At 35.7% G+C, this 109,399-nt stretch overlaps 1 protein-coding gene and 2 pseudogenes across 1 annotated transcript; all 3 read right to left on the bottom strand.

Moving 5' to 3' along the window:
* Positions 1-40,943: 40,943 nt before the first annotated feature.
* On the bottom strand, positions 40,944-41,665 carry LOC130852394 (signal peptidase complex catalytic subunit SEC11C-like; annotated as a pseudogene).
* A 13,930-nt stretch (positions 41,666-55,595) lies between these two features.
* LOC130852256 (platelet glycoprotein 4-like) lies at positions 55,596-109,136 on the bottom strand. Its single transcript, XM_057733142.1, has 15 exons — positions 109,102-109,136; positions 103,599-103,679; positions 94,957-95,165; positions 86,398-86,558; positions 77,708-77,855; positions 77,074-77,253; positions 75,703-75,794; positions 73,714-73,760; positions 71,013-71,082; positions 63,501-63,688; positions 62,373-62,491; positions 60,729-60,802; positions 60,103-60,157; positions 59,081-59,245; positions 55,596-56,549 (listed from the first exon to the last, which is right to left on the bottom strand). Exons 3-14 carry the CDS (start codon positions 95,074-95,076, stop codon positions 59,081-59,083), a joined length of 1,419 nt encoding a protein of 472 aa, XP_057589125.1. The 5' UTR covers positions 95,077-95,165; positions 103,599-103,679; positions 109,102-109,136; the 3' UTR covers positions 55,596-56,549.
* Positions 68,712-69,815, bottom strand: LOC130852257 (queuosine salvage protein-like; annotated as a pseudogene).
* Positions 109,137-109,399: the final 263 nt, after the last annotated feature.

The raw sequence follows: 109,399 nt of genomic DNA, 5'->3' as shown, positions 1-109,399 counted from the left end.
ACTTGCACTTGAAACTGTAGACACAGGAAACTTGTTTTTGTTTCTGCAGGTGAACCTCCCTTCTCTCTAACTCTTTTTATATGATGTTAATTCTGATTGGAACTCTCCCTGTTTTGATTTCATTAACAATTTGTTTTCTGATTCTTCCTGGTTTTTCTTTTTCCATTTCTCTCAGTCTGACTGACCCATAATCTCCTGTCCTGAACTGATTATAACAGTGAACAGTGTATTACAATTTCCTATTTACTTATTTGTATCCCCACTAAATTGAAAGCAACTTAAGTTGATCTTCTTTATAGTGGGGTAAGTGATGGACTCATTCACTAATATAGAGAATAAAGGAAAAGGACAGGATAGGAAAGGGTAATTAATTTAACACATTTCTATCTGCCTTCTCTAATCTCTCCATTATGTGTCCAGTGTATTTTTTTCTGATTTTGCATTTACATTAACTTCTCATTATATGTAAAAATAAAAACCGTGCAGTTTTTGTTGAGAAAAAATCAAGTTGAGCCTCAAAGCCTACAAAAATAAGAATAATTGTTTGGAATTGGAGTTATGAATTTCAGGGAAAAGGATAGCAAGAAATTTTCATATATTACATGATGATCTGAGTTAAATTTGATATAGCATTTTCTGCAGGTCACAAGAAAAATTTTAAAAGTGTTGAGGCCTTAAAATACCAGGGATAAATCTGTAAATATCCTTTAGATACAAAGTTAAAAGAGGACAATCAATCAGTGAGTGTGTTTATTGTTAGATCCAAAGGAGACCACTTCTGTTTTTCTTAATTAGGAAATTCAATAGAGGGTTCTTAATTTTTATAATTGTTGTTAGTAAAATGTATAAATATGTCATTCCTCTTATGTTTCGGCTCAGTATAGCTCATACTCCTAAGTCTTAAATGCCCACCTTTGAAAAATATTTTTGAACAAAACATTGGTCACTTATTTAAATAGGTTTTTTCCTGCTGGGTTGTATTAGATCTTAATGTTCTCAAGTAAGCCACTTATCTCCTCTATTATTAAATTTATTTTGTGTTTACATCTTATCTCACTAATTAGATAATTACTTCCTTGAAGGCTTCCTTATAATTCTCTCATTTCTCCCACAGCAAATAAGATAGTTCAGGCACATAGCAGATGTTCAATAAATATGCTTTAATTAACTGAGTACATTTGGATTTTTCTTCTGTTTAATGTTTGCATTATTGATCACCATCTGTGGTTCCATGTCATCATTTGTGTATAATTATATCAAAAACAAGCATGCTACCTCTGGTGATGCTCTCCTCTAGGTCTGTGCCTTAAAACTCACCCAGATTTGTAGGTCAGCTTGGGTAAGACAGCCTTGTGTGTGCGCACACACACACAGAGTTATTGGGCGGGGGTGGGGGGGTGAAGTTGGAGGGTAACACTGATGTTGTTTTCTTTAGGAGTGATATGTTGCTCTTTCCACATCTGGTGCGGTCCCTAATTCCTCTCTTCCTACAAGTGTACTTCTCAGAGTTACCATATGTGCATAAGTTTTAAATGTTTATCCTTTCAATAAACTTTAAAAAATAACTTTTACATTGCCTACCCTCAGAGACTCTCATAGAGGATGCAGGCAATTATACTCATTTGTGATGAATGTCATATGAAAGTGAAATAAAGGACTCTGGAGAGACACAGAGGAATAGCTACCTTATACCTGGGTGCGAAAAATGGGGAAGGAAAGTACAGAATCTTTTCTGCAGAAATAACTGACAGAAGCCTGAAAGATTAATGAATCACCAGAGTTCTGGTTTTCTATTACTGAATGTCAAATTATCCCTAATTTAGTGGCATAAAGCAGCAACAATCATTTGTTGCTATTATCATGGCTCATGGTTCTGGTGTGAGCCAGCCTGAGGCAGGCATTTCAGAATAGGATCTCTGTTTTGGACTGAATGCTTGTGTCCCCTCAAAATTCGTATATTGGAAAAAAAAATTCATATGTTGGAGCCTTATCTGATGATGTGATAGTATTTGGAGATGGGGCCTTTGGGAGGTAATTAGGACCAGAGGGTGAGCTCTCATAAGAAGAGACACCAGAGAGCTTACACTCTCCCCCGCCCGCAACTATGTGAGGACACAGCGAGAAGGTAGCTGTCTACAAACAAGGAAGAGAGCTCCCACCCAAACCTGACAGTGCTCATAGCCTGATCTCAGACTTCCAGCCTCCAGATTGGCAGGAAATAAATTTCTTCCTTTAAGCCACGTAGTCTGTGTTATTTTGTTACAGTAGCCTGAGCTGATGGGTCAAGGTCTCTGTTGTTGTCATAGTCAGATGGTGTTTGAGGCTGGAGTTGTCCCCAAAGCCTCCTCACTCCCATGTTGGAGTCGGCTAGGAAGAGTCCCACAGCTGGAGACTGGGAGCACTGGGGCTTCATAGGCATTTCTCTGCCTCTCTGTGTTTTCTCATTCTGTCTTCTCCAAAGTTGTGGTTTCAGCGTAGCCAGCCTCATTACATGGCGGCCCAGTGCTCCAAAGGGAGATGTTTGAATAGAGAGACAAAGCCAGGCAGAAGCTGCGTCACCTTGCAGGGCTTACCCTCGGGCATCCATGCAGCCTTTCAAAGCCACCACACCCAGTGAAGAAGTATCTGCGTGCTTGGTGTGTGTGCTCCGTGGATGTATATGTATGTGCGCTGGTCAGAAGAGAAGAGGCAAGAGGAGACTCACTGGGTGGGCAGAAGCATGGTGCAGGAGGGACCATAGAACACTTGCAGAGCTATATCAAATTTCTTCTCACTGAGTTCTTCGTGCCACCACATCCAGTAGAACGTTTTTCAGTCTTAGTCTTCCTTGATACTCCTGACTGCTCCCCACCCTCCAGGAAGAGGTCATTCTTTGCCTCTCATCACGCTGACTCTCCTGGCTTTTTTGTCTGCCGCTTCTCCTTTGCCAGCTCGTTCTCCTCTAACAAGCCGTATCCAGCCAGTCACCAATCCAGACATTTCTGTTGCTCAAATCTAGCTACTCCTTTCCAGCCTAACTACCAGCTCTCTCAGTCCATACCAACATGCCCATTTCTTTTGTTCAACATATATTTCCCGAGCAAAACTGAAGGGACTAGGAATGGCACGCAACATTAAATAGTGTGCTTAGGGAAGAACTCTGGAAAGGTCATTTTTAAGCAACAAGGTTAAATGGGCTAGGGGTTAAGTCAGTGAGTCTAGAACTGAGTGACGTAGGAAGAGAGGAACAGAAGATAAGGGCAGAGAGTTAAAGGTGGATGGTGGATTGATCACCTGGGATCTTGAAGCGTACATAGTTCATGAACTTCTGTTTATACTCTACATGAGGGTTTTAGGCAGAGGAAAGACACGAATCAACATTTTTAACAGGGACACTGACTACTGGGTTGAAAACACACTGGACGGGGTGGGGGATAGACAGTGAGGAAAATGGCAAGGACAGAATCATTCTCCAGTCAGGAAAGACAGTGGTTGCTTTGACCACTGGCCTAGAATATTTCAATAGCAAAGGCATTTTTGTTGGTTTGTTTCAGCTTAAAGATAGGAAATATTTTAGCATGCTTATTTGCTCAGGTGAAAGAATTAGCCTTAGATAAGAAAAGAGAATACTTCCTGCACTAATATGGAAATGAAGAGATATAGATGGAAATACATGAACATGATCATTTTGGTGGGTAAAAAAGTTCACTGATATAGTGGACTGTTTGCTCTGTGAGTTAGGGGTGAAATCACGGGCTGCTCAAGCAAGACGTGGTAGGATGAGATCTGTGCCTCAGTTTCCATCCAACACCTTTAAGGGTGAGCAGAGTATGCCAAGGTTGGCAGTTTGTTAGATGTTATTTTACTGCTTTAGACTCTGCTACAGGTACTAATATGTCAGAGTATTTTCCTAACTTGAGCTTGATATTAGCATTGTAATACACAACGTTATTAATAAAAGTTCCTGTATATTTACTATCTTTCCTCCTTCATGTTTCTCAGTCTCTGTAAATAATTCTGCCACTCATTCTGGAGTTGCTCAAGTGAAAAGCATATCAGCACCTGTATTTTGGATGATCTGTTCTTGCCACTGTCAACTTAGGGGTTTCAATTAAAAAGCATTGTGTGTTTTCTCTATATGGAATATCCTAATTTGCCTGACACTCCATGGCCAGTTGGAAGTCACATGGGCCTTCGTTCATAACCCGGTTGACATTGTTCTGGAGGCTATCTGCTCAGATCTTTGAAATGTGCTCCCGGGGCAATTTAAGGTCATTTTTACATATGTTGACATAAAAAAATAAAAGACAGTCTGAAAGTTGAGAATTACATTTTATTTGGTAGACATACTGAGGACTTAAGCCCAGGAGACGGCCTCTCAGGTAGCTCTGAGGAACTTTTCTGAAGAGGTAAGTAAGGAGCAAGGCTACATAGGAGATTTTGCAACAGAAACCAGGTAGTCGGAACATCAAAAGATTATTTATTAATTAAAGAAAAATAGACATCTCAAGTTAATGAGCTTAGCACTTAAATGTGTGGGAAGATGTAAAAGTCTAGACTCATTGAAATCATTCCTTTGATATACACCATAACTATTTAGGTCCAGTATCCTGTTTTCTCCATCCTGAATCCCCTCAGGGTGCTGCACCATCAGGGGACAGCTGCAGTAGCTGATGGCTTGATGGCTGCAACATCCTTTGTTTACTGATATGGCAGGCGACATTCTTTGTCTACAGTGCATCCTCTTGGTCATAAATTTAACATTTGGGAGCCATTTCATGGCCAATTTTTATCCTGAAGCACTTAGGAAGGCTCATTCCTAGATCAGGCGAGGATTCTCTTGATAGGCTACTCAGTGGGTTAATTTTTGGATTAGGCCCTGTTGATGATCTAAAATTATCTGGATCACCTGTCTTACTAGTCTGTTATGATCCAAGATGTTTTCCCTTGTTGCATCTTCCCGTGTCTAGAGTAATTACAGTACTGCACTGTTACAGTTATTCTAGGTATTTATATATATGATCAACTGTCTCAAGACTTCTAGCCATCATTCATTTTGTTGGAGGCCTGGATACACTGGATAATGCAAGAGACAATCTTATAAAATATACAAAATAAGTAATACAGCTAGTAACATTAATAAGATCATAGTACAACAGAGAGACATAAAGCATAAACAATTTGAAAACAAAGAGAATAAATTAAAACAATGATTAGTATAACTAGTTGTAATCCAGTCACAGTAAGCCACAAAGTTCACAGGGGAGCCAGCTGAAGCCAGATTCTGGAAGGATCAAGTAAAAAGAAAAAGATAAATGTTTCATCTTTGTTTTCAAAGGTATACTTTATCAACTTGCTGATATGTATCAAGCCATACATACTCATGTAGCCTCTTTCAAGTCAAATTATTCCGAACATAACCTTCCAATTTGTTGCATCTCTATCTAGTCATTTGTTTCTATTTCATAACAAAAAGACAGAAACTTAATCCATTTATATAGACCAGTAAAAGATCTAGGAGGCCTCAGTCTAATGTTTTTTTTATTTTTTAGGGGTCTTAGAAACCAGTTGAAATCTCAACCATTCTTCCTGCTTCATCCTGTTCTGATTCCTTTGAGGTGCAGACAGCTTTGGAAGGAGTGTTTCATTTAATCTGAACTTACCAGATATTTATCATTCCATGTAAATGCAGGTCTGAGATGTAGAATTTGATGGGTATAAAAAAGAAAATCTTGAATGTAGTGACATTACTGGAAATTGAGAGAGGCATGTGGCCAGAGAGAAATCACAGTGAATCAACTTCACCTCCTTCACAAATGAGGACAAGCTTATCCTGTTAATAACATTAACAGCTGTGGAGTTAAAGTGTAATTGTGAAAAATTATTAACAAGGATGGCGGAAAGGATTTCATGATAGAACACACCTTTCAAACAGCCTGTAAATTTCAGATAAATGTTTCATTATTTGAAATTTAGAGTTTATTGCTTAGAAGTTTTACGGGAATGACTATATCGCCTTTGGATTCATGCACTTGGATCACACTTAACAAGACTTAGCCACAGCCTTTGTGGGAGAATATTCCACAACATATTGTGCTAACCAGCTACAGATCTGACCAGAAACATTCCCTCTCACATATGGGATAGCACAATTGTCTTAACGTGCTGCCTGCTATAGTTAGAGCTTTGGGGCGTAGTCCATTTAACCTCAGACTGTGGTAATTAATTTGAATCTGAAATTAAGCTTTATTGTAGGGATGTGGTTTGCAAGTGTGAATCTATGCTTTTCTTGGGGATATAGAGAGTTGGTGATATTGCTGAGTCTGAATGACTAGAGTTTAGACAGTATCAGGAGGGAAGCCAAACCTCTACAGAAGGCTTCTAAAAGGACAGAGGGAAGTGTGAGGGGACAAGTGTGACACCATCTGGCTTCTGTTCCATAGATCTGAAAATTCAGTGACTCCAGCAATGTGACTTTGAAGCAGTTTCCTATTTTTCTCTCATGAGAGCCAAGTAAGGGCTTTAACTCAGAGAGCAAGCAGCCTTGTGATATACAATATTAGAACCAGTATCATGTTTTCCCTGGAGTAGAGAAACTTGCAAATATCCTTAGAAGTCTGGAAGTCCACCAGCTGCTGGAGCTTGAGGGTGTTAAGGGTGATTCCCAGAATGGGGGTGGTGGTTGGTTAAGGGGAACCTACATGACTTGAGGTCCTCAGCAACACCATCTGCATCACCAAAGGGGTGGAAAAACTTTGACATAGCAGTAATCAATACTTGTTTAGTGCTTTATAGTTTACAAAGCAATTTTTCCATACAACAAGTCCTTCTAATTTAGGTAGTGCTTTATTATTTATTATTTACAATTTATGAGTAAAAAATGAGATTCAGAGAAGTAAGGTAACCTACATTCCATCAAAACTTTGACTAGGACCTAAGCCTCTTTTTATACACTTTCCACTATACCCTTGTCTGTATAGCCATGCCATTGATTCAGTTGTAAACTAATGTATAGAAAGTGTTTCATAGGAAGTATATCTCTATATATTAGTGATAGGAGTTCTATTAGTAAATTGAATAAACATATCAAAGTCAGAAGCCCATTCTTTGAAAAAAAAAATTTGCGTGTCTATTTTTCACCCTCTTCAAGCTCACTGTATTTAACATTGGATTTCATCTGCCATCTAGTGGAATTTTGGTAAACTACATGTAAAAACTAAGGAATCATTCCTTGCAGTAGGCTGTCCATTGTATTTCTGAAATTTCATCAAATTCTTTATGTTCATCTTACACTTTTAAAGAACTTTTATGTGCAGATTATTTCCTATGTAGAAAATTAGTAAGTGTTCTATCACTTTGAATTTTTGTACCACCTGGTTCTTGACTTATGTGACCGAGGATATCTTATGTGACCCAGGATATCTTATGTGACCCAGGATATCTTATGTGACCCAAGGTAATTATCTCTCTCCTTATTTTACTTTTCTTTCTGAATCTCCATTAACTCTGCTACAAAATGAGGTTAAAATCCTTTTCAGCTATAAAATTCAATGGCACTATACTACATTTTGACTTAACAGTAAAGAATTACTATGTTTTTAAAAAATTTACTGATACTCTTCCCCTATTCTCATGCCTAACTCTTCCCTACCTTTACTTAGATTATTCCTATGGATCAGTGAGCTATAGAAGACCAGAATTAAGTGGAAATTCAACAAATGATGTTTAAAAAAATGGCTAATGTATGTTACACATGTCATGGAAAAGAGGAAAAAAATACCCACTGAGAGAACCATTGAATCTACATAATTGACTTACATAGATAAAATATTTTTAAATTTGATTGAATCATTACATAAAATTTAATTTTATCTTACAATAGCTCTGCGAGGACTTTGGAAATGGTATTGTTATCATTCTTTGCCAATGAATAAACAGGGAAACATATATTTGGTTGATCAGTCTCACAAAGGCAGGCAGTTGTAGAAAATGAATTAAACTCAAATATGTGCTACTTCCTGCAGAGTAGCAACTTCAAAATCACCTGGGAGCTGAGAAATACAGACTGTCAGGCCACAGCCTAGACCTACAGAACAAGAATTTGCATCCTACCAAGATCCCCAGGTGACTTGATGCTTATTAAAGTTTGAGAAACACCAAACTAAGCCATGAACCATTCATCAGACCAAGATGTCTTTCCAGGGCATGTAAGGGAGCCATGTTGTCTTTGAGGACTGTTTGAATCAGTTTTAGTCTGAACAGAAGCTTAAATACGGGAAAATACTGTCTCGTGTAAGAGGGCAAATTTCAAAATACTCAAATCTCATCAGTTATGTAAAATAATAAAATGCTTTGAATGATTTCTTTATTAAAAAGTTTTATTGAAGTACAGTTGTACAATATATATTACAGGTGTACAATATAGTGATTCACAGTTTTTAAAGGTATATTCCATTTATAGTTATTATAAAGTATTGGCTGTATTCCCTGTGTTGTGCAATATGTCTTTGTAGCTTATTTCATACATAATAATTTGTACTTCTTACTCTCCTACCCCTATATTGAGCCTCCCCTCTTCCCTCACTCCACTGGTAACCACCAGTGTATTCTCTGTATCTGTGAGTCTGCTTCTTTTCTTGTTGTTGTTGTTATATTTGCTAGTCTGTTGTATTTTTTGGATTCCACATATAAGCGATATCATACAGTATTTGTCTTTCTCTGTCTGACTTATTTCACTTAGCCTAATGCCCTCCAAGTCCATCCATGTTGCTACAATGGAAAAATTCTATTCTGAGTAGTATTCCAGTGTGTGTGTGTATGTGTAAACACATATACACACCATGTCTTATTTGTACATTCATCTGTTGATGGACAATTAGATTGCTTCCAAATCTTGACAATTGTAAATGATGCTGCTGTGAACATTGGGGTGTATGTATCTTTTCAAATCAGGGGTCTTCTTATATTTGGATATATACGAAGGAGTGGAATTATTGGGTCATATAGTAGTACTATTTTTTAGTTTTTTGAGAAACCTCCATAATGATTTCTACAGTTGGCTGCGCCAGTTTATATTCACACCAATAGCATACTAAGGTTCCTTTTTCTACACATCCTCGCCAGCATGTGTTATTTGTGTTCTTTCTGATAATAGCCATTCTGACAGGGGTGAGGTGGTATCTCATGGTTTTGATTTGCATTTCCCTGATGATTGGCCATGTCAAGCATCTTTTCATATTTGCCTGTTGGCCATCTGCATGTCCTTTTGGAAAAATGTCTACTCAGGTCTTCTGCCCATTTGTAATTGAGTTGTTTGGATTTTTTTTTTGGATGTTGAATTTTATTAGCTATTGATATATTTTTGATATTAAGCCCTTATCAGTCATATCATTTACAAATATTGTCTCCCATTTATTGTAGGTTGTCTTTTCGTTTTGTTGATGGTTTCCTTTGTTGTGCAAAAGCTTTTAAATTTAATTAGGTCCCATTTGTTTATTTTTGCTTTTATTTCATTTGCTTTAGGAGACAGATCCAAAAAAATATTACTGTGATTTATGTCAAAGAGTGTTCTGCCTATGTTTTCCTCTAGAAGTTTATGGTTTCTGATCTTTAATTTAGGTCTTTAATGCATTTTGAGTTTATCTTTGTATATGGTGTTGGGGAATGTTCCAATTTCATTCTTTTACATTTATATGCCCAGTTTTCTCAGCAACACTTAATGAACAGACTGTCTTTTCTCCGTTGTATATTCTGGCCTTCTTTGTCATACGTTAATTGACCATAAGTACCTAGGTTTATTTATTGTCTCTCTATTCTGTTCCATTGATCTATGTGTCTGCTTTTGTGCCATAACATGTTTTTTGACTATTGTAGCTTTGTAATGTTGTCTGAATTCTGGAAGAGGTATGCATCCGGCTTTGTTTCTTATCCTTAGGATTGCTTTGGCAATACTGGGTCTTCTGTGTTTTCATACAAATTTTAAATTTATTTGTTCTAGTTCTGTGAAAATGCCATTGGTATTTTGTTAGGGATTGCATTGAATCTGTAGACTGCCTTGGGCGGTATGGTCATTTTTTCAATTAAAGAACATGGTGTATCTTTCCACCTGTTTGTCATCTTCATTTTCTTTCATCATCATCTTACAGTTTTCAAAGTACAAGTCTTTTGCCTCCTTAGGTTAATTTATTCCTAGGTATTTTATTCTTTTTTGATGTGTTGGCAAATTGTGTTGTTTTCTTAATTTCTCTTTCTGATAGTTCATTGTTAGTGTGTAGAAATGCAACAGATTTCTGTGTATTAATTTTGTATCCTGCAACTTTACCAAATTCATTGATGAGCTCTAGTAGTTTTCTGGTAGCATCTTTAGGATTTTTTAATGTATAGTATCATGTCATCTGCAAATATTGGCATCTTTACATCTTCCCTTCCAAGGTGGATTTCTTTTTATTTCTTCTTCTTGTCTGATCACTGTGGCTAGGACTTCCAATACTATGTTGCATAAAAGTGGTGAAAGTGGGTATTTTTGTCTTATTCCTAATATTAGAGGAAATGCTTTCAGCTTTTCACTGTTGAGTATGATGTTAGCTGTGGGTTTGTCATATACGGCCTTTGTTATGTTAAGGTATGTTTCTTCTATGCCCATGTTCTGGAGAGTTTTTACCATAAATGGATGTTGAACTTTGTCTAAAGTTTTTGCATCTATTGAGATGACTATATGGTTTTATTTTTCAATTTGTTAATGTGGTATATCACATTGATTTGTTAATATTGAAAAATCCTTACATACTTGGGATAAATCCCACTGGATCACAGTGTATGATACTTCAGTGGATTCAGTTTGCTAGCATTTTGTTGAGGATTTTTACATTTGTGTTCATCAGTGATATTGGTTGGTAATTTTCTTTTTTTTATAATACCTTTGTCTGGTTTTGATGTCAGGGTGATACTGACCTTGTAGAATGAATTCAGAAGTGTTCCTCCTCTGCAATTTTTTTTGGAATAGTTTCAGAAGGATAGGTGTTAACTCTTCTCTAAATGTTTGCTAGTATTCACCTGTGAAGCTGTCTGGTCCTGGACTTTTGTTTGTTGGAAGTTTTTAAATTACTGATTCAATTTCATTACTGGTAATTAGTCTTTGCATATTTTCTACTTCCTGGTTCAGTCTTGGGGGAATGTATCTTTCTAAGAATTTGTCCATTTCTTCTAGGTTACCCATTTTTTTGGCATAAAATTGTTCACAGATCTTATGATCCTTTTTATTTTTATGGTGTCAGTTGTAACTTCTCCATTTTCATTTCTGATTTTATTGATTTGGGCCCTCTCCCTTTTCTTCCTTGATGAGTCTGGCTAAAGGTTTATCAGTGTTGTTTATCTTTTCAAAGAACCAGCTTTTAGTTTTGATCTTTTGTATTTTTTTTTTTTTTTTTTTGGGGGGTACACCAGGTTCAATCAACTGTTTTTATACACATATCCCCATATTCCCTCCCTTCCTTGATGCCCCCCCCTCGATTCCCCCCCACCCTCCCTGCCCCAGTCCTCTAAGGCATCTTCCGTCCTCGAGTTGGACTCCCTTTGTTATACAACAACTTCCCACTGACTATTTTACAGTTGGTAGTATATATATGTCTGTACTACTCTCCCGCTTCTTCTCAGTTTCCCCTTCACCCCCCACCCCCTCCCATACCTCGAGTTCTCCAGTCCATTCTCTGTATCTGCTTCCCTGTTCTTGTCACTGAGTTCATCAGTACCATTTTTAGATTCCGTATATGTGAGTTAGCATACAATATTTGTCTTTCTCTTTCTGACTTACTTCACTCTGTATGACAGATTGTAGTTCTATCCACCTCATGACATATAGCTCCATCTCATCCCTTTTTATAGCTGAGTAATATTCCATTGTATATATATGCCACATCTTCTGTATCCATTCATTTGTTGATGGGCATTTAGGTTGCTTCCATGTCCTGGCTATTGTAAAGAGTGCTGCAATAAACATTATGGTACAAGTTTCTTTTGGGATTATGGTTTTCTTTGGGTATATGCCCAGGAGTGGGATGACTGGATCATATGGTAGTTCTATTTGTAGTTTTTTAAGGAACCTCCAAATTGTTTTCCATAGTGGCTGTACCAACTTACAGTCCCACCAACAGTGCTGGAGAGTTCCCTTTTCTCCACACCCTCTCCAACATTTGTTGTTTCCAGACTTTTGTGATGATGGCCATTCTGATTGGTGTGAGGTGATACCTCATTGTGGCTTTGACTTGCATTTCTCTGATGATGAGTGATGTTGAGCATCTTTTCATGTGTTTGTTGGCCATCTGTATGTCTTCTTTGGAGAAATGTCTATTTAGGTCTTCTGCCCATTTGTGGATTGGGTTATTTGCTTTTTTGGTATGAAGCTGCATGAGCTGCTTGTATATTTTGGAGGTTAATCCTTTGTCCGTTGTTTCATAGGCAATTATTTTTTCCCATTCTGAGGGTTGCCTTTTAGTCTTGTTTATGGTTTCTTTTGCTGTGCAAAAGCTTTTAAGTTTCATGAGGTCCCATTCGTTTATTCTTGATTTTATTTCCATGATTCTAGGAGGTGGGTCAAAAAGGATCTTGCTTTGATGGATGTCAAAGAGTGTTCTGCCTATGTTTTCCTCTAGGAGTTTGATAGTGTCTGGCCTTACATGTAGGTCTTTAATCCATTTGGAGTTTATTTTTGTGTATGGTGTTAGGAAGTGTTCTAATTTCATTCTTTTACATGTTGCTGTCCAATTTTCCCAGCACCACTTATTGAAGAGGCTGTCTTTTTTCCATTGTATACTCGTGCCTCCTTTGTCAAAGATAAGGTGCCCATATGTGTTTGGGCTTACTTCTGAGTTCTCTATTCTGTTCCATTGATCTTCCTTTCTATTTTTGTGCCAGTACCATACTGTCTTGATCACTATGGCCTTGTAGTATAGTTTGAAGTCAGGAAGCCTGATTCCACCAACTCCATTTTTCCTTCTCAAGATTGCTTTGGCTATTCGGGGTCTTTTGCGTTTCCATACAAATCGTAAGATTTCTTGCTCTAGTTCTGTGAAAAATGCCATTGGTAATCTGATCGGGATTGCATTAAATCTGTAAATTGCTTTGGGTAGTACAGTCATTTTCACGATGTTGATTCTTCCAATCCAGGAACAAGGTATATCCCTCCATCTGTTTATGTCATCTTTGATTTCTTTCATCAATGTCTTAAAGTTTTCTGCATACAGATCTTTTGCCTCCTTAGGCAGGTTTATTCCTAGGTATTTTATTCTTTTTGTTGCAATGGTGAATGGGAGAGTTTCCTTAATTTCTCTTTCTGCTCTTCCGTTGTTAGTGTATAGGAATGCAAGAGATTTCTGTGCATTAATTTTGTATCCTGCTACTTTACTAAACTCATCAATGAGTGCTAGCAGTTTTCTGGTAGAGTCTTTAGGGTTTTCTATATATAGTATCATGTCATCTGCAAAGAGTGATAATTTTACTTCTTCTTTTCCAATTTGGATTCCTTTAATTTCTTTTTCTTCTCTGATTGCTGTGGCTAACACTTCCAAAACTATGTTGAATAACAGTGGTGAGAGTGGACACCCTTGTCTTGTTCCTGTTCTTAGAGGGAATTCTTCCAGTTTTTCTCCATTGAGAACAATGTTGGCTTTTGGTTTGTCATATATGGCTTTTATGATGTTGAGGTAATTTCCTTCTATGCCCATTTTCTGGAGAGCTTTTATCATAAATGGATGTTGAACTTTGTCAAAAGCTTTTTCTGCATCTATTGAAATGATCATATGGTTTTTATCCTTCAATTTGTTGATATGATGTATCACGTTGATTGATTTGCGGATATTGAAGAATCCTTGCATCCCAGGGATAAACCCCACTTGATCGTGGTGTATGATTTTTTTAATGTGCTGTTGCAGTCTGTTAGCTAGTATTTTGTTGAGGATTTTTGCATCTATATTCATCAGTGATATTGGTCTGTAGTTTTCTTTTTTTGTGACATCTTTGCCTGGTTTTGGTATCAGGGTGATGGTAGCCTCGTAGAATGAGTTTGGGAGTGCTCCGCCTTCTGCAATCTTTTGGAAGAGTTTGAGAAGGATAGGTGTTAACTCTTCTCGAAATGTTTGATAGAATTCGCCTGTGAATCCATCTGGTCCTGGGCTTTTGTGTGTTGGGAGATTTTTAATCACTGCCTCAATTTCTGTACTTGTGATTGGTCTGTTCATGGTTTCTATTTCTTCCTGGTTCAGTCTTGGAAGATTGTATTTTTCTAAGAATGTATCCATTTCTTCCAGGTTATCCAATTGATTGGCATATAGTTGCTTGTAGTAGTTGATCTTTTGTATTTTTTTAGTCTCTACTTCATTTGTTTCTGCTCTTTATGATTCCTTTCCTTCTACTAACTTTAGATTTTGTTTGTTCTTCTCGCTCTAATACCTTTACTTGTAAAGTTAGATTGCTTATTTGAGATTTTTCTTGTTTGCTGAGGTAAGATTGTATCACTATAAACTTCCCTATTAGAAGTGTTTGCTGTGTGCCATACATTTGGATGTTTTTATTTTCATTTTTCTCTAGGCATTTTTAAATTTCCTCTGATTTCTTCAGTGATCCATTGGTTGTTTAATAGCATATGGTTTAGCCTCCACATGTATTTTTCAATTTTTTCTTTGTAGTGGTTGTCTAGTCGTACAGGGTTGTGGTCAGAAAAGATGCTTGATATTTTCATGTGCACTTGAAAAGAATGTATTCTGCTGCATTTGGTTTAAATGCTCTTTATATATCAAGTCTATCTGGTCTAATGTGTCATTTAAGGTCATTGTTTCCTTATTGACTTTCTTTCTGGAGGATCTGTCCATTGATGTTTGTTTTAAAGTCTATTTTATCTGATAAAAATATAGGTACTCTGGCTTTCTTTTGACTTCTGTCTGCATGGAGTACCTTTTTCCATTCCCTTATTTTCCATCTGTGTGTGTCTTTAGATCTGAAGTGAGTCTCCTGTAGGCAGCATGTATACAGTGCTGGACTACTAGTAGGTAAAGCCAAGTCCTGGAGTCTGGTTGTAGGACCCAGGATCCCAGAGCTAGTATCAGGTAACTGGTGGGGAAGGGTGGTTATTGACAGTTGGGAATGGGGTCCAGGGTATATGAATATTGTGTTGGCCTGCTAGCAGGCAGGCCTGGAACCTGACTGGTCCTAGGGCAGTGTCTGGCCTGTGGTGGGCAGGCTGGGTTCACAGGCTGTGGAACTGTGGTATTATTGCATCTGGTGTCTACACCCTGGTAGGTGAAGCTGGTCTAGAGGCTGAAGCTTCCTGAGTGCAGTGCTGGGGCCTAGAGGATTCTGAGGTTGGTGCCTGCCCACTGGTGGGTGGAGCTGGGTCCTGGGCCCTCTGATGGGCAGGACCATGTCCAGAGGCTGCTGTGGGCTCAGGAGGTCTTGAGGCAGCCTTTGTGTTGATGGGTGGGGCTGTGTCCCCACCCAATTAGTTGCTTGGCCTGAGTTATTCCAGCACTGGCACCTACAGACTGTGGGGTGGATCTAGGTCTTTAGGCTAATGACTTTGAGGAAGGATACTACAATGGCACTCACCAGCACCAACATCTGCGTAGTAGAAGGACCTCTCAAGAATGGCTGTCACCAGTGCTTATGACCCCAGGGTGAGCTTCAGGTACCCCCTGACTCTCTGGGGATCTCTCCAAGATAGGTAGGTCTGGCCCAGGCTCCTATTTAATAACTCTTTTGCCCTGGGCCCCAGAGCATGTGAGATTTTTCTTTGCCCTTTAAGGGTAAAGTATTTATCTGCCCCCATCCTGTGGACTTCCCAAATTAAGCCTCCCTGGCCTTCAGAGCCAAATACTCTGGGGGCTTATCTTCCTGGTGCAGGACCCCTGGGCTAAGGAGCATGACAAGGTGCTTAGAAGTCAGATTTCTGTGGAAGAACCTCTGCAATGTAATTATTCTCCAGTTTGTGGGTTGCCCATCTAGGGGTGTATAGTACTTGACTATATCACAGATCTGCCCCTCCTACCCATCTTGTTTTGGTTTGTTCTTTGTCTTTAGTTGTAGAAGATCTTTTCTGGTAGGTTCTGGTCTTTTCACTGATGGTTTTTCTGCAAATAATTGTGATTTTGGTGTGTCTGTGAGAGGATGTGAGTTCAGGGTCTTTCTAGTCTACCTCTTGGCCTCTCTCTCCTGAATAATTTCAATCAGATTATTTTCAAAATATAATCACTGTGGTTCTTGTTTACTAATTTTCTCACTTAGTGTATATCTGTAAGTTTAGTGTATTATAAGTAGCATAGGCTTCTTTAAGAAAATCTAGAGTTTTCAGGATAAATAGCACTTAGTTTAGCTCAGTTGCTTCAGTTTATAGATGAAGCAAATCAAGTCCACTCAGAAAGTTATTAGCAGTTAGGACTAAATTTGGCAGCTGGTCTGTTGTTCTTCAACCAGTTGTTCCTTCCCCTTCAAATATATGGATCATAATTTGTCTGCATGACCTTTTCCCAGAGCCTGTTCTATACAACACTCATCCTGCAGGTTGTTCTGCAAAAATATGCTTGAGAAATACTATGTAACATAGTTTGTTCTTGGTGATTTTTGGTATATCTATAAAAAAATGAGAGAATCTATCTTAAAGAAATCTAACTCCTCATCTTAGTTTACCAAGCCCTGAATGAAATGTGCTTTGCCTTCTTCTCCCTGATGTTTCCTGCTACATTACTTTTGCCTTCAGGCAGAAAAAATTCTCTGCTTTTGAGGACTTTTGTAAGTAGTTTGGACCACCTGGATAATCTCCGTATTTCAAGGTTTGCAGCTTTAATTATGTCTGCAAAGTTCCATTGCCATATAACAAAACATACAGGGATTAGAGCATAGGCAGCTTTGGAGGGCCCACACTGCTTATTGCAAACTCCAGATCCTTACAGAGGTCTTCCCTGATTACCCAATAGAAAGCCACTTTATCATATCACCTTAATTTGATTCTTCATACATACCTTTTTCAAAACATGTAATATCACTTCCTATAATGTAAACTTAGTAAGAAATGAGAACTAGAATCTGATGATCCTGGAAGAATATTTGGCACATAGTAGGTGTTCAATAAATATTTTCTGACTGAATTTTGTTTAAGCCACTAGATTTTCAAAACTTATTGCTCATAAAATGTAGGATATATGCTTGTTCGAGAAATCAAACATTCTGTGCAACAGGACAATTTTTATGTTCTTATCTATATATACATACATATATAAACAGACACGTATATGCACACATGTATATACATATACATGTGTGTGCACACACAGGTATGTGTGTGTGTTCCTTGTACTTCCCTTTATCTGTTTCAAAATTATATATGTAACAGAAAATTTTTCTCATGACTGAGAAGTTAAGGTTTGGGTACTTTAGGGACCCACAAAAATAATCTACTCACATTAGAAGAGTGATGGCTGCCAGCGGAAGTTGAGTGTTGTCCTCATTAATTTCCATCCAAGCAGTTACTTAGGAGTAAAGAGGCTTCTTTTTTGAACCAACATGTATTTTCTTTATCTTCCTTATATTGTACCCACTAATCTGGAGCTCTTGAAATATATGAAATATGCATAATCCTTCTATCACTTAGCAGCCCTATTGAAAAGAAGTACTAAGCATTTCTCTTTGTTGGTTTTCTATAATTAGAAATCTGTGCTACTACCCTAAATATTTAATGGGAAAAAAACTGTTCCTTGCTTACATTTGGAATACATTGGATTAAAGGAATATTTGTGTCTTGAACATATATCATGGTTTTACATTTATTGATTCCCCAAGAGGGCTATTTAGTTTGCAATATTTCCCAAGTATTTTATAAGAGGACAAGTTTTTCCCATATGGCATCTATTATTATATCCCAGAATTAGTGTTCTAAGGGATGCCATTTAGTAAACATTACTACAGGATATCTTCATTCTCAAATATAAGAAACTTCAAGGTTTCCAAATTTATTAACACAGGTAGTGTATAAGTTGTTGGTTACTTCAAAGACGACTTTAAAACCTTCCAGCTTTAGGGGTATCTTTTATTATTCAAAATTGGTTTTGTTTTTATGGTAATATCACTTAAAACTCCATGGCTTAACACAACAACAGTTTATTTCTTTCTCATATCACATGCCTCAAACTTGAGAGCTGGTAGGGCTGTGTTCCACAGAGTCATCCAGGAAGTCAAGCTGATGGGAACTCACCATCTCATTTGCATGCTGTCAGGTGTAGTAACAGGTGCTAAGAACCTGAATGCTCTGCAGTACTTCTGAGGAAGTGTTTTGTGGCACATCTACCCATGGAAAATCAGCCAGAATTTATTGCATAACTGCTCCTATTTGTAGGGGTCTGACAGATGCAGGGGAATGGACAAAATATTTGGAGCCTCCACTGTCTCAGCCACAGCTAACAACAATCCTTAACTTCTTTTTTTTTATTGGAATATAATTGCTTTACACTCTTGTACCAGCTTTTGAGGTACACCAAAGTCAATCAGCTGTATTTATACACATATCCCCATATTCCCTCCCTCCCGCGACTCCCCCACCCCCTCCCTGTCCTGGCCCTCTAAGGCATCTCCCATCATCAAGTTGATCTCCTTTTGTTATACAGCAACTTCCCACTAGCTATCTATTTTACAGTTGGTAGTATATATATGTCTATGCTACTCTCTCACTTCGTCCTAGCTTCCCCTTCACTCCCCACCCCCCCACCTAACCTCGTGTCCTCCAGTCCATTCTCTACATCCGCATCTTTATTCTTAACCTGTAACTGGGTTCATTGGTACCATTTTTTAGATTTCATATATATGAGTTGGCATATGGTATTTGTTTTTCTCTTTCTGGCTTACTTTGCTCTGTATGACAGTCTCTAGGTCTATCCACCTCATTACATATAGCTCCATTTCATTCCTTTTTATAGCTGAGTAATATTCCATTGTATATATGTGCCACATCTTCTTTATCCATTCATCTGTTGATGGGCATTTAGGTTGCTTTCATGTCCTGGCTATTGTAAATAGTGCTGCAATAAACATTATGGTACATGTATCTTTTTGGATTATGATTTTCTCTGGGTACATGCCCAGTAGTAGGATTACTAGATCATATGGTAGTTCCATTTGTAGTTTTTTCAGGAACCTCCAAACTGTTTCCCATAGTGGCTGTACCAACTTACATTCCCACCAGCAGTGCAAGAGAGTTCCCTTTTCTCCACACCTTCTCCAACATTTGTTGTTTCTAGATTTTTTAATGATGGCCATTCTGACTAGTGTGAGGTGATACCTCATTGTGGCTTCGACTTGCATTTCTCCGATGATGAGTGATGTTGAGCATCTTTTCATGTGTTTGTTGGCCATCTGTATGTCTCCTTTGGAGAAATGTCTATTTAGGTCTTCCACCCATTTGTGGATTGGGTTATTTGCTTTTTTGGTATTAAGCTGCATGAGCTGCTTGTATATTTTGGAGATTAATCCTTTGTCCGTTGTTTTGTTGGCAACCATTTTTTCCCATCCTGAGGGTTGCCTTCTAGTCTTGTTTATGGTTTCTTTCGTTGTGCCAAAGCTTTTAAGTTTCATGAGGTCCCATTTGTTTATTCTTGATTTTATTTCCATGATTCTAGGAGGTAGGTCAAAAAGGATCTTGCTTTGATGTTTGTCATAGAGTGTTCTGCCTATGTTTTCCTCTAAGAGTTTTATAGTGTATGGCCTTACATTTAGGTCTTTAATCCATTTTGAGTTTATTTTTGTGTATGGTGTTAGGAAGTTTTCTAATTTCGTTCTTTTGCATGTTGCTGTCCAATTTTCCCAGCACCACTTCTTGCAGAGGCTGTCTTTTTTCCGTTGTATATTCTTGCCTCCTTTGTCAAAGATAAGGTGCCCCTATGTGCTTGGGCTTACTTCTGAGTTCTCTATTCTGTTCCATTGATCTTCCTTTCTATTTTTGTGCCAGGAACATACTGTCTTGATCACTATGTCCTTGTAGTATAGTTTGAAGTCAGGAAGCCTGATTCCACCAACTCCATTTTTCCTTCTCAAGATTGCTTTGGCTATTCGGGGTCTTTTGCATTTCCATACAAATCGTAAGATTTCTTGTTCAAGTTCTGTGAAAAACACAGTTGGTAATTTGATAGGGATTGCGTTGAATCTGTATATTGCTTTGGGTAGTACAGTCATTTTCACGATGTTGATTCTTCCAATCCAGGAACATGGTGTGTCCCTCCATCTGTGTCATCTTTGATTTCTTTCATCAGTGTCTTGAAGTTTTCTGCATACAGATATTTGCCTCCTTAGGCAGGTTTATTCCTAGGTATTTTACTCTTTTTGTTGCCATGGTAAATTGGAGTTTCCTTAATTTCTCTTTCTGCTCTTTCATTGTTAGTGTATAAGAACGCAAGAGATTTCTGTGCATTAATTTTGTATCCTGCTACTTTACTCAATTCATTGATTACTGCTAGCAGTTTTCTGGTAGAGTCTTTAGGGTTTTCTATGTATAATATCATGTCATCTGCAAAGAGTGACAATTTTACTTCTTTTCCAATTTGGATTCCCTTTATTTCAGGTTCTTCTCTGATTGCTGTGGCTAAAACTTCCAAAACTATGTTGAATAATAATGATGAGAGTGGACACCCTTGTCTTGCCCCTGTTCTAAGAGGGAATCTTTTCAATTTTTCACCATTTAGAACGATGTTGGCTTTTGGTTTCTCATATATGGCTTATATTATGTTGAGATAATTTCCTTCTATGCCCATTTTCTGGAGAGTTTTTATCATAAATGGATATTGAATTTTGTCAAAAGCTTTTTCTGCATCTATTGAGATGATCATATGGTTTTTATCCTTCAATTTGTTGATATGATTTTTATCACATTGATTGTTCTGCATATATTGAAGAATCCTTGCATCCCAGGGATAAATCCCACTTGATCATGGTTTATGATTTTTTTTTAATGTGCTGTTGGATTCTGTTAGCTGGTATTTTGTTGAGGATTTTTGCATCTATATTCATCAGTGATATTGGTCTGTAATTTTCTTTTTTTGTGACATCTTTGCCTGGTTTTGGTATCAGGGTGATGGTGGCCTCGTAGAATGAGTTTGGGAGTGTTCCTCCTTCTGCTATATTTTGGAAGAGTTTGAGAAGGATAGGTGTTAGCTCTTCTCGAAATGTTTGATAGAATTCACCTGTGAAGCCATCTGGCCCTGGCCTTTTGTGTGTTGGGAGATTTTTAATCACAGCCTCAATTTCCATACTTGTGATTGGTCTGTTCATAGTTTCTATTTCTTCCTGGTTCAGTCTTGGAAGATTGTATTTTTCTAAGAATGTATCCATTTCTTCTGGATTATCCAATTTATTGCCATATAGTTGCTTGTAGTAGTCTCTCATGATCTTTTGTATTTCTGTGGTGCACATTGTTCCCTCTCCTTTTTCATTTCTAATTCTGTTGGTTTGCATTTTTTTCCTGATGAGTCTGGCTAATAGTTTATCAATTTTGTTAATCTTCTCAAAGAACTAGCTTTTAGTTTCATTAATTTTTGCTATTGTTTCCTTCCTTTCTTTTTCATTTATTTCTGCTCTGATCTTTATGATTTCTTTCCTTCTGCTCACTTTGGGGTTTCTTTGTTCTTCTTTCTCTAATTGTTTTAGGTGTAAGTTTAGGTTGTTTATTCGATATTTTTCTTGTTTCTCAAGGTAGGACTGTATTGCTATAAACTTCCCTCTTAGAACTGCTTTTGCTGCGTCCCATAGGTTTTGGGTTGTTATGTTTTCATTGTCGTTTGTTTCTAGATTTTTTTTGATTTCCTCTTTGATTTCTTTAATGATTTCTTGGTTGTTCAATAGTGTGTTGTTTAGCCTCCCTGTGTTTGTATTTTTTGCAGTTTTTTTCCTGTAATTGATATCTAGTCTCATGGCATTGTGGTCAGAGAAGATGCTTGATATGATTTAAATTTTCTTGAATTTACCAAGGTTTGATTTGTGACCCAAGATGTGACCTACCCTGGAAAATGTACTGTGTGCACTTGAGAAGAAGGTGTATTCTGTCGTTTTTGGATGGAATGTCCTATAAATATCAGTTAAGTCGAGATGGTCTAACGTGTCATTTAAAGCTTGTGTGTCCTTATTTATTTTCTGTTTGGATGATCTGTCCATTGATGTAAGTGGGGTGTTCAAGTCTCCCACTATTATTGTGTTACTGTTGATGTCCCCTTTTATGGCTGTTAGCATTTGCCTTATGTATTGAGGTGCTCCTATGTTGGGGGCATAGATATTTACCATTGTGATATGTTCTTCTTGGATGGATCCCTTGATCATTATGTAATGTCCTTCCTTGTCTCTTATAATAGTCTTTACTTTAAAGTTTAATGTGTCTGATATGAGTATTGCTACTCCAGCTTTCTTTTGACTTCCATTTGCATGGAATATCATTTTCCATCCCTTTACTTTCAGTCTATATGTATCCCTTGGTCTGAAGTGGGTTTCTTGTAGGCAGCATATATAGGGATCTTGTTTTTGTATCCATTCAGCCAGTCTGTGTCTTTTGGTTGGAGCATTTAATCCATTTACATTTAAGGTGATTATTGACCTGTGTGTTCCTATTACCATTTTCTTAATTGTTTTGGGTTTGTTTTTGTAGGTGTTTTCCTTCTCCTTTGTTTCCTACTTAGAGAAATTCCTTTAGCACTTGTTGTAAGGCTGGTTTGGTGGTGCTGAATTCTCTTAACCTTTGCTTGTCTGTAAAGCTTTTGATTTCTCCGTCCAATCTGAATGAGATTCTTGCTAGGTAGAGTATTCTTGGCTGTAGGTTTCTCTCTTTCAGGACTTTCAGTATATCCTGCCATTCCCTTCTGGCCTGCAGAGTTTCTGTAGAAAGGTCAGCTGTTATCCTTATGGGTTTTCCCTTATATGTTATTTGTTGCTTTTCTCTTGCTGCTTTTAATATTTTTTCTTTGTGTTTAATTGTCGTTAGTTTGATTAATATGTGCCTTGGTGTGTTTCTCCTTGGGTTTATTCTGTATGGGACTCTCTGTACTTCTTGGACTTGATTTACTATTTCCTTTCCCATGTTGGGGAAGTTTTCCACCATAATCTCCTCAAATATTTTCTCAGACCCTTTCTTTTTTTCTTCTTCTTCTGGGATGCCTATGATTTGAATGTTGGTGCACTTAATGTCATCACTGAGGTCTCTGAGACTGTCTTCTATTCTTTTTATTCTTTTTTTCTTTTTCCTGCTCTGTGGCAGTCATTTCCCCCATTCTATCTTCCAAATCACTTATCCGTTCTTCTGCCTCAGTTATTCTTTTGTTTATACCATCTAGAGTATTTTTAATTTCAGTTATTTTGTTGTCCATTGCTGTTTGTTTGTTCTTTAGTTCTTCTGAGTCCTTATTTACTGTTTCTTGTATCTTCTGTATTTTGTTATCGAGATTTTGTATCATTTTTACTATCATTACTCTGAATTCTTTTTCAGGCATTTTTCCTATTTCCTCTTCATTTATTTGGTCTTGTGGGGTTTTTTTTTCCTGCTCCTTTGCCTGCATGGTGTTTCTTTGTTTTCTCATTGTAGTCCAAACTTCAGGGGTTGCTTGTCCCGGCAATAGAGGGGTTTAAAGAAGACTGTCCAGGCCCCAGACTAATGGCAGAGTGTTGAGTCAAACAAATACTAAGTCTAGGAAACAAACATGTATAAGACACACAATTACTGAATCCAATAGAACATAAGGCACTAGAAAAGCCTGACAGAAGATCCCCAGTGTGCTATCAGACATTCAAAGAAGAAACCAACAGAAATTCAAAACCAAAACAGAATAAAACAGAAACAAAAAGCAAAAATAAACAAATAACACCACACACACACAAACCCAAATCCAGGGAGATATTGAAAGCTAGGATCAAATATAAAAAAGAGCTGGAGTACCACCAGACAGACTGGAGATTCTCAGAATGAAATTAGACAATTATACTAAGAACTAAGATAAAGACAAAAACCTAATAATAAATTCCAAGGCAGTGTGTCATCTGGAGAATAAAGTAAGGAGACTGAACAAATTGATAATGTTGCTTATAAGTATGTTAAGATAAAATAAACTAAAAAAGGATAGAAGACAGGGCAACAGAAGAGCATAGTGTAACTGGAAATATGAAAATAAAAAGAAAGAAATAGAAATGTATAAAAGATAGAGATGAAAAGAAGGTAGGAGAGATATATAGTCTGCACTACAAAAAACGTACCTAGAAATAGAAGTATATAAAAAGACTAAAAATAAAAATAGAATAAAAAAATATTTTATAAAACTTGTAGATCCCTTAGGACTAAGATCGTAATTAATAAAGGAAAAAAAAAAAAAAAAAAACTAGAACTGATCCCAGAATGGGCCAGTTCCATAGAATTAATACTAATATTTCTGTTTCCTTGGAGTCTCAGCTGTAAGTGTCCTTCTACCTACCTTGGGTTTTTTGTATTATTCTGCAACCAGCAGAGCTTCCTTTATTGTTCATCTGTAAGCGCTGGTGTGTGGGAAGGGAGAGAGTACAATAGTGGCTTCTTCCCCTGGGAGTGAGTGAGCAGTGGCACACTGTCTGGGTCACGTCGTTTCAGTCGGGCGTGGAGGTGTCTGTTGCAGAGGGATGCCAGTGGCTCAGGTGTAAACAGAATGTCTCAGAGTTGGACCTCTCTCCAGACTTTTTGCTTTTGGCTGCTGGCACTCTAACTCAGCCCTGCCTGAGGGCTTTTGTTATCCCTGAGTGCCTTAGCTTGGCCCACAGGGGTCCTTCCTCTGCCCGTTGCAGGTGCAGAGAGAGAGAGAGAGGCTATGCCCACGGCTCCTCCCCCCTGCCCATGAGCCAGGAGCATCCAGATGCCACCATGGTCCGGCAACGCTCAGGGGCAGGCACTCCTTGCTGTGGACCTCTTCCCTCCTGTCCTCTTGGTCCTCTCCCCACTGGCAATGTTACTCACCCTGAACCAGTTCTCTGGTTCCCACTCTCCCACTCCCAGACCCCATGTTCAACTGTGAATCGACGTCTCAGTCTGGGAACGCTGAGCCATGGTGTGGACCCTCTGTGTGTTTCTCACTCCCTCCCATCTGCCACAGCTCAGCCACTTCACCCTCTTTGAGCCATCATTAATGCCTCCCTACTAGTTATGTCGGGATCCTTGCAGTCCTTTCTGGTGTCTGAGGTCGTCTGCTGGTGTTCAGTTGGTTCTCTGTGGGGATTATTGCATCTTTTGGTGCATTCCCAATGCATCTGTGGAGAGGGATGCATTCCATGTCCCTCTACTTCACCACCATCTTTTCTCCCTTCTTTTTATGAGCAAAATTTCCGTGGCATTAACCGATTGGTATCTCCTGAATGTCATGATAGGTTAATCTAAATATTGTAAGATGTTGAGTAGAGTTTGGCACAGAATTAGGACATATTAAATATAAAGGAAAATTAAATCATTAGTAAGATATCTCACACGTAAGAGTAAGAGAAGAATTTCAGAAAGTTACAGCAAGGAATTAAAGGAATGTATAGCACTCACTTAAAAATGGTGGCTTTGTCATCCAGGAATGTGTCATGTGGTACAAAAAGTTAATCAAACAATGCAGTTACTATCATGATCATATGATTAAAGTTAGCATGTAAGTGAAAGTTACAGAATAAGGAAAACAGCTATTTCAAATACTGAGCACTTTATATGTACCTCTTTCTGCCCTAAGCATTTTATATTCATTCACAGATTAAGTATATTACAGTGGGGGTTTTTTTCTTTTAAAAGAGAGGGAAATAAATTGTGAGAGGCAAGCAAAATAGCAATAGCCAACAGTACTTCTAAAAAATGTACTTGGCATTCATAAATAATTATTCCTAAGTAAAAGGACTCCACAGTCATAAAACTTTGGGAAACACTGAACAGTAATTTTTCCTCTTGGAGATTTTATAGCACATTAAGAGCTCTAAGAAGTCTTCCCAGAAGAAATCACTTTAGTGTCTTTTATGCAAGTTTACCAAACTTTTTGTCACATAGCTAAAAAGAATAAAGAAAAATTAACCTATCATTACCCTGTTCAGCCTGGCATACAACTGAAAGAAACAAAAAGAGGCCTTGCTTACTGCCTCCTTTCAAAGTGATGGATTCCTAAAATTCACTCTTCCTCAGCTATGATATAAATGTACTATGTGTACAGTCCATTTGATCTCGTTGCATCTCCCCAGTGAGATTTGAGGTCAAGGGGAACTGACATCCAATAGGTTAATTAATACTCATTCTTTTTACTGAGCTGTAACAAAGTCTCTTGTCTCTGTCCCAGGATATCATGTGTCTTCTTCCAACATCCATGAACAGTTTAGGCTAACTTACTAGCTTATAAGTAGGGTAAATTCAAATCCAGGATACAATACCTCAATGTAGTAATAATAAAATTGTTGCTCTTTCTGTAAGTTGTTTGAGTAATTTTTCCTGGGCTACTGATTTTGACAGAGGAGAAATGAGTTACTAGACAACCAACTCACAGATGGCATGATCTAACAAAGTTATAAGGCCTTTTTGTGTGTGTTGTGTCAATACCACATTTTATTTATTTTTTAATTTATTTTTTTATATTAGAGCATAGCTGATTTACAATGTTGTGTTAGTTTCAGGTGTCCAGCAAAGTGATTCAGTTACACGTATACATATATACATTCTTTTTCAGATTCTTTTCCCATATAGGTTATTATAGAATATTGAGTACAATGCCCTGTGCTATACAGTAGGTCCTTGTTGATTATCTGTTTTATATATAGTACTATGTATATGTTAATCCCAAACTCCTAATTTATCCCTTCCCCCACCTTTCCCATCTGGTAACTATAAGTTTGTTTTTGAAGTCTGAGTGTTTCTGTTTTGTAAATAAGTTCATTTATATCATTTTTTTAGATTCCACATATAAGTGATAGCATATGCTATCTATCTTTCTGTGTCTAACTGACTTCACTTAGTATAATAATCTCTAGGTTCATCCATATTGCTGCAAATGGCATTATTTCATACTTTTTTATGACTAATATTCCTTTGTATATGTGTACAACATTTTCTTTATTCATTCTTCTGTCAGTGGATATTTAGGTTGCTTCTGTGTTTTGAGTATTGTAAATTGTTCTACAATGAACACAAGAGTGCATATATCTTTTTGTATTAGACTTTTCTCTGGATATATGGCCAGGAGTGGGATTACTAGATCATATGGTAGTTCAATTTTTAGTTTCTTAAGAAATCTCCATACTGTTCTCCATAGTGGTTGTATGGATTTACATTCCCACCAACAGTGTAGGAGGGTCCCCTTTTCTCCACACCCTCTCCAGGATTTATTTTTTGTAGACATTTTGATGATGGCCATTCTGACCAATGTGAGGTGATACCTCATTGTGGTTTTGATTTGCATTTCTCTAATAATTAGCAATGCTAAGCATCTTTTCATGTGCTTTTTGGCCATCTGTATGTCTTCTTTGGAGAAATGTCTATTTAGATTTTCTGTCCACTTTTTGATTGGGTTGTTTGTTTTTTTGATATTGAGCTGCATGAGCTGTTTGTATATTTTGGATATTAATCCCTTGTCAATCACCTCATTTGCAGATATTTTCATGCATTCTATAGGTTGTCTTTTTGTTTTGTTTTCCTTTGCTGTGCAAAAACTTTTAAGTTTAATTAAGTCCCATTTGTTTTGTTTTTATTACTCTAGGAGACAGCTCAGAAGATACATTGTTGTGATTTATATCAAAGAGTGATCTGCCTATGTTTTCCTCTAAGAGTTTTATAATATCCAGTCTTAAATTTAGGTCTTTAGTCCATTTTGAGTTTATGTTTGTGTATGGTGTTAGGGAATGTTCTAGTTTCATTCTTTCACATGCAACTGTCCAGTTTTCCCAGCATCACTTATTGAAGAGACTTTTTCTCCATTGTATATCCTTGCCTCCTTTTTTGTAGATTAATTGACTATAGGTGTGTGAGTTTATTTCTGGGCTTTCTATCCTGTTCCATTGATCTGTATTTCTGTTTTTGTGCCAGTACTACACTTGTTTTGATTACTGCAGCTTTGTAGTACAGTTTGAAGTCAGGGAGTCTGATTCCTCCAGGTCCTTTTTTTCCCCTCAGGATTGGTTTGGCTATTCGGGGTCTTTTGTGTTTCCATACAAATTTTAAGATTTCTTGTTCCAGTTTTGTGAAAAACAGTAATTTAATAGGGATTGCCTTGAATCTGTAGATTGCCTTGGGTAGTGTGGTCATTCTGACAATATTGATTCTTGGAATCAAAGAACATGGTGTACCTTTCCATCTGTTTGTGTCATCTTCAATTTATTTCATCAGCATCTTATAGTTTTCTGAGTACAGGTCTTTTGCCTCCTTAGGTAGGTCTATTCCTAGGTATTTTACTTTTTGATGCAATGCTAAGTGTTGTTGTTTCCTTAGTTTCTTTCTGATCTTTCTTTGTTAGTGTATAGAATTGCAAGAGATTTCTGTGTATTAATTTTTTATCCTGCAACTTTACCAAATTCATTGATAAGCTCTAGTAGTTTTCTGGTAGCATCTTTAGGATTTTCTATGTATAGTATCATGTCATCTGGAAACAGTGACAGTTTTGGATTCCTTTTATTTTCTTTCTTCTCTGACAGCCATGGCTAGGACTTCCAAAACTATGTTGAATAAAAGTGCTGAGAGTGGACATCCTTGTCTTGTTCCTGATCTTAGAGGCAATGCTTTAAGTTTTTCACTGTTGTGTATGATGTTAACTGTGTTTCTGTTGCATATGGCCTTTATTATGTTGAGGTAGGTTCCCTTTATCATAAATGGGTGTTGAATTTTGTCAAAAGCTTTTTCTGTATCTATTGAGATGATCATGTGGTTTTTATCCTTCAATTTGTTAATATGGTGTATCACATTGATTGATTTGTATATGTTGAAGAATCCTTGCATTCCAGGGATAAACACTTGATCATGATGTATAATCCTTTTAATGTGTTGTTGGATTCCGTTTGCTAGTATTTTGTTGAGGATTTTTGCATCTAAATTCATCAGTGATATGATTTGTAATTTTCTTTTTTTGTAGTATCTTTGTCAGATTTTGGTATCAGGGTGATGGTGGCCTCATAGAATGAGTTTGGGAGTGTTCCTTCCTCTGCAATTTTTTACCATAATGTTTTGATTACTAAAACTTTGTAATATAGTTTGAAATTAGGGTGCATGATGCCTCCACCTTTGTTCTTATTCCTCAAAATTTCTTTGGCTGTTCAGGATCTTTTATGGTGCTGTACAAATTTTAGGGTTATTTGCTTTATTCCTGTGAAAAATGCCATTGGAATTGTGGTAGGGATTGCATTCAATATGTAGTTTGCTTTGGGTAGTACAGGCATTTTAGCAATATTAATTCTTCCAATTCATGAGCATGGAATATCTTTCCATTTCTTTCTGCCTTCTTCAATTTCATTCTTCATTGTTTTGTAGTTTTCAATGTACAAATCTTTCACCTTCTTTTTGCTCCTTTTATTTCTTGTCTGATTGCTGTGGCTAGGACTTGGAATACTATGTTGAATAAAAGTGGTAAGAGTTGGCACCCTAGTCTTGTTCCCAATCTTAGAGGAAAGGCTTTCAGGTTTTCACTGTTGAGTTTCATATTATCTGTGAGCTTGTTATATATGGCCTTTATTATGTTGAGGTATGTTCCCTTTCCCTCTAACTTCATTAAGAGTTTTTATCATAAATGGATGCTGAATTTTGTAAATGTTTTTTCTGCATCTATTGAGATGATGATATGATTTCATTATAATGTGAACATATCAGGTTAGCATTTTGAATATATCCTGTTCAAATGGATTATAGGCAGAATTGTTCAATCTTCTTTTTAGTGAATAAATATAGTCAGAAAGCATCAGAACAAAAAATAGAGTTGCCTTCCTAGGCCCAAGCTCTCAGTCTCACATACACACAAATATTGCCCCAAATGTTCCACTTCATTTTTTAATATTCAATTTGACTGATTCACATTGTGAAAATGGACAGCTTTGCACTGTTAAAATTTAAAATTTTCTGGAATGTCTCAAAAAGAATGGATGTTGATTAATCGCTGCATATTGGAAACTCATAAAATTTTATTAGAGATTAGTTGTGATAATTCATGTAAAATAGCATAATTTTGGTACCTAATAGAATTTCAGTAATTATCTGTGGCAGCTCCAGAATTTCTACATAAGACAGCTTATAGTCAACAAGCCAATTGGAAGTATGGTAAAAGGAATTGTTTTGAAGTTGTAATTTTCATAGCAAGTATATTGCTTTTATTTTGATTGTATATATTTTTGAGATTCCTTGGAGGTTAAAAATGTCTATAAAATTACACATGCTGAAAGACTAAAATAGAATTACTGTGATATTTCATAAGCAACAATAGGAAGAAGTCAACATAATTTTCATTGAGATAAAAGTAATTTATTGAGATTGTGATGCAGTAAATATGATTAATAAATATGATTGAGAAAATGTAGAGAATTTAATTTTTCCTTCATTTTAAAAAAACAGTATTAAACCAAACAGATCAATAATGTAGTTGCTTACAGGTTCAGCATCCATGTAAGTGCTATATTCTTCTTTATTTGGATTTAAGCCTTCAGTAGGTTCTACAATTTCAGGACTTACATGTAGAAAATGAGGAAGTGAAATGTACTCAGGTTTTCCTGAAAACAAGTTTTAAGAGACAATTGGGATAAATCATTTTCCTCATTACACATACCTCTCAGAAAAGATTGCCTTAAAGCTTTTTAAATTAAAAAAGAAATGCAGATTTGGCTTTGAATACTAATTGGAGGGTGAGGGTGAGGGAAGATTATAACATCTAATCACTTTTGAACAAAAATAAAATATAAACTTCTCCTACTGACCATTCAGTTGACGTCTGTTTTGCATCCCTTAGGTATTTATTTCCACTATATAAAGCTTAGCTGCTGATCACAAAGTTACAGCCATATACCTTCATGTTTCAGGCAGTAATTTGTCTATGGACTGAGAATTTAAGAGGTTTTTCTCTCTTTAGTCACACCCACTCCAATATGAATTAAGTGAGCAAAATAAGATAGACTCTAAATTACATGTTTGAATCAGTTCTTGTCTCAGAGACAGCCTGAAATACACTTATTTTTATTTACCATTTTCTAGGGTACAAAAGGTGATAAAAATGTCAGGTGGATAAGTTGGAATGTTCAAAGTTTTCTGGGAACTATTTTCATTTCATCAGAAATAAAAAGACTACCTATGAGATGGGAGAAAATATTTGCAAACTGCATATCCCATAAGTGATTAACATCCAAAATATACAAGGAATTCACACTACTCAAAAAAATAAACAATCCAATTAAAAAATGGGTGAAGGACATAAAGATATATTATCCAAAATAGCACAGGGGAATCAGTATAGTTTTACCTAATAATAACTAAGTTTTGCAACACTGAAACAACCGGGACCTTGAAAGCAGTACAAAAATCAGAACAAAAATATCCTACAACCACCCTTACTTTCGGCCCTTATTGCTTTCACACTTTAAATTTTTGGTGGAAAGGAATCCTGGGTGAAGTTTACATTTTAAAGAAAACTGCAAATTATGCCATGGATTGTGATGCTGAGAATTTTTACTCACCTTCTTTGCATTTGCTAATATCTAGCACACCATTTAAGGTATAATTTTTGGAGATAACTTTTTCTGTGCGGAAACAATGGTTGTCTGGATTTTGAAGTGGAGATTCAAAAGCCCTGGATGGAAGAAGAAATCTATACACAGGGATTACTGTCAGAATAATTTTGGCTCCAAACACAGCATAGATTGATCTAAACACAGATAAGAAAGAGCTTCATTCTGGGAACCTGAACTTCATTCTGGAAATCTTTTTTTTTTTCTTATTTTTAAATTTATATTATTGCTTTAACTTAGAAACTTTAGATATTATCTTGTTAGAATTCTTGCTTAATTCTTAGGAAAAAGAAATCTTGGGAAATTTTAGGGCATACCAGAACTCAATACTTGAGTATGAGCTATTCTTTGTTTTCAAAAGCTTCTAAGATTAATTCTTGCTTATGAACTACCATAGAGTGTTTATACTGAAGACATTTCTCATAGTTTCCTCTATGGATCAAATATTTATGACTCCCTCAGATCCTTTATTTGTGCCCAGTTTAAATGAAATAAAAATAAAGTTTCAATCTTCCAAAGCTTAGTCCTGGAAAGAAAGTCTGCTCACTTGCTGGGGTGTATGCATGTGGGTGTTTATTGTATGTCTCCTATGCTCCATCGTTTACCAAGTGTCCACCATAAACTCAGCAGTGTACTGGGACTCACTACATGTTTTTTGTAATACCCAGATAACCCTATTTGAAAAGATGCTGCTCTCTTCTATTTTACAGATAAGGAAGAGTTTCAGAGATATGAAATGCTTGCTCACACCACACAGAATTTAGAAACAGGGCTAGGATGTAAGCATACCAGTGTGGTGATAGCTACTAGGCCCCTTCAGTTTGAAAAGATGTTGTAGTGTCAGTAGAGCACATGAACGTAGTTCTGTGACTGGGGTATCATCATCTTTGGACATCTTCAGAAAGGTTGTCCATATCCTCTACACTTGACTGTTATTAAACATACTACTTTAGCAAAGAAAGGAAAAAGTAGTTCTTGCTTAGAAATGACAAAGGAAAATGGAGCTGGAGGAATCAGATTCCTTAACCTAAGACTTTACTACAAAGGTACAATAATCAAGACAATATGGTACTGGCACAAAAAAAGAAATATAGATCAGTGGAACAGGATAGAAAACCCAGAGATAAACTATGGTCAACTAATCTATGACAAAGGAGGCAAGGATATACAATGGAGAAAAGGAAGCCTCTTCAATAAGTGGTGCTGGGAAAACTGGATAGCCACATGTAAAAGAATGAAATTAGAACACTCCCTAATACCATACTCAAAAATAAACTCAAAATGGATTACAGACCTAAATGTAAGGCCAGACACTATAAAACTCCTAGAGGAAAACATAGGAAGAACACTCTTTGACACAGATCACAGCAAGATCTTTTTTAACCCACCTCCTAGAGTCATGGAAATAAAAACAAAAATAAGTGGGACCTATGAAACTTCACAGCTTCTGCACAGCAAAGGAAACTATAAGCAAGATGAAAAGACAATGTTCAGAATGGGAGAAAATATTTGCAAATGAATCAACAGACAAGGGATTAATCTCCAAAACATACAAACAGTTCATGCAGCTCAACATAAAAAAAAAAAAGCAAACAACCCAATCAAAAAATGGGCAGAAGACCTAAATAGGCATTTCTCCAAAGAAGACATAAATGGCCAAGAGGCACATGAAAAGCTGCTGAACATCACTAATTATTAGAGAAATACAAATCAAAACTACACTGAGGTATCACCTCACATAGGTGAGAATGGGCATCATCAGAAAATCTATAAACAGTAAATGCTGGAGAGGGTGTGGAGAAAAGGGAACCCTCTTGCACTGTCGGTGGGAATATAAATTGATGCAGGCACTATGGAGAACAGTATGGAGGTTCCTTGAAAAACTAAAAATAGAGTTACCATATGATCCAGCAATCCCACTCCTGGGCATATACCCAGAGAACACCATAATTCAAAAAGCCACATGCACCCCAACGTTCATTGCAGCACTATATATAATAGGTCATGGAAGCAACCTAAATGTCCATCAACAGATGAATGGATAAAGAAGATGTGGTGTATATATACAGTGGAATATTACTCAGCTGTAAAAAGGAATGAAATTGGGACATTTGTAGAGACATAGATGGACCTAGAGACTGTCATACAGAGTGAAGTAAGTCAGAATGAAGAAAACAAATATCATATATTAATGCATGTATGTGGAATCTAGAAAAATGGTACAGACCAACTGGTTTGCTAGGCAGAAATAGAGACACAGATGTAGAGAACAAACATAGGAAAACCAAGGGGGGGAAGGTGGGAGGGGAGTGGTTGGGGTGGGATGAATTGGGAAATTGGGATTGCCATATATATGTTACTAATAAAAAAAATCAAATTTTACACTTCAAATATTTGCAGTTTATTTTATGTCAGTTGTATCTCAATAAAATTTCTTGCAAAAAAAAAGGAAGAAAATGATTTGCATTATTCAAAACATCCTACTTTTTTCAGTTTTTTAGAAGCATAGTAAACATTATGAATTCCATATTGCATTTATTCTTAATACATCAAGAATAGCTTCCCTAAATGTATTTTATTTTTCTAAAATAATGTGATTATTGAGTATGACCTTGGTTTATTTTTTGTCACTTGGGGAAAGATGTCTGATTTAGAGAAATATATTGACATCTTTGTCTTACCTGCAAATGTCGGAGTAAAAGAATTGCAGTACCTGGGTCTTCTCAATGAAAGGTGGAAATGAAGCTGCATCTGTTTACAGGTCAAGCCAGTGGCAAGAAATTAGATGAAGTGTATGTCCTAAACAAATGAAGACATCTAGATTCCAACATGGTTGATAGAAATATAATATGAACTGTACATGTACTTTTTTTTTAAACAACAGAAATTATTTTTTTCTCCTTTTTAAAAAAAAATTTTATATTGGTTGGGCTGATTAACAAAGTGGTTTCAGAAGTACAGCAAAATGATTCAGTATACATATACATGTATCCTTTTTCAAATTGTTTTCCCATCTAGGTTATTACAGAATGTTGAGCAGCACTCTTTGTGCTATACAGTAGGTCCTTGTTATCTATTTTAAATATTAGCAGTGCGTACATATCAATCCCAAACTCCCAATCTATTCCTCCCTCCAACCTGTCCCCCCTGGTAACCATATGTTTGTTGTCTAAGCCTATGAGTCTGTTCCTGTTTTGTAAATAAGTTTATTTGTATAACTGTTTTTTAGATTCTACATGTAAGCAACATCATGATATTTGTCTTTGTCTGACTTCACTTCGTATGATAACCTTCAGGTCCATCCATATTGCTGCAAATGACATTATTTCATCCTTTTTAATGGTTGAGTAATATTCCATTGTGTGTGTGTGTGTGTGTGTGTGTGTGTGTGTATACGCACACAACGTCTTCTTTATCCATTCATCTGTTGATGGACATTTAGGTTGCTCCATGTCCTGGCTATTGTAAACAGCACTACAATGAACATTGGGGTGCATGTATCCTTTTGAACCATGTTTTTCTCCAGATACATGCCCAGGAGTAGGACTGCTGTATCATATGGTTGTTCTATTTTTAGTTTCTTAAGGAACCTCCATACTGTTCTACATTGTGATTGTACCAATTCACATTCCAAACAACAGTGGAGGAGTATTTCCTTTTCTCCACACCCTTTCCAGGTTTTATTTCTGGATTTTTTGATGGTGGCTAATCTTACCTGAGTGAAGTGATACTTCATTGTAGTTTTGATTTGCATTTCTCTAATAATTAGTATTGTTGAGCATCTTTTGATGTGCCTCTTGGCCATCTGTGTGTCTTCTTTGGAGAAATGTCTATTTAGATCTTCTGCACATTTTTTGATTGGGTGGTTGTTGTTTGGATATTGAACTGTGTGAGCTGTTTGTGTATTTTGGAAATTAATCCCTTGTTGGTTACATTGTTTGCAAATATTTTCTCCCATTTGGTACGTTGCCTTTTTGTTTTGTTTATGGTTTCCTTTGCCGTGCAAAAGATTTTGAGTTTAAGTCCCATTTGTTTGTTTTTTTTTTTCATTACTCTAGGAGGTTGATCCAAAAAGATATTGCTGCAATTCATGTCAAAAACTGTTCTGCTTATGTTTTCCTCTAGGTGTTTTATGGTATCCAGTCCTACATTTAGGTCTTTAATCCATTTTGATTTTATTTTTGTATATGATGTTAAAAAATGTTCTAATTTCATTCTTTTACATGTAGCTGTCCAGTTTTCCAAGCACCACTTGTTATAGTGTCTTTTATTCATTGTATATTCTTGCCTCCTTTTTTGTAGATTAATTGATCAAAAGTGGGTGCGTTTACTTCTGAGCACTCTATCCTGTTCCATTGATCTAAATGTCTGTTTCTGTGCCAGTACCATACTATTGTGATGATGGTAGCTTTGTAGTATAGTCTGAAGTTAGGGAGCCTGATTCCTCCAGTTCTATTCTTCTTTCTTAAGATTGCTTTGGCTATTTGGGGTCTTTTGTGTTTCCATAGAAATAAAAAAAAATTTTTTTTTACTATTTCTGTGAAAAATGCCATTGATAATATAATAGGGATTGTACTGAATCTCTAGATTTCCTTGGGTAGTGTGGTCGTTTTAACAATATTAATTCTTCCAGTCCAAGAACAAGGTATATCTTTCCATCTCTGTTTCTGTCATCCTCAATTTCTTTCATCAGAGTTTTGTAGTTTTTCAAGTACAGGTCCTTTGCCTCCTTAGCTATGTTTATTTATACGCATTTATTCTTTCTGATGTTATGGTAAATGGGATTATTTCCTTAATATCTCTTTCTGTTAGTTTATTGTTAGTGTATAGAAATGCAAAAATTTCTGTATATTAATTTTGTAAACTGTAACTTTACCAAATTCATTGATGCAGATGACATGATACTATGCATAGAAAATCCTAAGGACACCACCAGAAAACTACTAGACCTCAACACTGAATATTCATGAACAGATTAGGTGTATTACAGTTATTTTTCTTAAAAGATCTGAAAGTAAATAATGAGAGGCAAGCAGAATAGCAACAGCCAACAGTACTTTTGAAAAATGCACTTGGTATTCATAAGTAATTCCTAAGTAAAAGAAACCCATGGTCATAAAACTCTGGGAAACACTGAATAGTAAATTTTTCATCTTGGAGATTTATAGCATGTTAAGAGCTTGACAAACATTCTAAGAAGAAATCAGTTTAATGTCATTAAAACCAAGTTTACCAAGCTGTTTATCATAGAGCTAAAAAGAGTAAAGAAAAATTAACATATCACACACTATTGGGCCTGGTGTAGAACTGAAAGAAGTAGCAGCCATGGGGCTTCTTTTCTTCCTACATGTCTTGTTGGGTGTGCCAAGAAAGGAAGGCCCTAATTGCTGGTTACATGAGCCTTTTCTTGGGCTTATGTTTTTGGTAGTGAACCTGGAGGAATGATGTAATGTCTCACTCCTGCCTCCAAACCATGAGGCCTTGCTTCCTGCTTTCTGTGAAAGTGGTAGATCCCTGAAACTCAGTCTTCCTAAGCTGCAGTACAATCTTACTATGCACACAACATCCATTTGACCTTGTTGCATCTCCCTTGTGAGACTTGAGGTCCAAGGGAAGTGACAGCAAATAGGCTGATACTCATGCTTTTTACTGAGCTGTAACAGAATTTTTTTCTCTGTCCCAGGAGTATCATGTATCTTCTGCCAACATCCATGGACATTTTAAGCTAACTTACTAGTGACGAGGGAAAATTCAAATCCAGGATATAATAGTATAGTACAGTAATAATAAACTTTCAGCTTTTTCCATAAGTCGATTAATTTGAGTAATTTTTCTAGGGCTACCAATTTCAGCAAAGAAGATATGTGAGTTATTAGACAACTTACAGATGCTATGATCTGTGGATCTTACAAGGTCTTAATTAACATTTGAGTGCTTACTTTGTTTCATTCACTGTGGAAAAGCACTTGACATAGATGAACTTGTTTACTCCTCAAAGCCACTCCATTTAGGAACCAAATTTCTACCCATCACATTTAGAGAAAGGAGATATAGGAATTTTAAATTTATTCACAATAGAAACAAGAACAATTGTTACCAAAAATAATAAAAGATCTAATTGAGGAAATATTTTTTGAAATATTAAAAAACCTGAATTTGTAAATGTCTACCCGTAAAAAGAAAAGCAAATCAAAATTTTATTTTTCAACAAGTGTAAGTAATATCTGAGAAGAGAGCAAATGAGTTTTGAACTAGGAGGCCCCACCAATTCTAGATATGGTTAATACTCCTTTTTTAATCATTCAGTTAGTATCAAGTAGAGCAACCCCATTCAGATAATAATATGGACCTCTAATCCTGAAAGTCAAGAGTTCCATTTTGGTTTGGAAAGCAGTTCAGTCAGTTGAAAAGTGTCTATTTTGTGTAGCCCCATTTCTTCATGACATCTACTTTACATAGCTGTGATAAGTTAATATAATTGTAGTGTTATAGGAAGCTTTCAGGTTAGCCAAGCCACTCAAAATGATTGCTCATAATACCAAGATCTACAAATTTTAAGCACCTTCTGTTATAGGGATCAACAAACTATGGCATGTGGGCAAATTCTAGTTTACCCTCTCTTTTGTAAATAAATGGTTTCTTGGAGCACAGTCACACCCTTTTGTTGGGTATTATCTATAACTGCTTTTGTGCTGCAATGACAGAGGGGCAACTGCCACTGAGGCCATATGACCTGCCTGCAATATTTCATATCTGGTCCTTTGCAGAAAATGTTTGCTGATTCCTGTTTTAGTACCTTATGCACATTTTCATCAATAATAAATATTTTATTCAGCGTGTATATAAAAGTGAGTCAAACATGGAGCATATGTTTAGAACTGAACCTTAGTGTCAGTATACACTGAACTTGGATAGTTTTTGTTTGTAAGTATTTCTACATTGTAAAAGTGAATTAAACTATAAATTAAACACCATAAATTTTTATTCCATTTAATGATGTCAGTGGTTAAAGCCACACATCATCTTGCCCATTTCATAGTTACCTTTAGGGATTTTTCCTTCCCCTAGGGATCCATGAATTTTCTCACTTATTTTTCATGATAGACTTTGCCAACTGTTCATGGCCTTTGATCTACACAGATCTTGGACTCTTTATCTTTCTCAACCAGTTTACATCATTCTCAACCAAATGATTCCAGGCAATTACTATCAAATAGTTGTTAAAAGAAATTATTTGCCATTGAGGCCTTATACTGAATATACTATTTGTAATTTTTTGTTTATTTAAGTCTGTTGAATATTTTCTTCATATTTTGCATGATAAATTATTGATAAATAGAAACTTGTTCTTGATCCTGATATAGGAACTATAGAGTCGTGTAGGAAATTACCTTGGTGCAATAGTGTCCTTCAAGTACACTTCCAATCACTATCCCAGTGGTCTTAGAACAAAAAATCTCAGAGCTTTTAGATGGTTAAATACCACAATTTTAAACTGAAATTTAAAATACACAGTGAGAAGTTACGAGAGAAATGTGGGGTAGGGTTACTAACTTAGGGCAGGGTGAAAGCCCCATTATGCCTTAATCCTGAAGTACATGCACATGATTCAGGAGCAAGGAAGTCCAAAATACAGAAGGTGCTTGGTGTCAAAATCTACTCTCGTTGTATTGGAGAGACACAGAGAAAAGTATTGCCACAGCTGTAGACAACCAGTGACCTGATGGATAGCACGTTTTTTTTTGTTTGTTTGTTTGTTCTCTGTGTGATACTAATGGGACAAATGCAGTACCTGTGTGTCTCCTATAAATGTAATGACTTATCACATACTGTCTCATGTATACTTGATATTTCTATCCCTTCCTATTTTTAACAAATGTTCTACTTTATATCTAATGAGTCACATTAGCTTCTACACTTAGTTTCATATCTCCTTGTTGTTTGTTCTCTGATTAGCTGAGCTAAATACACTTGAAAAAAAAGTATAATTGACAGACAGTTGTCTCTCCATATCTGTGGGTTTCCCATCCACAGATTCAATCAAACTTGAAATTCAGTTTGTTCTTGGTTGAATTTAGGGATATGAACGGTAGACATGGAGGACCAATTGTACTATGCCATTTTATATAAGGAACTTGAGCATCCCTGGATTTTGGTACCCATGGAGGACCTGGACAAATCCCCTGCAGATATCTAGGGATGACAGTATAACATTATCTTAGTTTCAGGTGTACAACATAAAGATTTGATGTTATTATACACTGAGAAGTGATCACCACAAATCTAGTTAACAACTATCACTGTAAATAGTTATAATTCTTTAATTTTGTGATAAACACTTTAAAGATTTACTATTTTAGCAGATTTCTAATGTGCAATACAATATTTACTAGAGTCATAATGATGTGCAGTACATCCCCAGGACTGATTTATTTTATTACTGGAAGTTTGTACCTTTTGAGACACTTTACTGATTTCTTCTACCCCCACCCCTTGTCTCTGGCAACTACTAATCTGTTTTTTTTGTATTTATGAGCTTTTATTCTTTTGGATTTTGCATGTAAATGAAATCATCCTCTGTCTTTCTCTGTTTGACTTATTTCACTTAGCATAATGCCCTTAAGGTCCATCCAAGATATCACAAATGGCAAGATTTCACTTTTTATAGCTAAATAATAATCCATTCTGTGTGTGTATATGTGTGTGTGTGTGTATCACAAATTCTTTATGTATTTATTCATTAATGAACACTTAGGTTGTTTCTGATCTTGGCTCTTATCAGCAATGCTGCAATAATATGGGGAATGTATGTATTTTTCAAAATTATTGTTTTTGTTTTCTTCAGGCAGATATTCAGAAGAGAAATTGCTAGATCTTATGGCATTTTTATTTTTAATTTCTGGAAAAACCTCCAACTGTTTTCGCACAGTAGGTGCTCTAATGTACATTTCCAACAACAGTGCCCAACGGTTTCCTTTCTGTGGTGAGATCTCATTGTGGTTTTGATTTGCATTTCCCTGATAATTAGTGACGTTGAGCATCGTTGCATGTACTTGTCCGGCCATTTGCATCTCTTCTTTTGAAAAATGTCTATTCAGATCTTCTGCCACTTTTTTAACCAGATTTTTTTTTTTTTTTTGCTATTCAGTGTTATAAGTTTTTTATTCTCTATATATTTGGTAAATTAACCCCTTATCACTTGTAGGATTTGCATATATTTTCTCTCTCTCTCTTTTTTTTTTGGCTGATGAATCATTTATTCAAGCAAGACAAAAATGTCTCCACAGTGTTTCCTTTCATACAAAAAGTGGACATTTCAAATATATTAGCGTCTCTCTTTTTCAACAGAATTTATTTCAGTCTGCTCCCAGGAACTGGTTTTCATTTTAGGATTCACGTTTTAATAACATGTATGCACCCATTACAGCCAAAAGAGCGTCCTTGAATTTTGGATGGTTGTTCATTATTATGGTGACCATACCAACATATGGTAAAAACCCTCTGGCTCTCCCCACCACATCCTTCTTTTCGTGCCAGTTCTGGCCTTCTTTGTACAAGCCTCTATCATCAACTTTGTTATTATCTCCTTTAGTCAGAAATTTGATGTCTCCATTATCTTTTTCATGAAATTTGATTACTCTGTGAACTATTGGAATATCTTGTCCTTTGACTTTAAAATGATGATTTCACCAACTCTAATCGGGTCTTCCTGGAAATTTCTTAGGAACAGAAGTTCGCCCCTGTGAAAGGCTGGCTCCATGCTGCCACTCAGAACCACCCCGATGGGGCTCTTGCTGCCAGTGAGGACAATCAGGCCTTTCTAGATCATGAGCACAGAAGACACGATCATGGTGAAGCTTAAGACGTGGTAGTAGAGCTGGCAATTATTCATCTTCCTTAGATCCCCAAAAATGTCCAAGCCAGACGCGGGGAGATGTGACCCCACAGTGCTGGCGTGCACCATGTTGGGGTCTCTGGGGGCCAAGGTGGCCAGCGCCAAATATTTTCTCTTATTCCATAATTTGTCTTTTTATTTTATTGGTTTCCTTTGCTCTGCAGAAACTTTCAAGTTTGATATAGTTCTATTTGTTTGTTTTTGCTTTTTTTGTAAAATTTGAAAAATGATCACCAAGATTGATGTTAAAGAGTTTACTGCATATGTTTTCTTCCAAGACTTTTATGGTTTCAGGCCTAACATTCAAGTCTTTAATGCATTTTGAGTTAATTTTTGTGTATGGTGTAAGATAGTGGTCTAGTTTCATTCATTTGCATGTTGCCGTCCAGTTTTTGCAGCAACACCTGTTAAAGAGACTATTCTTTCCCAATTGTATATTCTGAGCTACTTTGTTGTAAATTTACTGATCATATATGCATAGGTTTATTGCTGTACCCTCTATTCTGTTCCATTAATATGTGTCTGTTTTTATGCTAATAACATCCTGTTTTGCTTACTATAACTTTGTGGTATGGTTTGATATCAAGGTGTGTGATGACTTTGTTGTTCTTTCTCAAAATTGCTTTGGGTAGTCAAGGTCTTTTATGGTTCAGTAGATATCTTAGGATGATGTGCTCTATTCCAATGTGCCATTGGAATTTTGTTAGGGATTGCATTGAATCTGTAGTTTGCTGAGTAGTATGAAGAGTTTAACAATATTAATTCTTCCAATTAATGAGCATGGGAAGATCTATCTTTGTGACTTCTGTTTATTTCATCAGTATCTCATATTTTTCAGTGTACAGCTCTTTCACCTCCTTGGTTAAGTTATTCCTATGTAGATGATTCATCTTGAAGCAATTGCAGATGGAATTATCTTAATTTCTCTTTCTGAGAGTTTGTTATTAGTGTATAGAAATGAAACAGTTTTTATATTGATTTTGTATCATGCAGCTTTTGAATTTGTTTACTGGTTCTAACAGTTTTTTTTGTAGAGTCTTTAGGAGTTTTTATATATTATATATAATACCAAGTCATCTGCAAACAGTGACAGTTTTACTTCTTCCTTTCCAATTTAGATATTTCATTTATTTTTCTTATCTGATTTCTATGGCCAGTGCTTCCAATACTATGTTGAGTAAAAACAGAGAGAGTAGGCACCCTTGTTTTGTAACTGATCTTAGAAGAAAGTCTTTCAGGTTTTCACCATGTAGTATGATGTTAGCTGTGGCTTTGTAATAAATGGCCTTTGTTATGTTGAGGTGTATTTCCTCTAACTTTGTTGAGGGTTTTTATCATAAATAACTGTTGAATTTTGTCAAATGTTTTTTCTATATCTGTTGAGATAATCATGATTTTTTATCTTTCATTCTGTTAAAATGATATACATTTTGCATATGTTGAATCATCCTTGTGTCCTTGGAATAAGTTCCACTTGATCGTGGTGTATAATTCTTTTAATGTGTTGTTGAATTTAATCAATGTTTTGTCAATATTTTGTTGAGGATTTTTATATCTGTGTTCACCGGAGATATTGGCCTGTAATTTTCTTTTCTTGTGGCTTCCTTGTCTAATGTTGTTATCATGGTTTTGCTGGCTTATGAGTTTGGAGTGTTTCCTCCTCTTCTGTTTTTTAAAAATTTTGAGAAGGGTTGGTATCAATTCTTATTTGCATGTTTGGTAGAAATCACCAATGAAGTTGTCAGGTCCTGAACTTTTGTTTCGTGAGAGGTTTTAGATTACTGATTCAATATCTTTACAAATAATTGGTCTATTCAGTTTTTCTATTTCTTAATGATTCAATCTTGGTAGCTTGTATGTTTCTAAGAGTTTACCCCATTTCTTTTAGGTTATTAAATTTTTTGATGTATAATTGTCAGTATTAGTTTCTAATGAACTTTTGTATTTCTATGGTATCAGTTGTAATGTCTCCTTTTTCACTTGTGATTTTATTTATTTGAGTCTTCTTTTTTCTCAATGCATGTAGTTAAAAGTTTATTTTGTTTATATTTTCATAGAATTAGCTCTTGGTTTTGCTGATGTTATCTACTGTCTTTTAGTTTCCATTTATTTCTGCTCTGTTTTTATTTTCTTCCTTCTGATAACTTTGAACCTCATTTTTAAAAAAGATTATTTATTTTTGGCTGTGTGAGGTCTTAGTTATGGCACGTGGGATCTTTGTTGAGACATGTGGGATCTTTTGTTGCAGCACATGGGCTCTCTGTTGTGGCACGAGGGCTTCTCTCTAGTTGTGGCATGCAGATTTTTCTCTTCTCTAGTTGAGGTGTGTAGGCTCCAGGGCACATGGGCTCTGTAGTTGTGGTGTGCAAGTTCCAGAGTGCATGGGCTCTGTAGTTCGCAGCATGCAGGCTCTCTAGTTGAGGCGCATGAGCTCAGTAGTTGTGGTGCATGGGCTTAGTTGTCCTGTGGCATGTGGGATCCCAATTCCCTGACCAAGGATTGAACTTGTGTCCCCTGCATTGGAAGGTGGATTCTTTACCACTGGACCACGAGGGAAGTCCCATAAACTTCATTTTTTTTTTCCTTTTTCTAGTTTCTTGAAGTGTGAAGGTAGGTTATTTGAGATTTTTCTTGTTTCCTGAGGTAGAGATTTATCATTATGAACTCTCTCTTTAAACTGCTTTTGCTGTATCCAATAAGTTTTGGTATTTTGTATTTCCCTTCTCATTTGTCTCAAGATGTCTTTTGATTTCTCCTTTGTTTTACTTTCTGACCCATTGGTTGTTCAATAGCACAGTAGCATATTGTGGAATTGGTACATATTTGTGAATTTTCTAGTTTTCTTCTTGAAATTAATTTATAATTTCATATCATTGTGGTTGTAGAAGATGCCTGATATGATTTTAGTCTTCATAAAGTTATTAAAACTTGCTTTGTGGTTTATCATATGATCTTTTCTAGAGATCCACGTGTACTTGAGAAGAATGTGAATTCTGTCACTTTGGAATGGAATGTTCTGTATATCTCTGTTAAGTCTATCTGGCCTGACTTATTTAAGGACAAAGTTGATTTTCTATCAGGATGATCTATCCATTGATATAATTGGGATATTAAAGTCTCCTACTTGTATTATATTCCTATTTCTCCCTTTTGGTCTCTTAATATTTGCTTTATATATTTAGGTGCTCCTTTGTTGGGTACATAAATATTTAGAAATGATACATTCTTTTGTTACATTGACCTTGCTATTATGCAATGCTCTCCTTTGTCTCTTATTACAGTCTGTGTTTAAAGTCTCTTTTGTCTGATATAAGCATAGCTACACTACCTTTCTTTTGGTTTCCATTTGCATAAAATATATTTTTCTATCCCTTTAAGTCTGTATGTGCTCTTACATCTGAAGTGAGTCATTTGTTGGCAGCATATAGATGCATCTTTAAAAAAAATCATTCAGCCAATCTCTGTCATTTGAATGAAGAAATAATCCATTTACATTTAACATAATTATGAATAGATATGTACTTATTGTCATTCTGTAAATTGTCATTCAGTTGTTCTGTAGTTCCTCTCTACTCCTTTCTTCTCTTGTTCTCTTCTAGTCTGGTTTCATAACATTTTTTTGTGATATGCTTAGATTCCTGTCTATCTTTTGTGCATCTATTACAGGTTTTTGTTTTGTGGTTCCTATGAGTTTTACATACAACATCATTGTAACATACCTATAAAGGTTCACATATAACAACACATTTATAACAGTCTATTTTAAGTTGATAACTACTTAAGACTGAACACATTTTAAAGCTCTACATTTTTACTCTCCCCACAGGTTTTATGTTTTTGATGTCAAATTTACATGTTTTTATCTTGTATATCCCTTAAGTAATGATTGTAGCTACAATTATTTTGCTACTTTTGACTTTTAACCTTTATACTACCTTTAGTAAATACTTACCTTTACCAGTGAGGTTTATATTTCCTAAGTTTTTTTTTGTTACTAGTTAGCACACTTTTTTCATTTAAAAAATTTCTTTAACATTCTTTTAAGACTGGTTTAGTGGTAATTTATTTGTTTAGCTTTTTTTTCTGTCCATTTTCTTGCTTTTTCCACTGATCTTATTTTTATTTTTTTATTTTTTATTCTTTTATTGAAGTATAGTTGATTTACCAATGTTTCTCATTATATCAAAGTGATTCAGATATACACACAAATACATATACACATATGTATATATACAAGTTCTTTTTCATTATAGGTTGTTACAAGATATTGAATATAGTTGCCTATGCTATAGAGTAGGCCCTTGTTTTTTAATTTATTTTATATATATTATTGTGTATCTGTGTATCTGTTTATTCCCCCCCTTCCACTTTGGTAATTATAAGTTTGTTTTCTACGTCTGTGACTCTATTTCCATTTTGTAAATAAGTTTATTTGTATCATTTTTTTGATTCCACATGTGGTATCTTATGATATTTGTCTGTTTGATTTACTTCTCTTAGTATGATAATCTCTAGATCCATCCATGTTGCTGCAAAGGGCATTGTTTCATTCTTTTTTAATGGCTGACTAACATTTCATATATATATACATACCACATTTTCTTGCTCTATTCATCTGTGGATGGACATTTAGGTGGCTTCTATGTCTTAGCTATTGTAAATGTTGCTGCTGTGAACATTGAGCTCCACATATTGTTTCTAATCAGAGTCTTTGCCTTTTTATGTCAAGAGTGGGATTGCTGGATCATATGGAAATTCTATTTTTAATTTTTTGAGGAACCTCCATACTATTTTCCACAGTGGCTGCACCAACTTAATTCCCACCAACAGTGTAGGAGGGTTTCCCTTTTCTCCACATCCTCTCCAGCATTTGTTATTTGTAGACTTTTTAATGATTGCCATTCTGACTGGTGTGAGGTGGTACCTAATTGTAGTTTTGATTTGCATTTCTCTAATAATTAGCTATTATTAGAGTATCTTTTCATGTCTTTATGGACATCTGTATGTCTTCTTAGGAGAAATGTCTATTTAGATCTTCTGCCTGTTTTTTGATTGGGTTGTTTATTTTTTTATATTGAGCTATATAAGCTGTTTGTATATTTTGGACTTTAAGCCCTTGTTGGTCGTATTTTTTGCAAATATTTTCTCCTAGTCCATAGTTTGTCTTTTCCTTTTGTTTATGGTTTCCTTTGCTGTGCAAAAGCTTTTAAGTTTAATTATGTCCCAGTTTGTTTGTTTATTTTTTCACTGATTTAATTTGATTTGATTTTTTTAGCTCTTTATTGGAATATAATTGCTTCTTTTGGCTGTACAACAAAGAGAATCAGCTGTATTTATACATATATCTCCATATCCCCCTCCCTCCTGGGACTCCTTCCCGCCTTCCCTATCCCAGCCCTCTAAGTCATCACCCATCATTGAGTTGATCTCCCTGTGTTGTGCAGCAGCTTCCCACTAGCTATCTATTTTACATTTAGTAGTGTATATATGTCAGTGCTACTCTCTCACTACGTCGCGGCTTCCCCTTCGCCCCCCCACCCCACCCTGCCCCTTGTCCTCAAGTCTGTTCTCTACATCTGCATCTTTTTTCTTGCCCTGTCACTGGGTTCATCTGTACCATTTCTTTAGATTCCATATAATGAGTTAACATACGATGTTTGTTTTTCTCTTTCTGGCTTACTTCGCTCTGTATGACAGACTCTAGGTTCATCCACCTCACTACAAATAAGTTGATTTCATTCCTTCTTATGGCTGAGTAATATTCCATTGTATATATGTGCCACATTTTCTTTATCCATTCATCTATTGATGGGCATTTAGGTTGCTTCCATGTCCTGGCTATTGTAAATAGTGCTGCAGTGAACATTATGGTACATGTTTCTTTTTGGATTATGGTTTTCTCAGGGTATATGCCCAGGAGTGGGATTGCTGGGTTATATGGTAATTCTATTTTTAGGTTTTTGAGGAATCTCCATACTGTTTTCCATAGTGGCTGTAACAACTTACATTCCCACCAATAGTGCAGGAGGGTTGTCTTTTCTCCATACCCTCTCCAGCATTTATTGTTTCTAGATTTTTTGATGATGGCCATTCTGACCAGTGTGAGGTGATACCTCATTGTGGCTTTGACTTGCATTTCTCTAATGATTAGTGATGTTGAGCATCTTTTCATGTGTTTGTTAGCCATCTGTATGTCTTCTTTGGAAAAATGTCTATTTAGGTCTTCCACCCATTTGTGGATTGGGTTATTTGCTTTTTTGTTATTAAGCTGTATGAGCTGCTTATATATTTTGGAGATTAATCCATTCTCAGTTACTTCATTGGCAAATATTTTCTCCCACTTTGAGGGCTGTCTTCTTGTCTTGTTTATGCTTTCTTTCGCTGTGCAAAAGCTTTTAAGTTTCATTAGGTCCCATTTGTTTATTTTTTATTTCATTTCCATTATTCTAGGAGGTGGGTCAAAAAGGATCTTGCTTTGATTTATGTCATAGAGTGTTCTGCCTATGTTTTCCTCTAAGAGTTTTATAGTGTCTGGCCTTACATTTAGGTCTTTAATCCATTTTGAGTTTATTTTTGTGTATGGTGTTAGGAAGTGTTCTAATTTCATTCTTTTACATGTTGCTGTCCAATTTTCCCAGCACCACTTATTGAAGAGGCTGTCTTTTTGCCATGGTATATTCTTGGCTCCCTTGTCAAAGATAAGGTGCCCATGTGTGCGTGAGTTTATCTCTGGGCTCTCTATTCTGTTCCATTGGTCTATGTTTCTGTTTTTGTGCCAGTACCATAATGTCTTGATCACTGTAGGCTTATAGTATAGTTTGAAGTCAGGGAGTCTGATTCCACCAACTCCGTGTTTCCTTCTGAAGATTGCTTTGGCTATTTGGGGTCTTTTGCGTTTCCATACAAATCGTAAAATTTCTTGTTCTAGTTCTGTGAAAAATGCCATTGGTAATTTGATAAGTATTGCATTGAATCTGTAGGGTTTTTATTTTTGCTTTTATTTCCATTACTCTAGGAGATGGGTCAAAAAAAATTACTGTTATTTATGTCAAAGTTTGATCTCCCTATGTTTTTCTTGAGGAGCTTTATAGATTCTGATCTAACATTTAGATCTTTAATCCATTTTGAATTCACTTTTGTATATGGTATTAGAGAATGATCTAATTTCATTCTTTTACATGTAAGTGTCCAGTTTTACCAGCACCACTTATTGAAGAAACTGTCCCTTTCCCATTATATATTCTTGTCACCTTTTTTGTGGATTAATTGGCCATAACTACATGGATTTGTATCTGGGCTCCCTATCTTGTTCCACTTATCCATGTGTCTGTTTTTGTGCCAGTACCATACTGTTTTGATGACTGTAGCTTTGTAGTATAGTTTGAAATCAGTGAGTGTGGTTCTGCCAGCTCAGTTCTTCTTTCTCAAGATTATTTTAGCTTTTGGGGGTCTTTTGTGTTTCCATGCAAATTTCAGATTTTTTTGCTCCAGTTGTGTGAAAAATACCATTGGTAATTTGATAGTGATTACACTGAATCTTGGATTGCTTTGGGTAGTATGGTCATTTTAAGAGTGTTGGTTCTTCCACTCCAGGAACACAGTATATCTTTCCAGTTGTTTGTGTGGTATTCACTTTCTTTCACTGGTGTCATATTTTCCAAGTACAGGTCTTTGGCCTCCTTAGCTAGCTATATTCCTAGATATTTTATTCTTTATGATATGACAATAAAATGGGATTGTTTTCTTAATTTCTCTTTCTGCTATTTTGTTGTTAGTGTATAGAAATGAAGCAGACTTCTGTATATTGATTTTGTATTCTGCAGCTTTACTGATTTCATTGATGTGCTCTAGTAGTTTTCTAGAGGGAGCTTTAGGGTTTTCTACGTAGAGCATCATATCATCTGAAAATTATTCCTTTAGCTTTTGCTTGTCTGTAAACTTTTTATCTCTTTCAATTCTGAATGATAACTTTTTGAGGTAGAGAATTCTTGGTTGGAATATTTTTTTCTTTCAGCACTTTGAATATATCATGCTTATCCCTTCAGGCCTGCAAAGTTTCTGCTGAAAATTCTTCTGATGGTCTTATGGGTTTTCTGTTTTATGGAACAAGGTGTTTCTCTCTTGTTGCATTTAGGATTCTCTCCTTGTCTTTTACTTTTGAGATTTAATTATAATGTGTCTTGATCAGGGTCTACTTGGATTCATATTATTTGAAACTCTCTGTGCACCTGGATCTGGATGTCTGTGTCCTTCCTTATGTTAGGGATGTTTTCAGTTGTTATTTCTTCAAATAAGGTATCTGCCCCTTTCTTTCCCTTTTCTCCTTTTTTGGAACCACTGTAATGCAAATATTAGTCCACTTAATGTTGCCCCGTAAGTTCCTTAAGCTATCTTCAATTTTTTTTTTCATTCTTTTTTCTTTTTGGTGTGATTGGGTGAGTTCCACTGCCCTGTTTTGAGTTCATTGATCCTTTCTTCTGCTTCATCAATTCTGATGTTAAATCCTTCTTAGTGTGTTTTTAGTTCAATTATTGTATTCTTCAGCTCTGTGACTTTTATTTTGTACTTTCTTACATTTTTTGTCTCTGTGTTGAAATTTTCATTGTGTTCTCCTGAGTTAAAGGAGCATCTTCATGACTGTTACTTTGAACTCTTTATCAGGTAAATTACTTATCTCTATTTCATTAAGATTTTTTCTGAGGTTCTCTCTTGTTCTTTTGGGAGAAACATATTCCTTTATTTTGCTTTTCTCTCTGTGTTGGTTTCTATGCATGAGATGTAATAGCACCATCTCTCTATCTTCAAGGAGTTGTTTTATGTAGGAAATGAACCATATCACTCATCTTTGCCCTAGTTCTTGGTTTTCTCTCAAATCTTTGTGATTGCTCAAGCAGCCTATTTTATTTTTAATAGCTCAAAGTAGTTGCACGTGTGCAAGACCTATCAGCATCCCAAATTAGAGGGGCTCACTGAGGACTTAGATTCAGGCTGATAGGGAGACCTCAGGCTGCAGCTCTTAAATTATGCAACTTTATAATATTTGATGGGATCATAGTTTTATGCCATTTTAGCCTCCAAAACCAGGTATTCTGGAGATGTACCCTGAGTGGCAGTTGCAGAAAATCAAGGCTCCGGACAAGTAAAATAGTTCTTTTCTGGAAGATACCTGTGAGCTGTAGTGAGGCAGATGGAGAGAACTGAACTGGCGTTCACCAGCCTATGTTCTCTGAGAGTATTGCCAAAGAACTCTAGACATATGGCAGTCCTGAAGTCTGCCCCTCAGGTCAAAGCTCCAGGGTGAGCAAAAAACCCTCTATCACAGAAAGAATGGGAGTGTTTCAGTCTGTTGTTTGTGCAGTGTCCTGGGAATGGTAGGACACTTGTGGTAGGACAGTCTGCCAAGAACTGTCAAAACTGTCAATCTGATTATTAGAGTCCCATAAGACTCGGGAATAAAAGGCCCTCTGGCCTCTAGAGCCAGGTGATCAAGGGGGATCCCCTGTGAAGCACCCTCCAAACCAAGAGCACCAAGTGTAAAAACTGAATTACCAAATTCATGTAAAACTCCCTTACAGGAGATACTGGTTCTTCTTAGCACTGCAGAGGGAGAGTGTGAAACTTGCATCTTCTGGATGGAGTGAGGCAGAGAGGGTGCATAAGCATGGTGCTCATGGAGGGAGAGGTGGCACCTGCCTACTGGAACAGGGCAGAGGAAGAGTGTGAAGATGGTGTCACCAACCTCTGTCCCCAAAAAATATCCCAACAGGCCCATACATGTGTATTAAATGAGATGCCTGCTCTCAGTCTGACATTTTAAAGTTAGCAAATGAGCCTCTTTCATATACAGTCTGGGTACCTCTTGTTGTGCTGATTGTGTACCTGGCCCTGGGGCAGGTGAGTCCGAGCATGTGAGCCATTTAAGAGTCATTTCTCAGTTTTTTTACCCTTGTGGGTCTCATGGATGTGAGACCTATTGGCTTTCAGACCTAGGTGTTTTGGGGTCTCATAAGTGTGCCCAATGTGGGGTTCAGACACTTTGTTCCTCAGGGGGAATCTCTAGCTTAAGATTCCTCTTGAATATTTCTTGCTGATGGTAAGATTGGGTCTCAGCCTCTCCTGTCTACTTTGATGTGGGTTTTTCTCATTTGCTCTAGGTGTAGGAGTTCTTCAGCTAGTTATTAGTTTATTCAGAGAAAAATGTTTCTTATGTTGCTGTAGATTTGAAGTGTCTGTGGGAGAAGGTGAGTTCAGGATCTTCCTATGTCACCATCTTCAACTGGAACCAGAACTAAATATTCAGTAATAACATAAATAATGCAGCAAAATAACACATTTCAGCAAGAAATTATTTGTAGAAGAAATTTCGGAATCCTAATGACTCAATTGTCCATTCAGTTGGTTACTCCACTGATACCCCTATTTATGCTTCTATAAACATGCTACATGTGTGCCAGTGGCGGCTGGGGCGGGAAGGGAATGGGGTATGAGCAAGAGGAAGTTGCTAACTATCAATACAGACAGTTCTCACAATCTTATAGGACCTTTAATTTTAAATTATTATTCAGATATCTATGGAAAAATATGCAATATTGACATATGTTAATATTTCAGCAAAGTTTCAGAAAAAAGAAAATTTTTAGAATCCTGCTTCCTGGTCTCTATCAAAAGCCAAAGATATTGACATTTAATACTTTCTCACAATCCAAATTTATATTGTAAGGTGAGTCCTATGAAGTCTCCAATAACTAAATTCTCCTCTTTAATACTTAGGAGGTGTAGTTAATAAAACTGCCTACCACTTATTTCCTGGACTTTTATGTCAACTCATCTTTCCGTAAAGACCATAGTCCTCAGCTAAGTAGACTACAGGCAGAAATAGAGCGGAACAGTAGCTGTCAGTTTGGCTCTTTGAGCCTAAATAATTCCAAGCTAGGTTCTCTCCTCCACATTGGCATTATTTACTCTTCTATAACTTTATAGATACTCATCATTCTCTAGAAATAAGCCCTCATCTTTGTATTCTCCTCCCTTGCCCCTGCTTTTTATCCCACTCTAGACATCCTCCAAGCAAGCAAACTAGCCCATTATTTTGCCCAGAGTAAAGCTCTGTAGCTGTTAATATATTCCTTATAATTCGTGTAATATATAAAACTCTTGGATACTGAAGAGTCCCTGTATTCCAGTGGATAATTTCCATCTCAGATAAATTCTGGGGAGAATCTCCTGTATTAATCTCTCTTGCCTGCCCCGACCTATCTCCTACTTTACATACAGTCAATATGAATATTTGTCATGAATATTGTCAAGCAGATCAAATAACACATTCCAAAAAATTTACAGAGTATAAAGTTAGTACCACCCTTCCCTCTACCCTGCCATATAGATATGCTGTATTACCATCTGAAAATAGCGTTTATGAGCTCAACCAGCAAATGACAAAACTTAGCAGAATATTTATAGCAAATTTTAAAGTCTGATGGGTGTCCTTTCATGTCAGTTTGCTTATATAGCTTTGCTCTCTTAGGTCATTCTACACATGAATCAAACTATTACCAGGAACAGGTCAAATAAAACTGTTACACAGTCCAATTTCAGCATGACTTAAATCAGGGCTTTTCTAATTCTTTTGTGTATATAAATCATTGGGGATCCTATTAAACTACAGCTTCTGATTTCAGTAGGTCTTGGTTAGCATCTGAGACTCTGCATTTTTAATAAGTTCACAGGTGATGCTGAAGCAGCTGACTCAAATTTCACACAACTATAGAAATAAGACTTTAAAACATTTGTTTTCCTAGCTATGTCACAGTTCTCCTTCATGGGTGTGTAGAATGGAGCATTTCTGAAATGTGTACACATAATCTTACTAGCAACTGAGAATAGTTGGGAAAAAGAAAATAGTTAATATGTCAATAACTCATAGATTAAAACATCTAATATACAATTATAGTAGCAATATCAAACAATATTGAAATCAAGCACATTCAAAACTTATAAATGGAAAGCAAATCATTTTATAATTACATTTTTATTTTCATAAATATTTAAAATATTTTCACAAATATTTAAAAATACTTAAAAAAGCCTTTGAGGCAGGAAAGAAAAAGCAGAGAGAGTATGCCTATATGTATTTGATACAAATATTCATCACTAACTCATTTTTAGTCCATTATCTCAGCTCGCTGCAAATAACTCAGAAAAAACAATCATAGGTAATTCTGTTAGTGTGTGCAGAAAAAGGTAATGGACAGTGATTATTTAAGTGGAGTGGTTATTTAGAGTTGTAGATGCGCCAGAAGAGGCAGATGAGGAGAGAGCAGCCACAGTGTCTCTAACACACTGAACTTCAACCAGAGACACTAAACATACAGTTGGACCACACCTGCAACAAACTCCAGCTCCAAAGATAATGTGTAGCTCAGACATTGATAATGGGTTAAGACTGACAGATTATTGCACATGTAAAAGTCCAAATACAGATATCCGGCACTTTCTCAAGAACAAATTTTCAAGGATAACCAATTGCCCTATTACTAGATTTTTTTCCTGAAATGATACCCCCTTCACTTCTCTTTTTTTCTGAGAACTGAAAGTTGTGTAGATTGTTCGCTCTTTTCATGTAGTTGTCAGCAATAGTAAGGCTTCACCCATTTTAAGATGCTATAGATTCTCTAATTTATGTTAACTCCTTTGCATATGCTGTACATTTTCAAACTTAAGTTTTGAACAACTATAGTTTTGTGATTATTAAGCATATTTTGGAATGAAAATGTGCCAGTTTACACAATAGTGCATATTTTCTACGGAATAAAACATACAAAGTCATTCATGTGTTCACTTATACTTTCTCTAGGTCAAACAAGTCACACATTTGACACATTCCCAAAAGGGCCCACTCCCAACTCAGCACACACATGCACATGGAAACACATACACATCTAAATCCACTTTTTATATAAAAAACCTGTCTCCCATTTATTAAAGGAAGTATCACATTTTCTACTGGGTATTTTTAATGTATTTCACTTATCTTTGAGGATGAATTATCTTTCCTCGTGTACATAATATATAGAATGTAGAGAAAACATGGTGAGGAATGTTACAGATTAGTGTGTGTGTATATATATATATATATATAGTCTATTATTTATAGACTCATAAGTCAGTCTTTTTCCTGATATCTATGTACTATGAGATGCATTTTTGCATAAAGATTTAGAAATGAGTCATTGATTGGTTATGCAATTCTACCATGAGGTGGATATGTAATTTCTCATCCAGTTCTTTTGGACAGTTTCTACTTTATATCATTTGGCCCTACTTGGTTTAAGAATTAGTTTCCTTTATATTCCTCTTAGATCAACATGTCCACAAATAACCTAATGCAAACAGAGTAGACTTTTAAGTATCAGAAGAGGATGTCTAGGATCTCACAAGTCCATATCTTAGGAGGATACTTTTTTTCCCTCTCATTTAAATGAAAGGGCATTATTACATCAGTATGTTTTGAGTATCTTCAGTTCAAAGATCCATCTGAACTGGTGGTATCTCAGTTTGGGGTTTTCAGTATTTACCCTGGCAGCTAACATAAGGAGATTAATTATTCTTGATTTTAGTATCCAAACAAACCAGTTACTTATACTTTGTCCTATAAACCTCTGTGTATAAAACACAAGACAGAATGTGGTCCATCATCCCTTTCTCTGGGGAGACTTTTTAGGAGGATGAGTGCTCTCTGCCATAAGTGAACCCCTGCTAAAGAAAGCAGGGTCACCTAATAATACATCTTCTAATGAAAAGGAAAGATCCTTCATAGTCTAGAATGTAAGTCCTGCAGCTCTAAAGCATGACCAAATATCTGTTTATTTCCTTTTCCCCCAACTGGCTCAAAAAATTAGCTAAGGTAAAAGTGGTCAAGATTGAATTTAGAAATAATGTTTCAGAAGGAAATATAGATTCATAAAGAAATAAAAATTCAGATAGAATAACCAGACAGAAAACTAGAGAAAATGTTTTGTGACACAACAGGAACTGGGCAAAATCTCAGGAATTTAAGGAGCAGTATTTTTTACCATTTGAAACTGGTCTTTCTGAGGCAAGTATGAAAGCAAGAAATATTACAACAAATAACTATAAATGTACATTCTACTCTTTGTAGTCCTCCACACAGTAATTTATTACCATTTACATCTCAATACTAGCACAGCATTCTGAAGTTGCCAAGCATAAGTTGTATCCAACTGAGTGAAAAGATCAAAATCTACTCAGATTTCCAGAAAAGCTGCAGGATGTGGGAAATGAAAAAGTCCCAAACATATCCATTTATGTAATCACTGACAAAAATATAAGCCCATATTGTTATAAAGAGCATGGTTTATAAGGACTGCTCATGCTGTATAAAAGATTTGATAGAGAAAGAAATGTTTAATAAATGGTTCATAGGCCAGTCATTTAGTTTCCACTTTTAAATGTCTTTCAAAGTAGTTGATGCTCATGAAATGCAATGTACTGACAGTCCTGGGGTCTGTGTGTCGCAGAGATGCTGATGAAGGTAGTGATGTTTTCCCTTTGATGAGGACGACAAGCGTTCAGAGTCCAGGATTTGTTTAGGACATCTACCTCTCTGCTGAATTTAGCAACAGGGACCCAATCAGTGAATCAGTACCAAATAAAAATAACTGGATTTGTAGAAACTGAACTCCATTCCATTGTGAACATGTTGAATGATAAAAGGTGCTGTTTTCTGTTTAAAGTATGGATTTTAACGACATGTTAATGATCCTTTAGAAACGTGCTGTTGCTCGATACAAAAAAAAAAAGTGCCGCCAGTTGTTCAACTATAAGATAAGGTGTGTTTTGCAAAAATAAAGCATATTAAATCTTCGTTTTGTAGGTCTATATTAAGAAAGGTCCTGACATAGCTGGTGCATAACTGTAAAGACTCACCTGCTTCCTGGAAAGAAGAAAGGTAAGTACTTATCAGAAAGTCATGGAAAAATAAAACAGGTAATATTTAAATTCTATATATAATGATGTCATATTTTGTAGTAATTAGCACAATTTCTCAAGCTGCAGAGAACAATTCTCTGAAGAACTTCATGGATAAGGCAATGATTTTCCCATTCCAGGATGCATGGAAGGCTGCTCCCAGCTCTCTAGCGCTGCACGTAGCCAGATGCAGAGGAGCTCCGTAGTAGCTCATTAAATCTGCTCTGGGTGAGCATTTCCATTGTTTGCTGTCCCTTCAGACCATCCTCCACTTAGCGGTGTATATTCTACAATCAGTAGTTTCAAAAGGACTATTGGCTTATTCTCTTTGTGATCCATTGAGCAAAACCACACCTTAGCTCCACCATCTTTGCTTTATTCCCTCTTGTACATCGATCTCCTTATTTTTCAATGGTTTATAAATTTTCCCAAAGGCATAATTATTATAATATTCAAAAGTGAGGCTTGTTTAAGGATATCTATATCTGTGACTCTTCTACATGTAGTAAATCAAGTCATCTACATAGAAAAAATTTCTTCTCTATTTGTAAAGAAAAGCAAAAATACATATCGTTGTGTAAAGAACAGTGGCTTTTCCTTATGACAGTCAACGTTAAGCCAAACCAATATACTTGTTGACAAAGATGCTCTAGAAGGTTTTCAGTCTTTCACCTTACTATAGCCATGTGCAGACCCAAGATAATTGGCATTCAGGGCTCATTAAGCACTAATGAAATTGTTCATGTAATTTCGATAGAGAACAATACAGAAAAAACTTACAGCTCTTATACTTCATTTTGAAAAGCATATTTTCCCAGTAGAACAAGTTTAGATGTAATTTGCTTTTCAGTGATGATCTTTTTGTCTATTATATAAATGGTTATATGAATTACTCTGTTTAATGATAACGTATTTGTTTGTTACTGGACTAATGACAGGTCTTAAAGGTGTTGCAATATTTCCCTTATGTGTTATAATGTGAATGTATTAGATTAGCATTTTGAGTACATTCTGTTCAAATGGATTGTAGGCAGCATTGTTCATTCTTCTTTTTAGTGAATAAGTAGTGACAGAAGTAATCAGAACTAAAGACTGAGTTGCCTTCTTAGGCTCAAGCTCTCAATCTCATAACCAAAAATATATTGGTCCAAAAATTCCACTTCATTTTTCTTCATCTTCAGTTTGGCTGATTCACACTTTAAAAATGGACAATTTTGCACTGTTTAAATTTATAACTTTCTGGGATGACTCCATAAGATAGAATGGATGATAATCCCTGATTATTGGAAACTCATAAAATATTATTAGGGATTAGTGGTGATAATTCATGTAAAATATTTAGCATGATTTTGGCACATAATAAAAGCTCAGTAAATGATCAGTGGCAGTTCCAGGATTTCTACACCAGACAGCTTACAGTCAACAGTCTGATTGGAAGTATAGCAAGATTTGTTTTGACGTGATTTTTCATACCAAGTATATTGCTTTTATTTTGATTGTGTGTATTTTTTGAGGTTCCTGGGAAGGGAGGGCAGATAGAAACTATGGGTAAGTGACAGTTTCTCCCTCCCCACCACAGGCCGTGCCTATCTATGCCACATGATTATTAAAGAAAGGCTTTGGGAAGATAGGGTCAGGCATTCATTCCTCTATGTACAAGGGGGCATGTGCAGTAATACCTAAAACACAGAGGCCTGAAACACCTCTACAGTTTTGCCAAAACTCACATCTGTCTACATTTAGCTGATTTTTCCTGTGAACTCTGAGTAATTTGATTTTACTCTGTTGAACATTTTTTGTCTTCTATTTTCTTGTATTGTATTCAATTTTAGCTCACGAATTGTAATCTTTCATCAGGGCTTCCACATTAAACATCTAGGGTGCACATCGTGATTTTGGACACCATGTCTATATGCAACAATCTTGTTTCTATATTAATATGCTCTCTTCATTTTAAAATAGCATATTTTTATCTTATTTTATCTCTATTATTTATTGCATTTTCATTTCTCATTGATGTCTAGCTTATTTAATTTTCCTTTTTATTTCATTTTCCCTTGTAAATTCTAATCTCCCCAAATATCTACTGTTTTCAGTTTTACATGAGCTTTTCTAGGCAGTGATCTATTAAATTATTTGAAATTTTAAAATAATTAGCTAGAAATAATCAAGAAAAGTTAGTTCATGTATAGCTTTTGTGCTACATTCTAACTTTGAAAGGTGACAGTTTCATATTTTAGCCCATTCCTCCCAGAATAAAGATGAAATGTAGTGATATGTTGATATTAATAGGCCTTATTACTCATTTAGGCTTCATTTATGTTTTAATTTGCATTAAGCCGCTCAAAACTTCAAGGATGTATTAAAAATTATACTTGGCCAGACACTCCAGAAATATTTGCAGCCTAACTTATAACTCCTTTTTGATTAAATAAAAACAAGTAATATGTCAACTAATGTTACTGAAGCCATATATATATATTCTGTTATACTTACTTATTTTGTAGTCTTCGATCTGCATGCACAATATGAAATCATAAAAGTAATAAACATCACTGCACCAACACTCATTAAGATAATTTCTGCCAGGCCAAGGAGGTTTATTTTTCCAGTCACTTGATTTCTGAACATCTCTGCCTTCTCATCACCAATGGTGCCAGTCTGTAATCAAGTTAACAGTTAGCATTATTTCAGTTGATTAGTGGAGCAAATTACTCAAAACTTTCCACTTATGTATCACTCTTTTTTTGAGACACTGCATAAGGGTTAGTCACCTTTATCTATAAGAGAAGCCAAGGGAAGTCTCTATGCATGTCAAAGAAGGCAATAAATGCCAAGATAGAATAGTTAGAAATATAATCTTCCTCGTTTGAAGCATATTATATAGCACTCTCCAATACACTGACTTCATTGATCTAAACGAAGGTCCTACTGAAATATTTTCCAGTTTTCCAAAAGTTGTTTCCTAGTGACAGAGGGAAATGGCAAGGGCCAACAGTTTCCTTCCTCTAAAAGCTTATGCAGTGCAGTTTCTAATTCTGTGGCTAACCAAATCCATGATTTGTACTAAAAATAACTAAAAATATCTTGTCAGGAACTCAGATAGACTGTGGATACCTACCCTTACCTGATCTTTATAAGCTTGGTTTGCTGTTACTAGCACTACAGTATTCACTTTGAGTTATTGGAGTTACATGTAGGCATGACCCTTTCCTAACGCATGCACTATGACAACAAAAAGCGTTTATTAGCTGTCTTATGAAAATAAATTATAGGAAGTACTTCATCTTTCTGAAATAACACTGGAAACTACCATAAATCTGTTATTTCTGTGTGGCTTGGTTCTCTCAAAATAAGTAATTATATAATTAATAATATATAAACTCACCCATATAGGTAATGGAAACACATACAACTTCAAATTCTATACATATGTATTCAGTTTTCAAACATCAAAAGCTTTTTCTATATACAAGGAAGTTTACAGTTTTTGGTGACTAATAGATCAAAATACTAACCTCATTGAGCCAAAGAATAGGCACCATATAATTCTGTTTCAGATTCTTTAATGCTCTGAAATATACATTGAAAATGATTATGAAAATATATACTAACTTATTACACATATATAACAGACGTGTTAGTAATTACTAGTGTAAATAAATATTTAGAAATTAGTTGCTCTTGCAATGTGCGAAGTTCCTTGATTTTTGTTCCCTGGAATGGATCTTTTAATTTTAATATGGCTGTTTCTCAGACATCATTCACTCTTATAAATCTTTTTAATACAGATTCCTAATTAGATTGCCTTTTTCTAAGTATATATTTTCCCTTTTGACGATTGATACCCAGGGAACTAAAATACCAATTTTAGAAAGAGTTGTCATGGAAATATTTGGACAGCTAGCAAAATGAGAAATGCCATCAAACACTAATTCCAGAATATGTGTAAATACCATTTCAATACACACTAGATATAATTCTGAATTACAGTTGAAAGTTATACACATTTAGTAATGATTTCATGATGTGAAGCCCAAGAGAAGTTGAAATTTTATATTATTTCCAGTTAATTTCATACATATACTCACTTTTTGACAAGAAAATACTAAAAAATCACAATGAACCTGTTCAGGAGACGCACCCAATTTTACGTGCCGGCTTCACCAGCATGTTGATCTGCATCCTTTTTGCAAATTGTAAAGTGAATCCAGTTATCTAAAAAGAGAACAAACTAATAATTACCAGCTTCCTTTAAATGATTCATTTATAGTATCCAAAACTTACTTTCACTGTTATGTAGACCCTAAGGTGAAACTGTAGTACTTGAAACTTGTGAAATTTATTAAATAACTAATTAGACATATTAAATATTATGTACATAACTTCATAATTACGTTTTATGTGTATACGCCTCTGTGTACACAGAAGTGTACACATATCCGTATATAAGAACACACAAACAGTTTCTTTGCGCAGCCTACTGTCAAGGTTTTAGTTAGATTTGTGATACTTCTCCGAACTGGTTTTGGGGAATCAACAACAACAGTAGCAGCAGTGAAACCTAGAACTCATGTGGTCAATTTAAGTCCTGAACTATATGTGGTCAAATATATGTACAGTCAGAACCCATGTGTCATCAGTATAATTACAATACTAGTTCTATCATTCTTTAAAATGAAACGTGACTAATAAAATTCTGGCATGTCATTTAACTTTTGAAAAGGAGAATATTAAAATAAAAAGTTGAGACTGTTACACTACAGGAAATTTAATAGGGTTTTCCCGATGCTAAGTATAATAGATATTGCCTGAAATGCACATATACTCGTAAAATCTCTTTTAATCCCTTGTAATCTACAGTGTCCCTTCATGTAAGCAATACTGGCAGTAAAGTATAAAAGGACAATAAAACTGTAGTTTATATCAAATTATTTTAAGCCAATTAGAATCATAACCATCATTGCTATTCCTGACCTATAAACAATTAAAAAGGATTATGAAGTTCCATATGCTGAAAAACTAAAATAGAATTACCTTGGCATTTCATAAGCAACAATAGGAAGAAACCAACATTAATTTCCTTAAAATAAGTGAGTAATTATATATACATACTCTATATAAAATAGATAACCAACAAGGACCTACTGTATAGCACAGGGAACTTTTATAATAAACTATAAGGGAAAAAAATCTGAAAACAATACACATATATATATAAATATAACTAAATCACTTTGCTGTACACCTGAAATTAACACAACCTTGTAAATCAGCTATACTTCAATAAAAATTGTGTAAGTAATTTGTCAAGATTGTGATGCAATAAATATGATCAATAAATGTGACTGACAGAAAGGAGAGAACTTAATTTTTGTTTCATTAAAAATAATAGTGGGGCTTCCCTGGTAGCACAGTGGTTAAGAATCCGCCTGCCAATACAGGGGAAGTGGATTCAAGCCCTGCCCCAGGAAGATCCCACATGCTGGGGAGCAACTAAGCCCGTGGGCCACAACTACCGAGCCTGCACTCTAGATCCCACAAGCCACATCTAATGAGTCCATGCTCTGCAACTACTGAAACCCACACACCTAGAGCCCATGCCCCACAACAAGAGAAGCCACTGCAATGAGAAGCCCACACACCACAACAGAGAGTAGCCCCCGCTCTCCACAACTACAGAAAGCCCATGTGCAGCAATGAAGACCCAAAACAGCCAATAAATAAAAATAAATAAATTTATAAAAAGAAATAGTAAACAAATCAGATCAGTAGTGTATTTGCTTACAGGTTCAACATCTAAGTATGTGCTGTGTTCTTCTTCATTTGGGCTTAAGCCTTCAATATGTTCTGCAATTTCAGGACTTGCATGTAGAAAATGAGGAAGTGAAATGTACACAGGTTTTCCTGAAAACAAGTTTCAAGAGACAATTGGGATAAATTGTTTTCATTTCACATAGCACTCAAAAGATTTCCTCAAAAATAAAGTTTTTTAAGTTAAAACAAATGCAGAGTTGGCTTTGAATACTAATTGGGGAATGAGGGTGAGGGAAATTATTACATCTGATCACTTTTGAGCAAAAGTAAAATATAAACTTCTGCATCATCCTACTAACCATTCAGTTGATGTCTGTCATTCACCCCTTAGGTGTTTATTTTCCATATGTAAAGCTTAGCTGCTGAACACAAAGTTACAGCCATATACCTTCATGTTTCAGGCAACAATATGCCTTTGGACTGAGAATTTATTTAGGAGGCTTTTCTTTCTTTATTCTTACCCTCTCCAATATGAAGAAGGTGAGCAAAATAAGATAGACTCCAAATTCCATGTTTGAGTCAATTCTTGTTTCAGAGATATCCTGAAATATACTTATTTTTATTTAACATTTTCTAGGGTAGAAAAAATTAGAAAAATGTCAGATGGTAAGTTGGGGTGCTCAAAGTATTCTGGAAATTATTTTCATTTACCCCAAATCTAAAAGGAGCACAGGGATTCTGCACAGCAAAGAAAACCATCAAAACATGAAAAGACTACCCATGTGATGGGAGAAAATATTTGCAAAACACATATCCCATAAGTGATTAACATCCAAAATATGCAAGGAATTCGCACAATTCAAGAAAATAACCCAATAAAAAAATGAGCAAAGGACCTAAAAAGACATTTTCCAAAGTAGCATAGGGAAATATCAGTAGGGTTTTACCTACTAATAACTAAGATTTGTAACACTGAAACAACTGGGACCTTGAAAGCAGTACAAAAATCAAAACAAATATCCTATCATCACCCTCACTTTCTGTCCTTATTGCTTTCTCACTTTTTATTTCTGGTGGAAAGGAATCCTGGGTGAAGTTTACATTTTAAAGAAAACTGCAAATTATGCCATGGATTGTGACATTGAGAACTTTTACTCACGTTCTTTGCATTTGCTAATATCTAGCACACCATATAAGGTACAATTTTTGGAGATGATTTTTTCTGTGCAGAAACAATAGTTGTCTGGGTTTTGAAGTGGAGATGCAAAAGCCCTGGATGGAAGAAGAAATCTATACACAGGGATTCCTTTCAGATTAATTTCGGCTCCAAACACAGCATGCAATGACCTAAACAAAGATAAGAAAGAGCTTCGTTCTGGGAATCTGAATTTCATTCTGGAGATTCTTTTTTTGTTATTTTTACATTTATATTATTTCCTTAAATTAGAAAAACTAGATATAATCTTGTTAGAATTCTTACTTAAGTCTTAGGGAAAATGTTCTTGTGATATTTTAAGACATACCAGAACTCAAAACCTGCGTGTGAGCTATTCTTACCTTCGTTTTCAAAAGTTTCTGAGAATAATATTTGCTTCTAAATTACCATGGAGTATTTATTGAAGACATGTCTCAGAGTTAGTTTCCTCTATAGATTAAATATTTCTATGACTCTCTCAAATCCTTTATTTGTGTCTAGTTTATATTAAATAAAAATAAATTTTCAATCTTCCACAACTTAATCCTGGAGAGAAAGGCCACTCACTTCCTGGTGTGTGTGCATGTGGTTTTGATATACATCTCCTATGCTCCATCATTTACCAAGTGTCCACCATAACCTTGGCAATGTACTGGAACTCAGGACATAATTTTTCTAACCCTCAGATAATTCTATGTGAAGAAATGCTGCTCTCTTCAATTTTACAGATAAAGAAAAGATTCAGAGATATTAAATGTTTGCCCACACCATACAGTGTTTAGAAACAGAGCTAGGATTCAAGCATACCTGTGTGGGTGCCAGTGCTTGTATGATAGCTACTGGGCATCATCAATTTGAAAAGATGCTATAGTGTCAGTAGAGCACATGAACACAGTTCTGTGACTGTGGTATCATCATCTTGGACATCCTTTTTTTTAAATTGAGGTGTAGTTGATTCACAATGTTCAGTTAGTTTTTGGTGTACAATAAATGATTCAAATGTGTGTGTATATATATATCCTTTTCCATTATAGGTTATTACAAGATAGTGAATACAGGTCGCTGTGCTATACACTAGGAACTTATTGTTTATCTGTTTTGTATATAGCAGTGTGTATATGTTAATCCCAAACTCCTAGTTTATCCATCTCCCACTTTCCCCTTTGGTAACCACAAGTTTGTTTTCTGTGTCTATGAGTTTGTTTTTGTTTTGTAAATAAGTTTATTTTTTTAGATTCCGCATATAAGTGATATTATATATTTGTCTTTGTCTTCCTTCACTTATGTGATAATCAGTAGGTTCATCCATCTTGCTGTAAATGTCATTTCATTCTTTTTATGGCTGAATAATATTCTAATATATATATATTAGATCTATATATACATATATATATATACCAGATCTTCTTTATTCATCTGTTGATGGACATTTAGGTTGCTTCCATATTTTGGCTATTATAAATAGTGCTCCAATGAACATTGGGGTGCATATGTCTTTTCTAATTAGAGTTTTTGTCTTTTCCAGATATATGTCCAGGAGTGAGATCACTGGTAACTGTATTTTTATTTTTTTAAGGAACCTCCATTCTGTTTTCCATAATTGCTGCACCAAGTTACATTTTCAGCAACTGTTTAGGAGGGTTCCCTTTTGTCCACATCCTCTTCAGCATTTATTATTTGTAAATGTTTTGACGATGGTCATTCTGGCTGGTGTGAGTTGATACCTCACTGCAGTTTTGATTTACATTTCTCTAATAATTTGCAGTGTTGAGCATCTTTTCACATCGCTGTTAATCATCTGTATGTTTTTGGATAAATGTCTGTTTAGGTCTTCTGCCCATTTTTTGATTGGGTTGTTTGTTTGTTTTGATATTGAACTGTATTAGCTCTTTGTATAACTTGGAAATTAGGCCCTTTGGGGTCACATTTGTTTGTGAATAATTTCTCCCAGTCTGTATGTTCTCTTTATATTTTGTTTATGGTTTCCTTTGCTGTGGAGAGCTTATAAATTTGATTAGGTCCTATCTGTTAATTTTTGCTTTTATTTCTATTTCTATTTGCTTCTATTTCCCAGTATTACTTGCTGAAGAGACTCTTTTCTTCATTGTATATTCTTGTCTTCTTTGTTGAAGATGAATTGTCCATAGATATATGGGCTTCTTTCTGGGCTCTCTCTTCTGTTCCATTGATCCTTAGGTCTGTTTTTCTGCCAATACCATGCTGTTTTGATTACTGTAGCTTTGTAGAATTGTCAGAACTCTGGGAGGATTATGCCTCCAGCTTTTTTCTTTTTCCTCAGGATTGCTTTGGCAATTCTGGGTCTTTTGTAGTTCCAGATAAATTTTATGATTATTTGTTCTATTTTTGTGAAGAATATCATTGGTAATTTTTTAGAGATCACATTAAATATGTAGATTTCTTTGGTTAGTGTGACCATTTTTACAATACAGTAAGTCCCCTACATACAAACTTTCAAGTTGTGAACTTTAAGAGATGTGAACGTACGTGCGCACATCCAATCACGTTGTTAATTCACATGTCTGGTGTATATTTTCACGTGCATGCATCCTCTCCAAGTGGTTGTGATTTTGTGTACTTTACTGTACAGCATTGTATAGAGTACAGTATACTGTACAGTATCTTTGTTTCAAGCCGAGGATGTCCGGAAGCAAGCATAAAAACAGCAGTGGTGTAGCTGGTACTACTTTACTTTTCAAGATACCATACTGTAAGATTAAAAATGTTTTATTTATTTTTTGCATTGGTTTTTTATGTATTATTTGTGTGAAAAGTATTGTAAACCTATTACAGTACAGTACTATATAGTCGATTGTGTTAGTTGGGTACCTAGGCTAACTTTTTAGGACTTACAAATAAATTGGACTTAATGAAAGTGCTCTCAGAATGGAACTCATTCATATGTAGGGGACTTACTGTATTAATTATTCCAAGCTAAGTGTATGAGATATATCCATTTATTTGAATCGTCTTCAGTTTCCTTCATCAATGTTTTATAAAACTATATCTCAGTGTAGGTCTTTCACTTCCTAGGTCAGATTTATTCCTAAGCATTTTTTGGATGCAATTTTAAAATGAATTTTTTTTTTTTTACTTTCTTGTTCTCATATTTTATTATTAGTGTAAAGAATGCAACAGATTTCTGTATGTTAATTTGTATCCTGCTACCTTGCTGATTTCATTTATCAATTCTAGTAGTTTTTGTGTGAAGTCTTTAGGGTTTTTCTATGTAAAGTATCATGTGATCTATATATAATGAATTTTACCTGTCCCCTTCCTATCTGGATACCTTTGATCCTTTTTCTTATCTGATTGCTGTGACAGTGACTTCCAATACTATGGTGAATAGAAGTGGTGACAGTGGGTATCCTTGTCTTGTTCCAGAATTTAGCAGGAAGACTTTCAGCTTTTCATTGTTGGCTTTAGGTTTGTAATAAATAGCTTTTGTTATGCTGAGATATGTTCCCTGTGTATCCACTTTAGTGAGAATTTTTATCATGAATGGGTGTTGAATTTTATCAGATGCTTTTTCTGTATCTATTGAGATAATCATATCTATTGTGCTAATCATTTTGACTTTTCTTCTGTTGATGTGGTGTATCTCATTGATTGCATATGCTGAACTATCCTTGTGACCCTGGGATGAATCCAACTTGATCATAGTGTATGATCCTTTTATATATTGTCGGATTAGGTTTGCTGATATTTTATTCAGGATTTTTGTATCTATATTCATCAAAAATATTGGCCCGTCATTTTCTTTTTTGGTGATGTCTTTGTCTGGTTTTGTTATCAGGGTGGAGGTGGATTTATAGAATAACTTTGGGAGCATTCCCTCCTCTTCAGTGTTGGGAAGAGTTTGAGAAGGATTGGTATAAATTCTTCTTTGTATGTTTGCTAGAGTTTCTAGTGAAGCCATCTGGTTGTCCTGGACTTCTGCTTGCAGGGAGATTTTTTTTGTTGATGTTGTTTGTTTTATTACAGATTCTATTTCACTTCTAGTTATCAGTCTGTTCAAATGATCTATTTCTTCTTGATTCAGTTTTGGTGGGCTGTATGTTTCTAGAAACTTGTCCATTTCTTCTTGCTTATTCAATTTGTTGGCATTTAATTGTTCACAGTATTCTCTTATGATTTTTTGTATTTCTATGGTGTCAGTTATTTCTCCTTGTACCTTTGTTATTTTGTTTGAGTCCTCTCTCTTCTTGGTGAGCTTGGGCAGAATTTTATTGATTTTGTTTATCCATTCACAACATCAGCTCTTGGTTTTATTTTTTCTATTACTTTTTTCCCCCAGGTTTAAGAAAAATTTTAAAAATCTTTATTTGATAAATTCCAATGTAGTTACTCTGAAGAAAAAAAAAAAAAAACTAAACAGATATCCTAAATGGAAAATCACTGTTTATCAATAAAAAGTTTTTAAAAATCTGTCAAGATTGATTTCTTACAAGAGCAGCAGCATTCATATGGCAAAGATTCTGCTCTTTTTCTCTCATATCAGATGATTAAGGTATATAGAATATTACTACACCTTGAAAAAAGATACTAATTGAATGGATGAAATATTATCACCAAAGATCAATCACATTATAAGGCATGATTAATTTTAAGAAATCTGAAATTTAAAGAAAGCATTAAATTTCCTTTACTATTTCTGTCTTGTATCCACAAAAGGGGAAAATATAGTTAAAACTAAATAAGCAAACAAAGGAAAAAGTTGGGAATACAGAGTAATATGTCAGGAAAAAAATTTTTTAATTAATTAATTGGCTATGTTGGATCTTCGTTACTTGTGTGGACTTTCTCTAGTTGTGGAGAGTGTGGGCTACTCCTTATTGCAGTGCACAGGTTTCTTATTGCCGTGGCTTCTCTTGTTGCAGAGCACAGGCTCTATGCGCATGGGCTTTGGTAGTTGTGGCACATGGGCTCAGCAGTTGTGGCTCATGGGCTCTAGAGTACAGGCTCAGTAGTTGTGGCCCACGGGATTAGCTGCTCCGCAGCACGTGGGATCTTCCCAGACCAGGGATTGAACCCTTGTCCCCTGCATTGGCAGGCGGATTCTTAACCACTGCACCACCAGGGAAGCCCCAGGAAAAATATTTTAAGAGAGCCTGGGTAATCAATTTTCTTGTTGCTGTAACCACTACCACCTTCTCCTAATATCAAAGCAAAATTATACAAATAATTATGTGATATAAAAATGGAAGTTCTCTTAGGATCAGTTTACACTGTGGGTCAATAATATATGCAACATGTGCGATGAAACGGAATTCCTTTCATATCTTCCCTGTGATCACGGGCATAGTCCCATAAGTAATAATCCAGAAGAATGGAATTGATCTCTCCACTAGTTTTTTCACCCTTTTTTTCAATAAGTTCCAGAAGATAATCCCGGATCAGCTCAACACACCAAAGTGAACACCCTCTGATTTCCACCTCTTGCCTATTCCCATATGAAAGCATTTCTCCTTTGAGAAGCTTCTACAGTAGTTCATCAGAGTATTTCAGGGCTCCCAGGTAAAGAAGAACCTGAGGTAATCTATAGTCAGCAAACATGGTGATACTGGAGATGTCCTTAAAGCAGCCGTCTCCTTTTCCCTCTAATACACTCCACGTATCTGCCACGAGAATTTGGGCCCGTTTGTAAAAAGAAATTCTTTTCCCCTCAAACTGATTCACATCTCTGTAAGAAGGAAAGCTTTCAGCTACCAGGTGCAATAACTTCTGAGCACTTTTATCACTTTTTCAGACACAATTAAGAAAAGAACCTTCAAATTTCTCAAGCAGAATTTTCCCAGTTTCATTAAGAATCCTTTGCCTCTCTTCTATCAAAGGCATGGGGACGTCTGTGTCAGAACAGAGTATATGCTGAACCTCATCCAGGGTCACTGTGGCATAGTACGAAGCACTAGTTATTGGTATCCCTTTGTCCAGGGCTCTGTTGACCGTGGCGCATAGGGACCAGTACCCAGTGTACATCTTCCCCCCGTACCCCACCAGACATTTGTGCTCGTCACTCTCCAACCAGAAGGAGAAGTTGAGTGTGTCTATGACGAACACCCAGTTAATGGCGGCCTCGTCGGCCACCCTGGGGTTCAGCTCGTGAAGGGCCTTCCAGCCCCCCACGTGCAGCTCGGGCCCCACGGCCTTGGCCAGCAGCAGCTTGGCCACCCTCCGCACGCCTCCGCCGTCAATGAACACATCTCGACTATTCTCAGCAATGAACTTTGTGGACTCCCTGGGAGTCAGAAGTCCATCCATCCCACCCCTCCCCTGTGGAAAGGGACCTGATGCTTTCGCCCGCTGGCTGGCCAAACTCTCTTCCCTTTCTAGCTGGGGCAAGGGCCAGGGTCCCCTACGACTCTCCCTCCCTTCCCACCACGGGATCGCCGCCCTAAAAGGCTCCTGCCCTCTCAGACAGGCTAGGAGAACCAACTGGCCCCGGATGCCAGACCCCCTAGAGCCCCACACGCACCACCGGGAAACTGTGCAGACTGCTGGGCCCTTTCTATTACTTTTTAATCACTATTTTATTTATTTCCTCTCTGATCTTTATTATTTCCTTCCTTCTGTGGACTTTAGGCTTTGTTCTTCTTTTTCTAATTCTTTTAAGTGTTAAGTTAGTTTATTTGAGATTTCTCTTGTTTTTTGAGGAAGACCTGTTTTGCTATAAACTTCCCTCTTATGACTGCATTTGCTGCATCCCAATTTGTATGGTTGTATTTTCATCATCATTTGTATCAAGGTATTTTTAATTTTCTCTTTGATTTCATCATTGACCCATTGTTTTTTAGTAGCATGTTGTTTAAACTCCATGTAATCATTTGTTCCTCATTTCTCATTCTGTGGTTGATTTCTAGTTTCATGCCATGTGGTCAGAAAAGATGCTTGAAATAATTTCTAATATCTTAAATTTATTGAGGCTTATTTTGTGCCCTAGTATGTGGTCTATCCTAGAGAATATCCCATGTGCACTTGAAAAGAATGTGTAGTCTGGTTGTTTTTGAGTGTAATGTTCTGAAAATATCAATTAACTCTAACTGTTCTATTGTGTCATTTAGGATCTCTGTTGCCTTATTGATTTTTGTATGAACAGTCTGTCCATTGATGTCTGTAAGGATGCTGTGTGCACACTGAGAATAAGGCTGCTGTGGCAGGGCCACAACCCACCATTTTACTAGTTTAGTAAAAGAAAACAAACGTTCTTGTTTAGAAATGAAAAAGAAGAAAATGATTTGCATTATGCAAAATGTCCTTCTACAACCTTTAATTTTTTTGACTTAATAAATAAAATATGAATTCCATACTGTATTTATTAATACATCAAGAAAAACTTCCCTAAATGTATTTTGTTTTTCTCAAATAATATGATTTTTAATTATGAGCTTGTAAGTCTGTGTTTTGTCACTTGGGGAAAGAGTTCTCACTTACAGAAATATATCAGTTTCTTTGTCTTACCTGCAAATGTCAGAGGCAAAGAATTGTAACACCTGGGTCTTCTCAATGAAAGGGGGAAATGAGGCTGCATCTGTTTAAAATTAAGCCAGTGGCAAGGAATTAGGTGAAATATGAATCCTAGAAAAATCTGGAAATCTTGATTCCAGCATAGTTAAGAGAAACATAATGCAAACTGTACATATTAAATTCTCTGGTAACCACATTTTAAAAATAAGTATCAGGTATATTTTATCTAATCCACCATATCCAAAATATCATTTTAACATGTAATCAATATAAAAATTAACAAATCTCAAGATCTAGTGTGTACTTACAGCCTATTTCAGTTTGTACTAGCCACATTTCAGATGCTTAATTGTGACACATGGCTAGTAGCTACTGTATTCAACAAGTCTATATACTACACACATTCACTGGTATCCATTCAAATTAAATTTTAAAAATGAAAGTTTAAAAAAATGGCAAAACCACATGTTGTTAAAACTGTGATTGTTTTTTGAAATCCCCACCCTATCTGTAGAGTATCACTTTTCTTACCTTGAGGTTCATTTAGAACTCCTGTTTGGTAATGCTGTTCTTACTTTTAATAGTGATTCATTCATCTAATGGCTGATTAGTGTTTTTTAAATCATTTATTGAAGTTCTCTCACTAAACAGAATTTCCTGAAAATGGTTGGAAAAATGTACACATCAAACTAAAAAGGGTACTTGTTGGGTTTACTGCATCTCTACTATGGGTATGATCCATGCCACACACTGGATATGAGAAGAAATAGCTAGATAATTCCTCCATTTTCTCCACAAATGGCCAAAATGAGCCACCACTGAATGTGTTTGTTCAAAACAGTAAGACCCATCCTTCAATTATGGGTACCACACTCCTTTTCTGGTAACTGCATTAACCTTGTGATCTTATTACATTTTACTTACACTCTTGTGGTAAGTGAAATACAACAGAAGATCACAATGAACTGGATCCTGATGTTGAGAGAATAGGATATTGAAGCTTAGCTTAAACTCCCCACATAGGTCCCTAAATGGGCATGGCCTACAACTGCCTTCCCAGCACCTTAGCCATAAAAGAAAATAATGCATTGAAAAGCTTTAAAAAGTCATTTGAAATATCATTGAAGATTATGTCATAATGACACCAGCAATTACCATGGGTCATGATCATAAGATAGCTGATATTAGTAGGGCTCATTTGTTAATATATTCAAATGTAAATCATTATTTTCAGTTTGTCTCTTTAAGTTTGTTGAAGAAGGTAGAGAAAGTACTTCTAAATCATGGTTAAAACTCCCTGGAACCTTTTCCGTTTCATTTGTCTCTTTTCCTAGTGCTGTAACCAAGAATCTCTCTCACAGGGATACCATCAGAGTCTTCTGGCTTGTTCAGTCTACCTTGGCTCCTAGTTTATTTTACATCTATTTTCTTCTCAGATACTTTTAACTTCATGTTTGATGCTCATGTGTTTATGTTATTGTCATTAATAAATCCTTTACCTCCTTTTTAAAACTTCTTTACTTCTTAGTTTTGGAGAAAAATGTTTAATATTTTTTTTTCTTAAACCCATAAAGAGTCCTTTACTATTTAGGAGAAGCACAGTATGTTTCTCTCTGTATCTAAGGATACAGTGTGAAGTTTATGGTTATGAAATTACTAGAGATAGTGGTATTGGGACACTTCCCAATTTATTGGCAGAAGTGAACTGCTTAGGGATTTCTTCACCCAATCCCATGACTCAAAGCATTACAAAACAAACTCAACAGTGGCTTTACTGTTTTTTTCTAGAAGAGAGTGTTAAAAAATTAAACAAACATGCAAAACTCAACAATACCTTTGGAAAAGTCAACATTCCCCATTTTTGCTTTTTATTCCCTATCTTTTACATAACTTTGTATTTAACATTTTTTACCTTCATTGTATAACTTTCCTATAAAATATGGCCTCACCAGCTTTGTAAACATTATTCTCTGTTTCTCCTTCTTAGCAGCTGAGAACTCACCTCATGGTATTTCATTCCCATTGCTTTTTACAATCTTAATTCTTAAACTAATAGATATATATGTACTTTGCTTTACTTTAAGGAGAATAAGCTGGATCGAAACACACTCTAAGCACATAATACTTTCTTCCTAACTCTAATTCAGAATGTTCATTTTTGTGTACATTTTTCCTGGTTAGTAACCTTGTTTTTGTTGCTGCTGTTCTTTTCTCTCTTTCTTATCATCTTCTTCAAAATAAATGGCTCTGCTTGCAAGTTCACTGATTCTAGCTCAGCTTGAAATTTTTGGAGGTATGTCTTACCTTTTGTAATTATCTTGATATTTTAATTGTTTCAATTTTAAATTATTATCTATACACTGTTTACAAAAGATGTGAACAGTAACCACTCTAAGATTTTCTAACCCTTTACTTCTTTGATCAGGAAACTGTTCATTAAGTTTGTACAAAGCAAAAGTTTCTCCAGGAATGCATTGAGGCTCATCCTCAATGGTTAATCTTGAGAAATTCCATCACATTAGGCAGACATTCACTAAGCTTATATAAGAATAGAGACTCTGAATTATGTTATAGGGATATAAAGATAGGTAAATGCATACCCACAAACCCCAGAACATTGTAGGTATGGAGGTGGATTTGTGGGAGAGAGAAGTTGGTTTCACTGTGATTATTACCACAGAACAAATGCCCTTACCTGTACCATTAATCATGTCACAATAACTTGGCCAATAGGAGAGAGTCCTTAGGAATAAAAAAAAAAAAAAAGATCATTCTCATTTCATGAGCACTTTTCTCATATCACTTTATCTATTATGATTCAGCACTTGTGCTAAAATAATGTTGATTAGACTAGATGTGACAAATGCTAAGTTTAAGAAATGTTGTAAATCATTTGATCCATGTTTTGTTTGGAGTTTCCATTTTTTTGAGATAAATGAAGTATCTGAAACTATTAAGTGATCAGATTATAAAATAAAAACTGCCAAATGTTGTGAGTTAGAAACAGCACTGAACAGAAACAGTTCTGCAAAAAGAAAACTGAGAAACATTTATCAGATATTAGATGTTTTAGGGGAAAGTTTTTTTCCAATGGAAGAAATGGATTAATTCGTAGTATGTTGCTTTCAAATTGAATAGGAGGAAGATACTAAATGGATAACTGATGTAAACTGGGTATGAAGGAGTAGAGGGGAGTGTGGAGGAGGAAAGAGAAGATGTTGGCTCAGTAGAGATTGGAAACGTAGTTAATGAATTTATACTTTTTTAACTCTTGCATGAACTGGCATTAAAGTAGGACAGTTTATTAATTTATACTCTGGTATCTACTTAGGATATATCTATCAATATATGTATATTTGGAAATAATAAAAACAAGAGTAGTGATAGTTTCTCTGCACACTCAGCCACTTTTTGGTGATGGAAAATGGGTTTTTCACTACTCCTAACGTCCAGTAGGATGTCAGGGCAAGTTGTTGCTTTCTGAAACAGAACAAGCTATTAATCATGCTCAGTCTTGCCATGATCAGTTAAATTAACCTTCTCATAATCTTAAACTCTCCTCAAAACCTCTCTGTAATATGGAAATAGAGGAAAAGCTCACTTTCCTCGACATTCAGTGATGTGATTCCCCGAAATGCTCATTCTATAAAAAATACTTTTCTATAAAAAATAGGTGACTGTGGACTCTGTAGAAGATAAAAGACTACACAAGTGGCTGTTTAACTGCTTTAAGCAATTTTTGGATAGGAACTCAGTGTGAGTCAATGGTTACTTAATAAAAATATTTCATCTCTTTTGATTTTAATATTCTATGCCAGAAAGTCACTGATCTAAACCTCATTTTAACTTTAAGGAGAAAAGGCTTTCTCCATTAATATTTATTAGGGATCTTCCTATTTTAGACATATGATGAATTAGGTATACTCCAGATAAACAGGCAGGAGCTAGGAAAAAGTAGGAAATCATGGCTGCATGAACATATCTCATTCTCCTACTACTTCACAGGAGGTGTGCTCTTTATTTTCAAGTTTAATGTGTCAATTTTAGAACCTGAAATACTAATTCCATTTTTGCATTGATAAAGGTTTAGAAAATCTGAGTTATCAATATAGAAAATTATTTCAAGAACATTTTGAAGGGGAAAGTCCTGAAAGCACTGGCGTGGATTCACTGAGCTTCTGTCTCATGGCAGTTAGTCACGTTACTGGACTGAACAATTGTTACACTCCACGCTCAGTGTAAAAAGAGAAAAAAACATCCAGTAACATACACTTTTCAACCTGCTAGACACTGAGTTGATGTGTTGATTTCCTTCCTTTCATTTGTGGTTACGTAATTGTATGAGTGCCTGATAGCGCTGGCTGTGCAGCAGAGAAGGACGTAGTCCCTTTAGATTTCTTTATGTAAGAGACCCTGCGCAGAAAGGTCAGCCCTCAAGAGGGGCTGATGCTCAGCAGCTATGCGCTAGTGTGGCCAGTCGTCACAACTAAAGGGTTGATGCCTGGCAGAACGGGAGTTTCTAGGGCTGAGATAGGGCAGGTCTGTTCCATAGGTTGGTGCCTGTGCCTTAGCAGTTGTTAAATAGGTTTCTTGCCTGCCTTAGACTATGCTTGTCTGTCTGTCTGTCTGTCTGTCTCTCACACACACAGACACAGACACACACACACTTTGCCTGGATACTTACTTTTTGCCTTTATATGTGTCAATTATGGCAACTTTGCTTATGTCGTCCTTTCCATTGAAAACCTTATAAACGCCATCTGCAGTATTGTTGTACTGAAAAGATACATGCAAGAAGAAATTACTTCTAGAACAAGCCGTATTTTCCAAGTTATAAAATATGTAATTAATTCACTCTTGCATTTTCTCAAACACTGGTTGTTTACAATTATTTTATGTGATTTGAAATATATATGCAGTAAAATTTTAAAATTATTGGTCTTTAACATTTTAAAAAGATGGAATATAAAAGGTGCCTAGAAGTAAGTACTAGATGCTGAGCAAAGGAAGAAAACAAACATCAGAAGCTGACATGATCCAACCCCAGCACTCTGTCGTAATTAAGCCAGAAAGGCCATTGTGATTACGACTCCTATTAGACTGAGGTGAGGGGATAGTGCACAAAGCCTGTGAGAACAATGACAGATTTTTACACGTCTTCTCAATGTTATTATATCTAATAAGTGGTTACTAAAGATTAGGTATATAAAATTAAAAACAGAATTGGCCAAGGAAAAGTGAGTAGTTAAATAATAGTAACTGAATTTATTTTCCCTTAATGTTTTCTTAGTTGATATATATAACCTTGCAATCCTAAAAACCATCTACAGTAATGTAAGAATAATGAACTGGAGATATAACTAATGTCACATATAATGCCAAGTGAAATCATAGTCAAAATTTCAATTAAGAAGTCAGATTGTCCTATTTATAACTTTAAACAATAAGGTGCAACTAAGTACATCATAAAATTCACGTTTTTCTTAATCTCCAAACTGCCATTTCATGACTTTCATTGATTATGGAAATTCTTATGAATTAATTCTATAAAAATATGACATTGTTGATATATCAATCTCATTGTATACAATTTTGGCTAACTTTTAAATATTCATTACAACAAACTTGTAAGATATCTAGAGAAGGAAGAATGACATGATGAATATATTTAACATAAATAAATTAAAATGTGGCGTTAAATTTGATATTTTTTAGATGGGAAATCAAAACCAAAAACAGTGCTCAAAGCCTTACAAGCTTACAATCTAATTTTGGACAGTTGTATATTTATCAAAGAGTGGAAACTTGATTAAATGTCAGTTTCTCAATTTTAAATTTAATTGTTAAAAAAATAAATGTCATTGTTAAAATCAGATAAATTTTCCCAACTAGGAAAGCTAAATCCATGTGAGATGGAGACTTAAAAAACTTAGAATATGTATTCCGAGATTAGAAATAGGGTTAACACACTAAATGATAAAATTATGAACTGCCAGTGCCATTATATTTATCCAATTAAAGTCTAACAATATCAATATTCATATTTGGTACTCACAGGATAAAACACACCAACTGTAGTAGGAACAGGGTATGGAACCAAACTCAAGAATGGATCCTTATAGCCCCACAAGAATTCTTTCAAAGTTCTCTTTTGAAACATAGAGGATTTTGATTTTTGGATAAAGCTATTGATTATTATTTGAACAAATGCATTTGGATAGAGTTGGGGTGCAACCTATAAAAAAAAAAATCACTGTTTAAGACACCAATTGCAGTATCAGATTTTTAACAAGAAAAGGACAAATAGTACACTTAAGTTTAATAAAACAACCTTCAACTGTAGCTTTAAAATGACTGCCAAATCTTGCCAGGACTGAAAGTGTATTGCGTCTTCATCTCTGAATGATTACATTTCTCTGCCTCAGTGTGAGGCACAGGAAGAAGACGTTCAAAGTTAAATCCTACTTTTTAAAAATGATACACTTTAAGTGGTCTTCTCAATTCAGCTGATTATTCTACGATCTTGTCATCTTTCCAAAGAACCGTAATGCAAAATAATGCCGTAAGAACATATTTTCATAAAAAATGACAGAATAAATAATATCTAATGATAGTTCTAATCTTGAGATTAATTACAGTGGATTCTTAGAGTATTTCAAAACCAATAATTTTGCTATTTGTCTACTCACTGCCACAGCCAGATTGAGAACAGTGAAAGTGTCATTCTCAGTTCCAACTGATAGTGAAGGTTCAAAGATGGCACCATTGGGCTGGAGGAAAGAGACCGTGTGGGTCTCAGAGTCCTGGGTTATATTTTGCTTGGCTAGATAACGAACTCTGAAAAACAGAAGTAAATAAACTCAAAATAATTGTTTCAAGTGAACATTGCCTCAAATGCCGTTCATTCATGCAACAAGTAATTTTTGAGTATGTAGACGATGGCAGAAATTAGGCTAAACAAGTAGGTTACAATGATAAACAAGCCAATGCTGAATCTCTAGCAAATTAAAGTAGAGGAATCTTAGATGTGCATAGCAGGGGAGAAAGAATATCTGTTATTATAGGTATTTACACAGAGTCTGTGGGAAAACACAGAACAGGTACAAACCCAGGCTTGGTGTGGTTGTGGTGGGGATAATGGACAAGATACAATTCCACCTAAGTGGTCTGAGTGACAAGGAGAAGTTTAATTAGGTAAAATAGGGTAGAAAATAGCCTGTATAAGATTAAGAAGTAAGAACCTGGTGAAATTTTAGATATGCAGATGTTTTACTGTGATTGGTTTACAGAGTTAGAGTAAGGAGAGTGGGGGAAATAAAACCACTAAAATAAACAAGATTACAAACATAAAAGGGTTGTATCCTATACTCAGATATTTAGTTTTTTATCCTGAGGGTCAGGAAGAAACAGTAGAGAGGTTGAAGGAAGGTAACAGTAAGAGCATGTTTTCTTATATTAGAAAGACTGTTCAAAGGGCACACACAGCCTTTCCAGCACAGGCTTTTTCATAATTTCCAGTATTTCAATGAGGATTAAAGATAACTAATGGAACATAATTTCTACTTTACAGATTAATTCCCCTCCATCACTGTCCTACATATTGTATACTTAGTTCTAAGCTCCTGGTTCTAACATCTCTAGACAAAGAACCAACTACTTTTTAGGAATGTGGTGAAGGGTGGTTGTTATGGAAAAAAAATCTTTTGCACTTAAAAGATATTTACTGAGATGAAATAAGGTATACATTGCACTATCATGTATTTGAATGTCTATTATTTGAAGCTATAATAGTTATCTGTTATTATCTAACTAAGATAAGACTGAAAAAAAGTGGGACTGGAATGTATAAAACATAACAAACCAAAAAAGTCACACAGTTCAATCAGGTGTAACACCTGTAGGGTAGGTATTTATAAATGTTTTTAATCCCCAACCACAGTGCCTGGTACTTGGTAAGTTCTAGACACAATTTTTTTGAATGAATGAATTAATGTCTCACATTATCTCAAAAGAGAATTCAAAAAAAGATAGAAATACATTTACTTTTAATATAATTTCTTCAGAGCTTTATTATTTATTCTTGGAGTACTGTAGACATACAAAGAAAATAAAAATCTGAAACAGCAGCCAGGACAGTCTATTACTAGTCAAATGCTCTTTTCTCTTAGATAATTGTATTTTAAACTTATGTTACACATTATTAACATTTAAAATTAAAATACTCTAATTTTCAGGAATATTTATGTGTATATAATAATTGCGATAATAGCAAAATAATTGTGAGCCAATGCTAGTTTACTTAGTTGTACTTACAACACTATACCAGTAGATGGCACTCACTAAGAGAAAAATCCTTTAAACTGAGGCCTGTGTTGAGAATGCACTTTTAAAAGGAGAATATAGGGGATGTGGGGATATATGTATAAATACAGCTGATTTACTTTGTTGTACAGCAAAAACTGGCACAACAATGTAAAGCAATTATATTCCAATAAAGAGCTTAAAAAAAAAGAGAATATAAGCGTTCAGCTTTTGGTTTAAAAATTAGAATAGAGTGAATTTCTTGGTGGTCCAGTGGTTAGGACTCCATGCTTCCACCGCAGGGGGCATGGGTTCAATCTCTGATCGGGGAATTAAGATCTTGTAAGCTGTGCAGGATGCAACCAAAGGAAAAAAAAATAGAATATATACAGGTTTTAGAAAGCGTTTGTTTGTTTGTAATTTTTATTGGAACATAGTTGATTTACAATGTTGTGTTAGTTTCAGGTGTACAGCAAAATGCATTATTTATACATATACATATATCCACTCTTTTTTAGATTCTTTTTCTTTATAGGCTATTACAGAGTATTGGGTAGAGTTCCCTTAGGTATACAGTGGGTCATTATTAGTTATCTATTTTGTATATAGTAGTGTGTATATGTCAACCCCAATCTCCCAATTTATCCCTCCCCCAACCTTTACTCCTTGGTAACCGGAAGTTTGTTTTCTACATCTGTGACTCTATTTCTGTTTTGTAGAAAAGTTCATTTGTACCCTATTTTAAGATTCCACAAATGATATCATATGATATTTGTCTGTCTAATTTAACTCAGTATGACAATCTCTAAGTCCATCCATGTTTCTGCAAATGGCATTATTTGGTTCCTTTTTTATGGGTGAGTAATATTCCATTGTATATATGTACCATGTCTTCTTTATCCATTCCTCTGTTGATGGGCATTTAGGTTGCTTCCATGTCTAAGCTATTGTAAATAGTGCTGTGGTGAACATTGGGGTGCATGTATCTTTTAGAATTATGGTTTTCTTAGATATATGCCCAGGATTGGAATTGCTGGATCATATGGTAGCTCTATTTTTAGTTTTTTAAGGAACCTCCATATGTTCTCCATAGTGGCTGTATCAATTTACATTCCCATCAATAGTGTAGGAGGGTTCCCTTTTCTCCACACCCTCTCCAGCATTTATTGTTTGTAGATTTTTTGATGGTGGCCATTCTGACAGATGTGAGGGGGTACCTCATTGTAGTTTTGATTTGCATTTCTATTAGTGATGTAGAGCATCTTTTCATGTGCCTCTTGGCCATCTGTATGTCTTCCTTGGAGACATGTCTATTTAGGTCTTCCACCCATTTTTTGATTGGGTGCTTTGTGTTTTTTTTTTTTTTTAATTGAGCTGCATGAGCTGTTTGTATGCTTTGGAGATTAGTCCCTTGTTGGTTGCTTCATTTGCAAATATTTTCTCCATTTTGAAGGTTGTCTTTTTGTTTTGTTTATGGTTTCCTTTGCTGTGCAAAAGTTTTTTAAGTTTAATTAGGTCCCATTTGTTTATTTTTGTTTTTATTTTCATTACTCTGGGAGGTGGATCAAAAAAGATCTTGCTGTGGTTTATGTCAAAGAGTGTTCTTGTCTATGTTTTCCTGTAAGAATTTTATAGTATCTTGCCTTACATTTAGGTTTTTAATCCATTTTGAATTTATTTCTGTGTATGGTATTAGGAAGTGTTCTAATTTCATTTTTTAACATGTAGTTTCCCCTGCACCACTTGTTGAAGAGACTGTCTTTTCTCCATTGTATATTTTTGCCTCCTTATCATAGATTAGGTGACCATAGGTGCATGGGTTTATCTCTGAACTCTCTGTGCTGTGCCTTTAAGCTATATTTCTCTTTTTGTGCCAGTACCATACTGTTTTTACTACTGTAGATATGTAGTATAGTCTGAAGTCAGGGAGCCTGATTTCTCCAGCTCTTTCTTTCTCAAGATTGCTTGGCTATTCGAGGTCTTTTGTGTTTCCATACAAATTGTAAAATTTGTATTAGTAAGGTCAAAGGGAGGAATCTGCTTCAGATTTTGCTTTCTCTGTACTCCTGCCAAAGCAAAGTAATTACAAAAAAAATTTATGTTGGATCCGAGAATACTCTGAAAGAGTTACTGGGACTTCATATAAATGGTGTAGGTTGAGATATATATATATATATACACACACATGCACACACACACACACACATACACATATATATATAATCAAGATCTCTATCCAGGTAGTTTCATACTTTGACACCTTGTCAAAGTTTCATCAAGCTCACTTTAGCAGCCAAAGCCAAATAGGCCTGTGGCTCTGTTTGAGGAGGGACATCCTCCTCCACTTCCAATTTCGACCAAGTTCAGAGTATAATTGATGGGGAGGCAGGTTCACCTAAACACATGGAAGACTCTCAAAATATTAATTTTTTCTGAAAGGTAACCAGTCATTTTGCCATTATTTAAGGCATCCAGGCAGACACTAAGGACTCTGTTTTGTTGACATCATGAGACAAGATAACTCATAGTTGATCATAAATTCCTTTAACATTGTTATATAACTAGGAGTTTATTGCTTACATACTTTAGCTGCAAATCCAATTTCTCTTCTCCAATCCTCCCTTCATTGCTTCTCCAAGTAAATCAATTATATCTAACCCACCCCCCTTTCACCCCTTAGAAAGATAGGTTAAAGCCTCTAAGAATAAAATTTATATTAACTGTCACCTATCAGAGCAGGACTAGGACAGGATTCAATATTATGTTTATGTTTTCCCATACCCCAATTAATATCCTTAAAAGTAAAAACATAACCCCTTGCAAACAAGTAAAAAGTTAAAAAATGTGATGAGTTCTCAAATTCTAACAAATATTCTCTTTTCTCACACATATTCAGCTCTCTGCGTGTGATATTTATTTATTAACTGATTAATTTTAACATTTACCCTATTGTATTGTATAAAGTACCAATGCAATACAAGCATCTACTGTCCAAAAATATCCATATTTCCAAATAACATTATGTGGTGTAACCCACAGTCTCTACCGAAGCATTGTGAATAACCCGTGCCTTTACATTTTACAGTCCATTTATAGCTGCTGTGAAAAGTGTGATAACAGATGAAGAAAAAACAATAAAGCTAACTATGAAAACACTTTTCCAAACATATACAGCTTACAGTCGAACCCCAATAGGAAAAGTCAAATAACCATATTTGAGGTAGTATCTCTAAAATGCAGGCTCTGTGATAAAAAGCTAAAGGCACATAAAAATATATTTTAACTTTAAAAATAACTTAGTTACAGTAATCCTTTGTGTATTACTAACATGTTGCTGACAGTCAAAATTTCACGATATAGAGATAATATATAGGGATATATAAGAGCTACAAGCAAATCCCCAAAACCCATCAAGTTGTTCAAGTGTAAAAACAGAGAAAATTTTTTTACACTGAAGAATTTGCTATGGTGAACCCAAACAATGTAATACAGAAAGGAGTCTAGAAAACAGGCTTAGGTGTTATACAAATTATGACTTCCTCTTGCTCAGAAAATGCCAAAGTACTGTAAAGGTTCTTAATGTGACTGGCACAGCCCTTCATAGTTACATAGTGCCAGCCATGACCAAGCCAGATTTCTGACCTGTCTGGAAACAAAAGATGTGAGCTGTACATCAGCATTATTTTTTACCTAGTATGCCCTATTTACAAAAATGGGTTCTGACTTTCTTCCTCTCTCTTTCAGGACAGTTTTTTTTTTTTTTTTTTTTTTTTTTTTTATAGCTGTTTTTGCAAACAGGGATACTTGGTAAAAAATATTTTGTTGGAACGTTATTTTAGAAAATCCATCATGTAATGGCAAGTATAGTCAGTGAATTTCTTCTCTTTGTGGTTAGTTTTGTTTTTTGAAACCTTTTACCCCAAAGAAAAAGAGCTGGAGGTGCTCTGTTACTTATGTTTATCTATGACCTTCAGCACTGCATCCAGAAATGAAAGGCCCCCAGATTGAGCTGCAGGGAACCCGTGAGATCAGAAAGGGACTCCTCTGATTTAGTCTTTTCCTTGATGAACTCACACCAGGCAGGATGATCAAGCATGTTCTTGGCTGCCCAGTCAGGGTACTGTTTGGAGAGGCTGGAGGAGTGGCTGTCCCTGCCCTGGGTGGACTGGGATGCGGACCCACCAGAGCCCCCATGAAACATCCTCCTGATGGACCATCCTGTTCTCCAACAGACTTTTCTTCAGAGAGCCTTCTCCTGCGTGACCCGCTCACAGCTAAGTCAGGGCAACTTTCCAGGCCCAAAGGACTCCTGTTTGAAATGGAACGTCACCTTGAATGTCACCGGTGACCATAAGGGCAACACGAGTGCTGGGACCCTCCGATGGCCTGGAGGGAGATGACGTTTTTGAGCACCAGGGAGGGCGTTTCTGTGAACATGGAGTGGGAGGCGTGCTGCTGACCCTGAAGAATTCCATACACCCAGGGAACTGGCCCAGGCGCACTTTCCCCTGCTTCTCAGGCAGAAGATCAGAAGAAAGGGAATATCTCCAAAGACATCATGCTGGCCCTCCTTGACCATGTGAACGGTGCGGCAGGAAGTCTCCAAGGGGTGGATTGATCATATCCGGAGACAAGATGTCCCTCAGTTTAAATTTCTTTCCTTTCTTGTTATTGGCAGCTTTCAGGTAAATTAGGGTCTTGGCTGGCCTTCTGGAGATCTTGCAAAAAGGGCCACTTTCTTCACGGGTGTTATATGTTTCCCAAGATCCTTTTTGATAGGAACTATCACATCATTTTTCTCAAGTAGCCTCAGAAGTGGCTCTGAATGGCAGAGGTACAAGAGACCTTCTTGGACTCACAGCCAGCTGGGGCTTTCTGAAGAGCCAGCTATATCCTCCATTCCCTTGCACAACTTGGAGAAACCAGCAGTGCCAAGGATCCCAGCCGCTGCCCCCATGCCTTCTCATGGGGCTGGAGCTGAAAGCTACCCCTCCAGAGGGCACACTCAGTCCCTGTCCATCACATGCAGACCCAGCCAGGTCAGCCGGCGCCTGCTTACAGCATTATCAGCTCTGAGCCTGTGTGAGGGCTCCCAAGGCTGGGGTCTCCGGGCTTGCACCCCACTGCTCTGCCCCACAGCTGTGCTCCCTGCCCTCTCAGGTCAGGATAGGATATTTAAACAATGATGCTTAGATTCTTATTAGGTCATACGTGAATTCTACATTTTCATAGGTATGCATGGTAGCTACAACTTTTTTTGGACCAAGGTATTCACATAGGCTTTTGATAGTAACGTAAGAACCATAGACCATGAGAAAATAAAAGTATTTCCCAAGGTGAGGGTTTTTTTGTTTTTGTAACAATGGAAACCACGTCTTCTTTGACAGAGTTGTGAATAGTCACAGACCTGTGCCTGGAGACAGGAGACTTGGCCATAATTACTAGCACAGAGTAGGCACCCAGGTGCTCTGCACCTTATACATCATGTGCTGCGGCAGCAGGCGTCACCCTCCCAACTACTGTTATTTCATTATATTTAAGTGCGAGTTGTCAATCTAGAAACATATTAATGTATGGAGAGGAAAGAAATTATATAATTCTAGACTATCTGAAACAGATAAGAAAGTAAAACTATGAATTAGAAGAAATCATTACAAATATGAAATTTTGTGATAATACTTGATCATGGCAAATAACTAGTTGTAATTATTCTTGAGGAACTAAATCACACATTTTTATAACAAATCATACAGCAGGACTTAACTGTTTCCATATGGGCACCTTAAATGTATCCCTAATCCTTGGTTAAGTTTAGTGTTTTTAGCATCTCAGTCTCTCCTTTTCTCACTTCAATAGTTAGAAAAGACACAGTCTGTAGTTTGTTAGGAGAAAATGTACACAAAAATCTAAGAGTTACCAGTGGCTAGGTCTGTGTGAACGTGGTAAATCACTTCCCATCCCCTAGAAGGAGTTTTTTAAATTTACAAAATGAAAAGTTCTGGCTAATTATTTCCCCCTAGTCTTATGTCTAAGATTCTATTCAAAAGTCTGTTAAACTGTTAAGGAATGTAGATAAAGGTGTAGCTTTTTCAGTCTCAATACTGGAGAAAATATAAGAATGAAACTACTGAATGAATAAAAACACCCTTAAGACTTGGAAAATAGTTTGAATAGAATCCTTAGCAGGTATTGTAGTTATGCACAGTCAGTTTAATGCTGTGGTTCTCAAAATTGAGTGTGTATCGAAATCGCCCAGTGTGTTTGTAAAACGCATTGCTGGGCTCCAAAAGAAGAGTCTCTGATTCATTTGGGCTAAGGTGGGGCCTGGGAATTTGCATTTATCCCTAGTTCCCAGGAGATGCCGATGTTGCTGGTCCAGGAGCTATACTTTGAGAACCACTCATACAACCTACACTTTCAATTTTATGATTTTAAAGTACTCTGGTTTTTAAAATTTTGATAGTTTTTTCTTTTATTTAGCATGCATATTTTAGAGTTTTTAAAATTCTTTTTATCATTATTTTTTAATATTTATTTTATATTGGAGTATAGGTGATTAACAATGTTGTGTTAGTTTCAGGTGTACAGCAAAGTGATTCAGTTATATATGTATGTGTGTACACACACACACACACACACACAATCACATGTATCTATTCTTTTTCAAATTCTTTTCCCATTTAGGTTATTACATAATATTGAGCAGAGTTCCCTGTGCTATACAGTAGGTCCTTGTTTATCTATTTTAGATATAGCGGTGTGGATAGATTGGGAGTTTGGGATTGACATGTACACACTGCTAGAGTAGTTGAGAATATATGCCACACGTGTAAAACACCTGTAACTTCTTAAATGTAGAGCAGTTAATTGATGCTGGTAAATTCATAATAAAATCTGTATTTCTTATTAAATCCTTAGATTAGGGTTTTATATAGGCGGAAACAAAATATTTCAATGTATATCAATGGCAAGAAAATAATAAGTACATTTCAATGCAATGGCAGTTGTCAAGTGGAAGCTTTTTAAGAAACACATATGGTCAAGGAAAGAGTGCCACTTATTGTGGGGACTTGCTCACCTGTACGTGTAAGGACCTCTTTGCTTTACTTTAATTTTGCTGCTGTTAGCTGCCACTTCCTCTGGATTCTGCACATCAAAGATCCAGAACTGTCTGTAAACTTCTGTGCCTGTTTTAACCCAGTTTTTAAAAGCAGTTGTACCTTCTTCAAGGACAACTTCCTATGAAAAAGAAAACAAGTTTGGGTTATTTTTTTGTAGTCAGTATGGGCACTTGTGGGAGTTGAAGACCTTTAGTTAGTCAGAGAAAGGACTAAGCTTGTGAGAACCTTTGCAACCTGCCACATGCTTGCAACAGAAATGTTTTCAACACATTATGATAGCAATCTCTTTTAGTTAATCTTTTACAAAGCAAATCAGTGTGTAATATTGTAGACATGTCTGTTGATTGTCAAGCCGACCATTGGCAAACTTTAGAGTGACCCTATGGCAACATTGCGACAGTTCGAAACACGATTTATTAAGCAAATTTTATGAAACCGTTTCCAGAAAATTCTTGTCAGGTCGAACTTTAACTTCTCGTCTGCCTTCAGTGAGTTAAACTGAGGAGGCAAAACAGAAAAACTGAGAGAAAAATGTAGTGGTATTGGAAGCTTTTTCATTTATTTCAAAACTTGGACACTTCCTGGGGAAGAAGATTACTTAACATTTGTTAAATTAAGAAAAACACAAATTTTACTTCCCCCCTTCAAAACCCTGCTCAGTGAGGCTTTTCTAACTCTCAATACATTTGTGGAAACCTATTAGTACATATTTCCAAAAATTACAACAGTCTAATTCATTAGTATTAGGTTACTACATTTTAGATGAAAGGATGAAAAAAGGACATGTCCTATTATTCTTTTTGTGAAATCCATTATAAACCTTTGATGCTCCTTGTAGTAAAGATAGATACATAGAAAAATACCAAAGACCATGAACCCCATGTCAGAATTGGCTCCTGTGCTTTAGGAGCTGTGTGTGAATAGAAAGTCACCAGACCTCTGGGGGTGTTTCAGTATCTGTAAAATGAGGGGATTATAGATGGTCCTGCGATTTCATGAAGCTCTAGTAGCTAACGCTCACAAAGGTGACTTTGTACCAGGCAGTGTTTCCAATTAACTACCCTGGGAAGAATGCTTAGGTGTAAAGCTCCAATTTACCTTAGTGCTAGGAAGAGGGAGGAAAGTATTTCACACAAAATGAGCCTGACAAGACCCATGAATACAGGGACAATCTGACCTGTTTGTTTCCTTCACCTGGAAGCATCAATTCTTAGAATGACAGATCAGGAAAGGACATTGAACATTAATTAGCGCATTTTCTAGGAGAGTGTGCTGAGGCTCTGAGAAACCAGGTGTCTGGACCAAGGGTAACTGAGGCAAATACCTAGAGGTAGAATCATGACAAAGATCCTAGTCTCTGACCCTTAGGCTAGTCCTCTTTTACACCAGGTTTTTACTATTTTTTGTTCCTGTCACCTCTGCACATGGTTGAAGTCAAATTAAGTTTCATATTTTCAGGATACATAACTTATTACCTCATGGAGAGAAGAAGGGAATTCCTTAGAGAAGAACAAGGCATCAGCTAAAATGCCATTACAAAATCCTGTGCTGTTGCAGTCTTTTACACTGGGTACACTGGAGCTGCTAAAGTCTACGTTAGACTTTCTTACTTTTTACAACTAATTGTCCTTGAAAAATGCTTTATTGTACCTAAAAGTCTTATTTCCATAATAATCCCAAAATTAAGACAAAATTGCGCATAGATAAAGTATTATTGCTGTTCTTCTAAATGTACAGGTGTTTATGAAGGTGTTGAAGCTGAAATCTGTACTAAAGTTGAAATGTATATTAATTTACTCATTTCAAGAAAATATGAACATACACATTATTACTCTCACACTATTGATATAAAAATCTTAAGGACTAATATAATACCAATTTATCAAGTATCTCTCAAGGCACATATTTTATTTCAGTTCTTAAAGAAAGGATCTCTAAGTACTGATAGAATTGAAAGGGGACTGTGACAGAATGTACTTGGCAGGGCAGGAAACTTCCTCATTCTAATGCTTATTCATTTCATATAAAAAGGCATTGTAAGCATATCATGTCTTTCTTCTAAATGCTATAATGACTTTGCCTTATTTGTTCTTCTAGAGATATTTTTTTCAACTGGGAAAGTTGAAACACAAAGAGTTGAAATGAATGATTTGAATTATCAGCTGTTGAAGTTAGGAATATCTAATCCCATACAATTTTCAGAGGTAGAAGTGGGTACTACAGAACACAGATGTCTGACTCAATATTGTACAACAATTTAATAGTAGATAATGGAGAATCAGGTCTTTTACTACAATCTGTGTGGTTTCCATAACACCACGATTTGTTCACAAAGAGAAAAACATTTAAACAGAATAGAAATGTATTTCTTCTGCCCCAACATTGCTACATGTACTAGAAAATTGTATAGACCTCTTTGAGTACTAAGTTTATTTTATCATCAGTTCCTCTAATTTTAAAAGGAACAAAGTTTTTCTGTCCTTTGTGAATTTAAGAGGCCTTGATTTTAAACTGACTCTGGATTATCTGGTCTATTTTGCAAATGTTTTGCTGAATTTAAAGTACAAAAGTGATAATTATGTGTATAGAAAAAGTAATGTAATTTAAGATCCTCACACTTGGCTGATATGTACATCAGTATCTGTCCCTGACTTTAAGTGTTCAAACTATCCAGCCCTAGTAATGACTAGATTCCAGCCTGATGACTGTCACAGGGCATGGTCTCCAGCAGAGTTGAAAGCCATTTACTTTGAAACTTCTATTTTGCTACATTCATTTGAAAGCAGACTTTTGGAAGAGTAATATCTTTTATCTAGTCACATGGTCACTATGTTATTGCTGTTATGGGAAAACAGTACTCATCCACATGACAGGCAACTTTAGTGTAACTATTAAAATGTCCTTGATATCTTCCTGTGCATGAAGTATGTAGAGTACATATGTCAAAAATACATTGTCCCATTTCTCAAGGCTCTTATAGAGTACCAGGAGACAGAATCATATGAGTTCATTTCCTTACCCTACTTCCAACATGACCAAGTCCATTGGCTTCTTCACTCAAAGCCTAGAGTGAAGTGGTTAACAAAGAAACTAGATGCTATGAGTTTGATCCCCAGTTTGGTCACGTGCTAACCATTTAAACTTGAACAGGTTATTTAATTTCTTTGTATCTCAGTTTCCTTATCTGTAAAATGGAGTAATAATGATATTAAGTTGAACTATATGAGATTAGTATTTTTCAAAGTCAAAATAAGTGGAATATGGTATAATTAAGTATCCTCATAGGTTGTTATAAGATTTATTAAATGTGAGCACTTAGAATAGTGTTAGCACATAGCAAGCATTCAATAAATGTTGGCTACTGTTACTGTACAAATCCTATCCATCCCTTAGAGAGAGAACTCTGATCTCACATCCTTTCCAGATTGCTTTAACTACTTTGTTCTTAGCATTACTGTCTAAACCAGTTATGTGGCAATAACTCATGTAAAATCCTGTAACAATTTTTTTTCCTGCTATTTAATTATTTTTATATTTATTCTCTATCCAAATCAAAACTTCCTTAAAAAGTAGAAACATACAGAAAATAGTTTTCATCTTTTCTACTCACTACCAAAATTGCTTCTGTTTGGGACCAATTACAAGCAGTTTCCACATTCAAATTTTTTTCTCATATGTGTATGCATAATGTACATGTATGTGTGTATGTGCTGAAAGAAATCTTTAATTCCCTTCTTGGTGCTCTACAGTTAATATTATAGGGAAATTAAATTAAAATTTATTTCAAATTGTCTGTGTTATACAATATTCATAAGCATTTATCAAGCAATATAAACTATGTCAGGGTGATGAATTATCCTTTGTAAACAGTGGCAAAACTTTGTCCTTTTTCTGAAGTCCTTTGATAGTTTCTACTTTACGCATTCATGACAGCTCATGCCAGTGACTTTTAGTTTATCTAGCAAGATTGCATAAACCTGCTGGCCCCAGACAAATCTACTAGGAATCATAGTCTGAAATAGTGGTTAAAAAAAAAAAGTTTTCAGCTATAATGTAAAAAACCACAAAGTCTTAAGAAACATCCATTGGAAATAAAGAGTAAAGAAATATCAATACATATATATATATGAAGTAAAATGTATGGACTATTTTAGGCCATTTCAAATGCTGGAGTCAGGGTGCCATCTTTTAGAATTGAAAGCTGTCATGGAGTAACAAATCTGTGCTTTAAAAATTAGATAATATCATGAGATGATTTTCTGATCTGTTAAAATAAGCACTTTAATTCTTCTTTTTTAAATGGCATTTGTATGTGGGTAATAACTTTCCCAATTTAGTATTAGTCCATTAAATGAAGCAAATAACCTGCAGTGATTTCAATGGTAAACAAAAAATGACCAGTACTAAAACTTGTATATGTTCATAAAATAACAGCATTAACTTAAGTGCTCTTGAGGTAGGTATAAGACAGTTGGCTCACTGGGTTTACGCATGATTCAGAAATGTGACTCCTACTCTTGGCCAATTTCTCTGTCCTTTTGTGTCTACATTCAGACTCTCTAGAAAGCACATCTACCGTTTAGTTTTATCTGTAATCTCTATAGTAATGATCAAATCTCTCTGAGTACTGACCTTTGAAATACATACTGATGTTCGTATCAAATCACTTCTAAAACATCTGTCTTTTATTCCTCTAAGGAATACATTTCCTTCAATACCTGACCTGGATATCTTACTGTCTGCAGTTTTTACTCCTCTCTCTCCCTATTTAGTCATTTTATCCCATGCATCCCATCACCCATCAGTTCTATGTACCCTACCATCTAGACCAGAATGCCTTTTAGTATGTGCAGACTGTGCAATAATCTTACTAAAAGGGAATCTTAAATGGCATGAAAAAAAGCTGGAAGAAAAACAAATGGAGGCTAGATAATATGTTTCTAAGCAATCAATGGATCTCTGAAGAAAGCAAAGAGGAAATAAAAAATTACCTAGAGACAAATGAAAATGAAAATATGATGATCCCAAACCTATGAGATGCAGCAAAAGCAGTTCTAACAGGGAAATTTATAGCTATACAAGTTTACCTCAGGAAACAAGAAAAATCTCAAACAACCTAACCTTATACCTAAAGTAACTAGAGAAAGAACAAAAAGAAATCCAAACTTAGTAGAAGGAAAGAAATAAAAAATAAAAGCAGAAATAAGTGCAATAAATACTAAAAAAGATAAAGACCAATGAAACTAAAAACTAGTTCTAGGAAAAGATAAAACTGATAAACCTTTAGTCAAACTCATCGGAAAAAGAGAAATAGCCCAAACCAATAAAATCAGAAATGAAAAAGAAGTTACAACCACCACCACAGAAATGCGAAAAATCATGAGACTACTATGCACAACTGTGTGCCAATAAAATGGACAACCTGGACTAAGAAATGGATAAATTCATAGAAACATACATTCTCCCAAGACAGAACAGGAAGAAATGGAAAATATGAACAGACCAATTACCAGCAGTAAAATTGAAGCAGTAATTTAAAAACTCCCAACAACAAAAGTCCAGGACCAGATAGCTTTACTGGTGAATTCTACTAGACATTTAGAGAATAATTGACACCTATCCTTCTCAAACTATTCTGGAAATGTTTAGAGGAAGGAGTACTTCCGTACTCATTCTATGAGGCCAGCATTACCTTGATACCAGAACCAGATGAAGATATTACAAAAAAAGAAAATTAAAGGCCAGTATCACTGATGAACATAGATGGAAAAAATCCTCAGCAAAATATTAGCAAACTAAATCCAACAATACAGTAAAAGGTTCATATGTTATGGTTAAGTGGGATTTATTCCAGAGATGGAAGTATATTTCAACATCTGCAAATCAGTGTGATATACCATGGTAACAAATTGAAGAATAAAAGCCATAGAATCATCTCAGTAGATGCATAAAAAGTTTTTGATAAAATTAAACATCCATTTGTGAGAAAAACTCTCCAGAAAGTGGATAGTATGTGCCCACAGAGGGAACATATCTCAACATAATAAAGGCCATACATGACAAACCACAGCTAACATTATACTCAATGGTGAAAGGTTGAAAATATTTTCTCTAAAGATCAGGAGCAAGATAAGATGCACTCTTGTCACTTTTATTCAACATAGTTTTGAAAGTCCTAGCCATACCAATCAGAAAAAAAAAAGAAATAAAAGAAAATTGGAAAGGAAGAAGTAAAACTGTCACTGTTTGCAGATGGCATGATAATACCATAGACAATCGTCAATACACCACGAGAAAAGTATAAGAGCTCATCAATGAATTCAGTAAAGTTGCAGGATACAAAACTAATATACAAGGATCTATTGGATTTCTGTACGCTAACAATGAACTATCAGAGAAATTAAGAAACAATCCCATATACCATGAAATCTCAGAGAATAAAATACCTAGAAATAAACCTACCTAAGGAAGTAAAAGACCTGTACTTGCAAAACAGTAAGACACTGATGAAAGAAATTGAAGATGACACAAACAAATGGAAAGATATACTGTGTTCTTCAATTGGAAGAATTAATATTATTAAATTACTATACTATCTAAGGCAATCTACAGATTCAATGCAATCCCTATCAAAACACCAATGTCATTTTTACAGAACTAGAACACATAATTTTAAAATTTATATGGAAACACAAAAGACACCAAATTGCCCCCCAAAAAAATTTAAGAAAGAAAAACAGTGCTGGAGGAATCAAGCTCCCTGAGTTTAAACTATAAAACAAAGATACAGTAATCAAAATAGTATTATACTGGCACAAAAATAGACACATAGGTCAATGTGGCAGAATAGAAAACCCAGAGGTAAACCCACACCCTATAGTCATTTAATCATTGACAAAGAAGGCAAGAATATACAGTGGAGAAAAGACCATCTCTTCAGCAAATCATGTTGGGAAAGCTGGACAGCCTCATGTAAGTCAATGACATTAGAACACTCCCTCATACCATATGCAAAAAAAAACCTCAAAATGGATAAAGGTCTTAAATGCAAACCTGGATGTCATAAAACTCCTAGAGGAAAACTTAGGCAGAACACTCTTTGACATAAATTGCAGCACTATTTTTTGAATCTGTCTCCAAAGGCAAAGGAAATAAAAGCAAAAATAAACAAATGGGACCTAGTTAAACCTAAAACCTTTTGCACAGTAAAGGAAACCATAGACAAAAAAGACAACCTACTGAATGGGAGAAACTATTTGTAAATGATATGACTGCCAATAAGGGGTTAATTTGAGCAATGTATAAATGTCTCATACAACTCAACACACACACACACACACACACACACACACACACACACACACACACACAGTTTTTAAAATGGGCAGAAAAACGGAATAGACATTTTTTCAGAGATGAAATGCAGATGGCCAACAACCACATGAGAAGACGCTCAACATTTCTAACCGTCAGGAAAATGCAGGTCAAAACCACAATGAGGTATCACCTCACAACTGTCAGAATGGCTATCATCAAAAAGAACACAAATAACAAATGTTGGCGAGGATGTAGAGAAAAGGGAACCCTCATACACTGTTGGTGAGAATGTAAATTCTTGCAGCCAATGTGGAAAACAATATGGAGGTGTCTGAAAAAATTAAAAATAGAACAACCATATGACCCAGCAATTTCACTCCTAAATATATGTCCAAAAAAACCAAAACCACTAATTTGAAAAGATACATGCACCCCAATGGTCATAGCTGCATTACTTATAATCGCCAAGGTATGGAAGCAATCTAAGTGTCCATCAACAGATGAATGGATAAAGAAGACTTGGTATATATACACAATGGAATGCCACTCAGCCTTAAGAAAGAATGGAATTTTGCCATTCGAAGCAACATGGATGGACATGGAGGGCATTACGCTAAGTGAAATTAATCAGACAAAGAAAATACTGCATATTACTTATAGTAGAATCTAAAACATACAACAAACTAGTGAATAAAAAAAAGCAGACACAGATATAGAGGACAAACTAGTGGTTAGGAGAGAGGAGGAAAAAGGGGCAATTTATAGGGGTAGGGGAAAAATGGTTACTATAGGATTATGTGAAATCATGTGTGTGAAACTTTTGAAATTTGTAAAGCACCATGGAATTTAAAGAATATTTCTTTCAGTAAAAATGATATATATATGTGTACAAAAAAAGGCTTTCAACATACTCTTTGGACATAATTAAAAGCAATTACTTCTACTAATCTTCATACCTATAATAGTTTTTTTAACCAAAATTTGGATATTTAAACCAAAGTGACAGTGCAATTCGTATAGAATATACATCATACTTTGACAATTTCTCTATCATGTAGAGTTTCAGTGGTCCACAATCACCTTTGTGATGAAGGCACAAAATTGTAACAATGAAATATAAAACAGGCACCCTAAGCCAAAAAGGGATGGAAGATAGAATGAATCAGAATGACAAGAAATATTCTCGATACTACTTGTACCTTTTTAATTGTCTTCTGAATAAGCATGTCTCCAACTGGCATTAGAATACCTCCAAACACAGCCAGGACTGCACCAATGACAGCACCAGTGATGAGCCTACAGTTTCGATCACAGCCCATTTTTCTTGTTCAGGGAAAAAACTGGGGTTCAGCACCAGCTTCTTTCAGACTCCCAGGTCTTATGAAGGTGGTTTCCGAGAGGTCTGGTTCTATCATTGAAGGAGATCATAAAGCAGAAACTTAAATATCAGTACAAAGAGATCAAAGTACAAGAAAAACACGCAACTGAAACAGATCATTTTGCCATTTATAAATGAAAACATGGTTTTTAAATTTATTTTTTAGTTATTTTTTTTAACAAAACTTTCTAGGTCTTGTCCTTTCTTGATTTGAACTACCTGCTAGTGGTAGAAGTAATAAATATTGTCACATAGAGCATTTCTTTAAAATTCTCCTCTTTTACATTTTCTTCCTACAGATGATTAGCACACTGAAATCTTAACTACAGAGAATGTGCCTACTGAACTCTCAGTCCCTGCTTACCTTCCGTCAGCCTGGGACACTTATAGGCATTTTTACCCTCTATCTGGCTTCTCCACCCAAACACCCTACCTGGAGTTCTCCTGCAAACTAAATGTGGGTGAACTGATGTCTTTTACATCCAAATGCTAAACAAGTATGGTGACAGATGTTTTCTTTACTATTCCTTTATCACAAATAGAAAGGGGTTTTACAGGAAATTATCTGATGAGTCTCAGAAGAAATCAATTTTTCTAATCATTTATAAGCTATTTGTTAAAGCAGAAAAGTATGACTAAATTGGGAAAATACATTTTCAGGAAATTAATACTAGAATACTCTAATTTCAGCAACACTATCATCACTATTAAAAGAAAATTCCACTTTCATGAATATTGAGTTCATGCCTGAATTCTTTCTTTTTTTTTAAATATATATCTTTTTGAGTAGTCCCTTTTTTTAAATTTTTTTAAAATTTATTTTATTAGCTGTGTTGGGTCTTTTTTGCTGTGCGTGGGCTTTCTTTTTAGTTGTGGTGAGTGGGGGCTACTCTTCGTTGTGGTGCGCGGGCTCCTCATTACCGTGGCTTCTCTTGTTGTGGAGCACGGGCTCTAGGTGCATGGGCTTCAGTAGTTGCAGCACATGGGTTCAATAGTTGTGGCTCATGGGCTCTAAAGCACAGGCTCAATAGTTGTGGTGCACGGACTTCCAAAAAACTATGTTGAATAAAAGTGATAAGAGTGGACATTTTTGTCTTGTTCCTGATCATAGAGGAAATGCTTTCAGCTTTTCACCATTGAGTATGACATTTGCTGTGGGTTTGTCATATGTGGACTTTATTATGTTGAGGTATGTTCCCTCTATGGCCACTTTCTGGAGAGTTTTTATCACAAATGGGTGCTGAATTTTGTCAGAAGTTTTTCCTGCATCTATTGAGATGATCATATCATTTTTATTCTTCAATTTGTTGTAATGGTGTATCACATTGATTGATTTGTGGATATTGAAAAATCCTTGCATCCCTCGGATAAATCCCACTTGATCATCATGTATGATCCTTTTATTGTACTGTTGGATTCAAATTGCTAGTATTTTGTTGAGGATTTTTGCATCTATTGTTCATCAGTGATACTGGCCTGTAATTTTCTTTTTCAGTGGTATCTTTGTCTGGTTTTGGTATCAGGGTGATGGTTGCCTCATAGAATGAATTTGGGAGTTTTCTTTTCTCAGCAACTTTTTGAAACATTTTCAGAAGGATAGATGTTAACTATTCTGTAAATGTTTGATAGAATTTTTCTGTGAAGCCATTAGGTCCTGGACTTTTATTTGTTGGGAGTTTTTAAATTACAGTTTCAATTTCGGTGTTTGTGATGGGTCTGTTTTCCACTAGACACACACTGTGATTCTTTTGATACACAGTCTTCCTCACCTAATAAATACAGTATCTGCCCACAAAACCCAGTTTTGGGGTTTTGGTTATGATTAATGTGACAACAGGTGGAAAATGAATGATGAAAGTTAACTTTTAAAATTAAGTTCCTTTTCACACTCTTACTTTACATGATATCTAGGTGTGTTTACAAAGCCATGATTCCCTAGACATGAGTAAGATGCAGATCACATGCAAGCTAGTTATATCAGTCATTTAAATCTGGTTGTGTTACATCATATGGAAACAGAAGGTCATTGGTCTAGTACTTATTTTATGTGCTGTCCCAATACATAAAGATAGTTAAAAGAATAGCTGTTCTGGTCAAAGTGGGCAAGAACTGTGGCCCTTGCCCTTTCCCTTCTCATCTCATTTAGGCTCTGAATCATCCCCACAGAACCCAAGGGCTCTGTGGAAAATATTTAAATAAGTAGATTAGGAGATCTCCAACACCTTCTCTTACTAAGTTACCATAATCCTTCTAATTTACTTGGGCATTTCCATCCTATCAGAATATATGGAGCAAAAAATATATAATAGAAAAACATTTATACACATCTATAATATAAAATAATACACTTCACTAAATTATGCCTCTCAAATATTGCAACTTATAACTTGTTTTGGTCACAGTCTTAAAAAACTAAAACAATAAATACATTGGACTTAATGTATTATACTAAGGATTCTTCTAGAAACAATCCTTCTTTTAGAATACTTTTTGGAGTGCTTGATTACAGGGATTACTATAAGTTTTCAGTGACTCTGTTAGAGTCATGTTGGTTCAAGTATGATTATCTAGAGCCATTCTTGATGAATCCAAGACAGAAATGCTATTATCTTTTTTTTTCTACCTCAAGTTCTACTTTACATAATGAGATATTATACAAGAGTTTGTATTCTGAGCTTTGTAAGAGTTATGATTCTGGGCTTTGAAGTCAAGTCATTTAGGTCAGTTCTGGGTCTTAATATTACAGTTTCTCTGTGGCTCAGTTTTCTCTAACTGGGCATATAGTATACATTATGTAAGGTTGCAAATGTCAAATCAAATTAAATGAGATAATGAATAAATATTCCTAGCATAGCACGTTATTTTTATTTCAAGTGTTGTTATGACGTACTATTTTGAACAATCATGACAGTAAAATATTATCACATATTAGCCAAGTATTATTTTTTTTAAATCTAATAAACATATATAGTTTACACAAGTAGAAATGATTATTTGCAAAACACTTAGATTACCATAAAATCTGATGAGATGATTTGTTCTTTACATATACAGGTACTAAGATTATCATGCAAAAAAAAAAGGCAGCTTCTAGCTTAGGACAGTGTTTCTTGAAACTTACAGCTATGACTTGGGCCAGTGAACTAAAACGCCTTGTGATTAAATCAGAAAATAGTTACGTATCAATTCTTTCAGGACCAAAACATCCACTAGATTCAAATATGTTTGAGTGAACTTCTCCAAATATTTTCATAAAAAATAAGGGTAGCAACTATAACTTCCAACGTAAATTCCAGAATTTTTGGTACACTCTTCCAAATACCTCTCCAACTGTAATTTTGAGATTCCTCCCAGGTTAACCTGCTATCCGATGAGTGTGTATTGGATTTATTGTTCCAGTCTATTAATGATTTTGGTAAATGAAAAAAATTTGTATGTACTTTTTCGCTCATAAAATCCAGTCAACATCTGGACTCTACATAGCGAAATATTTTGGATTATTTTTGGAACCAATATTCAAAGCAATGTTTCTTTTACTAATTTAAAACTATATAGTAAAGAAGGGACTGAAAAGTACATGCAAAAGATTTTAGAGATCAAGAAAAGATGGTGGAGGAATAGGACGCAGGGATCACCTTCCTACCCACAAGTATGTCAAAAATACATCTACTTGTGGAGTGGCCCCTGCAGAACACCTTCTGAATGCTGGCAGGAAACCTCAGACCTCCAAAAAGGGAAGAAAATTCCCATATAATTGGGTAGCAAAAAGAAAAAAGGAAAAAAAGCGACAAAGGAATCCTGAGGAGACATCCCATCTGGGAGGGAGCAGTGAAGGGGGGAAAGCTTCCACACACTAGGGAGCCCCCTCACTGGTGCGGACGGACAGGGGGAGCCTCAGAGCCCCCTGAAGAGAGTAACAACAGGTGTGCGGAAGGCAGAGCAGAAAGGTTCCTGCATGGAGGATTCAAGCAGCAATCCCCAGCCAGAGATGCTAGTCTTTTCACCTGTAGTGGCGGTGGGGGCTGGATGCGGAGGCTTGGGCTTCAGAGAACAGACACCAGGGAGAGTACTAGGGCTGGCTGTGAGAAAACAGCCTGGGGGGCAAGTGCGCCACAGCTAGCTGGGAGGGAGTTTGGGGAAAAGCCTGGCCCTGACAGAAGCAGGAGACTTTATTTTGGGGTGCTTGCGAGGAGCTTGCAGCTCTGGGAACTCACAGGCTGCAGAGCAACACCTATGCAGGAACCACCTGCAACCTGCAGCTGCTAAACTGAAACACAGAGACTGCCGCCACCCGCTGCCATGTGCCATCACCACCACCGCTGCTGCCAAGGGTTCTGTATGTAAGACAGGTCTTTGCCCACACCCTCCCAAAAGTAGGTGAAGCCTACCAACACCAAGGGTCCCACGTTCAGGACCAGCTTCACTGGGAGAGTGCACGGCACATCTCAGGCTCACACTGACCTCTGCTGCTGCAAGCATTCCTGCAAATTTCAGTTAGACTACCATATCCCTCCCTCTTCCAGACCTAATTTACAAGTGAGCCCTAATCACGCTCTTTTGACCCCTCTTGCCTGGGCAGGGAATCGACTCCTGAGAGCAGCCAAAAGAAGGGACCAAAACCAGAACTGATCCCTGAGGACTGCAGGACCAAAGAAGAGAAAGGGAAACAGCCACAGGAGGAGCAGACTCAGTACCCAAATAGGCTTGATAGACTCTGCATCTGTGGATCACCTAAATAGATGAGTGTTTCTACAATAGAGGCTGTAGACTTAGGGGGCAGCTGCAGACTGTGGGGACAAATGCACACAGGACTAATACCAGATCACAGTCTGAGCTATCCACAGTCCTCTCCACAGCAGGTGCAGAACCCTACCTAGAAGTATTGGAGGACTTCCTGGTATTTTTGACTTGTTTCTTGTTTTATGTATTTGTTAGTTTAATCTTTACTGTATATATTTCTGTGTGGATTTGCTTGTAATTGGTATGAGTACTCCCTTCTTTATTTTCTTCATTCTCTCTCTTTCTCTTTTCTTTGGTTTCTTTTCTTCTTCTCTTTTCACAAATGCAATTGTGCACATCTCCTTTTGTGATTTTTGACTGATTAGAATTGCTTTTACCACCAGTCTTAGGGATTTGTCTGTCCTTTCCCTTCCTTCCCTTTTTTTCCCCTTTATTTTTCTTTTCTCTCCTTCTACCTCCTTTTTCTCCATACTGTACAGCTTCCAGGGTCTTGGTGCCCTGGCCGGGGGCCAAACCTGGATCTCTGAGGCAGCAGAGCGGAGTCCAGGATGTTGGACTACTAGAGAACTCCCGACCCCATAGAATATTAATCAAGTGCTCCCCCAGAGTTCTCATTCTCAACACCAAGTTCCAAATCCAACCAAAGGCCAGTAAGTTCCAGTGCTTGATACCTCAAGTCACACAGAACAGAGACAAGAGGAATTACTACTAGGCAACATAGGGAAAGGAGACAGCAAATACTAGAAAACAGACAAAATGAGAAAACCTTGCAGGCAAAGGAGCAAAATAAAAAGTCACAAGACCAAATAAATGAAAAATAAATTGGCAAATTGCCTAAAAAAGAATTCGGAGTAATGATAGTAAAGATGATCCAAAATCTCCAAAAAAAATTAAAAGAATATAAGAAACATTTAATAAGGGCCTAGAAGAACTAAAGAGCAAACAAACAGTAATGAACAACACAGTAATTGAAATTAAAAATACTCTAGGTGGTATAAACAGCAGAATAACTGAGGCAGAAGAACAAGTAAGTGAGTTGTAAGACAGAATGGGGGAAATAACTGCCACAGAGCAGGAAAAAGAAAAAAAGAATAAAAGAATGGAAGATAGTCTCAGAGACTTCGGGGACAACATTAAGTGTACCAACATTCGAATCATAGGTATTCAGAAGTAGAAGAAAAAAAAGAAAGAGTCTGAGAAAATATTTGAGGAGATTATGGTGGAAAACTTCCCCAACATGGGAAAGGAAATAGTAAATCAAGTCCAAGAAGTACAGAGAGTCCCATACAGAATAAACCCAAGGAGAAACACACCAAGGCACATATTAATCAAACTAATGAAAATTAAACACAAAGAAAAAAATATTAAAAGCAGCAAGAGAAAAGCAACAAATAACATTTAAGGGAAAAGCCATAAGGATATCTGATCTCTCTGCAAAAACTCTGCAGGCCAGAAGGGAGTGGCAGGAGATAAAGTCTTGAAAGAGAAAACCCTACAGCCAAGAATACTCTACCCAGCAAGAATCTCATTCAGATTGGACAGAGAAATCAAAAGCTTTACAGACAAGCAAAGGTTAAGAGAATTCAGCACCACCAAACCAGCCTTACAACAATTGCTAAAGGAACTCCTCTGGGCAGGAAACACAAGAGAAGGAAGAGACCTACAAAAACAAACCAAAAACAATTAATCATAAATAAGACAAGAAGACAACCCTCAGAATGGGAAAAAATAGTTGCCTATTAAGCAACTGACAAAGGATTAATCTCCAAAATATACAGGCAGCTCATGCAGCTCAATATAAAAAAAGCAAATAACCCAATCCACAAATGGGTGGAAGACCTAAATAAACATTTCTCCAAAGAAGACATGCAGGCGGCTAACAAACACATGAAAAGATATTCAACATCACTAATCATCAGAGAAATGCAAGTCAAAGCCACAATGAGGTATCACCTCACACCAGTCAGAATGGCCATCATCAAAAAATCTAGAAACAATAAATGCTGGAGAGGGTACAGAGAAAAGGCAACCCTCCTACACTATTGGTGGGAATGTAAATTGGTACAGCCACTATGGAAAACTATATGGAGATTCCTCAAAAACCTAAAAATAGAATTACCATATAACCCAGCAATTCCACTCCTGGGCATATACCCTGAGAAAACCATAATCCAAAAAAAAACATGTACCACAATGTTCATTGCAGCATTATTTACAATAGCCAGGACATGGATGCAACCTAAATGTGCATCAACAGATGAATGGATAAAGATGATATGGCACATATAAACAATGGAATATTACTCAGCCATAAAAAAGAATGAAATTGAGTTATCTGTGGTGAGGTGGATGGACCTAGAGTCTGTCACACAGAGCGAAATAAGCCAGAAAGAGTAAAACAAGCACTGTATGCTAACTCATATATATGGAATCTAAAGAAAAGGTACAGATGAACCCAGTGACAGGGCAAGAATAAAGATGCAGATGTAGAGAACCGACTTGAGGACCTGGGGTGGAGGGGGAAGGGGAAGCTGGGACGAAGTGAGATAGTAGCATTGACATATATACACTACCAAATGTAAAATAGATAGCTAGTGGGAAGCTGCTGCATAACACAGGGAGAACAACTTGATGATGGGTGATGACTTAAAGGATTGAGATAGGGAGGGTGGGAAAGATTCACTGGAGGGAGGGGATATGGGGATATATGTATAAATACAGTTGATTCACTTTGTTGTACAGCAAAAACTGGAAGAATAGTGTAAAGCCATTAAATTCCAATAAAGAGCTTAAAAAGATTTTAGAAAACATCTGTCAGTATGTAACTTGATAATTCCACAAACTGAGATATGGAGAATTTATGCCATTTACATTTATGTATGAATTCCCTTACCAATTAATTTAATTCTTTAAATTTCTCCAGAATGATTTATTCTTATCTAAACTTGTTATCATCATTCAGGAAAATAAGTCACCGATATTTGTAAACAGCCAAAATTGTTAATTCTGATTTGTTTTTATTCTGCTACCAGATTTTATATGATTTATACAAAATTATTAAATCTGGAATCATTATTTGAAATTAATATAGTTTACCATTCCCAGTAGTAATTACAATAACTTTGTTCACTTAAAAAGGAAATATCCAAAGAACACATTGCATTTAGTCATGTAGACAAAGTCAGGTTCACCAAAAGTTATGAAATTCAAATCAAAAGTTAAATGAATAACTCTTTAAAATAAGTAGTTAATAATTGCATATTAGAAAGCATGTTGACATAAGAGTGGCAATCATTTATAAGAACTAATTCCAGTATACTGATTTTTAGTAATGTTGATTTTCATTCGTAATTTAAATTAAAAATTATGTATAAATAGCCTGAGTAGACAGTGAAAGTTTGCAGTAATCAAATTGGATAGTACATTGTTGTAAATATTAACAAATATGTACAGATAAACATAAGATTTTAAACATCAAGAGGCAAAATGCCGTAGAGTAGTGGACAAGGTTTTAATATTTTTTTAAACGTAAAAGGTAAGATGATTGATAACTTGGAAAATAACACAAATCTAATTTTTTAAAAAAAGCCTAATAAGTTCAAGAAAACAGTTCCTGTTTGCTGTTGTTGTTCTATGACTGCTTAAGGGTGTTTATATAGTAGTGTCATCTCCTATCATTTTGGAGATATAAATCTTTTTATTTAAAAAAACATTATGACTCACCTTTAAAAAGGCTAAGAAGGATTTTTCAATCAAATGCTCCAACATTTGAACAGTCAGTTCTTAGTAGGACCAAATGGTATTCTGCAGAAAGACACTACACTGAAATCCTCATTACATAAAGTGTGAGCGTTTAAATATGCTTATGGAAGCAAAAAAAAAAAGAGATGTCAGCTCCCAGTGACTGGTTTGTTGCAAGAGGAATTTAAAAAAAAAAAAGGGAAGAAACCCACACACATCCCACCACTGATATGGCTCCTATGGGTCTATTTTTATGTTCTGGTAAGGACCCATTACCTGTATCTGAGATCCTCTGCAGCACCCTTTTTTTCTTTTTCTTTTCTTTTCTTTTTTTTTTTTGGCCATTTTCCATCCAGGTATATCAGATGCCAGAGAGACAAAAGGAACTAACTTGCTGACTGACCTCTAATATACTCCGTTTTACCACATAATCCTTATTCCAGATGGTAAACTGGGCTAGAGGGTGGAAGGTGTAGATTGGGAAGAATTACCAGAGTCTAACTTTCCTGCTTGAAACACTCACTTCATGAAGTTAAATAAAATGCACTTTTCTATGCCTCATTATTCTAAAATGTGTTGAGGCTAATAATTTTGAAAACGATTAGAAACTGTCAATCAACAAGGATGACAAACAGATTTTGAAAAGGGAAACAACAGATTGCTCCAACAGGAAATTTGTCACTATTTATTATTTTCTGTTAGCTTTACAGAAGTTTTACGAGCACAGCAACATCTTTCTATGAAAACCAAAAAATTATGTTTCTCTTAGATTTCTTTATATAAAAAGACAACTATTAAATATTTAAATAGAATTACTATTTAGAATGACCTTTTAATAAAAAAATATATATACTGAAGTTACTTTAAAGGAAAGGCATTTACTTTAAAATTGAATCAAAATAGAAGGCCTTGTACTTTGGGGGAAAACCCGCATATTAAAAACCCATTCTTATAAAGAAATTCTCAGAATCATACAGGGAAAATCAAAATCTTCAGAAGGTTAAATTGTCATCTATCAGACAGACCAGCTGAATAAACGCCTCGAAGTCAACCTTCAAAGACAACAACCTGACAGTCACAGGCAGAAATACACTTAGTTCATTAGGTCACATTTAGACCAGTCCTCATTGGATTGCTTGTGCTGTGCCTTCTGGGCTGGTGCTGGAGCCTCTCATTCGCCAGCTGTGCAGTACAACTGGAAGGGAATCCAGAGCGCTCTTTCTCCTTGAGCATGACTTTCTTTTTCCAGGATGTTTTTACAGATACAGTTATTTAAAAATTAATAGTTATAAAAGTCTTTAGGTATATTGGGATTTTTTTTCAAATATATGATCACTTAATTAAGATAAAGTAGAAATGGCCTTGTGTAATCTTATTATGATTGATGCTTTTCATTTAAAAAGAATAACTTAAAGAGATTTCAGATAATTTAAAAAGATGATTTCCTTATAATTGTGAACTTTTATCTTTGTTGTATTAATTAAAAGGTAGTATAAAGGCTAATTTAATAATTATTTTGATTAAGAATATCTGCTTTCTTGTATTTAAGCTGCTTTGATACATTTCCTTCTCAGCCTTCATTCTCACAAATACATACACATACACACACCCTCCAGTGTGACAATTCGGAAACAGCCCCCCGACACAGGAGTGCAGATGCTATTTTAAACAGCATATCTTAAATATGTTGAAGAGATAGTTAAAGTACAATGAAAATATGAACACTGTTGGAGAAAGTTATTTTAGAAATAATACATGTCAAATACAGGCCCAGTTGACACTGAACTTCCTTGGATCACTGTTTCATCAGTGGCCTGAGGCCACCCAAATGTCTGTCTCTGGAGAGGAAAATGTCACACCCTCCCCTGAGCAGCCCGAAGAATCAAATTTACATTCCCAGAGGCAGCTGTTAAGTGTGCAGCCTCACAGACAAAGTTCCTGAGTAACTTAGCACACAAGACCCAGAAAATGCAGAGCTAAGTAAAATCTGCAACCATGTATTTATATTTTGAGCAAAATATTCACCTTGAACAAGGCAGAAAACTGCTGCACCCATTTCTGAGTAATGCATTTTGGGGTTTTCATTTTTAAAAGATTATGTAACTGCCGTATTTGAAGGGTATGTTTTATATGAGGGTACACCTTGCCTTCTGTAAATCCACTATAGCACTAGAGAAATTTAGTGGAATGAAAGCGAAAACTGTCAACATACTAAAGTCAGCTTAGGCACAGTGTTTTGGGAATTTTTCACTGAAAGACCACTTAGGGTTTGGAATTGGACAGCTGTAAGTGAATCCTGATGTTACCACTGCTAACTATATTGACTGCGGGTTAGGAGTTAACTAAGGACTTATTTTCTTAATTAGAAAATGGAGAAAGTGAGGTAAGAGCATCATAATAAGAATTAACTGAGCTGAGTTGTGTGCAACACTTGACAGGGGCCTGATTATGAGGCAACAAAGTGCTTCCCTTTCCATAGATCCCCTGGCCCATTTTCTCCCTTCTCTGCTCTGTTTCCTGGAGATTACATATCTCCATCAGATATACATTTGACCGATTTTTTTTGTTCTGCATCTGCTAGAATGTTGGCTCTTTTGGGGGTGAGGGTGGGAGCGGGAACTTCTCTGTTTAGTGCACTGCTGATTCCACAGGGCACAGAGCAGGCTCACAGCTGGTAATCAGTTGAATGAATGGAGACAACCACAATAATATTTTGAAAGTCACGAGAATGACGAGTAATGAGAGGTTATTATATTGCTAGTTTGTACCACCAATAGGCAGTGCTTTGAGATGAAGGACATGTTCTATGGAAGTGAATGGACCTAAGCTGGAATTGGGAATTCATCCCTTCCTACAGTGTGTGACTTGTTGCTAACTACCTTACCTCCCTTGGTCATAGTGGAAATAACTCCCTCTCAGAATTGGTGTAAAGGTCGAAAGTGATAATATGAAGGATTTAGTGCAGACCATAACATATAGTATTTGTTTAATAAGTGATCGTTATGTGATCATCAGCAAATTTTTATTTTAGGAAATTTATTAAAGTAATATGGACAAGTAAAAAATATGGGAAATTATAGAAAGGTAAAAATTATAAAATGAGAAGTGTCGTTCAACCAGCAGTTCTATTCCTCAGAAGTGACCAATGTTAGGTATGTCCTCATCCCCCCAATTAATTTTAAGAATTTTAAACATATATACATATGTACAAGAGAGAGTCCGAAACTATCTGCACTCCCTCCGATTATATGAAAACCTCTGTTGGCCGCACAGCCAGGGTGAGGATAATTTTTGACTTCCTCTTGTATATGGACTAGTATATACACTGAATCATACTTTCTACAATTTGCCTCTTTTACTATCAGGTGCCTTGGAGATATTCTCATATCATGGATAGTGTTAACTCTTTTTCCATTATTGAAAAATAGTCCATAATAAATGTAGTATTGTCTTTTAAATGACCAGTATCTTATTTAATGGAACTTTTGATTTTTTTTCTAGTTCTCTGATATTACAAAAACGATGCTAAAAATTCATGTTTTTTATAATTTTGTTTATGTGCTTGGGCACTACTAAACAACAAAAGTGAAATTTCTGGGTCAAAAATATGTACTTATTTTTGGTAGGAAGAGTTTTACCTAATTTCTGCTCGAACGTGTACACAGTGATGTGTGAAAATGCCTGTCTCCACACATCACACACACTGGTTTATACTGAACTTTAAGTTTTTAAAAAGTGCTAATTTTATTGGTAAATATTTAATTGAGTGAAGTTTAATCTATTAAGTATATTGACATTTATATTTTAAAATATTTCTGAGAATATACTTGCTTATCTTTTTTCACTTGTGGGTTTGTTTGTCCTTTCCTTATTAATTAGTAATGAAGTAGCCGCTCTTCCTGCATTTGATACTTAAAATTTTTTTTGACTATTTTAAACTTTATTTTTAAATTACTGAAAATTTCCATTTTTATGCCATTAACTTTCACTTTTAAGTATTGTGTCCTGCTTTGAAAGGCTTTCTTTAAGAATATAAAAAATAATAGACTTTCTTCAGCATTTGTATGCTTTCAAAAAATCCTTTAGAACAGTATTTCTAAATAAGCTGATTTGTGGACTTTACCACTTGTGAAGTAAAAGAGGAAGAGTAAAGTACATTGAGTAATTGTCAATATTACAACATATTTGAAAAGCAGATGACAGATGCATAATAAGAGTTCTAGAAGAGGAATCACATGGCCCACATTCTGACTACAGCTTTTTTAATAATAATAGGTTTTGTGAACTGGGCAGCATACAGTCATCATATTCCTGATTTCCTTCTTGTCAAAGAGAATAAATACAGAGCCTACCTACAGCCTGAAGCTGAAGATCAAATCATAGGGTGGATTTAGATTTTAAATGTAAAGATATATGCAGATTCTATATAGTAGATAATGTTTGATTCATTTTTTTCTTTACAGTGTAACAAATGAAAAGAATTTTAGTATATGCTTTGCAATTCTAGATTGTATGGGCAAGCAAAGACCTATAAATTATGATGATAAGGTCACAGAGTTAACATGTTTTGGGGGCTCACTGTCTGCCAGTTGTTGAAATAAGTGTTTCACAGAGGTTATCTTGTTGACCTTTCATACCACCTTACTATGTTCTTTAGACAACTAGTTGAGGGCACACAGAGAGCATGTGCCAAAACAAGGATTATACCCAAATAGATTGACTGAAGAGACTATATACTTTTCTGAAAGAAAAAAGCACACGTAAATGAGTTCTTTATCAATACCCAACTTTACATATTCTAAGACATTCGTACAAACTGAATAACAATTTTAAATAACCTGATGTTAGAAAATTATATCTAAATTCAACAAATGAGGAATGAGAATGAACATGTTCTGTATGTGGCAAGTAATAGAATTATTTGGAGATGAAATAAAACACAATTCATTCTAAAGACCCATAATACATACACTGTAAAGCACCTCGAAACATAAGTTACCAGTGTAAAATGATAAGGTAAACGTTTGTATCATCGCTTTAATCCTTGGGGTAGGTAATCATGGAGATTTACACACACATATTTGTGCACATGCGTGACACACATGATTGTGTGTGTATATTTGCACATATAAACATCTATTTTTTCAACTGCTGTCCTGTTCATTTAAACCAATGACAGTTTCTATCTGCTTTATGTGGTGAGGAGGGGCTTCACATGAAGGAATAAAAATAAATATGTACATACTTTAAGGAGAGAATATTAAATGCACAAGACATAACAGAATACACTAATGCCAGTGAAAGCTTGAGAGATTAAAACGGAGGTTTTTATATCACTTTTAAAAGAAAATTTCAAGGACATCATTAAAGATGAAATACAGAATATCAAAGTCATTAAAGTTTAGACTTAAGCCATGTCTTCTAATTCATGAAAGCATAGGATGAAAGTAAACCCTACTGCATCAAAAATATAAAATAAACTTACACATATGTTTCAGAGAAGCCATGGTAGGAGCTGTGTGTAAAAGACAGGTTAAAGTGAGAGCACTTCTGTATATGTAGATAGTTCTCATGTGGGCTGGGCTAGATCAATATGTAAATGTCAAAGGCCTCCTAAAAATCTTGGCACAGCTTATCTTGACTTGTTTGCAAAGCTGAGTCAACTCTCTAAGGAGAGGAAAGGAACAAAGAATCACACACACACACACACACACACACACACACACACACACACGGGTGAGTCAAAAATTATCCGCACCCCAGTTATATTAAAACTTCTCTAA

The sequence above is a fragment of the Hippopotamus amphibius genome, chromosome 4, assembly GCF_030028045.1.
Source record: "Hippopotamus amphibius kiboko isolate mHipAmp2 chromosome 4, mHipAmp2.hap2, whole genome shotgun sequence".
In the NCBI taxonomy this organism is placed as follows: Eukaryota; Metazoa; Chordata; class Mammalia; order Artiodactyla; family Hippopotamidae; genus Hippopotamus; species Hippopotamus amphibius.
Note: the sequence above shows the minus strand (reverse complement) of the source record. Positions and strands in the feature narration are given on the sequence as shown.

Coding starts and splice junctions, on each gene's coding strand:
- LOC130852256 (XM_057733142.1), bottom strand. CDS start 95,076: ATGGGCTGTGATCGAAACTGTAGGCTCATCACTGGTGCTGTCATTGGT. Junction 77,254..77,707: donor TTCTCAATCTGGCTGTGGCA/GTGAGTAGACAA, acceptor TTTTTTTTATAG/GTTGCACCCCAACTCTATCC. Junction 63,689..71,012: donor TTTGCCTCTGACATTTGCAG/GTAAGACAAAGA, acceptor ATCTTTGTTTAG/GTCATTGCATGCTGTGTTTG.